Here is a 144,179-nt window from a genome sequence, read left to right on the forward strand (position 1 = left end):
CAGTAAAATCAATTCCTGGGCCATGTGGCCCTTTCTCTACTGCCAACATTAATAGGCTACCATGTATATGGCATGGCATCAAATTGCATGAGCCCCACAGTGTTGGTTGTGCAGTCCTGTGGTTTACGTGCCATTCCTCTGCCGCTATCAACCCAGTGCAGAAATCATGATTGTACGCCGTGTTCAGATTGATTTACACAAAGGACAGTCGCAACATCAACGAAAGTAGATATTCAACTAATGCCATTGAAATGTTTACAGTGTTAACAATCATACCCCTGCAGAGCAAAGCATAAAAACACATTAATGAAACTGCTATTAGCCAGCAACGGCCTCCAGTTATCCAACATCAATATTTACGAATGTTTGTTATTGACGAGCGCGCGCGCTTGACGGATGCGTGATGGGGCATGATAATAATGGCCTGGGGTGATGCATCATTTTATCATGTTTACAATAAAAAGTAGAGATGAAATGCATTGATACATTTACAAATGAAACAAAAGATATATTTGTTTTCAACAACATCATAGAGTAGGGGTCTGGAAACTGCGGCTCTCCAGATGTTTTAGACTACGACTCCCATGATCCCTTACCGTTGACCATGCTGGTTAGTATGATGGGGGTTGTAGTCCAAAATGTTGCAGACCACTGTCCTAGAGGATGTGGTTGTTTAGTGCTGGATTATCCAATAAAGAGTTAAGATTTATAGCCCAGGGTTGCATGCAATACTTGAAGTTATGTGCTTTGAAGATTGATTTTTGAGACAAGATAAAGCCTACAAGGTAGCAGAGGCATAGAAAGGGTAGGGCCTGAGGGGCAAGGCCCACCCAAAATCTCGAGATGCCCACTCAGCAGCGCTGTGTGGGCATGTAAAGGTGTTAATGGCACTGCTGTAGGCCCAACTACATTAGCTTCAGGCCCCGCTTGTTAGACAATCCTGGCTACCCATCTGCAAGGTGGGCACAAGGCCTACATCCCCTGGTTTTGCCAATCAGTGCAGATTTACAATGCTATTAACATCTGGCCACCTGACCCGCTAAATCGTTTTCACCCTGAGTGTTTGTGCTTATCGTACAGCTCGGATTATGAAGAAAAAACGATGCTGCTAGAAGACAAACCCAATTCAAAGATGGCCACCAAGCAGTTGACCCTCTGCATCTGCAGCACGTCATTCATGTTTTTGTGATTTTTCTTAAAAAGCAACCAGGAAAGATTGAGACACAGAGGAAGCAGGGCCAGCAGGAGCAGGTGAGCAGAACAGAGGAAGTACAAAGACTTGTGAGGGAGACCCAGTGGGAATGGGCAGCAGTTGACGTGGCAAAAGAGCTCCTGACATCAGGATCTGTTGCATGTTGGGCAATATTAGAGATTATTGCCTGGGAAACATAGACTATCATGCTTCCAATCCAGGGAAAATATACGTTTGAATTTTGAGTAATGGTTGTTGAATAGAGATATTTTTTGTAAAATGCCCTCATCCAGTACGTTTAAGGCTATTTATATGACTATCTAGGTCCAGACCAGAGGCGAGCATCTTCATAAGGTCACAGAAACATGGTAACTGGCAGTTTCCTTTATGCATGCAGCTTGGGGCTTTTTATATGGTAATAAAGGAAACTGGGCCAGGCGGTAGGGGCTGGTAATGTGGGCTGTGGGACATTATCATCCAGTGCAACTGGGGTCGCTCTCCATCATCGCCATTAGCACACAGCAAAAACAACGGGGGCCTTAAAAGTTCTTTTCAAAAGCTGGTCTTCGATGCAATTCCGTGCCCCAGAGAGTAGTGCAGCACCAGTGGAAAACGTCACGCAGCAAGATGGCCGCAGTACCATATTCGAACGGGAGCTCTGACTCTTTCTTTTTCTGTGATGAGGGAGGGCTCAAGGGGGAGGCGGAGGTAGAGTGCGGTGGAGCGGTGGCTCAGGGTACATGTTTGGGGCTCCAGGGTAAAGATACGCAGGTCAGAGGGGGGGCGTGCAGCGTGAGCAAGGGAGAGGGTTGCTGTAGAATGTGCCATCCTCACCTGCAAATCTGAATACTCCGATTGTGGGCTTGCATCAGCAGTTACAGCCTGTGATCCAAGTGATGCTATTGGCTAATGCACTCCAGCTGGATGCAATTCCTTACAATACACAGGTCTCTACTGCAGACCCAAATGGTCATGTCACTGGTATCATTTTATTTTCCCCACAGATTCCTCCTTTGGAAAACTTTGCATGCTGTGTGTATCTTTTTGAGTGGCATTAGGAAACATGATGCTTTGCATTTATTGGCACAGTCAGCATGAACAAGCTTTTTATGCAGTTGTTTTATTGGCATTATGGGCAAACCCAACATGAGTGTTTCTCTTACGTGGGAATACTGGCATATAGTGGCACAGCCAACAAAAGTATATCTTCATACAGTCGCATTATTGGCATTATGGGCAAATCCAACATGAGTGTTTCTCTTACATGGGAATACTGGCATATATTGGCACAGCCAACAAAAGCATGTCTTCATACAGTCGCATTACTGGCATTATGGGCAAATCCAACATGAGTGTTTCTCTTACATGGGAATACTGGCATATAGTGGCACAGCCAACAAAAGCATGCCTTCATACAGTCGCATTACTGGCATTATGGGCAAATCCAACATGAGTGTTTCTCTTACATGGGAATACTGGCATGGAGTGGCACAGCCAACAAAAGCATGTCTTCATACCGTCGCATTACTGGCATTATGGGCAAATCCAACATGAGTGTTTCTCTTACATGGGAATACTGGCATATAGTGGCACAGCCAACAAAAGCATGTCTTCATACAGTCGCATTACTGGCATTATGGGAAAATCCAACATGAGTGTTTCTCTTACATGGGAATACTGGCATATAGTGGCACAGCCAACAAAAGCATGTCTTCATACAGTCGTATTACTGGCATTATGGGCAAATCCAACATGGGTGTTTCTCTTACATAGGAATACTGGCATATAGTGGCACAGCCAACAAAAGCACGTCTTCATACAGTCGCATTACTGGCATTATGGGCAACTCCAACATGAGTGTTTCTCTTACATGGGAATACTGGCATATAGTGGCACAGCCAACAAAAGCATGTCTTCATACAGTCGCATTACTGGCATTATGGGCAACTCCAACATGAGTGTTTCTCTTACATGGGAATACTTGCATATAGTGGCACAGCCAACAAAAGCATGTCTTCATACAGTCGCATTACTGGCATTATGGGCAACTCCAACATGAGTGTTTCTCTTACATGGGAATACTGGCATATAGTGGCTCAGCCAACAAAAACATGTCTTCATACAGTCACATTACTGGCATTATGGGCAAATCCAACATGAGTGTTTCTCTTACATGGGAATACTGGCATATGGTGGCACAGCCAACAAAAGCATATCTTCATACAGTTGCATTGCTGGCATTATGGGCAAATCCAACATGAGCGTTCTATTCACATGGAAATACTGACCCGATCAGCATGGACTGGCATTATGAGCATAGCAGGCTCTGTGTGTTCTTATGTGGAAATACTAGCATATATTGGCACAGACACAATCAACTTGTCTTTTTACAGTGGCAATGCAATCATTATTCTCCAAAGGCAGCATGGAAATGTCTTTGCGAACTGGTTGAGTATAGGCATTTAATGTGGGCCAAGCCAATCAATCATGAAAATGAGCGGGAAAAGGTTCCTGCATTCTGCTGATATCCTGGCAACTTATGGAGTTTTGCTTGCGTTATCCTCCAAAGTCAATTGTACATTCTATGGCCCTCATTACGAGTTTGCCGGTCCGGTAACAACAGTACCAGTAAGCTTGCCGGACCGGCAAACTACGAGGTCTGCTCGCGGGTGCTTTCCCGCACACCAGGTCTGGCCTGGTGGGCGGACCGGCACCAGCGAGCAGACCTTGACGGATGCACCTGCACCGTTATCAAGGTGCCGGTGCATCCGGAGTCCCCATGGGGACTAATAAATATTGGCACCTGGAAATGGGGATGTACCGGGTACGCTAGGGCTGGAATGCCCCGGAACATCCCCATTGCTGGGTGCTGGTAAAAAAATGACTCCGGCGGCAGCCGCGCCAATAATTACTGGCACGGGTACCGCCAAAGTCGTAATGAGGGCATGTGCCTCTTTACCCATTTTTTTCAAAAAACCTGTCTTCTAAAATGCTTCATTTACTGATTATTTAAACAAAACTAGGAGAATAACCATTCAAATGACCTGTTGCTTTTTTGGGGCTCCCTCACTACTCCCAGACCCTTGCACACATTATTGCGAAATATCTAAGTCCCTCCAATGAAAAATATCACGAGTGCACATGCAGGGTACTCTGCTGCGTGACAGTGGCCAACTCTTGAATCCAAGTGAAATCTACAACCAAGAGCCAGCAAGTGAGAATGCTCTAATCCCCTAACTCTCCTTACCCACCTCTCATCCCTCAATTAATTCCTCACTCCTACAATCTTGCACCCTTACCCATCCCACACTCCGTCAGACGACCTCCGAGGTCAAGTGTACTTAACAGACTCAGACCCTTTCCATCTTCTACCAACAACCATGCTGTGAATTTCTGCCCTCCAAAACCCGGGACTGCCCATACGGCTAACCGACCACAAAGAACATTGAGATTTTTATATTAGCACACAGGTTAAAGGCACTACTGACCCGCATCCCTCAACACCACAGGTTTCTGCATTTGCCTTCCCAGCTATCACAACCTGCCCGTCTTTCCTACAGAACCATAGGCTGTGTGGTCAACATTATTTCCAGAAGGCTGCTAGATGAGATCACTTCTTATTACATTACATTTTCTGATGTGATTGGTATGCACCATGTAAGATATAATTTCATATTGTTTTGTATACCAACTATAACCACTAGAGTGAGACAGAGACCATATTAATATTTTTTGCTCGGTAATTCCTGCCCTTCTTTTTTCTCAACCTCTAGCACCGGATTCTTTGCTCTGGAGAAATTATAGTGGCCACAATCTCGCCTCCAGTTTCCGGCACCACCATTCTGATGGGGGTGGGAGGATTCCAGGGTGGATGTAATGCTTTCCATCTGTAAAAGAGATCACATCTGTTGTTGTGGGAGCAGCATGTGCACCAGTGTCACTGTGAAAATGTCTAAATAGTCTGTCACTTTGTGATATGTACAAAAGTGTCGTTGACCCTTCAGTGAAGTAGAAAAGTGTTTCTGCCATGCGGGATATGCCTGGCTTATACAAGAAACACTTGTGCACTAGATGTTATCGACACTTTACAGGAGCCATATTTTAGCTCTTTTTGTATTGCAAACGTAGGGCTTGGCAGAGAGAAAGTCCCCACGCGGTCTGCTCTGCATTATGGACCATCACTAGGGCAGGTGTCAGGCGGCACATCAGAGACATGCAAAATTCGAGGCCTTAAAGTCCAACATTCTTTAATTCACACAATATGGTGCTTTCAGGAAAAGTGTTGTTCCTCCGTGCAACAACACTTTTCTAATTTTGTACTGAATCGGGCCCTCTGTTACAAAAGAGCCAGCACAGAAGTGCCTTTACATAGGAATGCCTGCCCATGTTATATTCTAATAACATTAGATATGTAAATTTACTGTATAATTTCTCTCAAAACAACCACACATTCGGGTCTTGGTGTGGAGTTGAAATTTACAGATCTTAAACCTGTGCCAAATATATCTGAATGAAAGAAGACACATCCTCCTATCACCACCCTGGAATTTCACGATCTCACGAACCATGTCTTCCAGAATCGATGATATAGGCAGCACAATGTTGATCACAGATGACCAATGCTTGTGCATTTCTTTCACCATTTGACACAGATCAAAGATTAAAATTCAAACCCGGCCTAACCATTCAATTGAGATCCTGTTTGCATCGTCAAGGAGTAATTCATTTGCATTTTAATATAATGCACTCACTATACCTTTTTTTAAATCTAGAAAAGTGGCTGACGTTCAACAATTCAAAGCAGAGCAACCCTCTATAAGGGAAGTGGGACTTCTGGGAGAAAGCACCCAACTTGCACAAGAAGCAAACTCACACTTCACAAGTCAAATACCGACAAGACCAACTCAGACCTTTACCCTTACAAGGGCAATACATTCAGTAAAATGGAATTAGGTCCAATAACAGCTATTTTCACAGTGCTTAGAAGTGGGAGGGATCTGGCATTAAGCACTATATAAAACCTACTTTTACTGTTATTATTATTATCACTTTGTTCTTCTTTATGTAACAAGTGTAAAATCCAATGGACCTGTTTCCTTGAATAACAAATTAAAAGATTACTGCAAATTACAAGGAAGTTAAGTCTAAGATGTATGTGGTTGAGAAATTAAAAACCACACTTTGTGAATATTTAGCTTGATACAATAATAAACACATATCTGGCGCTGGACTGGGATTATTCATTTCAGGTGTCTGTACCGCTCGACTCACCAGAGGTTTTGGACTACAACTCCCATCAGCCCTAGCCAGCTTAGTTAATGTTGGGGAATCATAAGTGTTGTGGTCTAAAATATCTTGTGAGCCTCAGGTTGCAACCCCCTAATATAAGACATCATTGTAGAATGGCTCTCTGCTCCCTCCCACAGGTGTGTAGACCAGATAGGAAGATCATTATGACTTTTCTGGAAGTTTACGATGGAAAATTACCTACAAAGTTGTGCAGCTCCGACGTTTAGAATCTGTTCATCCTGGGGAGTGATGTGACACTCTCCCATTGGCCAATTTCTGGGCTATACGAGCCGGTATGGCTCAGAAAATCAATACAACCTTGAAACTGGCGAATGAGGGAAACCTCACCATTTCCCTTGGGTCCCTGGGCTGGCAGCACCATTCTCAGTGTGGCGCTCCTTCTCTTCACCGGAATGCCATGCTGCCAGTGCCACACGGCAATCAGTGCGGTGCTCCCTTTCTGAACAGGAGCGCCGTGCTGACAGCCATGCTGCCAGCCATGCTGCCAGCACTGCCCGACTCTCAGCGCGGTTCTCACCCTCATCATGGGAGTGGCACGCTAACAGCAATGCTCTAAAAGCTGCATGTCTCTCAGCGTGGCTGACAGCCATTCTGCCAGCACTGCATGCCTCTCAGCACGGGGCTTCCTCTCTTCACAAGGCGCTGCATTGCACTGCTAGGCTGCCTGCACCAATCTCCTCCACTCCAAGGCTGCACATGACCGACGTTGCACATGCCCTGAAAATAACCTGCTCCCGCTCCCCTTCCCTCTTAACTACTTAAGGTGGGCCGGGGGTCCCCTACCAATGCCCCTCCCCCTCGCCCAGGCAGAACTTGATAGGTGCGGCAAGGACCAGGAAATGACCTGCTCCCGTTCCCTGCTGCGTAGGGTGGGAGGCGACCATCCACCCCCCTGGCTACTTGCAGTCTTTGCCGGGCCACACCTGGCAACCTCGACCCAGCTGTGGCCCATCTTCCTCATTAAATTTTCCTCAGGTACAAATCTCCCCAACCACCCAATTTCTTAGATAGCTTCAATTTGATGCCCATGTTTTATGAAAAGATGTTCTATGTGACGGTTACGGGTCATGACAGCGGGCGCCCAGCGCTCTGGTGAGGTGATGTATACAGAAACTTTGAAACAGTTACAAGTGCAAAAATCACAGGGTCAAAAAGGGACCCAGTGCAAAACGTATACTCCTTCAATGCATTTTTAACATTAGGGTAATGTTTCCCGTAGTCCCTTGCCCTGGTGCAAAAGGGCATATAAAAATATGGTTTTGGACTAGGGTCATGTTTTCCGCAGTGCTAATTGCACTTATTCAAATTGTTTGGAACGTGAAAGGTAACTCATAAATACACACTTATTGACTCTTAAGAGCATCCCATTAACACGAAGGCCGTAAAAAAACTATAGACGAAGAATTTGGTGCCAAGCTTCAGAGTTGAATTTTATTCCAACACTATGTTTTAAGTGCAGAAACCTAGAACTTCGCTCGACGAAATTTGAAAGAAAGCACAGTGAGGGGGAAATTATGTTACAGACCATTGCTACAGAGAACACAAAACATTTCTGGGCCATAGTGAATGCCGCAGAAAGCTCGCAGGAAGATCTGCAAACTAATGCAGCGAGCGAAGAACACAACACATGTCTGGGCCATAGTGAATGCCGTAGTAAGCTCGCAGGAAGATCTGCAAACTAATGCAGCGAACGAAGAACACAACACATGTTTGGGACATAGTGAATGCCGCAGAAAGCTCGCAGGAAGATCTGCAAACTAATGCAGCAAGCGTAGAACACAACACATGTCTGGGCCATAGTGAATTCTGCAGCAAGCCCGCAGGAAGATCTGCAAACTAATGCAGAGAGCAAAGAACACAACACATGTCTGGGCCATAGTGAATGCTGCAATAAGCTCGCAGGAACATCTGCAAACTAATGCAGCGAGCGAAGAACACAACACATGTCTGGGTGATAGTGAATGCCGCAGCAAGTTTGCAGCAAGATCTGCAAACTAACGCAGCGAGTGAAGAACACAACACATGTCTGGGCCATAGTGAATGTCCCAGCAGCAAGCTTGCAGGAAGATCTGCACACTAATGCAGTGAGCGAAGAACACAGCAAATGTCTGGGCCATATTGAATTCCGCAACAAGCTCGCAAGAAGATCTGCAAACTAATGCAGAGAGCGAAGAACACAACATATGTCTGGGCCATAGCGAATGCCGCAGCAAGCTCGCAGGAAGATCTGCACACTAATGCAGTGAGCGAAGAACACAACACATGTCTGGGCCATAGTGAATGCCGGAGCAAGCTCGCAGGAAGATCTGCAAACTAATGCAGTGAGCGAAGAACACAGCACATGTCTGGGCCATAGTGAATGCCACAGCAAACTCGCAGGAAGATCTGCACACTATGCAGCAAGCGAAGAACACAACACATGTCTGGGCCATAGTGAATGCCACAGCACGCTCGCAGGAAGATCTGCAAATTAATGCAGCGAGAGAAGAACACGACACATGTCTGGGCCATAGTGAATGCAGCAGCAAGCTCGTAGGAATATCTGCACTCTAATGCAGCGAGCGAAGAACACAACACATGTATGGGCAATAGTGAATGCCGCAGCAAGCTCGCAGGAAGATCTGCAAACCAATGCAGTGAACGAAGAACACAACACTTGTCTGGGCCATAGTGAATGCCGGAGCAAGCTCGCAGGAAGATCTGCACACTAATGCAGCGAGCAAAGAACACAACACATGTCTGGGCCATAGTGAATGCTGCAATAAGCTCGCAGGAACATCTGCAAACTAATGCAGCAAGCGAAGATCACAACACATGTCTGGGTGATAGTGAATGCCGCAGCAAGCTTGCAGCAAGATCTGCAAACTAACGCAGCGAGTGAAGAACACAACACATGTCTGGGCCATAGTGAATGTCCCAGCAGCAAGCTCGCAGGAAGATCTGCACACTAATGCAGTGAGCGAAGAACACAGCAAATGTCTGGGCCTTATTGAATTCCGCAACAAGCTCGCAAGAAGATCTGCAAACTAATGCAGAGAGCGAAGAACACAACACATGTCTGGGCCATAGTGAATGCCCCAGCAAACTCGCAGGAAGATCTGCACACTATGCAGCAAGCGAAGAACACAACACATGTCTGGGCCATAGTGAATGCCACAGCACGCTCGCAGGAAGATCTGCAAATTAATACAGCGAGAGAAGAACACGACACATGTCTGGGCCATAGTGAATGCAGCAGCAAGCTCACAGGAATATCTGCACTCTAATGCAGCGAGCGAAGAACACAACACATGTATGGGCAATAGTGAAGGCCGCAGCAAGCTCGCAGGAAGATCTGCACACTAATGCAGCGAGCGAAGAACTCAACACATGTCCGGGCCATAGTGAATGCCGCAGCAAGCTCGCAGGAAGATCTGCAAACTAATGCAGCGAACGAAGAACACAACACATGTCTGGGCCATAGTGAATTCTGCAGCAAGTTCGCAGGAAGATCTTCAAAGTAATGCAACGAGCGAAGAATACAACACATGTGTGGGCCATAGTGAATGCCGCAGCAAGCTTGCAGCAAGATCTGCAAATTAATGCAGAGAGAGAAAAACACAACATATGTCTGGGCCATAGTGAATGCCGCAGCAAGCTCGCAGGAAGATCTGCTTACTAATGCAGTAAGTGAAGAACACAACACATGTCTTGCCTATAGTGAATGTGGCAGCAAGCTCGCAGGAAGATCTGCAAACTAATGCAGCAAGCAAAGAACATAACGCGTGTCTGGGCCATAGTGAATGCTGCAGCAAGCTCGCAGGAAGATCTGCAAATTAACGCAGCGAGCAAAGAACACAACACATGCCTGGGCTATAGTGAATGCAGCAGCAAGCTCACAGGAAGATCTGCAAACTAATGCAGCGAGCAAAGAACACATCACATGTCTAGGCCATAGTGAATGCTGCAGCAAACTAATGCAGCGATTGAAGAACACAACACATGTCTGGGCCATAGTGAATGCCACAGCAAGCTCGCAGGAAGATCTGCAAACTAATGCAGTGAGCAAAGAACAAACACAACACCTGTCTGGGCAATAATGAATGCTGCATCAAGCTCGCCGCAAGATCTGAAAACTAATGCAGCGAGCGAAGAACACAACATGTGTCTGGGCCATATTGAATGCTGCAGCAAGCTTGCAGGAAGATCTGCAAACTAATGCAGCGAGTGAAGAACACAACACGTGTCTGAGCCATAGTGAATGCCGCAGCAAGCTCACAGGAACATCTGCAAACTAATGCAGCGAGCAAAGAACACAACACATGTCTGGTCCATAGTGAATGCAGCAGCAAGCTCGCAGGAATATCTGCACAGTAATGCAGCGAGCAAAGAACACAACACATGTCTGGGCCATAGTGAATGCCGCAGCAAGCTCGCAGGAACATCTGCAAACTAATGCAGTGGGCGAAGAACTCAACACATGTCTGGGCCATAGTGAATGCCGCAGCAAGCTCGCAGGAAGATCTGCACACTAATGCAGCGAGCAAAGAACACAACACATGTCTGGGCTATAGTGAATTCTGCAGCAAGCTTGCAGGAAGATCTTCAAAGTAATGCAACGAGCAAAGAATACAACACATGTGTGGGCCATAGTGAATGTCGCAGCAAGCTTGCAGCAAGAACTGCAAATTAATACAGCGAACGAAGAACACAACACATGTCTGGGCCGTAGTGAATGCTGCAGCAAGCTCGCAGGAAGATCGGCAAACTAATGCAGTGAGCAAAGAACACAACACATGTCAGAGCAGTAGTGAATGCTGCATCAAGCTCACAGGAAGATCTGCAAACTAATGCAGAGAGCGGAAAACACAACACATGTCTGGGCCATAGTGAATGCTGCAGCAAGCTCGCAGGAAGATCTGTAAACTAATGCATCGAACGAAGAACACAACAAGTGTCTGGGCCATAGTGAATGCTGCAGCAAGCTTGCAGGAAGATCTGCAAACTAATGCAGCGAGCGAAGAACAGAACACATGCTTGGGCCATGTTGAATGCCCCAGCAGGCTCGCAGGAAGATCTGCAAACTAATGCAGCGAGCAAAGAAAGAGATAAGGGGAGCAAGATCATGGAGAGATTTAAAGACTAGGCAGAGGAAATTAAATTTAAGTTGGGAGTGAAAGGGAAGTCAGCCAAGGGAGGAAAGCAAAGTAGAAATTGAGTCATGGAAGCCAAGGAGACAGAAGGTACGGACGGCAGAATAGTAGATAGATTTGAGGGGGGCGAGGTGTGAAGCACGTAGACCAAAGGGTAAAGAGGAGCAGTAGAAGAGGCGAGAGAAGATAAGAGAGGAGATTAAAAGTTTAGTAGCGTGGAAGGTGAGAGATGAGCGGACTTTGCGAATATTAAAGAGGTGGTAGCGGCAGGCGCGAGAGGAAAGAGAAATATGGTGGGAATAGGAAAGGGAGGAGTCAAAGTGAATGCCTAGATTGCGAGCGTGGGCAGAGATAGGAAGATTAGATGGGGGAAGTGAATGAAAGGTGGGGGAGAGGTAGGGGGAAGAGTGTTAGCGGGTAAAAATAAGACTTCAGTCTTATCAGTATTGAGGGAAAGAAAGCGGGATGACATCCAGTTTTTAATGGCAGTAAGACAGGAAGAGAGTTTAAGGTGGAGATCAGATGAGAAGGAAGCGAAGGAAAGGAAGAGTTGGGTGTCATCAGCATAGAAATGGTGAGAAATACCTAATGAACCTAATGAAGAGATAAAAGGGGCAAGGAGAGAGGTGTATAGTGAGAATAGGAAAGGGCCAAGAACCGAACCTTGGGGTACGCCATATTCCAAAGGGAGGGTAGGTGAGGAACGGCTGCCTCAGGATACAGCGAATAAGCAGGAGGAGAGGTAAGAGGAGAGCCAGTTAAGAACAGAACTTTTGAAACCAAAGGAAGAAAGAGTGTTCAGAAGAAGTGGGTGATCAACAGTGGCGAAAGCAGCAGAAAGGTCAAGGAGAATTAGGACAGATGATTGCTTAGAGTATCGAGCGGCGAGAAGGGAGTTAAGAATGTAAGTGAGGACCGTTTCAGGAGAGTGTTTAGGTCGTAAGCCAGATTGAGAGGTGGGTAGGAGAGAAATATTGGTGACAAAGGTTGAGAGCTGGGAATAGCCAAGGTGTTCAAGTAGTTTAGAAAGGAATGGGAGAAGAGAGTTTGGACGGAAGTTAGAAGCAAGAAGGGGATCAGCAGAAGGTTTCTTCAGAATAGGGATGATGGTGGCATGCTTGAATGCAGAGGGGGTGGTAGCTGAGGAAAGACAGGTGTTGAAGAAGGAAGTTAAGTAGGGAATAAGAAGAGGGTAGATCTTAGGGATAAGAAGGGAGGGAAGAGGGTCAGTTGGAGCAGACGAGGGGTGGGTATGAGGTATGTACCTGTCTTAAGGATAACTCTGCGCACACCATTAATACCAGCCTATTTAAACATGGTCAGTCTCAATGGTAGGGATGACGCCCATTTTTCCAGTGGAGCGCACGGCGGTGGATCAATAGACATCCCTATACACCTTCACGGCAAGAATTGTGAGGCATGCAGAGATGGAATTAAAAGCCTGCACACCCTGAACCACACTGTTCTCACTGATTAGATCTGGGGACGGAGGTGCTCGTCTGCACTATCAATGACAGAGGCACGCTGGAATCGGAATCACCAATAGCAATTAACGGTCCTGAAGAAGAGGGCCTAACTATATACGCCTATATACGCCATTGAAACTGGTCGACCTACAGCTCATGCGGGACCTCGTGACCTATAAGATATCCCAGGCAATAAAGAGGGATACGTTAAGAAGTATAATCACACTCACCTGCAGTGAGTCTTTTATGGTGTCCCAGCTGGACGGAACTTTTTCTTCCTTTCTTACTTCGATCACAACCTGTGTTTAGTACAATTTGATTCCTGTGGGTGAATAAACTCATTACAGAAATCCCAAGGTCACAGATTTTTACAGCAGATAACCAGTCATTCCGACAGGATTTAATAACCAGTCTAGTTTGCAAAAAACAATCGCTAGGTTGTCCTCTGGTTGCTGTTTTTTTAAATATAATTGACATAATCTATTCAATTGGTAGCATTGAGGGATAGATTCCTCTTCCACGAGCCCTGTTAGATAGGCGGTGCACCACTCGCCATCTAGTGCCAGGCACTCCTGTTAGGGTCAGGGTGTTCTTCTACTGGGACAGCCATGATATTGTTTCCCACTTGTTCTCTTTTAATCACATGACAATTTAGTCCATAAAACCACCTTATGTTGTGCTAAAACGACTGTTTGTTTAACGGTTAGGTAAGGCAAATGTTCAATGCATGCTTTGAAATGTACCCTGTTGTTGTAATATAGTCTCAATGGTACTCACATAAGTGATATCAGGGGTTTGAATGGCAGCACCATGCCTGATTGACAATTGAACAACTCTGTTCCCAAACTAGCGGCCTTTTTAAGGGAATTGCCTAACAGCCTTTACCTCTGCTGATTGCAAGGCTACTAACCTCAGTGAACCCAGGAAGGCTACATCATGCACATAACGATATGGGCCTTTCTGGAATATGTCTCTGCCAGGAAATCTCCAAATAGTAGTAGGTCTTTATTTTTGAACTATTTTTACTTTTTATGCTGATCTCAGGAGAATGAAGGAGGAAACAGGTATTTGGTTAATTGACCCGACCAAGTTCTCATCTTCTCTGAAGCCTAACAAGTACCTTCTTCAACTGCCTCTGTTTATTTGATCAACTTCGGAAGAATTAAATACCTAGTTTGTCCTTCTCAAATTTGAACATTCAACCTCGTAGTTATATACAGACCCTCCAAGTCTCTGAGCTAATGTGATATTGTAATGCATTACATAATGTGCTGTCTTATCTACATTGAAAAGTACTGTACAACCTGTTTCCACTTGAGAGTTCCATATCTAGCCTCAAACACACAAACAATAAAACACACACACACAGTCATATTTCTCCAACCCTTTCTCTTACCCTTCATGCTCTTTATGAAGCCCTTCCAAGATATCAGATGAATGCTGTTTCACTACAAATCAACCGGAGCCACTCCATCTCACTCCTGGATATTTAATTTAATGTGATGAAAGGAGATTCAGATAGATTAACTCTAAAGAAGAGTCTACAGTGACTTAAATGCCAGCCCCAATTTCAGTACAAGCTTCAGGCATGAACAAAACATTTTGTTTAAAATCCAGAATATCTCTTTTAATCGTTCAATAGGTACAGAAATGAACTATAGGCTCAAAATACACAGAACATATGGGTTCGAGCTCTGTAACAAAGAACCCTTCTTTGGTAAACTTTGAATGAAATTTCAGCCATGTTGTGGAGGTCATGAACAGAGGGGAAAATACTTCTTTTATTTGCTGTAGAGGATGCTGTTTCCTCTCCTTCACTCATTCGGATGCTTGCGCCATCTTTACCGGGGGATCGCTTGGAGTTTATAATCCACTGGAATGCTGGATAATCCATTCTGTCTCGGCCTGATGTCAATTCCCTCAGGATCCCCTGGGAATTTGAGCTGAAAGTTCTGGAGGATTGCGGTGATGTATAGAAAGAGTTCCATCCTCGCCATTCCTTCTCCAAGACACAGGCGTTTCCCTAGAGTCAGAAAAGACCGAAAGAAATGTAATTCTGTTTATTTCGATTCCAGTCAATGTTAAAAAATGTATTTGTTGTTACAATTGAATGTAATTATAATACAGTGTTTTGACGCCACTTGTGCACATTACTATAACACGGTAACCAGCAACTATGCACATCTTTTTTCCTATTCGCCCCAGTCCGCTGGGACCCACTGCCCATAAAAATCAAATCCAGCCAAACTGTGTATCTCTACAAAGCCTGTTTTAAACTTCAATTACTTGCTAATGAGAGAGATCCCATGCCCTCTCCCCCATTCTCCCTATCCCAACAACCACTGCCTCCAGTGATGCTTAATAATGTTATTTTGTATATTTATATACTACTCCCTTTAGTTTGAAGCACTTGCCCCCTTGGTTTAATATTACCTTTGTAAATCACTGTTTTCTTATACTCATTTTGTTTTTGTTTGTTTTGTCCCTGGTACATGTCCTAATTTGTACACCCTCATAAATTGGCTCACTACTGGTTCTCATCTGTGTGCTATTGCACAAGCTGTGGTTGGTCAGAAGAAGGAGGTAGACACTTGAAGGACATTTTGTGTGTAGTTTATTAAAATAAGAAGAATAAGGCCTATCCCTCCCTATTGCTAGAGGGGTTCCCCTGCTTATATAAACATCAAGGTGCTTGTCAGTTGTCAGTCCTCATGGCCATGTCACCACAGGGATAAGGCTTCCCATCTTTGGTGCACTCTCCTCAGAAACGCCAACCTTCCAGCTTTTCCTCTGCTGCCGAGGACTCCTACTAAAGTTGTGGGCTCCGCGGCTCTCCTTGACTCCACCTCCTCCATGGGTCAACTCACCAGGGGGCTTCTCCTTCTTATGCTCTTCTCTCTATGGTCGTGCTTTGTTTCTACTCAGTGTACTCTTCTCCACCAACCTCCTCATCTCAGGTAAATGCACATCTCCACTTAAAGAGACAGATCCTCCTTTTTGTGCACAATGGGATATTTTAGTTTTGTCTCCATCAAGGTCCCTGGAGCTTCCAATGTTTTTTTTACACCTGACAAGCCCATATGTGCCATAATGATGTATGTTCTAGAGAGTTCCTCACAGAGAACAGGAGTCCTTGTCCCCTACAGGGGAGTCCACCCAGTGAGCTCCCACTTACCCATACCACTAGGGAGAGTCTTGGGGAGTGGGCTCACCACCCTATCCTCAAAGGAGGAGAAGGGATGAATAGCTTTGATTATCCACAAGCACACTTCATGGGAATGCTTCTGCCACCTGTAAATGCCACCTGTAAATGTGTTATTGTAAAAGAAACAGGGTACAAAATGACAATTCAAACAATGATTTATCACAAGAATCCTCTTTTTTATTCATGGTGATGATGCCAAGAGAGCCCAATGCGTTTCGAGTGAAACTCACTCTTCATCAGGGGCATATGATATTATATAGAAATTATTTTTAGATTTCATATAGATAAAGCCCATACATCACTCAACTCTAGACTTCTAGCAATTTGTACATATTAAATGTTTCTTTATCCTAATAAAACATCCTAACAAAAAATCCATCAATTTGTCGAGCAACTTCTGTATAATTGATGTTTGTGCAAGGGAAGGCAATCTTCAAAATATTAGATTCAACTGTTTTGTACAGTCCAGTACATAAAGTTCACTTAAAAATATCCTCATAGCCAGGACACTCATGCAATACAGCAATACAGCTTTTTTGTAGCTCGGAAAGTCGAGCACTAATACTGCTTCACCCCCCCTCTAACGGCCTTCTTTAACAGCCTTCTTTAAAGTAACATTTGCCTACAAATTACTGCTTTTTTTTGTTTTGTTTAAATGTATGAAGGCTGGGGGTTGCAGTGAAGTCAGAGAGGGAACCCTTTACTTGTCCTTTACTCCTCCCAATTCATGAGCCTGAGCATTCACCTCAGGCTGCGCTCCCTCCCTTACCTTCCCTGTGCCTATTCCCTCCTCACTGTGAAAACCAAATATTTAAAAAGTATATATTTTCACATAAAATGTTGAGGTGCTTGCCCATGGGTTCTAATCGCTTTTTAGACCTCGCCTTCGGGTCATACCGTCATTATGGGCCCTCATACCTTGTTAAAAGTCTGCACTGCACCCTGACTTTAACTCGGTCTTCAGGGCCCATAATGCCCATTACGGCCCTTGGGTGAGGCTTATGAAGCTATATCCATCTTACTTGATCTCTCTTCTCACTTTGACACGGTCAACCATGCCATCTTGCTCAACCGTCTCCATGATAACCTGGGTATCACCGATCAGGACCTGGCTTGGAAGACCTCTTTCCTCTCCGATCGACCCTCCCAGGTCCAACTTGAGTCCTTCCTCTCCTCTATCTCTATCTCTACCTGTGGTGTTCCCCAGGGGTCTAACCTCTCTCCCTGGCTGTTTAACCAATATCTGGTACTTCTTGCCCACTGCATTGCTGCTCTCTGCCCCAACTTTCAGTGCTATGCGGATGACACTAAACTCATTTTCAGGCTCCCTTCCACCATCTCTTCTCCTTCTCTCATCTCTGACTATCTGTCGGCTATCCAGGAGTGGTGTTACACTAATGATCTCTGCCTTAATGCCAGCAAGACTGAGATTCTTCTCATTGACACACCTGCTCCTTCCTTTCCTGTCGCACTCTGGGTGGCCTCTCTTGGCCCTCCTCCTGCTCCCACCTGTGAGGCTAAAAACCTCGGGGCCAAATTCGACTCCACACTCTCCTTCTCTCCTCACGTCTCTGACATTTCTAAGAAGTCACACTACCAGCTGCACCTCCTCAGAGGTATTCTTCCTTTCCTCTCCTTCCCCCAGAAGCTCACTGTCTCCAGAGCTCTGGTTCTCTCGAGGCTGGACTACTGCAAAAGCATCTTTCTAAATCTGCCTGCTTCTGACCTCCGTCCTCTGCAACTCATCCAGAACAGGACTGTGAAACGTGTCCTTGGCCTCATGCCCATGGATCATATCCCAGGGGACTGAAATCTCTGCACTGGCTCCCATAGGCTGCGAGGATTAAGTTCAACACCTCTGCATTGTCCACACGGCCTTCTGGGGCCTCGGGCCTGCATACCTTCAACTCTCTCTTCCTGAATATCTTCCTTCTCAAGCTCTTCGCTACTCTGCCTCCAACTCCCTCAGGGTCAGTCACTTCTCCAAGCAACGAGTTGGTGGTAGATCTCTTTCTTCGGCTGGGGCCTCTCTCTGGAACAGCCTCCCTGCCTCCCTGAAACTTGAGGAGAACCAGCTCCGGTTCCAGAAGCACCTCAATACCTTCCTCTTTGCTTCTGCTTTCTCTCCTCCTCTCCCATGCTGAACTCCTGACTAAATCTCTACTGGTCACCTAACTATCCTCTGATCTTGGGCCCAGGTCCTCTCCCCCGCCAGTTGCACACCTGCAATGCTTTGCTTGCAAAACCTGCACATGAAGGCTGTTTCTGTATCCCTACAATCTCATAGAAGCTCTTGACACTTGATGTCTGCACTTACCCCTTCAAATGCCACAAGCTGGCCGCACTTTTTACCTATTGTTCCTATTTATTTTACTGTTGAGCCTATGTATTGCACTGCCCTTCATTCCCGCACTTTTCCCTTTCCCGCCTCCCCTGCACTTGCGCGATCTCAATGTCACCTGGCCTAGTAAGATCATTGGAGGTCATTCCGAGGTTGGAGGTAAGGGATTACCGGCGCCTGTAAGGGCACCGATGGCGGTAATCCCTTAACTCCGTATTCCGAGTTCCCTTTGCGGGTCCCTCTTTACCTCCTGCTTTTAGCAGGAGTAAATTACGGGACCCGCAAAGTGACCTTGGAGTAAATTACGGCACTGTAATTTACGGTGCCGTAATTACCTCCTTCCCCATTCCCATTGAGCCCTATGGGGGCAGAAATGGGGATGGGGAAGGGCTATGGTGAATGGGGAATTACCGGTCCATCCAACCTTGGAATGGACCGGTAATTACTCCATTCACCATGCCGGTATTCCATGGAGTAAATAGCTCCATGGTTGCCAACCATGGAGCTATTTACTCCATGGTGTAGTCCTAACTCGGAATGAGGGCCATTGTCTTTGTCTTCTCTCTATTCCCCCTCCCTTGTCTGGCGCACCTTGAAAGTCTTGTGTATAGGTGCGTTATAAATGCCATATCCTATCATATCATATCTTAGGTTCCTAAATAAATCTGTATGCAAAAATGGATACATCAATGCCAGTGCATTGCAGCATGTTGAGTCTACACCCTAAACACTTGCCTCTGTGCCAATTTGAACACCTGATCTCCTCCCCCACTTCGGCTTCCACCCTGGATTCCTACATGGATCAGAGCCATACCATTATTATGCTATTCAAAACCTGTCCTCACCTAACATAGCTCCACTGCATCCTAGTCCTTGCTTTACACGAATGCTTTCTACACCTGCCTTTGAGGCTACTAAAACAACCAGCACTTAAAGATAAAAATCGCTACTTGGCAACAAAACTTCAGCCTCAGGACAAGAGATCCTCCCACATCACCGCCACCCTCAAGGCCTGCATTTGAACAGGGTGACAGTCTGGATTACTGTTCTTTGCATTAACATGTTCTGCCTGTAAATTACGTTTAAAAATATCAAAGGATCAATTGGAAAAACATAGTCAACCAATTGTTATATTCTAGGCCAGGTATTTCCTGCCATAGCCTGAAACTGTCCACTTTGTGATGATGAGGAATTAGGAAGGGGATATGTGCATTATTTGGGAGGTGATTTTATAAGCCTTGTAGTGCAAAACAAGGCGTAAAAGTAATGCGTTAACAAATTAGAATGTACTTCTAGATTTCCATGCATTTGAGTGACACTTGGAAGCAAGAATAAGCAACAGATGGAGTCAGCATTGCTGCTGAGCTTTCTCTGAAAAGAGATGTTCATGCAGTCAACAATGCAGTGGGTTTTCATGGAATCCGGTTGTGTTTAGCACCTGATAAAAGCATGCAGATTTCAAAGGAATACTTGTAAATGCTGCATGCAAAGCATAATTTGCATGCAGGTATTCATATTTTTTTAAAACAGAGAGTTCAGATGGAGAGTAAAGGCGTGTAGGCCTGGTTTTATGATTCACTTTTAAACTCCATTTTAAAATGTTTGAAATTGGAGGCAGGTAACTGCCCAGCACATACATGTTATCATGGGTGTTTCCCTGCATGAAAAAAAAACATCTGATATAAAATGATCGACTTGGAGGGTGATTTTGAAATAAATAGAAATTGCATGCAGTATACAACCAACAATTGTACCTACTTGTTGCTGGTCCTCTGCATGCAATGTTAAACACTTACAAAGCCCAGTGTAATTGTGAAGAGTAAACAAACACGAAATCATATTTACCCTTCACTTTTATCCTCTGCTCTGGGAGAAATAAAACATTGCCTCCAAAGGTGCTTTACAGACACTTTTCTAGAATGGATTCCAATGGAATGTGTCAGCAGGTGCTAATGAGAGCCGCATTCTATTGGAATCTTTTACTTTTTTGGTTGCATGAAAATCTCATGCACTCGTAAAACCAAACGCTCTCCCAAATCGGCAGAGGAAAGTAAATCGGAGATCCTACCTCTGATATTCTGCACTCCTATGCCTCTAAAAAACAAGTGGAGCATGTAAGGAAAGTGTAAAAGCTTTTACACTTTCTTTTTACACTCGACTTCAAAGTAAAATGACCCCTTTGGTGTTTTAGCATACATTTTGACAACATGTGTGTTAGTGTTTCATTTGTCTCACAATATTTACCACAAAATTGCTGCACATGTACTGCAACATTACAGCAAAATTCCCACATGAAGGATTTGCATCGTGTGAAAAGTGTGCCAACTTTTCATTTCTCAAAAGCCTCAGTTACTGAATTGCACCATGGGAGATATATAAAAGTTTAATTGGGCTGGGGCATACCCTCTCGGTCACATTTTTTAAACTATGCACTGTGCCTAACGTGTTTCTTATTTGGGACGTATTCTTATTTGTATGGTACTCTGTTGCCCATTTAGCATTCTAAGGCCACACCACACCAATGCGTACATCAATACTGATGTGATGTGGCCTTAGAATGCTGAGTGAGCAACAGAGTACCATAGAGCCACATTAGCGGTCACCCAGTGTCATGTGATTTGTACTAATCTAGATGTAGACATAGCCTTGCAGTGAATACGTTTGCAAACATTTACTACTTCATCGTTAGGTTACAGCGCTAACTCATGCATTTTACTGCAATAAGGAATTTGGTGGCATGCAATGGGAATTCAGTTTTGTGTGCTCATTTGCTGTACCATTATAGCAAGATGAATACTCAGAATTGATGCTCTCTTCTGACTTCCTGGTGAAGGGCTATGCTGATGGTACTATAGCATACTCTGCTGCAGCACCTGGCTGACTTGTTAAATTCTCACCACCGATGATTTGCTTTAAGACCTGTACACAGATTCATTGCTTGCGAGCTGGGTTTGCAAAAAAGTAATAATGTTAATAATATGTGTCATCCTTTTTTGAGTATATTTACTTTACATATTCGCCTAAGCGCTCAATAGTTTGATAGAAACAAATTGCAGACAACACCAGAACAGGGCAGATTTCCCGCACAAATAAAGTGTATATGTTGCTGATACATTTTGACTTGTTGATGAATGAGGCCGGAATTATCCGAACATAATATCTGGCATGTATGTGCCCAACTAAACTGAAAATGTTGGGTACATTTGTCAAACGGTTCAAAATGTATTAAGCAAAGAAGAAAAACTGTTTTTGTCCACTCGTCTTCAATTTTCTCATAGACAAAAAGGTGCTTTCATTGAACATGCGCACAACAAAACTTCTGGATGGATTTGTTCCAAATTAGAAACAAATTAGGCATAGTGCATATTTTAAGAAATGTGACAGAGAGGGTATGCCCCAGCCCAATTAAACTTTTATATATCTCCCATGGTGCGATTCAGAAAGTGAGGCTTTTGAGAAATGAAAACTGCCATACTTTTCCCATGATGATTAAGGAGGGAAAATTAAACATAGCATAATGGCTATGCTTTATTGGGTAAATTAAAGGCTTTTTGGAAATTGGCCATACTTAGATAAAATGCACCCACTGAACTCCAGCAATGTTATGGTCATTTTCTGTGTGGCCAGTTGCCGCTTTATATGTTTGATAAGTCTAAAATCGATAATTTCTTTAGTAATCTAGCATTTTAACTCTTGGACTTTAAATGGGCTCTTGCTCTTGCTACTGATGTAAAGTAAGATACAACGAACTATGACATTGCATTGAAAAACTCAAGTTTAAGAACAATCAGATTGCAATACTGAAGCATGCAATAAAAGTTGTTTTTAAATTAATTTATCTGAACTGAATCTATTGTTCTTCCATGCATATTTTGTTTATATTATAAAGAGGGTTAAAGTAAAAAGATGTCAAAATAACATGCACACTCTGAGTAGAATTCTTAGAGTTATGATATGAAGTATAGTTAAAATTGCAGGGTGGGTGGTATTTGGACCTTTACCGCACCTCTGCAAATTCAAAGGAAAATAGTTGGTTTTCTGGGCTGTATTTTATGTAAGGTTTGCCACAGCTGTGAAGCTGCATCAAGGCGGCATTTCAGTATTGATGGAATCACAATTCAAAACATAAAAAGCATTACCTAGAAATGTATCTAAAACTCAGAGGGAAATGGCCACACAATTCCAAAATCATTCCCTTTGGACATGTAATAAAAATCTCTAACCCAATGTCAAATTGGTACTGCGTGACATCATCGATGTATATACATCCTGGATTTCGATCTGTCAGATAGCTACCTGCAGAAAAAGGCATGAAGGCTTTGTTCTTTTTAAAACATCCATTTTCATCCAAGAAATGTCCTGGGTAGAAACGTTCTGGGTTTTCAAATTGTGATGGATCATGGAGTACAGAGGATAACATAGCATACACTTCAGTCCCCTGAAAAATGAAGAGGACAATCAGAAATAAATTTGCAATCAATTTTGTACTAATCAATTGTGTCCTTCACAATCGGGTTCGTCATGACAGTGAAAAAGAACTGAAACACATGCCCATACCAGCCCCATCCATAACCATCTTCCATTAAGAGCCGAAGATTTAAGAAGTGCTTTAGACCTAAGCTTTGAGCAAACACATCCGGACTTCTTGATCAATATTGATACTTTACCCTGATGGGTGTAATTTTAGGGGGGGCATGGGTTTTGTCCCCCCTCAACTTTCATGGCACAGTATTTTGTCCCCATTCATTTGGCTGGGGCATCTTTTCTTCAGATGTCATGTCCCCCCAACATTTTCAGAAAAGTTACTCCACTGTTTACCCCAGCCCGTTAATGCAAAGCTCACACTCAATTCTGATTTAATTTCTGACCATAAATTCTGCCTTGAGGCAAATCAATCTTACACAGAGCTACACTGCAGGGCTCAGATGTTTCCAGGGATGGTGCTGACAAACAGGGGTGTTGCTAGGTCTGGGAAAGACCCGGGGCTATGCTAATGTCAGAACTGTCGGGACTGGGGGCCAGCTGGCCCTTTGTTTGTAGCTCCTGAGATTCTATCCGGGGCTACAACCAAAAGACCAGGGGCTATAGCCCCCTTAGCCACCCCCTAGCAACGCCTCTGCTGACAAAGGACTTCCTGCATCTGGATCTCAGATGCCTCTGTTCTCACTGCACATAGCTTCCAAGCCACATACACACACTTCACCTGCTTGGAACATGCTCCTATTGGGACCCATGTCACTTTTTCAATTCAGCTCTCTTTAGACGTACATATAGCCCCCTGCTACAGATTCTGCTGGAACACTTATTATCTTTAACCCCTTAAGTGCCAAGGACGAGTGCTCGTCCTTTTTGCATAGACTTGCATAATAGCCTGGCAGTTTAAAATATAGTGCTTACTTTTCTGAACTTCACCTATGATGATACATATCTGTGCTCCTTATTCAAATTTCCCCACTGGCCCGCCCGCATCTATTATTTCAATCACTATTTGCTTCCCATAGTCCTTTCTACTTCCTGTTAGCTGCTGTTATGGAAGTTTAAACTTGTGAAGGATTACTCTACAGCCTTCTACAGTTAAATAGAAATGCCATTATATGAACACAGATGATTAAAGAGCCATATTCCAGCAAGCATGTTGTCCCAGGAGCGATTGCGCCTTCGCATCCCATTAGTACAATTTACGAAAATAATTCCTAAGATCACCTGCAGCAATCGACAGCAATCCTGAATATTTTCTAAGAAGTAGGTGACTTTGGGCCAGGATGATGCTGTCACTATGGCCTCTGCTGTTCGAACAGCATTAGCTAGGGTGAAAGCTGAGTACCATTTGCAAGTGGGCCTTGAAATAGGCACTGTCAGAGTTCTCTGTGGATGTGTGCCCTTCCTCAAGTAGCACAACCGCAAAGGGCTTTGATGTCTGAGGATATGGCGCAGTAACCCAAAAACGTGCAAGGGCAATCGGATTCCCTCATTCATTTGCAAGTTAGCCACAATATATCATCCTTCAGTTTCAATAAATGTATTCTTAAATGCAAGCATTAATACATCATATAACTGCATGAAGACCTACATTGTTGGTTTCTTTTCAGTTGAAGGCACCAAACAAAATCCAATTAGTCTTATAAGGTAACACCATTTTATTCATAGTTTTACCCAAGAGAGAAGGTATCAAGTGTGCAGGCAACCACCTACACGTTTCACCCTGATGGGGATCCTCAGTGTCATGAAGCCTCACAACCTTGTGAACAGGGCATTGCGGCATGTTTACCATACATCATCAATGTCATCTTGGGTCAAAAAGAAAAAAAGAACCTAGTTCCTGAAACGTGAGCGTGGAATTAGCCATTTTAACTAGCAAGTACACCTGCCACAACATCAACTAGTAGCATTCCCCAAGAGTTCACTAAGAAGACACTTAGACATAGATCATTTATGTTGGCAATGCTGTTCCCCATCCCATTCTTTTTATTAGCCTAATTTCTTGTATATTCACCATCCTCATCTAGCTCAGCAAAGAACCTAGGTATGGTTATTTAATAACGCTATTCCCATTCCTCACACATCCCAGAGCTCACAAGTTCAGTTTTATGTATTCAAGCGCATTCTTCCAGTTTTAAACACATTTCAGAAACTTCCAGTGACATCAACAATGACCTTATCATGTCTGAACTACTGTAAGATCCTTCTGCTTAGCTGGCCAAAGACCATTGTCAAGAAGTTGCAGATTTTCCAAAAGAAGGCTGCCACACTGATGCTGGACCTTAAACCCTATGTTCCTGCTCTTTACTGGCCTGCATTTGGCTTCCAGGCACAACTCGCACCAACTTCAAAAGACTCTGCCTATTGCAGAAGGGCTTCTGGAACAAAGGCCTGGTACAAGTTTAAGAACTATCTCCCATGAGATAGGCTTGTTCCCTAAGAACAAGCTGCAGCATACATGAACAAGAAACTCAGTGATAAACCTTTCTTAGAAGACACCTGCGAGTTCCTTTTTACTCTTCCAATTTTCCCAAATTCTCTTCCCCCCCTTGTTCTTTTCATCGCCATACATGTGTCCACAAGCATCCTTTGTATGTATGTATCCATATAGAAAAACTCACATTAAAAAATAAGACGTTAACCACTGATGTGCAGTACTTTTTGGATCACTTCTCTTTACAAATTTCTATTGAATTGAATATTAGAAAGAAAATCCAGATCACAATTGTCTGATGACCAATTTGCCTAAAGTGTGAACTAAAGAGTAGACAGCCTCAGTCCATTATTGGTAGATTAGTGCTACTTCCATGGTCATATTGTTTTATTGACCCGGTACCTAGAAGAAATATCGAGTACACGTAAAGGCTTCTATTGATCATGCAAGTAAATACCTTTGATAATGTGAACTCTCTGAACTTGGTGTCACGCATCACCATGTGTGGTACACCAAATGGTGCAATGTCACTGAATCTCTGAATCTCATGGATCACGGCATCTGTGTACGGCATCTTGCTCCTGTCCTCCATGCAAGGAAGGCGGTCTCGTCCAATCACAGAATCAATCTCCACCTGGATCTTCTCTGTTATGAAGAACATGAAACAGTACATGGGATTGACAGGCAATGATCTCCCTGTGCCACGTGTATTTCAGCTTCCAGGTGCCAGCTACTTTTGTGCATCATTTCATCAAAGCAAGCTTCTTTTTTTAGTACTGGTAAACTTAAGCTTCTACATTTTAACACAGAAATATGCTCAGTATCATGCTAGGATAAGAATTAAAGTGCCATTTTGTATTGATGTATAAGATTCATTCTTTTGGGTTATTACTGGCAATATATCCTTATTTGTCAAGAAAATGTACTTCTATTCATAAAACAAATAAATACCTGGTCCAAAACCTACATCGTTATTGATTGGTTAAATAAAAGTGTACTCATAAAGTACAGTAGGCACAGAAAGAGACCTTAGATTGGGGATGTACGGCACTTCCTTTATTTTAGAGTTTTTATAGATTATTGTAGTATGATGCATCACGATAGTACTGTATGATTCCAGAATGGGAATCAGCACGTTTGGGAGAAGTGGAGAGCCGCGGTTTACTATGAAGAAGACACCCCTTCATTCATATCCCCAATAAGCATTTATACTTAAATATACACCCTCTGCCTGACGTGTATACTTCACGTGGCGACGAGGGCTTACCCTGCAAGTCCTTATCAAGACGTCCGAGTCGTGTTGCAGGCTGAGCAGCACCAGAGGAAGGGGCCACGTCGGTGAATGGCTGAGTGTCAGTAACGCAACGTCCGACAAGTGACAAGGTGAGGGAGTGAGTAGCCTAATAGCGCTCCGTTGTGTCCCTAATGTGCATGCCCGAATATTGAAAGTAAAAGAGGTTGAAGGCCATTCCTCACAACATTGTACATTTGAGGTTTGAAAGTAACCATAACAACGCGAAACGTCATCACGTTGCACGCGGTGGCCATTTTGAAGAGTCAGGCAGGAATACATAATCCTCATGAAATCATAATATCTTCTTCCTCGGCACAGTATTTAACATTTCTTTTTTTTTGGAACTTGCTTTTGGGAAACACCTGAGTTCATATTACGCTACAGGAAGAACACTTAGAACAATCACAAAGGTACATCTATACTATTTTAAGTCATTGAAGACAGAGCTGACTGGGGTGGTGCTGGAGACAGAGTCATGGCCATGCACAGCATACCACCCCCTACTTTATTGTTACCTGAAGTAGGAGAGCCTATTCTGCCCTGGAATAGATGGCTAAAGACATTTCAACATTATGCAAGTCTTGTATGTTGAGCAGATTTGCCAGATCTATCAACTACAGAATGTGGGGATATGAATGAGTATGAAAAATGTGTTTTGAAAATGAATAAGCATTATAAGATGAAATTAAGCACCATATTAGAAAGGTATACATTTGGAAATAGAACACAAGAGGCAGATGAAACGGTTGAACAATTTATAACATCTCTCAGAAAACTAGCAAGAACTTGTAAATTTGGTCCTCATCTTGAAGAGAGACTGAGAGATCAGTTTATACTGGTGTGCAGTAGTGCCAAAGTGTGTGAGAAACTTTGGACGGAAGATGATCCTACTTTAGAAGATGTTCTGAGAATTGCCATGGAGGTAGCACACACAGAAAAATGTGTTAAGACCCTGGAAGATAGATTATAGGAAATACCAGTGAAAACGGAATCGTCTATTAATATGTTGCAAAACCCCCAAGAAAATGTGGTGGCAAGTGTAAACATTTCTAGCACTAGTGTGAGGAGAAGGAACAATGGTTATTCATCAGTAGCACAAAGATATGGAGAGCACAGAGTCTCAAGAGATCTGATGAGAGGCCGAGGATATGGCAGAGGGTACAATTCAGAATCTCACCGATTTCAGAGCAACCAGCGAGTGAGAGGTCGTGCCAGGAGATGTTTTAGATGTGACAGTCCATCACATTTTGCGGCAGTCCAGAATGTCCTGCTTTGCTAATAGTATGCAGGAATTGCAATGGAAAAGGACATCTCTATAGGTGCTGTAGAACCAAGGGCAACCACATGAATTGGATAGGTAATGAGGGAAGTGATGAAGGTGAAGAATGTACGTTCGCAATTGGTGGTGACTATGATGAAGAAATCAAAGTCAGCCCAAAGGCCATAGTCATGGTGAACGGGAAACCTGTTAAGATGATGATAGACTCGGGGGCCAGATATACCCTTTTACCAGAAATAGAATGGAAGAAGATTGGACCAGAATGGCTACATGAGGTAGATATTAATCCTCATGCCTAAGGGGGAGCAAAAATTGACGTTTTGGGATGGTTCAAAGCAGAATTGAGTTTCAAAGAGAGGTCTGCTGTAGGAAAAGTTTATGTATCAAAGAAGGGAGCATAACCACTACTGAGTTGGACACATCAGAGTTTTCTCAAAGTGCGTCTTGATGCCAGTTCTGAGGAATCGGTATTTGCTATAGAAGGTGTCCAGGTTAATCAAGAAAAGATACGGACAAGTGTGTTCAGAGATGGAATTGGTTATTTGAAGGGATTCACCGATCACATTCAAATGAAACCTGGATGTAAACCTGTTGCCCAGAAGTTATGAAGTGTACCAATAACTGTGAGAGAAGATGTAAAGAAAGAACTGTGCAAAAGAGTATCTCCTCTGGTGATTGTGAGAGAGTTCAGGAAAAACTAAAATATGTATTGATTTAAGAGAGCTCAATAAATGTATTGTGCCAGAGAGTCATCCGCTTCCCATCATCCAGGAATCACTTGCAATGAAGGGCTCTGCCAAGGTGTTCTCTAAAATAGATCTCACATCTGTGTACCACCAAGTGAAGTTGCTTAAAGAATCGAGGCATCTTACTGCCTTTATTACACCGGAAGGTCTATATCAGTATCGTAGTATGCAATTTGGATTAATCTCGGCAGCCTCAGTTTTCCCGAAACAAATTTACAGAATTTTTGATTGGGACAAAGGTGTCCTATTTTTTCAAGACGATATTCTGGTATACGCAGACACAGTAGAGGAACACAACAGGAGACTGGATTTTGTGATTACAAAACTGGGGAAGGCAGACATGATGATTAGTAAAGAGAAATCTAAGATCAACAGGAGTGAGATTGAATATCTTGGCCATGTTATCTCTAAGGATGGTGTAATGCCAAGAAGAGAACTGACATCTGCTATCGATGACATGGTGGTTCCCAACTCCAAAGAACAGCTTAGAACCTTTTTAGGTATGGGGGAGTATTATGCCAAATTTGTAAGGAACTTTTCGGATCACACAGTGATGCTGAGAGAATTAATGAAGATGAACAAAAGGTTCGAGTGAAATGAGAAATGTCAAGAAGAATTTATGTATATCAAAAGTGCACTGAAATCTGCTCTGGCATTAAAAAATGATGTTCTTGGGAGACGCACTATAATTACAACAGATGCCAGAAACATGGGTTTGGGAGATGTATTGAGTCAAGTGCATGACGGCAAGGAACAAGTTATAGCATTTGCTTCTCGCCTACTGAAGGGTGCTGAGAAAGCATATGCAACCATTGAGAAAGAGGCTCTACCTATCACATGGGCAGTAAACAAGTTCAGAAGTTTCATCTGGGGAACGAAGTTTGACTCACATACAGGCCACAAGCCGCTAGTACAGGTGTTCTCCACAAAGGGACTTGATAAGGTTTGTGTGGGAGCGAGGGGCCATCAGGCCCCTCGCGTCCTCTACGTCTCAGTACAAAACTCGGACCAAGTGCCTCCAGTAGTGGGTTCGGCCCTTGCCCTTATGCAATGTTAACTTGGTTGGCTTTCGCGTAGATGGGACCACTGAGCAGGATATGGGGCATCCATTTTTGTACCCTCTTTCGACTCCATCTTGGTGACTAGGCCTCACTGTGATAGTACGAAAATGCTTCTCTCCCCTTTTCTCGCAGCAGCACAGCCAGACGCACAGGGCCCCCACCCTCGTTCTCACTCTGACTGGAAAACTCTGTAGGCCCATTCTCACGCTGAAACAGGAGATGCTTGCAACACAATAATAAATGTAACACATCTCTCTTCCTCTGAGATCAACATCTCCACAACGTTTCGTTGCCCCTCTTGCACCCTCGCCAGTGGAAACTTACTGCCATTGTGACCCTGTGTCCCTGCAAGATATTCCTTTCATGTGCCAGACCACTGACCATGCCATGATGCCCACCCAGCAGATCCCCAACTAACATTAGACCCCTGCTGCAATATATCGTTGCCTACCACTAACAAATGCCACAGACCAGAGATTCTTATGTGTGCGGACCTTAACTTCAACCAGTGTATTATATTGGTCAAGGCCCTTAACCTAAGACTTGTATAATCCAATGTTATTGATAGTATAGATATATGTGTGGCTTTTATAGAGACATGATAAGCTACTGAAGGTATTTGAACAATTATTATTTAGTGCATACATTTTTTGAGAATATATTATGTTAGCTTAGATAGTGACCACCCTGCCTCCCAGCGACCTGACCTTCACTCATGCATAGCGCAGATGACTGACGTCAATCCTCCCGCCAACCAAACAACCAACCCGGATGAAGAGATGCCACCCCACCTGAGACATCGAGTGAACTGACCAATCCGGGACCAACATAGTATCCTATGTTAGTTGCGTCATTTACCCTATAAAATGTAATGTAATGATAACTTGTGCAGAGCGCTCTCAGATATCTCTTGAATACTATTCATCAGATAAAACCTTTTCTTGAACTCTCGCAGCCTACTCTCTTTGCCTTATTCCCCGTCAGGGGTGTGTTTGTTTTATTCTTTTGCACGTCAAAGATGGGGAGGGCACAAACATTTGGTGACCCCCTGCAACGTGATTTGGAGAGGTGCCTTGAGGCCCACACCGTGTGGCGTGATCTGGGACGCCCCCCCAGCAAAACCATCGCCTCCGCGGCCGACCAGCCTGTGCGCACTACAAGGAAGGGTCAAGGGTTCCCGGTTGACGAATACGCGACTGAAAAGCTGCTCGACGAGGCGGGCCATGGCTTGGTTGGGGTGCGGACCTGACAGGGGTCAGACCGAGAATGGTGACCCTCGGATTACTTGACTGAACACGTGAGTGCCGGTTGCGAAGGTTTCCAAGGAAAGGTAAGGGGGAAAATACGGGAACAAGAGAACAGGTGATAGTGGGTTAAAACCGAGAGTAGGGAGTGTGTGAGTGAGGTTGAGGCTTTCCTAATCTGTACTTTATATGGCCATTAGGTTTTGTGAAAAAGTGAGAAGAAGAGGGGAAGAGGTATCCTAGCCCGAATGGGGTAGAAGGCGGCGCCACGTAGCATTGTCTCGTCCAGTGCAGATAAATAAGTGAAGATAAAGAGAAAATAGTAGGGGTCTCGTATATTGAGTAGACTCAGAGTAGTTATTTAGAATATTCTTTTTCCGTGTAAGCAAGAATTCTTTGGGAACAAGTAAGAGGGTGTAAGAGGTGGGGAGTGAATGAGAAGAGTAGGTAAAGCGGGGAAAGGGGAGAGGTGTTCAGTAACAGGAACAAAGGAGAAATAAAAGCGGCAGGTAGTGCATGTGCATGTTATGTGTTATATGTTTTTGCTTTTTGTCCATTTTGTGTCGCATATGCTGAAATATTGTAAGAGATTTGTCGGTAAAAAGTCATACATGCTAAAAGTGAACTATTGAAGTTAGAAATGCAATAGGTACAAAGGTAACACTGAATACTGGTACACAATAATTGCCAATAATTGAGAAACACTTGACATTGCTGATCTGTATAAGGGGACAAGTGGTTGGAGGGAGGTGATTAGAAGGGAGGCTCAGGTGCAAGTGCACGTACAAGTGAAGGGAGAAATATTGTCATGGGTGGAATAACACCACTAGCTCATATTTGCCAACACCACCCGCTATATAGTGATAGAATACAATAATATCACAATAAGTGGGTGACAGAGATAAAAGGGGACAGCGTGACACCAATTTGGCCAGAGGGCGGGTTGTTCGACAAACGGGTGCTAGATTTAGTGTCCACGCACTTATTGGCGAGGTACAAGGGAAAACAGTTGCAGAACAGATGGGAAGTGCTAGATCTGTGGCAAATGTTTGAGGAAATAGCCCCCACAGTACAGGTAAGTACAGGGAAGGCAATTGAAAAGGAGAAAACGCAGGAAGAGGTAAGCGGAACACCGAAGGGTGAGAGCACAACACCCACAGCTGAGAATGACACAACCAAAATATACCCCTTAATGACAAGGCCAGCAGTAGGATATAGCGAGCCTCTGTACATACCGCCATACCCCACCCCCACTCCCTCTAACGGAGCAATAGCCACTGCACCACCGCCATATGACAAAGGAGGCCTGCATGGCCCAATAAGCGCGCCCCCTGTAAATTTAGCGCAATTAACTGGAGATCTAGACCGTCAGCTAGCGCATGCACAGATGGAAATAACACGGCTGAGAGAATTGTGTGATAAGGGCCAAATGCCGCCGGGGAGTGGAAGTTCCACCATTATCTGTAACAGATTTCACTCCCTCATTAGGCGCAACAGGGGAGTTGGCACCAGCAACATCAGAGCCAGCGCGATCCATATCGTCTCATGGAACACATATATCACAGGGGCGAGAAAAGGAATGGCGGTCAGGAGAGTTTCTGTTCGATCTGAATGATAAACCAGTGAAAATTATATGCCCAGCCACCCCAGAAAGCCAGCACGGAGAAGGACAAGAGGAGGATGGTGAGCAAGAAAAGGAAGTAGAGGAAGTGTGGAGCGACCTAGATGAATACGAGGAAGGAGTGGCAGCTGTAGGATCCACACTGCCACATCATTTCGATGACATGGATCCACGATCACCCCCACAATGGCAGGGTAGATTAAGGCAGCGAGTAGGGAACATGTTGGTGAGTAAGATAAAGAAAGGGACGGTAAGTAAGACAGGAAAGAAACATAAATTGCAGATGCCGTTGATACATAAGGGAGCAGGTAGGCCACACTACATTCCGTGGGCCCAAATGGACAAAAACAACCTGTTGAAGCTCCTCTCCCCACTTGCGGGAGGGGCAGGGAAATGGATACATGCATTTGAGAAAAACATGGCAGGAGTACCATTAGCGATAGGTGATGTAAAGAGTTTGCTAGTGTCCGCTGTCGGCGATCAGGCAGACGCTGGGCCTCATTACGACCCAGGCGGTAAGTTACCGCCTGGGTCGTACCTTTACCACCATGGCGTAAACTACGTTTACGCCATGGTGGTTGGCGGACTTACCGCCCCATTCCGAGGTTGGCGGGGCGGTAAGTCCCCAATCCCCATTTACCCTTCCTCATTCCCATTTTTGCCCCATAGGGCATAATGGGAGTGGGGAAGGCGTTAATTACGCCACCGTAAATTACGGTGGCGTAATTAACAACAAGGTCCCTTAGCGCCATGGATTTTAACACCTGGTGTTAAATCCTCCATGGCGCTAAGGGACCTCGGAATCAGGCGGTAAGGGTCGGGGCTGTTTACGCCGCCGTAAACCCCTTACCGCCTGGGTCGTAATGAGGCCCGCTGTGTGGGAAAAAGCAGGGTTCTGAGGAGTGACAATGAGCTGTGAACGCCACGATGGATCGCCATTCAACAACGTTCGAGCGCAAGTATGGGACGTTTCCAGACATTCCAGATTTACATTTAGTGATACAATGTACAATGGAGGAGAATGAGGATCCTACGCAATTCATACTGTGAGTGCAAGATTTGTGGAGAAGCAAAACTGGCATGGCATGGAATCAATCCACTGCCCTGTTCTACCTTATTATCAAAAAAGGGCTCCCGAAGGAGGTACAGAAGGCCTTGGATAAAATAGCTGGGATAGAAGCCAAGGGTTGGCCAGGAATTCAGAGTATAATTGTACAGCACTGTAAAAGGATCAAAGAGAGAGAAAAGGAGATAGCACAAAAAAGTTTGGTAGACGAAGCGATAGAGAGAACGAGGGGGACGAAAGTGTGGGAAACAGACCAGCTGGAATAGCAGCGCTGTTGGCCGCAGGAGAACAAGGACAGTGGAACCGAGAAGAACCACAGAGAGGACCGCAGTGGCAAGAAAGACAAAGCAGGGGAAGAGGTGGGTACTGCGGCCAGAGAGGGGGGTTTGGAGGCATGGGAAACAGAGGTTTTGGTGGGCAAGTGATGAGTGGGGGACAGCAAGGGTCATGTTGGAATTGTGGAAGATGGGGACACTATTCAAGAGATTGCAAAATGCTGCCATCAGGGTACTTTCAAGGGCAACCACCCATGGACAATGAACAGGTATGGGGTTGCCCACAACCAAGTTGCCCCTATGGACTACCAATGGGGAGTGGAAGACCACAGGACCAGTGTTATAATGAAACCCAAATGCAACAAAGAAATCCACCCCCACAGCCACATCACAGTGCATCACAGCCCATGGCACGACATAACACTGTAGGGAACGCCAGCAATAATAGCTTTACAACGGCTGCAAATGGTGCACCTGCACCATTCCGTGGTGTTACAGTAGTAGGAGATAATGGCCCTGGTTAGGACCCTGGCATTAAGGGGTTAACAGCGCCGTAAATGGTGTTGGCGCCGTTAAACCCTTAACACCTGATTATGAGGTCCCCTTTGCGGCTCCCGACCTTAACAGATGGTTTGGACCAGCTGTTAAAGTAGGGACCCACAAAGGGACTTTCGAGGTAATTACAGTACTGCAATTTGCGGTACCGTAATTACCACCTTCCCCAGTCCCATTGAACCCTATGGGGGCAAAATGGGAATGGGGAAGGGCCAATGGTGAATGGGGAATTACCGCCCCACCAACCTTGGAATGGGGTGGTAATTCCGCCATCCACCATAGCGCAATCATTAAAATACCGGCATCAACCATGGCGCTAATAGCGTAATGTCGCAATGACCCGGCATGTCTTTTCAGTGCCAGGACAAGAAAGGTACGCAGATTAGGACAGCCCACAGGGAGCACTTGCGTGTCCAGTCCTATCTACCACCGTACGTGCAGAAGAGGAACCACTAGTGGGGGCAGAGATAGGAAATAAGCAGTTTAGCAGTTTATCTTTATGGTAGACTCAGGAGCAGAAAAATCTTGTCTTATGGAAGGGCAGTTTCCGCTCTCAGGCAGGAATTTGGAAACGCAGGGGTTCTCTGGGGCTATTTTAAAAGTTCCTTAAACGAAAGATCTTGATATAACGGTGGGGGGAAAAACAGTGCGCGCACCTTTACTGTACCACGAAGACGCGCCAATCAACTTGCTGGGAAGAGATTTGCTAAGCAAATTGAACATGACCATTTCATTTACAGAGCGGGGAATAGTGTGTTCCACCCCAGGAGTGTGCCCAGTACGAGCAATGTTAATGATCAGTACAATGATGTATGAAGTTGTAGTGCGAGGGATACCCATTGATATAGACATGTTTATCTATGGCATCAAGGTGTTAGCCCGAGTAGTGTCTGAAATAACCAGAAAAGAGTGGAGGACACCATCATACTTTATATTTCGCCCAGTCACAAGTGTAGATGTCATGCCAGGCACGATAATGTCCATAGACATTTAGGAAGTTCAGGTATCGAGTAAATGTATTGTGGTCATAGGCTTGGACACGCATGGGTGCGACTGGAGAACTGTGCTATGCATAGATCCCAACATAATTCTCAGAGACATAACTGATGAAGAATTATTCACTGATAACGAAGACGACGGAGAAATAATAATGGAAATAAGTATACCATGGGACATTATGAACCAGTACAGAGAGGTACACAACCCGCTTATGGCCAGTGTTAGTGCCCCACCAACAATATTTGAGGAAGACATGGCAAAGGTGGCACCAGAAATTTGGACTACAGGCCCCCATGATGTAAGGTTACTGCATTAAGTGACACCCATAAAGATAAAACTCAAACCAGGTGCCATACCGCCGAGAGTGAAACAATACCCAATATCCAGAGAAGCAGAGGAACGAATTAGGGAAACAATAAATGCACTCCTGAGCCAAGGTATTATACTTCAAACTCCCCGTGTAATACAGCAATCTTCCCGATCAAAAAAGCAAAAGGAGGGGCGTGGAGGATGAGCCAAGATCTCTGCCCACTCAGTGACATTATCCAATAAGAATTCCCGTTAGTGCCTAACGCGGCATCAATACTGTGCAGTATACCCAAAGAATCTACATGTTTTACTGTGGTTGACTTGAAGAATGCTTTCTTCTCTATACCACTTGATCCAGGATCACACTACATCACAGCATTCACACTGGGAAACAACAGATGTGAGCATCGCAGACTCCCCAAGGGGTACTGCGAAAGACTGAGCATTTTTAACAGGGTACTATGTGAAGATATTGGGAACATAAATGTAGAGAGCACCATTATACAATACGTAGACGATCTACTCGTCTGCAGCAAAACAGCGGAAAAGTGCAGGGAAGACTCCATAACACTACTAAACGTGTTAGCTACAAAGGGGTACAAGGTGGATAAAGGGAAATTACAATATTGCCTTGCCGAAGTTGTATTCCTCGGACAGTTGGCATCGAAAGACGGGAAACTAATACTCCCAGACAGAGCAGCTGCTATACGTAACATAATCATACCAAAAACAGTGAAGGACATGCAAACATTTCTTGGCATATGTAACTATTGCCGAGCATGGATCCTTGATTACGCAGCATACACACGTCCATTACTGCAAGCACTAAATTAAGCGCAGAAGAATAGAGCCCCAGTAAAATGGACACATGACATGATGAGTCAGTACTTTAGACTAAAAGACCTCATTGCAGATGCTCCAGTCCTCGCGAACCCAGATCATAAGAGGGAATTTTTCCTGTTCTCACACTGAAATGGAATTCTGATGACAGAAGTACTGACACAAAAAACATCATTAGGCCACAAACCATTGGCCTGTTACAGTGGAACACTAGACGCGGTTATGCAAGGTCACTTTGCGTGCGAACAGGCTCTCGCAGCTGCGGCCTTCACCATTGAAAAGAGTGCCACAATTGTGATGGGATGTACAGTAACACTATATGCCGAGCATTAATTTTTTGCAATTCTCGAGCGGTCAAAATCGACACTGACGACACAAAGAGCAACAGCATATGAAATAATAATTTCAAGCCCCAATGTACATTTAGTTAGGTGTAAAACGGTAAACCCAGCAACGTTCATAACAGAGCCATGCACAATGGAGGACATGCAGGATCTTGACTGTGCAACGCATGAGGGGTTGGGTGACGATATTCCCAAAGCAAGTGAAAACGCCCTGAAGGAAGGAGAAATATACTTCATGGATGGCTCAGCATCAATAAATCCGGAAACAGGGGAAAAACCTGTAGGGATGGCAGTAGTACGAATGGAAGAAGATAGCTATGAAACAATCGTCCAAAAGCACCTCCCGTCCCATTACTCCGCACAAGCAGCGGAACTAACTGCATTAATTGAAGCATTACGCACAGCCAAAGGTTGCACAGTGACGATATATTCAGATTCAGCATATGCAACTACCACTGTCCATTCAGGACTATCGTACTGGCGTAGCAGGGGGTTCAGACGAGCAGATGGCTCGCCAGTACAGCACGCTGCACTATTGAATGAATTGATAGATGCATTAGCGGAGCCATCGGTAGTGGCAGTGGTGAAATGCCAGGCCCATACCAACAACACAGATGCAATCTCATTGGGGAACGCGGCAGCCGACGCAGCAGCGAAGGAGGCCTTGTATTTCAATACAACACCAGCAACAGAATGCATTGTAAAAGCAGCTACTACAGAACAACTAGCTAGAAGAAGCTTATAGTAACACACCCATAGCACAGCTAATAGAGCTACAGAGGAGAGCACCACCGGAGGAGCAAGAGTTGTGGAGCAAGCGGGGGTGCAAACAATCAGCCACAGACCTCATATGGAGACAGGAGACAACGGGAAAGGTAGTGATGCCGGTAGAAATGCTAGAAGTAGCATTCCAACAGCTGCACTTCCCAGCCCATGTAGCGAAACAACACATCGCAGCAGACATTCAGGAACATTGGTTCGTCCCTAACCTACAGGAGCATTTGTCAAAGTTTGTCATAGAGTGTACGACATGTCAAACATACAATTCAGGGATGACACTGAGGACATTGCGAGGCACCTTGCCACGACCAGTAGGGCCATTTAGAGAACTCCATATTGACTACGCTGACATGGGGGAGAGATGTAATGGAGCAAGATATCTAATTGTGGTGGTGTGTCCCTTCTCAAGGTGGGTGGAGGCGGGTCCGTGTCCCCATCCAGACGCGAAATGTGCGGCGAAATTTCTAGTACGAGAAGTATTTTCCCGGTGGGGAATATGTGATGTGATACGGTCAGACAATGGCACACACTTTGTGAATGACCTCTTCAAGGAAGTGACGACACTCTTGGGGGTAAAGCACAAACTGTGTTCCATTTATCATCCGATGGCCAATGGGGTGGTGGAGAAGATCAACGTCCTGCTTAAGAGCAAATTATCAAAGTTGTGCAACACACTAAAAAAGAACTGGGTATATTGAATGCCCCTTGCACTGTTCCAACTCAGAACGCACCCACGCAAGGACCACCATCTGAGCCCCCATGAAATTGTGACTGGGCGGCAAATACACACACCACTCTCCCTGATTAGGAGAACCTCAGACGCACACAGGGCTGCCACAGTGCTGGCGGAAGAATTTAGGGAATATTTAACTCAGCTGACGCGTGCAGTACACAGCATAGCGCGCCAAATGACACCACCATTCACTGAGAATGTGGCAACTGATACTACCACACAGCTACAGACAGCCCCAGCGGGCCACTGATGCCAGGGTCACAGGTGTACGTCCGAAGCTTTGTGAGTAGATGGAATTCACCCAGGTTTCACGGCCCCTACAATGTCATATATAGTACACCGACTGCAGTCAAGGTGAAGGGACTGAATTATTGGGTGCACCTCTCAGATGTGAGGAGGGCACGCGATAGTACACTCCCTCAGATCGAACAAGAATGTGCAACTGGTACTACAAACGAGGTTGAACAACAATGACAATGTGATTTAATGAAGAAGGAACATGAAAGGATGTCATGCCCTCTGATTTGCTCTGCCATATGTTCGTATCAATTTCCCTTTACTGGCCCTCATTACGACCCTGGCGGAAAGTAACTGACCTGACCGCCATAGCGTAAATAGCGTTTCCGCCATTGCACGACGGAGTAAAGTGCGGCAAATTCCGACCCATCGGGCACGAGCACTACGCCATGGCGGAAGTGCAAAGTCCGCGATGGCGGAAATGTCCCCAAAACACCCCTCACCGCCGTCGTACGGCGCCCTAGGTGCAATTCCGCCACCCATCATAGCGGTCACCGTAATGAGCGGCAATTGGAAAGTACGGTGACCGTAAATATACGGAAACGGAAGTAAAAACATGGTCCCGGAACGGGAAAGAGCACGCCGTACACCTATAAAATCAGAATTCCCACACAACCATTAAAAATACTACCCTGAGACACATCCCAACCCGTCATCCACCCTAGTGAAAGCAATAAAAATGGGAAAAGTAGCGAAAAAAGCGTGCGACCGCAAGCGGCAGGTCCACTTCTCCCGTGAGGAACTCACCGTGCTCACAGAGACCCTCCAGGAGAATGCTGCCGTCGTCTTCTCGACGCAAATGACCAGGACGGCACTTGCGAACAAGAAGGCCATATGGGCCCTGGTGGCACAGCGGGTAAGTGCGGTGGGGACCGCACCCCGCAACCCACAGCAATGCAGAAAGCGATGGGACGACTTGCGGATACGCGTACGGAGCATACTATCCACCAACCGTAACATTGCCACAGCTACCGGGGGAGGATCGGAATCACCCATCAAGTTGACCCCCTGGGAAGAAATCTGTGCCTCCACCATCGGAATGGAGAGTATAGAGGGAGTCGGAGGGATGGAGAAAGGAGTGCAGACATCCGAAGAATCAGGTAGGTGGCCCAAATAAAACAATGCTAAATCCACAATGTCCAATCATGTGAAGTACCATGTATCCACATAGTGCAACAGAAACACATGGCCAGGAGAACGTCCACATACATTTGCCTGATAGCGCACTTTAAAAGTCACATTAAATACATAAATAATTAAAAATCCTAAAAACACCCTCTACACGTGCAGCAGGCACACCCTAACTGCAGGCTGCAAAACAACTGCATCCTCATTCCACACAAAAATGAAACCACCTCCAAGGCCCTGACCCAAATCACCCTCAGGTACCACCCCAATGCATGTGATACATTGCCATTCCAATTTCCACAGACCCATTAATAACGCTCACCCTCCTTTACTCCACCACAGGGTCCGATTCAAACGACGAGCTCCAGGACACCCCTACCAGCACACCTGCAAAGAGGGCCAAGACCAACGGCCAAAGACCCTCCACCTCAGCTGCACGGATCAAGACACGGCAGCAGCACAAATCAAGTGGCAGCACACAGGAGGGAACTTCAACAGGCACCCCAGCAGCCAGCATGCCCACAACAGCACCACCACAGGTCCCCCCAATGGATGCCACAGAAGGCACTGCTTCTGGTGGCAGCAGCACCATAGGTGACACTGCATTAATGGCAGCATGCTCCGACACAGAAAACGGGGATGTCGATGTAGGATCCATCCATGACCTGTCTCAATCCCCCTGTTTGTTTCATCCCGTACACCATGAGGATACCACGCAGGGGCACCCACAAGACGACGACTGGCCATCCCCCACAAGCCCTGTGGCAAGGCAACATGAGGTGATCAGCCCCTCTGTGACACCACCGCAAATGGCCATGGCACAGCAGAGGCAACAGTCCCTCGACCAGGTGATCGTGCAACAGCAGCAACTGGCCACGCTCCTCAAGGACCATGCTGATGAATGTGGGGGTACTAAGGCAGCCATAGAAACATCAACTGAGACACTTAGGGCAGAAATTGAGAGAAGTACAGAGACACTAAGGGCACAAATGGAGAGAAGCACCGAGAGCCTGAGGGGGGAACTGCATGCGACGTCCAAAGACGTATGTGCTGAACTTGCCGCTGTGCGCCGTGTGCTCACTGAGCTCTCACAAACCCTTAGGGACATGCATGGATGTGAGCAGGCAGAGACATCATCCGTTGCAAGTTCCGTCCAGGGCAGCCCCCAACGTAGATCTGGGAGGAACATGCGCTCCACAGGCAGGGGTGCCCCTGATACCCGGAGAGGGGGCTTGCAATAGCGTCTGCCCACTGACAATGAGCATCTTTGGACACTGGTGTTCGGGGGGGAGGTAGGAGGGTGGAGGGGGTGTGTTGGGCTCACTTGGGTGGCGGGTCGATGGGGTGTGTAACATAATTTCACATATGCTATAAACATTGCACAATCATCCAATGAGATGTGTGGACATTGATCTTTGTGTACGAGGCCTTTATAGGCGTACAGTCCATATTGTGCATGTTCCAGACACACACAGTGCCACAAGTCCCGTGTCCATGTATCAGCCACCAGGCGTGAGTGCTAGAAGCATGAATCAATGAGAATCTGACGAATGTCACGGCCCTCCTGTGCCTCGCGGACTCCTTGAGGTGCTGCCACATCCCCACCCTCATCATGACCATCTTCAGGTGCTTGCAGTTCTGCGTCAGGGGGCATGGGCACATTTCTACGTACGCACATGTTGTGTAGCATGACACATGCCATGACCATCTTTGCAACCTTCTCATGGCGGTACAGGAGTGCCCCGCCAGACCTGCTGAGGCAGCGGAAACGAGTCTTCAGTAGGCCGAATGCCCGTTCTATGACTACACGGGTTTGTGAGTGGGCATGGTTGTAGTCCTCCTCATGCTGGTTCTGTGGGTTCCGGAGTGGTGTAAGGAGCCATCTCTTCAGTGGATACCCGGCATCACCTGTATGTGGACAATAAAGGATGTTTGTGGAATGACATTGCTACGTACGCATCCCCCCCCTTCCTGCCAGGTCATTGCCGCATCACATACCCTACATTATCATGCATGAAATGAGACTCACCGAGTAGCCAGGATCTGTTCCCTGCGTGTCGCTCCATGTAGCGTGGTATTGTAGAGTTCCTCAAGACCATAGAATCATGGGTTGATCCAGGAAATCGGGCACAACAATGTGTAATGATCCTGTTGGAGTCACACACCATTTGTACATTAAGAGAATGAAATTGTTTTCGGTTGCGGTACTGGGCCTCCATGGCATGTGGGACGATCAATTCCACATGGGTGCAGTCGATGGCACCAATGCAACCCGGTATGCCGCCAAGTGCATGGAATCCCACTTTTGTGTTCGTAATTTCCTGCTCCGAGCGTGGTAGAGAGATGTAGTCGTCTGCGTGCTTCAGGAGGGCATCGAGCACTTGCAATAGTGTCCGTGAGAACAGTGGCTGTGAAATGCCATGCAACTGTCCGACTGTGTGCTGGTAGGTGCCTGTGGCCAGGAAGTGGAGTACAGACACCACCTTCAGTAGGGGTGGGATGGCGGTTGGGCTATCTATCATGCTGACAAGGTCAGCCTGTGTCATGTCCACAATGGCGGTTATGGTGTCCCGGTCCAAACGGTAGAGGGTGTGGATCTGCTCAGCAGTGAGGTTGAACGGATGAGCTCGGAGGCGTGGGATTGCGGGCTGCCTGCGTGGTGGTAGTGGCTGTGCTGGTGGGCCTTGCTGGCCCTGCCTTGCCCTCCTCCTCCTCCTGCGTCTCCTCTGTGCGGCCAGTTGTTGTAGTAGTTGGTGTTCGTCTTCTTCTTGAAGTTGGAGTACTTGCAGTGCTATCAGGTCCCCCAGGGCCAACATCGCTAGTCCTGCCGGTAGCATTTTGGAGTGGGTGTGGTTGTGGGAGGGGGTTGGGTGTGCAATTTATGTGTTTTCAGGCTGTATAGCCTCCACCTGTGGTGATTCATTCCACCTGTGCAAGCTGCAATCCCCTTTGGGCGAGCACGTCCCGCACACAACGCTGCAATTTGACGCATGGCATCTTGCTATTACAATCATGTATTTAATCCCGATGGCAGTGAAATATTGGTTCATATGTTCATTCTGCTATGGTCCCATTGTTTCACATACTATCTTTGCAGTCGCGAACAAACTTGTGAAGGGTCAGTGGAATGTAGTACTCGATTAACGGTGGACCCTCATGCAGCACTGTACCGAGGTTCACCGACGGGCGGGGCGTCCCATTTGTGAGTGAAGCCAGTTGCCATTTTCACACACTGCCGCACTACATGGATGAATTTGTGATTTCAAGCGGTCACAGATGCCTTTTCGACGTGATGTTGCAAATGAGGAATTCGAAGGACAGCGCTTTCGGTTTTCAGCTAGCGGCGAGGAGACGCCCACAGGTCTGACTGCAAATATAACGTTCTATTGTTTAATGTCCTTGGGACAGGGGCCATGGCGAGAATGCAATGATTGATATGAATAGTATGGGATGCGCAATAGCGTAGTGGACGATAAGGCAGGACGTTCCCAAATACATGTTACTTCACAACACTGGAATTCCGGCCTGGAGCACAGTGGATTTTGCAGACTGCATTACGCACAGACTCAATGGAAATTTCACATGTTATGTGAGTAAATAATCAGGCGTTTTCATTCCGGGATGAGGGAATGATGTATGGATGCATGGACAGATGATTTAATGAAGAGTTTGCCATGTACAGGGCTTTTTGGAATCTATCCACCTCCCCTGCGCTATGTGATGCAGAGCTGCCAGAGTGGGACCATCGTCTATCTGCCCTTGTTGAACCCTCCCTGTCTCGACGCGCCTTCAAACACTTGTGTCTATGCACGTTACTAATCCCATCTAATGGATTCTGTTTTGACAGACGCATGCACACAAACACTCGTTTGTAATAGTGTTTTCACCTCGATTTTTATAGTTATTCGCAAGTGATTTTTGGGTGGGAATAATCCTTTTGAGTGGGCTAGCATGCATATGGCTGTGGATTTAGTGTGATCATTGAAGTGAGTAATTCAAATGAAGTTCTGATGCCCATACTATTCTTTTTCATTTCATTTGGGTGACAGGTATCTCCTCCCCTTTTGCCGCTGCCATCTGTATGCCACTCCTGCAGATGGCTTTTACTCCCGACACCTGCTGCTTCGTGTTAATCAGTGGAGCACCATTACGATCTTATGGGACGATCGCCAATGGGCCACATGCCCTTACGCAGTACTAGTGGCTAGGAGCAACATATCGACCTTTCAGCTGGACTAGTGCCTACCTAATGGGACGGCCCTGCGGTTTAGGCGCTTCCATGTTGCCTTTTTGAACGTGAATGTAGCCCCTGTGTACCATGAAGGAACAGGGCGTCACACAAGAAGAAGCTGGTCATTTATTGCGGATGCAGCCCACAATAATGAAATATATTTTGGAGTTCATGACCTAATAGCTGTATGGGCTTGGTGATTTTGTTGTGCATTAAATTTTGATTCTGATATTGACCGTGTAGCGTTATTCTTTGCAAGTAATGTAGCATATTCCTATTTGTGGAGCGATGTATTGTGAGAAGATCTGCATTGGGTTCCGGCTTCTGAGTATAGTTGCGTGGTACTGTACTGGGCGCGTTTGCCTACGAAGCCCAGTGTGGTCAGGGATAGGGGCTACCATTATGACTGTTTTAATGATGTCATGCTCAGGGGCGGGGGATTAGCTTTTGTGTAACAGATGCCGGTCAGCCAGGTGGATTGGTGGAATGATGTGAATATCAGAATATGGCTGGTCACAGGTGCCTGTGTTTGCGTGCGTTTCTTGGAGGGAGACTGAGGTCATGTCCATTGGAATAGCTTCTGTATTCATGCCATCTGTGCCCTGCAGCTCCCATTGGCCCCTCTTGAGATGAGCCTGGCTGCTCAGTCACTCTGCCAACTTGTGTGGTACATGCTTATGCTGATGGTTGGTTTGTTTACTGGCAGGAGTACAGGGCTGGTGCAGTCTCACTCAGGATACTGCTTTGAATGTTGCCTTACACTGGTGTCAGTCGATGGGGGGCCTGTTTTTGTTTGTCTCATATTTCAGTTCATGTTGCTGTACTTGAACCTTCACATGCCTGTGCTGCATCAGTACGGCAATGGTGCCATGGCAAATATGGATGGCCACTCACAAGGCACTTGGAGCCCCTAGATTCATTTGTTCGTTGGCATGCATGGGTGACTTGTACATTTCACTGGTTGCATTGTGACTTCATTGCACCTACGAGGAGTTGTGCAATGTGGCCAGGGAGTGGTGTACAGGCACTCAGTAGGGCCTTTTACGGTTGGTTCGCGATGCCGTACTTCTCACCATGGCGGAATGGTACTTTCCGCCATGCTTGATGGCGTTAGGTATATGTCCGCTAGGGTCAGAATTCGCGTACCGTTGCGCCATGGTGGTAATTACGGTTTGGCATGGCGCGCGTGCGCGTACTTGGTGCAGTTAGCGTTGGCGTTCACTACGGTGTCGCTAATGGCATCGTACTTTACGGTGACGGGTCATAATCGCACCGAGCGCTATTCGATGGCGGTATTGCATTTCCGCCATCGTTTTTCGATTTCCGCCAGGGTCGTAATGAGGGCCACTGTCTTTTCTCTCTCTCTCTTTCTCTCTCTCTCTCTCTCTCTCTCTCTCTCTCTCTGTCTCTCTCTCGCTCTCTCGATAGAAATGCCTAAGAACAAAGGACGTAATTGGAACAAAGAGCTGAGAAACCTATATAAAAATGAAATAGCAAAATGGAAGTAATGAGTGAATATGAAATGTAAATATATAAATGGATGTACATATTATGATGACTTAACAATTTTGTATCGCCCCTCCAGGTGATAAATGGGCCAACGAAGCACCATTGCGGCGGATGCAATTATGTTATATAGTGATAGGGATGCCATCAGGGCAACAAGGTTTAGTAATGTTGAATGTGTTTTGAAATGTGCTACAATCTTGTTTTCAGTGATGCTGTTTTTTATGGCCTGGTACTATACTCTCTTATCTCTGGTTAATGATTTGCACAAAGGGGGGAGCAGGGCTAATATGATACAAGAAGGTTCTACCCTAATATGGACTGGAGTAAAGACAATGTGGGGAGAAACTTATAACATTGGTATTAACGGTGCAAATGTAACGCAACCTTCGGAACACGCCATTGCAGGTCCAACAATTGTCTCATTGTTACATCCTGGCATAAATATGAGTAATGGTTATGAATCAAATGAATATGATGGCGACTATTATTGGCCGAAAGACTTAGCTAATACAAGTGCATACACACAGGCAGCTATAGAACCTACCTCATATTACGCTGCTACCACTAGTGAATATACACATGCCATGTTCAACAGCAATGACACGACCTGGGCTGGAATGTTTCCAATACATTACCAAAGAGTGAGAAGCCACAAGGAGAGAAGGAGAAGGAAAAGGGGGGCGGGAGGGAAAAGATACAACATTTATCATGACCTGGGGTTAGATGAAATAGAAGACCCCCACCACCCTGACCAATCTAACAAATGGTATTCAGACAAAGCAAAGCAAGCAATAAATTAAAGCTGCTATGTCTGCTCACTCATTCCTCATGCATCAGGGACACCAAAAATGTTGATACCCCAGGAAGTGCCCTTGTCGGAGGCTCAGTGTTTAATTCATTTAGTTCTGTGTAGGATAAAAAGCACCTTCCAGGCACACGCCGTCAGCCTAGAAAGAATGGATAGTGAGAGAACCTGCACGAGTCGGCATCAAGGTGTGATATGCCTCAAAGAGCCATTTCTTGTCATAAAGGGTACGAGGTATGCTGAGAACAAATGGCACGATGAAACTATTGAGTGCAGAGCAGAAGCACTCCGGGGGCTGGCCGAAGATGCATTCCAATGGATAAAGGGAGTGTGCACGCTATCTGGTCACAGCATGTTGCTAAGGTAACATGGATTACAGCGCTGGAAAAGCCAATAAAAACGCAAAAAGAAATACCGCACAAACTATGCTTCCGTGGAGAAGGAAAGGTGAACATGGGGGAAGCAAGAAAATGCAACAAGACAGTAATAATACCAGACATGAAAAAAGGCACCGCAGCCCTCATGGACATGTACTGGGTTTGCGGCAAGCAAGCATACCTGCATCTAACTGCATCCTGGAAGGGTACTTGTGCCTTAGCCACTCTCCATATAGCACTGATGGTAATACCAGAAAGCCATATCCAAGGGGCAGCAGGGGATTCGGCTGGCAGGTAGGCAATAGGAGATTCGGCTGACAAATCGGCAGCAGGGCAATCGACTGGTCCATCGGCAGCACCCGAACGAGAAAACACAGAACTTCCAGCTTATGAAATATTGTCAGAATACGAGCTGAAAACAAAGTTGTCACGAAGCAAAAGATCATCCAACTACATTTGGTCTGAATCATCAAAACTCCTTGCTGAGATCCTGCAGAAATACAAGCTGTTCTCATCTGCAGAGACATTTTTTGCATCGTTCCTAACACCAGGGCTCCAAGCGCAAGCAAACACCAAGTGGTTGCAAATAGTACGCTGGGAGCTCATCCAACTGGCCAACGACACTGAAGAAGGATTCAATGTTATAAAAATAGAGCTCTGCGCCCTACGCCTAATGACAATGCAAAACAGATATGTTCTAGATCTCCTCACGGCGATGGACGGTGGTGTTTGCCGAAAAATCTGGGGGGCCTGTTGCACATTAGTGCCATCTGAAGATGAAGATAACGGGACACTCTCACATGTGATAACAGCAGTCCAAAATCTAGGAGAGAAGATGAGAACAGAGGGTGGAGTGGAAGAAAGTACATGGTTTGACAACTTGTTCAGCTGGATACCATCATGGGTAAATGTGATGATGAAAATACTAGTTCCCATCATCGTCTTTGTGTTACTATTCTTCTGCGTGTGCCAAGTGGGACTCCGGTGTTGTGCAAAAAGTATGCCTACCTCGACCATGATGATGGTAACAATGGGCCGACCGACAACGGTAGCAACTATGATAGATGCCCAAATACAAACAGGGGAGCATAACCCTCCAAAGCACAGGATGACTGCCATCTACAGGCAATATGGGGACAAGGTCGATAATTTATACCACACCACAATCAAGGAACCGACAGAATTGCAATGGTATAACGAGGTATGGGTAGACTTGGACGGGGATGGTGGGATATACTTAACATGCATTCCGGATGAATATGCAAGAAGAGGCAATAGCTTGAGAAGTGTATGCAGAGCATGGATGCCAATAAAGGGTACCCCAGCCTGGGAAGAAGAGGTTGCTGAAGCTGAGTACTACCGAAGGGAGAATGAAAAGAATAAAGTGTCATAATTCATTGCTTTAGATGTAATGAAAGGGGGGAATGTGTGGGAGCGAGGGGCCATCAGGCCCCTCGCGTCCTCTACTTCTCAGTATAAAACTCGGACCAAGTGCCTCCAGTAGTGGGTTCGCCCCTTGCCCTTAGGCAATGTGAACTTGGTTGACTTTCGCGTAGATGGGGACCACTGAGCAGGACACAGGGCATCCATTTTTGTACCCCCTTTCGACTCCATCTTGGTGACTAGGCCTCACTGCGATAGTACAAATACGCTTATCTTCTCTTTTCTCGCAGCAGCATGGCCAGGCGTGCAGGGCACAGGGCCCCCACCCTGGTTCTCACTCTGACTGGAAAACTCTACGGGCCCATTCTCACGCTGAAACAGGAGATGCTTGCAACACAATAAGAAATGTAACACATCGCTCTTCCTCTGAGATCACTGTCCTGCATGTGAACCAGCATGAGCTAAGCACATAGCTCGTCCATCTTCACAAACGTGTCATTGCCCCTCTTGCACCCTCACCAGTGGAAACTTACTGCCATTGTGACCCTGTGTCCCTGCAAGATATTCCTTTCATGTGCCAGACCACTGACCATGCCATGATGCCCACCCAGCAGATCCCCAACTAACATTAGACTCCTGCTGCAATACATCGTTGCCTACCACTACCAAATGCCACATACCAGAGATTCTTATGTGTGCGGACCTTAACTTCAACAAGTGTATTATAGCGGTCAAGACCCTTAACCTAAGACTTGTATAATCCTATGTTATTGATAGTATAGATATATGTGTGACTTTTATAGAGACATGATAAACTACTGAAGGTATTTGAACAATTATTATTTAGTGCATGCATTTTTTGAGAATATATTATGTTAGCTTAGATAGTGACCACCCTGCCTCCCAGCGACCTGACCTTCACTCATGCGTAGCGCAGATGACTGACGTCAATCCTCCCACCAACCAAACGACCAGCCCGGATGAAGAGATGCCACCCCACCTGAGACATTGAGAGAACTGACCAATCCGGGACCAATGTAGTATCCTATGTTAGTTGCGTAATTTACCCTATAAAATGTAATGTAATGATAACTTGTGCAGAGAGCTCTCAGATATCTCTTGAATACTATTCATCAGATAAAACCTTTTCTTGAACTCTCGCAGCCTGCTCTCTTTGCCTTATTCCCATCAGGGGTGTGTTTGTTTTATTATTTTGCATGTCAAAGACGGGGAGGGCACAAACAGGTTTCAGGAAGAATTAGGAGATGGGTCTCTAGAATGCAAGAATTCAATTTCGAGATAACATATATTCCTGGAGTGAGGATTTACGCAGCAGATTGTTTGTCAAGGCTTGCTAATAGTGAAGAAGGAGAAATTGAAGGAGAAGAGCTGAAAGAATCTATTTGTGAGATTGAAGGATCTGCTGTATCCAAGCAAGAATGGTTAGATGAAATAAAAAAAGATTTAAAAATGATGTTCATGATGCAGAACCTTGATAGAAAGGTGCTATCTGCTGAAAGAATATGAGAAGTAGGAGCGGAAGGATTGTGGAGTGTAAGAGATGAACTTATGTGCAAAGTGACTACTTGTTGAGAGGTGATAGACAGATAACTCCAGAAGGAATCAGAGAAAAGATAATTGAATTAGCTCATGAAGGCCACCAGGTTATCACCAAGATGAAGAACAGGATAAGGACGACTTACTGGTGGACGGGACGGGATCTCCAAAACTAAAGACATGTCAGAAACTGTATCCTTTGCTGTAACAGTGATAAGGGGTGCATGGGGGAGAAGTATCCGGTGGTTTTGGTGGATGTGCCTGAGAGACCTTGGAAGAAGCTAGCGATGGACATTTTAGGTTCTGTATGGAGTTGTGGGCCACAGTCATATTGTTTAGTAATTATTGATATGCTAACAAGATGGGCTGAGGTGAAATGTATGCTGAATGTGTCTACGAGAGGTGTCATTGAGTTCTTGGAAGAAGTGTGTTGTAGAGAAGGTTATCCTGAGGAGATTTTGATGGATAATGGGACTCCATTTAAGTCGAGAGAGATGTGTGAATATTTAAGGGAGAAATCTATTGTTCATAATACCAATGCTGTATATCACCCACAGACCAATGGAACTATCGAAAGATACAATAGAGTATTAAAAGAGGTGATCAGATGGGCTTGGTGTAATGGAAAGGACTGGAAAGAAGTGATGAGAATGACCGTGGTAGCTCATAGATTCACGTTCCATAGTACGACGGATGTGTATCGGTTTGGAATAAGCAGGGGAAGAAGAGCAAATACCAAGCTGTTTCCAGGAAGGATGAGTGAAGTGTTGGGCATGGATGTGGCTTTGAGATATGTGGGGGATAATATCAGGAAGAGACAGGTCACTTATAAAATGTTAAAAGATAGTGTTAGATTTAGAGCAGTCAAAATCCCCTTGGTTGGTGGATTTGTGAGAGTCAGTTTACAGCAGGTTTTGAGAGTGGATGGTAGCAAATGGTACAAACTCCTGGAGGTCATAGAAGTGTTCAAGCATGCTGTAAGGACAAAGGATGGTAGGGTGTGGAATAATAGCAGAGTTATGGTTATGTCTGATGTTGACAGTGTGAGGAGTGAGTTAAGCTACAAAGATGGTAGTCATGTTTTCTTGTAATATATACCAGATATCGCGAATATGAAGATGACTGCGGCGACTACCAGTTCTAAGTTTGGAAGGAGTTATCAGCAACTGGAATATCTGAAGGACTTTTCTGATTAAGAGAAACTTGTGAAAGGAGGAGTATGTGTAGTATGATGCATCACAATAGTACTGTATGATTCCAGAACAGGAATCAGAATGTTTGGGAGAAGCGGAGAGCGGTGGTTTACTTTGAAGAAGACACTGCTTCATTCATATCCCCAATAAGCATATATACTTAATAAATAAATCAATTAAATATACTTCCTCTGCCTGACGTGTATACTTCAATTATGTAACACAGTATTACATGGCACCTGGCAATATCTGAATAAAGACCTGCCAATAATTCTCTTACTACATGCTAGTTGTGACATAACTGACCTGTAATAAGAAAATTACATTGCATTGACTCTGTAATCAGTTGTTGCGCTTCAGTTGTGACATCACAATGCCTGCTGCTTGAGCCAGCAGTGAGAATTTCAGCTGTCACTGCAGAACTTAATTACAGCCATGAAAAACTTTTTTAATTCCTTGCTTGCATAATAGTTGCCTGTGTCACTTTACAGCCATCAAATAACAAGGAACGGTTCATTGTAGAATGTTTAATTCGTGCACTGTTGGTATTTATTGCCTATGAGCAAGAATCTGCATGATTTACTTATTTTAAAAGCACAAAATGAAAGTGTTTTTCAAAACATTTTAGTAAACTGCTTGAACGATTATTCTGCAACACATTAGGAGCTGTATTTTTGCTTTTGTAACTTCAAACCGATTCTATATTGATTTTATGGATAAGCAAATGGAATATCTCTTTCATTAGACTAAGCAAGAGATGAGGTATTAAAGGGAATGACATTGTGTGGCCATGCATTAGTAGAAATAAAATACCCCCTACCATACATGGAAAGGATATTACAAGTCTGCTTGGATTGCTGTGACCTTGTAAAGGAACTCTGCCTCCATGCCTCATTCCTCTATTTATTCATGAAACTCAGTGGGCCTCATTACGACCCTTGCGGAAATCGTGGCGCAAAATGCACCATGGAGCACGGCGGAAAGCTGCCGATAGCGCCATGGGGGTTGGCGGATTTACCGCCCCATTCCGACCTTGGCGGGGCGGTAAATCCCCATTCCCCATTTTACCCTTCCCCATTCCCATTTTTGCCCCATAGGGTATAATGGGAGTGGGGAAGGCGTTAATTACGCCACCGTAAAATACGGTGGCGTAATTAACAACAAGGTCCCGTAGCGCCATGGATTTCTCCGCCCGGAAAAACCAGACGGAAAACGCTCCATGGCGCTACGGGAACTCGTAGTAGGGCGGACGGGTCCGCCGCGAATACCGCTGGCGTAAACCCACTCCGCCAGGGTCGTAATGAGGCCCAGTGACTTGAAGCATCCTTATAATGTGCGGTAGGGGGTGCATTAGCCCACATACACATCTCGGTGCATGTGGTACAGTACGGAAACACACATGTGTTGAATGTAAGTATTATAAAATAACATATTGCATTGTAAACTTCATGCAGGAAAATAGAGCAACAATGAATCGGGCAGTTGAGCAAGCCTAGCACATGTCTCACAGATCTCACAACTAAAGTACAAATGTATAACTGTACTCTATAGCAGCAACCGCAGTGCCCATCACACCAAGTTATGTTCTCTGTCAAGACTACTTTGTTTTTTGCTCATCAAGAAGATCCTAATTGTCAAAGAAGCAAATAGATCTGTTTTTATTTGGTTCGCTGTATGCGCAGGAACTATATAGTGTGATCCCTAGGAGCTTTATAGCGTAAACGGAACCTGCTGCAAATTTTCCTCAAGTGAATAGTTGGCATCCCTGTTCCAACTAGTGATCGCATTCATCACACAATTCAATTGCCTGATTGGTTGTTAGGATGAAATGATTCATTCAGAAGGGCCCAATTAAGGGCAGGGGTGGCATCAAGAGCAACAGGACATATGTTAAAACCCCAAGCACAATAGTATTCCAAGTATACAACATATTAGTACCTGGCAAGAGTCAAGCAGAATGCAACATGCATTCTGATTGGCTCTCACCGGGTCGTTAACCGGCCGAGAATCCTTCGATTCTCGGCCGGGATTCCAGCCGCCTTGTCCACAGCAGGGGGAGTGGCAGCGCCTCAACCAATGGAGAGGCTCGAAGCGGGGCCATCCCTGCTCCGAGCCTCCCCACGGCTGAGAGGCTGACTTTGCCTTCACCCAGAGCCTCGTGTAAGGCTTTTTTTATATTGTTTTTTTTCCTTTCCTCCCTCCCCCCTCCTCCCTGCCCTCCCCACCCCACGTACCTTTTTGCTCCTTCATCCCCGGTGGGGGACGATGGCAGCCTCCAGTCGTGTGGCGAATCGGAGCGGGGCCATCCCCGCTCCGCGCCTCCACACAGCTGGAGGCTTCCATCGTCCCCGCCGGGGACTCAGGTACGTTTTTTTTTTGTTTTCCTTTTTTTCTTCAAAACCTGCGCCCCCAACCCCACTTACCGTCTGCTCCTTTTTTGTGGGAGTAGACGCCCCTTGAACACTTCTGTTCCCAGCACGTCCCCTCCCGATGGCCGCCATGGAAAGGGAAAACGGACTCCGTTTTCATTTTCTCAGTGGCCGTTTTCTTGGTTGTTTCTTTTTTTTTTCTGTCTTGAAACGCTGAAACATAAACAGAATGCTTTTAGTACCCCAGTCACGCAGATATTGTGGGCCGGGGTACTAAGAGCAATATGCCAGTCGGCATACTCAGTCGGCATATTCAGTCGCTAATGCCCATGTCGCTCGGGGCATATTGCTTAAATAATATCCCTATTGCAGGACTGCTTTAATGATTGAAATACAAATAGAAAAAATACATTGACTAAATTGAAAGGAAAAGAGGAGCAAACATTATATGGTTAGTCAATAGTGTCTCATGATAACCATTTATTACAGGATCATATCATGGGTCATTAAGATCCATCGAAGGAGATAAATGCCCTAAAATCCTCAAAATATCTCTACAGGCATTTATTTCATTTTATTATATTTTATTTTATTTTATGCATTTATTGTACGCCCAAACCCGGAGGTATCACGGCATAGTTACAGACATCATTCTTGTATATATTCTAAGTCAAAGTACATTTCACAGCATTACAACATGAAGCTTGTATATACAAATACATCATAGTCCATTTCGCAGGTGGCCATTCAGTAGAGTTCTGGCATTCAATGCTGAAATGTACGGGGATGGGTGCTGTTCATGAAGTTGCCTGGCTCTATCCTTGGTGACAGGGTGAGTGGGGGGGGGGGGGTTATCAGGCTCAAATATATTGAATAGCCACGTTTTGAGGGTCTTCTTGAAGCACAGGTGTGATGGCTCAATTCTGGCGTGGAATGGGTTCCAGAGTTTAAGGGCCATTACTGGAAAGCTGCTTCCCCCTGCTTTAGAGCATAAGAAACGTGGTATTAAAAAGGTGTGCATCGTTGTTGGATCTTAGTGTTCTGGTTGCTTTATTAGAGGTGACAGTTTTGTTGACATAGGTGGGAGCCTTTTTGGCAGGCATTTGTGAGTGATACTAAGTGTTTTGAAGATGATTCTGGCTTTAATGGGGAGCCATTGGCCTTGCCTCCTGGTAGTGGAAATATGATTGATATGTTTAGTCCAGTGGCGGCTCGTAGAGCCTTATTTTGTTGCAATTTTAGTTTGGCAAGGTTAGCCTTCTTGTGCCTAGCAATAACACATTGCAATAGTCTAACTTTGATTGGATGAGGGCATGGGCTAGCGTAGTGCAGTTTTGTGGCTTGAGGAATTGGCGACTTAATGCAATAATGTTGGATGTGTAGTAGGTGGCCGATGATAGGGCATTTACATGTTTAGTCATTGTTAAATTATATTGAGGTGAACGCCTAATGTTTTAACCTGCTTTAGGACTGGAATAGGCATTCCATCGATGGTGATTGAGAAGTAGTCAGAGTGAAGGGCATTGAATTTGGCAGAGTAGCCCAGAATGACAATCTCCATCTTCTCATCGTTTAGGCAGAGGCTGTTGACTGCCATCCAGTTTTGAATTATGGCGTATATTTTGTTAATCTTGATAGGGTCCTGATCCTCGTTCCCGGTTATGGGAATTAGGATCTGGGTGTCATCAGCCAACTTGATATAAATGACACCCATAGCATCAAAGGCTGCGAAAATTAGCTTAGTCAAAGCATTGTAGAGGGTGAGCGGAAAGCATGATCCTTGCAGGACTCCTAGTGGAACTGGTAAAGGGTCTGCAGTATCCCTACCTATGGAGACTCAGGATGTGCGATCTGCAAGGAATGATTTGACCCAAAGAGTTGCAATTTGAGAGAACTGGAAATCATTAGCCAGGGGGATGCAGAGTTTGTTGTGATCCACTAGATCAAATGCCATGGATAGATCTAATAGTAAGAGGATGCAGCGTTTTCCAGCAACTCTTATGTGGTCCATCTGGATTTTAAGATCGAAGAGCGCTGTTTCGGTGCTGTGGTTAGGCCGAAAGCCTCATTGTCTTGCTCCTAGGAGGTGATTTTCTTCAAGGTGGGATTGTATTTGTGAATAGGCTATTTTATCAATAGTTTTCAATAGCAAGGGAACCGTGGTTATGGGGCGGTAGTTTGTAGGGACTGTTGGGTCCAGGGAGGGTTTTCATAGTAGAGGGGTCACCAAGCATCTTTGATGCTGGCAGGGACTATGTTAGTGCTAAAAGATTCATTAACAAATTTATTAATGATCGGGGTAGGCGTAGGAGCGCAAAGCTTGACTAGGTGAGCTGTGAAACCGTCTCCTAAACAGTTAGAGGGTTTTAGCTTGGAAATGGTGTCTAGTACTTGTTCTTGTGATACTGGAGTGAATTTGAATTGGGAGTTAGGGTTTTTGCTAGAGCTGTCTATAATCTGTGGTTGTGTGTGTTTTTATTTGCCAGGAGCATTCTTTTGGAGGATATTTTCCCTTGGAGTAATTGTATTTTGGATGCTAATGCATTTTGTATAGTGGTACATTAAGCTTTACTTGAGTTCAATTGGGTGGTCGCTGGGATGGGATTTTCCAATTCTCCAAGAATTGTGAAAAGCTTTTTGAATTAGAAGACGCGTTGCTGATGCGGGTGTTCAGGGCATTGGCTTTGTGTGTAATAATGGCAGCTTTATATATTGTGTTAGCTTCTGCGAATGAGTTTGAGGAGTCGGATGATAGTGTCTTTTTATGGATCTTTTGTTATGCCTGAGTAATTCAAGTTCTTCATTGAACCAGAAAGTTGTGCATTTGTCTGGGCATCAAGGTTTGGTTTTAGTGGGGCTAAAGAGTCGATGGTCGTTTTAAGACAGTTATGGTAAAGGTCGCGAAGACAACTTGGACTGGTATTCCTGATGAGATTGGTAGACAGAGCTTCTTTAAGAATAGAGGTGAGGCTGTTCCGCTTATTCCTTATTTCAATGGTGTCCAGGAAGGTGGACGTGGGGTGGAGTATCTTGTTGAGGGATAGTGTAAAATTGATGCAGTGGTGGTCAGTCCAATCGACTGGCGAGTTGACATCTATTAGCACTTGGGTCTTTAGTGTGAGTAACCAATCTAATATTCTGCCTTTAACAAGAGTAGAGGTATTGACTAACTGGTTGAAATTAATATCTGCAAGGGAGGCATGAAATGCATTATCTTTATGGTCTTTTTTGTCGTTGAAACCTAAGTTGATGTCGCCTAAGATTATAGATTTAGTTATAGGTTTGAGGAGAGGCGTGAGGAGGAGTGGGATATCTGATTCAGGGTGACTGTTATTATTGGGTGCTCTGTAGACAACCAGGATGTTGGTTGTTGTTTTGGGGTCTGTTGTGAGTTTAGCTAGGAGTATTTCGTAACCTTGTAATGTTTTGAGTGGGCAGGGTCTTAGTTGGAGGCTGGTTTTCGATATTATGGCCACACCACCTCCCTGTGCGTTTATTCTGCCAGTCCTGAGGATGTAGGATCCAGGTGGGATTGCCAGCGCTAGTAGGGGGCCCGAGGCTTGGTGTAACCAGGTTTCGGTCACTACTAGTAAATCCAGATGTAGGTCCACAATGAGGTTGTGGATCTCAATGGCATGGGCACCGAGTGACCGTACATTGAGAAGTGGAACTTTAATGCTGAGGGAGGATTCTGGCAGAGGGGGTGAAGGGACTTGTACTTGAGGGAGTGCTGGTTTGGGCATAGTGTATTGTTCAGTCTTGTAATTAGATTGAGATCTGCCCTTCTGGGGTTGTAGTAATGTAATGCACAAAGTTGGCTTTTTGGTGATGGTTCTTGTATGTGTTTTCCGCGTAGATGTACGTTTGGTAGACAGGATGGTGGCACTGGTGGGGTAGGGGAGGGAAGTTTGTGTTCTCAGCCTACTTAGTCTAGCATCACCCAGGATAGGGTAGGAGGTCCTGGTAACAGGTGATGTTGAACTAGGACTGGCTAGAGTGTGACAGACGGTAGTGTTGGTGAAGGAGGTGGGACATGTTATGGAGGCCTTGTTAGTAATAAGGTCAGCTCTGATAGTTGGTAAGGAGTTGTTATTAGGTATGAGCTGGGCATTCCACCGGGATGCAATGGGTTGAAAGGGGGCGATATTAGGTAGAAATGGGGTGGGGCAGAGTAGAGGACAGTGCCGGTAGCAGCCTAGTTTTTCAAGGCCATTGCCTATTATGGTGTAAACGCCACTTGAACAATCAATAGTATATTCTACAATGCAGAAATGCTCCATTGTGAACTGGGTACCGCCCTAGGTATTGTTTCAGGGTGGGGGTACCACAACGTTAGTAGCATGCAGCACTGTGGTTTAATTTGCTGTCCCTGCTGTCGGTAGGTGGACAGTACTTAGTGGGTGCAGTTTGCCGTCAATGAGCAGTAAAGCGGAGGGCCTTGGGAAAACTGGACTCAAGTTCCTCTTGCGACTAGGCTTTCAGCGTGGGCACGGCGTGACAACACAATAGGGTAGTTGTAGTAACAGGGTGGGCATAGGTTAATTTGCCAGTGTAGATGAGGCAAACAATCTTTTGCTATTGTCATATGGGCCGGTAACAGTTTGTACAATGACACTTGTATGGCGATACAGTGAATCCAGTGCTTGGGTATGTTGCCATATGGGCGCACGTTAATTCAACAATATTAGAAAGGAAAACTGCATTTTACTATTGTCATACGGGCTGGCAGCAGTCTACACAGTAATACTAGCATGGAGGTACAGTGAATCTGATACCTGGGTATGTTGCCATATGGGCGCATGTTAGTTCAACAATATTAACAAGGGAAAAAGCATTTTGCTATTGCCAAACAAGCTGACAGCAGTTTACACTATGATACTTGCATGGAAATACAATATGTAGGCAGGTTGGGTATAGCTTATAGCAGTCGAGGCAAAGTAGGGGTCAATGAGTCACTTAAAAGTATTTTGATCAATTGAGTGAATAAGATTGCCTTGTGGCGGCAGTCTGAAGAATAGTGCTATGTAGCACTACGTGCTACATAGTATTTAATAAAGTTCTGCTCCGCCGGATGGAGTGGCCGTGAAGTATAAATGGGCTGTAGCAAGTATTCCTTGTGTAGATTATTATTGGGTTACTCACGATTTTATCAAGAATTGAAAGACCAAGGTCCTTGGCGTCCCTCCATTCCTTTCAGAGACATTGGAGACGGATGACAATCAAGGGCCATGCTGCAAATGGGCCTGGCCAGATTTCAATTGTAGATGTGCCATCTGAAAGACGTTGTGTCATTCTTAGTCCTTTCATTCTATTCCTGGAATTGAATCACCCAGAAAACCCAAAGAAATAGGAGGGCACTTTTCTGCTCCCTCAACCCTATCTATTCCTGGTGAATTATGCTTTTGTTCCTCACCCTATGGGTGCAGATCATGGCTTCATTAGAAATATATGGGTGGGTACCATTAAATTAGATTAAAGTAAATTAAAATGTATAAGTATGTGATGTCAACCAAAATCCTGAAGTGCACTCTTTCAGCACCTAAAACTTTAATAAACTGATGATGTATGTCATCAGAACTGGTGACTATCCCCTGTAGTGTACACTACAATAATTTTAGCAATTGAAACAGAATCATAGAACTAGTCCATTCCTCTTCTTAATCTGGTTCTTTACTTGTCAAATGGGAAATTATATTGTACCTCCTATTGCAACAAATATATGTATATTGGCCTACGCCAAGCTGCTCGTAAGCCACTTGCGAAGAAATCCGTGTTTTAAGGTCCTGACCTTAAAATCAATGTAAGCCGCCATTTTAGGTCAATCCGCCATTTTAGGTTTGCTTTGTAAAGTCACCCTGTGAGTTAAAATGGTGGACGATGTCGTTCCGAAATACAACATGGCCGTCTTGACCTCTGTGTGTAGCTAATATGTAACTTGCCTGCAGGCCACTTGTTAAGGTCGTGTATTAGACTTGTCCTTCGTTGACCTGTCTGTAAAGGATTACTTGCGTCAATAAAACTAATTCGCGAGCATATGTTAAGAACAATGTATTTAAATATGTATGTATTAAAGGCAAACTAGTTACATGTGGATATGCGAACTCGGCATGTGTTACGCTCACCTGGCTCCCACAAGGGCGTCGATCGGACCCGGACAGCTGCGGTCTCCACCAACGTGATGTGTAGTGCAGAGATGACAGACTGGACTGGCCCGCCTAATCTCGTCTGCTTGACCCATAGAAGTATTCTCCTGCAAGTGGAGAAAGGGATTTAGCCACCCGTGGATTTTAGTGATGGCACCCCACTGTTCTCCCCACTAGTCACCTCCGATATACCCTTACAGTAATCTCACCTTATGTTTTTAAATGATGAGCTCTCCATCCTGCGTGGAATGCAGGGGCGCGTAGATACCAGTTACTTCACTGGTTTAAAGGTGTTGGAAGAGTTCCGGATGAATATTGACTCTGAGGTTCTTGGCGAGGACCCGTAAGTATAAAGTTCAAAGAGTTCAATATGTCTGATGTTCACTCTTGTTCCATTCCCTTTTTGAATTGCAGGGGTCCAAGAGAATATTGCCTTGAGGCAACTGATGGCATTCAGATAAGAGTCTGTATTACCCAACACTGTCCGGTTAAAGTTGCATGTGTTTAACTTGTTATTTTCTCTCTCTTTACAGGTGCATAAGAACATGTGGCGTGTTAAAGGATAATGCCTCTGGTGGTAATCAGGTAAGTCTATGGTGGTAAAAGAGATTGTATTTGTTGGCTCTCTCGGCTCACCTTGTTATTTCTTTTGTTCCCCAGGTGCTGGAGTTTGGCGAAGAAAATGATGGAGGCAGCGCCGAATCGAAAGATACTGTGAGGACTGGTGTGTATGGCATGGCGATGCGACGCGTGCAGAAATAATGTCCCTTTTAGGCTCGGAGACGTGCTGGATCCGGAATAGGGTAAGGAATCAAAATAATGTCCGTGATCTAACCTTTCCTCCTTCTTTCCCCTTTTTCTAGGAGCTCCGGATTCGAGGCGGGTGTGGCAGAAGACTGGATGCTGACTTGCAGGCACGGTGAGCGTTACGATGCTGAGTGCAGAATAACGCGAAGCATGTGCTGCTGTTCGGGCATGGTTTAAATCGCCAGCAAAGTAGTCCCAGGTAAGAAGTTCCCACCGAACCACACCCAAGTAAAAAGTAGTCCCTGAAGTAAAATAGTCCCATTCAGGCCTCACATAGGCTTGACTTCATTGCAGCATGGTCTGCACGAGGTAAGTAATGTACATGAGCCTGGCGCCTATGGCGCCAGGACCGGTTTCCTCTATGAGCCTGGCGCCAATGGCGCCAGGACTGTACCCAGACAGCCCCTAGCCAGGGCTGCTGGGCTTTTACAAAGTACTTGGATGCCTGCTCCCGGGGCTGATGGGCTTGGTCCGGATGCCCGGGGGTTGGAATCATGACAGCATGAACCCTAGATCAGTAATGTATTAGAGGAATATTAACCCAAAGTAGGGTTGGACATCGTGTTTGCAAATGGTATAAAAGAGCAATGAATTCTAATGTACAGCATCTCTCACTGAATACACAGAACCATGCTGGAGTTCGCTGTGTTGCACTGAGGGCCGATAGCTATCTGATTTTGTTTTGTTCTTTGTAACTGATTCAGTATAAATTAAAGATCTTTGTATGTTCCTTTGTAACCCGTGTTCGGTGTATTTCCTTTTGGGTTACTCAGCCTCGATATTTTGATTTTGTTTTCACAGTTGGCGCCCGAATAGGGACCCTCAAGATTGATGCCGGATTATCAAAGGCTGACCCTCGCTATCGGACCGGGATCGGACGGTGTGACAAAAAGGGGCCCCACTGAACGAGACGCGACACCTCAGCAGCTCTGCACGACCCGATCCCTGGACGATTAGCTTGTGGTCCGAGAAAGGCATCTGGACGAGGGTCCACTTATCGAGGCGGGCAGATTTGCCGAAATCCCCAAACACGAGGTAAGATTAGTTAGGTAAGATTCTTTGTAATCTGATCGGACCTCCTTAGGACTGATCAGGTGAGTCGTGACCCGATTCTTAAATATCCTGATAATTTGATTTTGGCGTATTGTATCTGCAGTCACAATTATTGACCAGGTAACACCAATAATTTGATATGCCTGGGAAATTGTCTACCTGCTTCAGGGCGTTGTTCCGCAGTGATAGACAATCTTTGGAATTTAGCCATCCGGCACCATAGGACGGGTCGCCGCGTGTACTATGTGCTGTAAGCATGGCATTGGAAGTATAGTGTTTAATGATATTTGGCACAGACAAACCAGACATGCCTCCGAACTTCAGTGGCCAATCAATGGTAGTTTTGAAATCCCTCGTATTGAGTATTTAGAGTCAATTCTATTAAAGAAAAAGCCTAGACCTGCAGCATTTGATGTTTTGCAGAATTGGAAAAAAGAAGCGTTACAGCAACTTAAGAGTAGAGAAAACCATGCACGCAGTCATAAGACGAATGCCGAAAAAGCATTATTCTATAACCAAGATGAGCATTCTGAGTCAACTAGGAATATGGATAGGGCTTTCTCACTTGGAATTCAGAAAATCTATCCTTCTAAAGACCTTCATGTTTCCGATGAATTCATAGACAAATTATTAAATGATAGAAGGCCTGGTGCCTGTGCGCCAACCCTCTGTATGTTCCTCTTCCTGCTCCTTTGCCTCTTCCTGCTGCTATTCCTGCTCTACCTGCTGTTGTTCCTGTTGTTCCTGCTCCTCCTAATGTTCCTCTTCTTCCAGTTACTGTTCCTCCACTTATCCCTCCACCCCTTCCTAGTGCACCAGTAACAGTACCTCCATTGAATTTACCTGATCCCCCTCTTCCAAGTGGTCCTGTAGTCGATCAGGGTGCAGGGTCAAGGGTTGTCACTTGCAATACTATACCACAAGAGAAGAAACATGATTTGATTGCAAGGACTAAGCATTGTATGGAGAGGGATGATCAAGCTAATGTTTTTGTCACACTTTATAATATGGATAATTTTCCTGAGAAAAATGTTTTTATTGAAGGTTTACGGATTCATTTATGTGTAATGTGGGGCAAATTAAATAATACAGATCTCCCACAAGGGTTAAGGGATCTAAACACTTTAGCGTTTTCAAGAGACACTGTGGAGAAAGTAAATGAGCATGTCGAGAGGTTATTTGAGTATAGAAAGGAGTTGGAAAGGTTACAGAATGAGGATGACGAGGGGGAAAGTATGTATGTACAGAAACGGTTCCTTCCCTGTCGAAAATCGATATCTGAGGAGGTACGAATTTGTACAAAGGACGCGCTTAGATGGATTTCAGATATGCCGATAACTCCAGTTGAGGTATATGACACATATAGTCAGTATACGCCAGAAATACAGAGGAAAGTGATAAAGGGAATGATAGAGTACCTACAGGATGATTGTGTAAAAAGAAAGATTAGTTGTCCCACAGAGTTATTGAGTATTTATAAGAGAGCTTTTTCACTTGACACTTCTTCGACTGCTTTAGCGCTCGACTTAGCTCCGTTGCTTAGTAAGCGTTCAGAGTCACCTACTTCTCAGTTGCCTATGAGAGAGGTTCCTCCGACATTTGTCCCGAAGGTTGAGATTGCGGCCAATGCTGCACAGGGTATACTCGCTGTGAACATTCCTACACATTATATATCACAGTTTTTTCACGTCCCGTTCTCACGACAAGAAGTGAATACTATTAGACAATGTATTCCTGATATTAAGAAAAATCTGACAGGATTCTATAAAGAAATAGAGTCCGTCTTGCAGTCCCCAGTGTTCACCTTAGGCGATATTGATTTGTTATTTCCTGTACTCCTGCCCGTAGATTTGTGGAAACAAGTTAGGACTATAGACGACGTGCCAGGGTTGTGAGATACATGGGCGAATATAACTAGATTCGATGGAGAAAGGCCAGCTGGTGAAAGACCGCCTCAGGTGATACTAACTTTGCCTGATAGAATCATTGCAAAATTAAAAACCATAATCCCGGAGAAAATAATTATTTGGGACAAACTTACGGCCTGTGTCCAAGGGTGCTACCGAGTTCTTTAATCAGTTCAAACAGGTATTCTCGGATTCCAGCAGACAAGACTTAGGCACAGAGTCTGGGAAAAGGTTATTTGTGGACAAATTTGTGCGTGGATTGCTGCCTGACAGCCAGTCACAAATGATGTCCTCTGAGAGCGCTTGGCAGGTGAAGTCCCACTCAGAAGTACTGCATATGGCTCAGTACTACGAGAATCGTGTCAATAATGAAAAAGATAGAGTTGAAAAATGAAAAGGTGATTTAAAGACTAAAGTACTATTACAGCAAATTGTTAGAGGCCCCAAAGGGGGTAGTTGCAGATTAGAGGTCAGTATGTTCCACAAGGGAATGTGCCCTTGGGTCCTGTGAACATTAACCAGTGTGTCTATTGTCGACAAGAGGGTCATTGGCGTGCACAATGCCCCATCCTTCGACAGAGGTCGAATAACACATTTGGGAATATGGGTAGACGATCCAGAGGTCTCCCGTGTGTAGGGGGCCCTGGTAGAGGTCAGTTTGCACAGGATCCTCATCAACCTTTTTCACAGGATAATCAGACTTCGAGTGCGGATACTAGGAATATATTTGATCATCCTTCTGATACATATCTATCTGAAGAGCTTCCTTTTGATGATATTCTGTTTCGTTAGGATTGCCCGAAGCAGGGGTTGGAACCTACACCGGTTACCGTTAATCAGAAAGGTCCCTACGTTGAAATGGTGGTGGGAAATAGGAAACATTAGTTTTTGATAGATACTGGAGAACACAGAAGTGTTCCACTCATCATTCTCGGGTTCCAAACATTCCACTGTCAGGGCAAACCAATGTTTCTGTAGGGTTTTCTGGCACACCAGTTGTTTGAAGAAGATCCTACAAGTAAGCCAGTTGTGCCGTGCATGTATGTTTATTTTACATTGACACAGTCCTTTTTTAGTTCATTCAACAATTTATTTTACAGGTCTTTCGATAAGCACGAAAGGTTTTTGGCATCAAACGGACAAAAGTGATTGTGAACGGTGGTAACACGGGTTAAGTGTCAACCTCTGATGTATTGAGGTTAAAACTCCACACTGAAGTACATTCCCTGTATAGATGTGATAGAGAAAGAACTATCAAGCAGGGAAAGTATACCTGAGGCTTGAAAATGGCCCCAGGGTTAGTTCACACAAGGTGTACACAACAGATATTTACACAACATACACAAGGGGGAAGATACAGTTGTGTCACGGGGATCGACACAGGTGTGTTTCGGCCAAAACATGGCTTGATTGAAGCCGGTCTATATGCTGGCCTTCGTCAGGAAAGGCACCATTGGTGGTGCTGTCCGTTGATTCTGTGGGTTTAAGAGAGGCAGTTAGGATCTTCAAAAAGGGGTGATTTAATTAATTTAGGATAGTATTAAATACTGGCCAAATTTGGCCATGGTGTTACATCTCATGGTGCAACTGAGAAACGGCTTACCTGCTGCTCCGGTGGCAGTGGCAAGCTGGGAAATATCCTCACGTGGTTGAAGGATAGTGTGTGCGTGATTGCACTTAGGAATATGCCTGAGAGTGCTTCAGGCCGACATCTCTCGGGTTCCCGCTGACTGTGAAGGGCCACAGTGGGTCCCAGATCTGAGAGAAAGAGAATACAGGATCAGAATGCATGATCCTGGATAAGGATTCAGAGGAGTGGATTCGATGATGGTGAGAGAATCCTACTCGGGGTAGACTGCCCTCGAAGAGCATGGTGGTGGGCGAGTACGTGCCTATGAGGTGTAGACGTCTGACCAGTGGTTCAGGTGGTCTGTGATGAGTACATCTCGGTGAGCAGGGTGGCTCCCACGGGGGTAGAGTCGTTACGGTGCAGCGGTGGTCCATGGGCGTGGAACTAGCCGCATGTCGAAATCCTGTGTGGCTATCGGGAGTGCGACAGTGCGCATCAAGTAGCGCTGAGGTCTAGGCAGGAAAATGACCGGTGAAAAGACTGAATTCGATGCAGTGAGACCGAGTTGGGAAAAACGGCACGAGGGGTGTGGAGGACTTAGAGTGCCTGAAGGTGCGCGCATGAAGTGGCGCTGAGGTGTAGTAGGGAGCATTATATTCAATGCAGTGAGATCGTGTTGGGATCTGGGGAGTGAGAAAAGGCACGTGGGAGGTGCGAAAATTCGGGTAATTAGGTGCCTGTATGTGGCGGTGTGGACACCTGAAATGCCTACTTTTAGTTATGAGTGGAGCCCGGCAGCAGGGTATAGTAAGTGCAGACTGGCAAGCCAAGTCAAAAAGGGGCGCGCTCTGGTCAACAATTAAAAAGCTAAGGTGCTGTTCCCTGGCTATCTTACCGCAGTATGTCCGGCGTACCTCTGTATACGGGGTCCTCAGCTCGAAATGAAACTGTGAGGAGAATGCTGGCTGCTGTGTAAATATACATTTTACAAGCTAGGCGGCAGCCAATCAAAAACGCGCATTGGAAGTATCCAATGGCTACAGGAAGGAGTTTGAACCAATCGCGTGTTGTCAAGAAGGTGGAGCATAATTGAACTACTCGAATGGTGGAGCATCATGGGAGGTGTGGTCCCAGAAACGGTGCTTGCAGGCTAAAGCAATGCTGAATGGGATGCACTGAATGCAAAATGTGGAAAGGGCAAACCGGTTGGCTCTGAGTCTGGTAGCATTTCATAATAGCTCCATAGAGACACCTATTGTTTATTAATTATTACCAGCGGGAAGTGCGTTGTAAATATACATTTTACAAGCTAGGCGGCAGCCAATCAAAAACGCGCATTGGAAGTACCCAATGGGTACAGGAAGGAGTTTGAACCAATCGCGTGTTGTCAAGAAGGTGGAGCATAATTGAACTACTCGAATGGTGGAGCATCATGGGAGGTGTGGTCCCAGAAATGGTGCTTGCAGGCTAAAGCAATGCTGAATGGGATGCACTGAATGCAAAGTGTGGAAAAGGGTGTGTGGAAACGGGCAAACCGGTTGGTTCTGAGTCTGGTAGCATTTCATAATGGCTCCATAGAGACACCTATTGTTTATTAATTATTACCAGCGGGAAGTGCGTTGTATATACCGGTGCATGATCTGTCCAAACTGCCTATTGTGAGTGCTGGCATAATACAGGTAGAGAGGTCCACTATACATGCTGTTGAGTGCATACGCATCCATTCATTGTACGGGTCCATAAAATAAAAGGTTAATTAGCATTGGACATATATGCATGTCATATCACATGTCACCCGTGGTGGTAATTAATACATGTGTACAATTGGTGTTAACGGGAGATGCATAAGTACTGATTGCCAGATGTCAAAACAATTGGTGAAAAAACCACAGTCCATGTGAATACATGTGTACACTTGGTGTTACATAGGTTCTGATTGCCAGAGATTAAAACAATTGGTGACAGTAATACAGTTGTTAATGTATGCAAGCTGAGATATCTATATAGGTTGCCCCTGGTGTCCCGAAATGATAAAAGAGGGTGAGGGGGTTTTTGTTTTTAGAAATGTTTCCATTCAACGGTTATATTTAAACCGTGACGTACGGTGTCCAATTTGTGAACCCATTTCTGTTCCAGTTTTGTCAGAGTCAAATTGATATCCCCCCCACGACGTTGTGGTTGGAGCTGTTACAGCACGGTCCATGAAAATTGTTCATGAGTATGGCCCTTTTTGGTGTAGTGTTCAACGAGTGGTTTGTCTTGGACTGAGTTCTTTATGCAGGACCTGTGTTCATTAATCCTTTCTTTTACGGGCCTTATTGTTTTGCCAATGTAGACCATGTCGCAGGGACATTTGATGGCGTAGATAACACATCTGCTCTCGCAGTTGGTGTGGTTGTTCATCTTCCATGTGAAGTCCTTGTGTGTGAAGATCTTACTGTTGGTGGTGTATTTACAGGCGACACAGTGTCCACAACTGAAGTGACCAGTAACTGGAGGGATACTCCATAGGGTTGCAGTCGTTTTCGTGGGTTCCAAAAATGTGTGTACAAGGGTATCCCTCAGGTTCCTGTTTTTCTTGAAAGCGAACAGTGGTTTCTTCGCTAGGCTGCCCTCGTTCTTAATCAAATGCCAGTTTCTGTTGATGGTGCTCTTTATGAGATTGCTGACCGGGTTGAAGGTAGTTACACAGACAGTCCTGTTGGTGGGATTTTTTTCTTTTGCTGTCAAGCAAATCGAGCGGTCGGTGTTCTCTGCTCTCTTCCTGGCAGTCCTGATGGATTTTTTTCGGATAGCCTCTCTGTCCTAGGCGTATTTGAAGTTGTTTTGCATGATGGAAGAATTTCTCTCTGTCGGTGCAATTTCGACGGATGCGAAGAAACTGGCCGTATGGGAGGTTGTACTTTAACCCTTCTGGGTGGTAACTCGTGAAATGTAGCAAGGTGTTTCTGTCGGTGGGCTTTCTGAAAAGTTCTGTTTTCAACCTATCTCCAGATCGATAAATATGTAGATCGAGAAAGTTGATTGCTTGGTAATCCCACTCGATGGTGAACTTTATGTGGGTATTCTGTGTGTTCAGCCATTGATGAAAAGCCAGTAGTGATTCTCGATTGCCTTCCCAGATCAAGAGCACATTGTCAATGTAGCGGCGCCAAATTTTGATGTGTGATCTGTGAGGGTTGTTGTTATAAATGTTATCTTCCTCATACTGGGACATGTAGAGGTTCGCGACGTCTGGTGCAAAGGTGGCCCCCATACTAACGCCTTTCATCTGTTGGTACATTTGTTGGCCGAATAGAAAAAAGTTTTCTCCCATGGCTATTCGGATACATTCTATAAGGAAGTTGGTGGGTATGGTGGTGGTGTCGGTTCTTCTTTCAAGGCAGGTCGCCAGTGCTTGTAGTCTTTCCAGTTGTGGGATGGAGGTGTATAGTGCCTCTACGTCCATGGTGACAAGGATGGAATCAGTGGTGAGATGTATGGCGTCCAGGATCTTAATGGTCTCAGTGCTGTCTTTTATGTAGGAAGCCATTTTTCCGATAAAAGGTTTCATAAAAAAATCTGTGTACAACGAAAGGGGTTCTAGAAGAGAGTCACAAGCAGAGACAATGGGTCTTCCTGGGGGTTTTGTTGCATGCTTATGGATTTTGGGTAGTATATAGAATGCTGGGATCCTGGGGTGCGTTTTGTTTAAGAACGCCCGTTCATCCTGACAAATCCAAATGTACGACAAGGGTGGAGGTATTGTGATCATGAACACCGGAGATTACAACAAAGAGTGCCAACGTCTACTCAGTGACACGACCGCATATAAGAAATTGAACACGGACCCGACATTTCGCCTAAAAGAGGAAATCGGCAACCTAACGAAACACGCCGAAGACGAAGGATGGATTTGTCAGGATGAACGGGCGTTCTTAAACAAAACGCACCCCAGGATCCCAGCATTCTATATACTACTCAAAATCCATAAGCATGCAACAAAACCCCCAGGAAGACCTATTGTCTCTGCTTGTGACTCTCTTCTAGAACCCCTTTCGTTGTACACAGATTTTTTTATGAAACCTTTTATCGGAAAAATGGCTTCCTACATAAAAGACAGCACTGAGACCATTAAGATCCTGGACGCCATACATCTCACCACTGATTCCATCCTTGTCACCATGGACGTAGAGGCACTATACACCTCCATCCCACAACTGGAAGGACTACAAGCACTGGCGACCTGCCTTGAAAGAAGAACCGACACCACCACCATACCCACCAACTTCCTTATAGAATGTATCCGAATAGCCATGGGAGAAAACTTTTTTCTATTCGGCCAACAAATGTACCAACAGATGAAAGGCGTTAGTATGGGGGCCACCTTTGCACCCGACGTCGCGAACCTCTACATGGCCCAGTATGAGGAAGATAACATTTATAACAACAACCCTCACAGATCACACATCAAAATTTGGCGCCGCTACATTGACGATGTGCTCTTGATCTGGGAAGGCAATCAAGAATCACTACTGGCTTTTCATCAATGGCTGAACACACAGAATACCCACATAAAGTTCACCATCGAGTGGGATTACCAAGCAATCAACTTTCTCAATCTACATATTTATCGATCTGGAGATAGGTTGAAAACAGAACTTTTCAGAAAGCCCACCGACAGAAACACCTTGCTACATTTCACGAGTTACCACCCAGAAGGGTTAAAGTACAACCTCCCATACGGCCAGTTTCTTCGCATCCGTCGAAATTGCACCGACAGAGAGAAATTCTTCCATCATGCAAAACAACTTCAAATACGCCTAGGACAGAGAGGCTATCCGAAAAAATCCATCAGGACTGCCAGGAAGAGAGCAGAGAACACCGACCGCTCGATTTGCTTGACAGCAAAAGAAAAAAATCCCACCAACAGGACTGTCTGTGTAACTACCTTCAACCCGGTCAGCAATCTCATAAAGAGCACCATCAACAGAAACTGGCATTTGATTAAGAACGAGGGCAGCCTAGCGAAGAAACCACTGTTCGCTTTCAAGAAAAACAGGAACCTGAGGGATACCCTTGTACACACATTTTTGGAACCCACGAAAACGACTGCAACCCTATGGAGTATCCCTCCAGTTACTGGTCACTTCAGTTGTGGACACTGTGTCGCCTGTAAATACACCACCAACAGTAAGACCTTCACACACGAGGACTTCACATGGAAGATGAACAACCACACCAACTGCGAGAGCAGATGTGTTATCTACGCCATCAAATGTCCCTGCGACATGATCTACATTGGCAAAACAATAAGGCCCGTAAAACAAAGGATTAATGAACACAGGTCCTGCATAAAGAAATCAGTCCAAGACAAACCACTCGTTGAACACTACACCAAAAAGGGCCATACTCATGAACAATTTTCATGGACCGTGCTGCAACAGCTCCAACCACAACGTCGTGGGGGGGATATCAATTTGACTCTGACAAAACTGGAACAGAAATGGGTTCACAAATTGGACACCGTACGTCACGGTTTAAATATAACCGTTGAATGGAAACATTTCTAAAAACAAAAACCCCCTCACCCTCTTTTATCATTTCGGGACACCAGGGGCAACCTATATAGATATCTCAGCTTGCATACATTAACAACTGTATTACTGTCACCAATTGTTTTAATCTCTGGCAATTAGAACCTATGTAACACCAAGTGTACACATGTATTCACATGGACTGTGGTTTTTTCACCAATTGTTTTGACATCTGGCAATCAGTACTTATGCATCTCCCGTTAACACCAATTGTACACATGTATTAATTACCACCACGGGTGACATGTGATATGACATGCATATATGTCCAATGCTAATTAACCTTTTATTTTATGGACCCGTACAATGAATGGATGCGTATGCACTCAACAGCATGTATAGTGGACCTCTCTACCTGTATTATGCCAGCACTCACAATAGGCAGTTTGGACAGATCATGCACCGGTATATACAACGCACTTCCCGCTGGTAATAATTAATAAACAATAGGTGTCTCTATGGAGCCATTATGAAATGCTACCAGACTCAGAGCCAACCGGTTTGCCCGTTTCCACACACCCTTTTCCACACTTTGCATTCAGTGCATCCCATTCAGCATTGCTTTAGCCTGCAAGCACCGTTTCTGGGACCACACCTCCCATGATGCTCCACCATTCGAGTAGTTCAATTATGCTCCACCTTCTTGACAACACGCGATTGGTTCAAACTCCTTCCTGTTCCCATTGGGTACATCCAATGCGCGTTTTTGATTGGCTGCCGCCTAGCTTGTAAATTGTATATTTACAACGCACTTCCCGCTGGTAATAATTAATAAACAATAGGTGTCTCTATGGAGCTATTATGAAATGCTACCAGACTCAGAGCCAACCGGTTTGCCCTTTCCACATTTTGCATTCAGTGCATCCCATTCAGCATTGCTTTAGCCTGCAAGCACCATTTCTGGGACCACACCTCCCATGATGCTCCACCATTCGAGTAGTTCAATTATGCTCCACCTTCTTGACAACACGCGATTGGTTCAAACTCCTTCCTGTACCCATTGGATACTTCCAATGCGCGTTTTTGATTGGCTGCCGCCTAGCTTGTAAAATGTATATTTACACAGCAGCCAGCATTCTCCTCACAGTTTCATATCGAGCTGAGGACCCCGTATACAGAGGTACGCCGGACATACTGCGGTAAGCTAGCCAGGGAACAGCACCTTAGCTTTTAAATTGTTGACCAGAGCGCGCCCCTTTTTGACTTGGCTTGCCAGTCTGCACTTACTATACCCTGCTGCCGGGCTCCACTCATAACTAAAAGTAGGCATTTCAGGTGTCCACACCGCCACATACAGGCACCTAATTACCCGAATTTTCGCACCTCCCACGTGCCTTTTCTCACTCCCCAGATCCCAACACGATCTCACTGCATTGAATATAGTGCTCCCTACTACACCTCAGCGCCACTTCATGCGCGCACCTTCAGGCACTCTAAGTCCTCCACACCCCTCGTGCCGTTTTTCCCAACTCGGTCTCACTGCATCGATTTCAGACTTTTCACCGGTCATTTTCCTGCCTAGACCTCAGCGCTACTCGATGCGCGCTCTCGCACTCCCGATAGCCACACAGGATTTCGACATGCAGCTAGTTCCACCCCCATGGACCACCGCTGCACCGGAACGACTCTACCCCCGTGGCAGCCACCCTGCTCACCGAGATGTACTCATCACAGACCACCTGAACCACTGGTCAGACGTCTACACCTCATAGGCACGTACTCGCCCACCACCATGCTCTTCGAGGGCAGTCTACCCCGAGTAGGATTCTCTCACCATCATCGAATCCACTCCTCTGAATCCTTATCCAGGATCATGCATTCTGATCCTGTATTCTCTTTCTCTCAGATCTGGGACCCACTGTGGCCCTTCACAGTCAGCGGGAACCCGAGAGATGTCGGCCTGAAGCACACTCAGGCATATTCCTAAGTGCAATCACGCACACACTATCCTTCAACCACGTGAGGATATTTCCCAGCTTGCCACTGCCACCTGAGCAGCAGGTAAGCCGTTTCTCAGTTGCACCATGAGATGTAACACCATGGCCAAATTTGGCCAGTATTTAATACTATCCTAAATTAATTAAATCACCCCTTTTTGAAGATCCTCACTGCCTCTCTTAAACCCACAGAATCAACGGACAGCAGCACCAATGGTGCCTTTCCTGACGAAGGCCAGCATATAGACCGGCTTCAATCATGCCATGTTTTGGCCGAAACACACCTGTGTCGATCCCCGTGACACAACTGTATCTTCCCCCTTGTGTATGTTGTGTAAATATCTGTTGTGTACACCTTGTGTGAACTAACCCTGGGGCCATTTTGAAGCCTCAGGTATACTTTCCCTGCTTGATAGTTCTTTCTCTATCACATCTATACAGGGAATGTACTTCAGTGTGGAGTTTTAACCTCAATACATCAGAGGTTGACACTTAACCCGTGTTACCACCGTTCACAATCACTTTTGTCCGTTTGATGCCAAAAAACTTTCGTGCTTATCGAAAGACCTGTAAAATAAATTGTTGAATGAACTAAAAAAGGATTGTGTCAATGTAAAATAAACATACATGCACGGCACAACTGGCTTACTTGTAGGATCTTCTTCATCCTGATTATTCCTTTTTTTTGTACATATACCCACCTGGGTAAACCAGGACTCCGCCAGGCGCCCTATATTTTCTACCAACACCAGTTGTTTGTCCAGTTTCTTCGCCGGTACCCATTTCTTTGGGTATCTTTACGGACCACTGTCCATTTCTGTTGACTTCGAATTGTGGAGAGAATTTGATGGGGTTGAACCTGTTAAAAGAATTAAATGCAGTGATTTATTGTTCCTCTGATGGAGTGCGCTTGACGATTTCACCACAGCAATTTTCTGTCTCGCAATTCTTGACTAGACCTTTGCTGCCAGAATTCATTGATGTACCAGAGAGCTTATCAGCTGTTGACGACAACGATGTCGGTGTTTTACAGATTGAGCCTGTTTATTCCCCAGTATAACATTTCAGTTGAGGGCGAGCAAGCTTTGAAATGCATTGTTTCCGATTTTGTGCATCGTGGGGTGATTGAGGAAATTTCAGGAAGTTTTTGCAATAATCCAATTTTACCCGTGTACAAGAAAGGCGATAATGCAATACCATTCCGTTTCATAATTGATTTACGTGCCATTAATAAAGTCGTCGCTCCACAATTTCCAATTGTGCCTGATGTGACGACAATATTAACCATGATTCCAGCTACAGCTACTTACTTTAGTGTTGTGGATCTAAAGAATGCTTTCTTTAGTATTCCTATACACAAGGATAGTAGATACTTGTTCGCTTTCACCTTTGGGGGACGCTCGTTCACATTTACTCGTGCACCTCAAGGATACACAGAGAGTCCTAGAATCTATAGTAGGGCTTTGAAAGAACAGCTTGACACCCTTGAACTGCCCTCTACTTGTACATTGCTTCAGTATGTTGATGACTTGCTTTTAGCTGCTGATTCTGAGAGTGCCTGCAAGGAGGGCACTGTGTTGTTGCTTATACATCTAGCTAAAAATGGTCACAAAGCTTCGCTTAAAAGGTTTCAATATTGTTGCCAGGAGGTCACCTATTTAGGCTATATCCTGTCAAAGGAGGGAAAAATATTGACACCTGAACGTATAAAACACATTTCTGGCATGTCTGTCCCAAATACACAGAAGGAAGTTAGAGCCTTGATAGGTATGGCTTCTTACTGTAGGTTGTGGATCTCCTTGATAGGTATGGCTTCTTACTGTAGGTTGTGGATCCCAAATGTTTCACTTGTGATCAAATCGATGTTGGCTTTGAAAAAGAAGGGCATTTCTTCGCCATTGCCGTGGAACGCGGAACACCAGTAATAGTTTGATTTGCTCAAGACTGCATTATGCTTGGCACCAGTTTTGGGCACACCAAACTATGAAAAGGCCTTTGTGTTGTTTGTGCATGAATGTGATGGATGTGCTTTGGCTATATTAACGCAGGAACATGGAGGGAAGAATAGACCGTGTGGTTACTTTTCTTACGCCCTTGATCCTGTAGCATGCGCTTTGCCAAGATGTTTGTGATCTGTCGCTTCTGCTGCTGCATCTGTAAAACAGAGTGAGGGGATGGTACTAGGCCATAATCTAACCCTGATGGTGCCACACTCTGTAGATGTTCTACTGAACGAAACCCAAATGCAACACCTCACTTCCGCACGGTTGACGAGATATGAATTGATCTTGTTTGCTCCTCACATCCAAATTAAGAGGTGTTGTGTTCTTAGTCCGGCTGAACTCCTACCTTTCCCACAAGGTACTACTTGCGGCGATGAAGAGTCACATGACTGTCTGTATACTACCGAACAAGAGACAAAGGGTAGAATTGATTTGAAAGACACTCCTTTGAATAATCCGCAAGGAGAGCTGTTTTGTGATGGCTCCTGCTTCAAACTTTCGGATGGTACATCCACAGCTGCTTATTCAATCACCACATTAAGCACGGTCGTGGAAACCAAGAGAATCACGCATATCTCTGCACAGGCCGCAGAGATTATGGCATTGACCCGAGCTTGTGAATTTTCCGAAGGGCTTGCAGTAAACATATATACTGATAGTCATTATGCCTTTGGGATGGTTCACAACTTTGGGAGAATTTGGTCAGAGAGAGGGTTCTTAACTTCACATGGCACTAAGATCCAACATGGCTCCCTAATAGTACAACTGCTCTCAGCGCCTGCGCTCCCTATTCAGTTAGCCGTTATTAAGTGTGCAGCACATCGAAAGATTACAGATGACATAGGAAAAGGGAATGCTTTCGCAGATCAGATAGCTAGACAAACTGCTACCGATTTCCGTACGGAGATGTATGTTTCAAGGGAGACTGTAAATGCTTATGCAATGGAGGAGGGTGTTGGGTCTGTACGGGATATCCAAGCTGATGCCACGTTAGAAGAATCCAAGAGGTGGGCGAAAGGCTTGGGGAAACTTGATGATGACGGGTGTTGGGTGGACATAGTCGAAGGGAAATTGCAACTCCCTGACACGTATGTAATGATGAAGGTCATCATGGCCCATGGTCCTACGCATGTATGTGCCCAGAAAGTAATGAAAATATTAGAAAAAGTTTGGGTAAATGACAAAATTTCGAAAACTGCCCAACGCTATGTTCAGGATTGCATGATTTGCCTACAACACAATGTGGGAAAGGGGGCAGCAACTCCATGAGAAGTTTTGGGCCACCCTCTGTCCCCTTTGAAGTCATTGTTAGGGAGAATTCTCTCTTTAGGCTGAATTTCCTAACCTAGTGAGTCCCCCAGCAGCTTTGCTGGATTTCTGGAGTTTGTGTTTTTCTCCTGCCAAGAGTGAGACTCTTTTTTCTCCCACTCTTGGACATGAGTTATGGCATTCCTCTGACTGTTAATGTGTTTTATGGGCTATGGGGTCCTTTACTCCATAGGGTATCATGTGTTTTTATTATGTGTGTTACACAGCACCCTCCATGCAGTAACACAGGGGTGTCATAGTGACCCCCCACCAAAGGCTCCATACCCTGGGACTGACTACTGTCTACCAGGGCATGTAAAGTCACCATTGGCTTTACTAGTCCCAAATTATTAACGGAAACCAGTACAAACCATCATATTGTGCATGTACTGGTCGGGGCAATTCGATTGCCCCGGGGTCTGTTAGTCGAGGGGGCACGTCTCCGTCCCCCCTGATCGAGTTTTGGCTGGTGGCAGTGGAAACTACTTTTTATATTCGACTGCAAATACTTTCCTATGGGATTTTCCCATTGTTCGAGGCTACCAACTTTAATTATTTAATTCTCATAGCCTTGAACATACCGCCGGTTTATTTAATTAATATTAATTCGCCGGTTGGTATATTTTGCCAGGATTCGATTCTAAAATGGGGTCTGTGTTCTCTTCTGTGACTACAACCCAAGTCGAGCCCTTTGTTCCACTTTTTGGCGGGCTTCTCCACAGAAGCCTCCAAAAGTGGTGCCACTCTGTCTGGGTACCACAGGGGGTGTGGGAGGGGGTTTAGGCACCCTGGACTGAGTTACCTTGGTAACTCAAGTCACACTCTTGTGTGATTGGCCCAAGTGGTGAGCCGGCCGGCTCACCACTTAGCATGTTTGATTGACAGCTAGGCTGAGTGAATGGGGGTATGCTGCATAAAAGCAGGGCTTTGGGGACTGGAACTTCAGAAGTCGCCACAGGACCTGAGAATCTGACGAGGGAGAAGCTGAGCCGACCTACCATGACGACACCACCGGTGGAGCCCTGCGTAACCGACTCACCATTTCCCGACGACAGAGAAGATCTCCCGGCTGGAGAGGCTTCTTCCCCTGACTGGTGGGGACAACCAGTTTTACCTTATTTCTTCGCACCTCAGACCGATTTGTGGTCGAACTGCCCGTGCCAAGCACCCCGGCGGCCGGATAGCCACTCACCACTGAAGCGCGAATCAACAGACCACTCCTTGTACCTGAGAAACTCTGCGGCTGGTTTCTTCCCTGGCAGTGCAACGGACTCCTGTCTTCCTCCACGACAAGATCCTCTCTTCCCCCTGACGAAGCACTGACTTGCATCCGCTGCCAGGAAAAACTGCCCCCACAGGAGTGTTCTCACCACTTTAAGGTACAGTGTCCGCCAGGCCTCCCTTTCTAAAGATTGCTACAAGGTAATAATAACTCCTTAACCTTCTGGACTGAGCTGGCCGCCTTGACCCTCTAACTGATCCCTTTCTTTGGTCCAACGCCTTTTTGAACCATTACAAGACTTTTGTGCACTGCAACCGTGTGACCTTGGACACATTTCGTTTCGATCCTCTTAAAGCGGATCCGGCCTACTGACTCTGAACTTCATGGTTTTACTTTGCCTTCCTCTCTTGTTATGTTCTTGTAAAAGTGTTGGGATCTGTTTCAACTTGTTCTCTGCTTTTCTTTCCCTTTTTAAAATGAACTATTAGAGTGCCATCTACGTTAAGCGCTCACCGCTGTCTGAAAAATAAGTGGGGCTTTACTTAAGACTTGTCTAATATTCTTTTAAGGGAGTGTATATCTTTTAGTGACCGTGTTTTTGAATTGCTTACTATTAGTGCATGTGTGTTTTTCTAGAGGTGGTTTTTAAATAAATAATTATATCTCTTTTACACCAAGCCCTGGTCAGTGTTTACTTGTTCTATTGTGTTCTCTTGACCTATTGTGAATACTCTGTATACTGCCTAACTCTTCTAGAGGGAAGTCTGACTGCTCCGCCACAGCTACCAAGTGAATCTGTGTGGTACAGACTGCTACCAAGTGGGTTTACTGCTAAACACCTGTAGTCTTAAATCTTTTGCAGTGGTCCCTGTGGGAACTGCACAGGTTTCTGCCTAACACTGGTGTACAGCGGTGGGATTTGTATTGAGTATACATTTTAGAGTGCTTGTTAAACTCTTTAGGACAACTAACCACAGAGCTTAGCACTAAGAAGCTGATTTTCTAACTATGTCTTCTATGGAGAGTTATACCCTAGAAACATTGTCTGCCAAAACTGCTGATTGCTTAAAAGTATTGTGTAGACATACGAATTTCTCTGAGAAAGGCAAGAAAATTGAACTTATAGAAAGATTGTTAGAAAACCAAAGTCTGTGTGGTACAGAGGAATCTACCCCCCCCCCCAGCAAATGTAGAAAATAGTGATGGTGTTGATCTAAATCAAAGTCTTGATAATGAGTCAGAAGAGGAAAGTGAACCTAATGAAGTTAGCCACTCTGAGCCTCTGTCTGCCGTACCTACTGTACCTACTGGGCTTATACCAGGTCCTACATGTAACCCTGCTTTTTTTTTACTTGATAAAATGAAGCTTGAATTAGAGTACAAAGGTTTTATTGCTCAATCTGAAAGAAACCAAGAGCTAGAGTTCAGAAGGATGAATGCCCAGGCTGAGCAGAAGCAAGCTGAATTAAGGCTCAGAGAAATAGAGCTTAATCATGAACTAGAAATGAAAAAATTGTCTGTGGAAAATGCTTCTCTCTCCTCTGGTTCTTCTAGGAGTTCCAGTCCCAAAAGACCCCGGATGCCTAAGGAATTAGTGGGTATGTATGAACCTAGAATGGATGTGTTGAATTGGTTGAAAATGTTTGAGTATAATCATGGGCTCCAGGACATCACAGGGAATGAGTTACTTACCTGGTTGTTCTCTAGGCTTCCCCCTGTTGCAACTGATGTGGTAATGGAGTTGGGGGAGGTGGATAAGAAGGATTATGAATGCGTGAAACTAGCTTTGATAGCTAGATTTGGGAAGACCCCTTCCCAGTACCTTAAGAGGTTTAGGACCCTCAAAAAGCATGATGGTACCCCTTGGGCTACCTGGGTGAGTGAAAGTTTGAAAAACTTAGAGGGATGGATTAAGGGTTACAGAGTTAACACTTATGAAGGAATGAAGAATCTTGTAATGTTGGAGTCAATTTAAAATGCCTGCTCTCCTGAGCTCAGACAGCACCTGGCTGATTCAAAGGAATTAGATTCCAGGAAGTTAGCTAAGGCTGCTGACTTGTGGGTTGCCAACAGGGCCACTCACAAGGATTCTGGGGCTACTCAGAAAAAGGATGAGGGAAAACAGCCGAAAAAGGACTCCAAAGAGAATTCTAATAATTCCAATTCCAAAGAGGGCCCCAAACAGAACCAAAAGGGTAAGCCACCAGGGAAACCAAATCAGGCTAGTGTACCTCCTGGTGCCAAACCAGAAGGAGGTCAGAACAAGCCACCATTCTAGAAAGCATTTGGTAAATGCTTTGTTTGTGGCTCTACTGACCATGTGAAAGGAGATCCCAGATGTAAGGGTAAACCTTCAGGGGTCCAGCTTGTCTCCTTAGCCTTCGCTCCAGAGGAGGAAGTACAAATGGCAAGTGGAAACTTTCTATTACTGGCTGACGAACCCATTGGAGTCTCAGCCAGTGTTTCTTTAGTGTCCGGGTCTGTGGGAACAACAGAACTTAGATGTTTATAATTCTATCCCAGATAATACTAAAGAGTATTATAAGGACAGTGTCCAGGTGAATGGTCAGGAGACTCCTGCCATTAGGGACACTGGGGCCAGCATAACTGTGGTGGACACATCGTTTTTTCAAGCTGGGGATGTTGCTAAGCACCAAAACACCTCACCAAGTTAGCTGGAGGGCCTGTGCAGATGCTTCCACAATTACCAGTTCTCATCCAGTGTAATGACATGACTGTGAAGATACCTGTCAGCATACAAAGTGAGGTGCCTGGAAGGGATCTGCTGGGTAATGACTTGAAAACTCTTGGAGTAGTGTCACACCCCCCCAGACCTCCTAGTAAAAAGTTACAGGCGCTCACCAGACCTGCAAGGGAGAGAACCATGAGAGGTACTCCCAAGGAGATGATGAAGAAAGAGATCACTCCTGCTCCACTGGAGATGTCAGCTGCTGTCTCCAAGAAACTAGAAGAAAAAGGGAAACCTAAAACTTCTAAAAAGAACCTCACAGCCAGCACTCCAGTGCATCCAACAAGGACTTCCCCTAGGTTGTCCAAAGTTACACCAGTAACTCCCCCTCCAGCTGAGGCTGAGAGGGAGGTACAACCCTGTGTGGTTGAACTAGACTCTGAAGAAGAGCTAGTGGAAGACCAGGAACTCATTGGAGATCTGGATCCTGTTGACCATCCTGAGCTGCAGTCTTTACTGGCAGAAGGTGGACCCAACAGGGCAGACTTCAGTAAGGGACAGAGAGAATGTCCAACTCTGGAAGGTCTTTGCCACCAGGCAGATGCTCAGGCTGAAGGGCAAGAGCCTGGGAAATATAGGTTACGCTGGGAAGATGGCCTCTTCTACAGTGAACCGACCGAGTCGGCACCTGGGGACAACAAACGACTTGTAGTACCCCAAGAGAACAGACCACAGTTCTTGCAGTTAGCCCATGAGATTCCTCTGGCTGGTCACTTGAGTTTCAAGAAGACCAAGGAAAGGCTCTCACTCTACTTTTATTGGCCAAAGATGGGGGCTGAAGTAGATAAATACTGCAGGAGCTGCCACACCTGCCAGACCTCTGGTAAGGTTGGCTCCAAGAATGTGGCACCTTTAGTGCCTCTCCCTGTAGTGGGAGTCCCATTTGCGAGAGTAGGGATTGTCATTGTTGGTCCCCTTGATCCTCCAACTTCCTCAGGCAACAGGTTTATACTTGTTGTAGGAGACCATGCTACTAGATACCCTGAGGCAATTCCTATGAGGACTGTTACAGCTCCGGCTGTGGCTAAGGCCCTCCTTGGTATTTTTACCAGGGTTGGGTTTCCTAAGGAAGTATTCTCTGACAGGGGGTCAAATTTTCTGTCCCACTACATGAAAGCCATGTGGAAAACCTTCAGAGTTACTTACAAGTTCTCAACCGCATACCGCCCTCAGACAAATGGACTGGTTGAAAGGTTCAACAGAACCTTGAAGAGCATGATAGGTGCTTTAGAGGACCCCCTTAAAAGAAAGTGGGACCTTCTACTGCCATGCCTTCTCTTTGCTTATAGAGAAGTCCCTCAGGAGGGAGTAGGTTATTCTCCCTTTGAACTTCTCTATGGTCATCCGGTCAGAGGGAGAATGTCACAAATGATGGCAGAAGCAAGTGATAACTTGAAAGCTGGATAAGCATTGGTCAAGTACTGGCATGACCAAAAGGCTAACATGGTCGAGTTTACTCAGGACCAGCTAGTTCTCGTTATGATTCCAACAAGGCAGAGGGCCTTGCAAGACAAATGGATGGGACCCTTCAAAGTTGTGGGTAAACTTGGAGAGGTCAACTATCTGGTGGACTTGGGCAACCCCAAGGAGGCTCCAACAGTCTTCCACACCAACAAACTAAAAGCGTATGTCTCCAGACCTGATGTAGGAGCTTTACTTCTAGCATCATCCGAGGAAGAAGAAGAGAGTGAAGCTCTTCCTGATCTCCCCAGAGGCTTACCTTTAGACGAAAAGATTGAAGGAGTAAATCTCTCTTCAAATCTGACACCTGAGCAACAGGAAGAGTGCAAATCTATGTTAAATCAGTTTGCCTCTCTGTTCTCACTTTCATCAGGCTTGACCCCTTGGGGACAGCATGACATACTCACCGGTGACTGTCTGCCAGTCAAAAGCAGAGGATATTGAATGTCAGAAAATGTAAGAACCCACATCAAAAGTGAGGTCAACAAGATACTTGATCTCGGGGTAATAGAGCCCTCTGCTAGTCCATGGTCTAGCCCAGTTGTGTTAGTACCAAAGGCAGGATCTAAAGAACTCAGATTCTGTGTGGATTACAGAGCTCTTAATGCAGTCACTAAGACTCATGCCCACCCTTTGCCAAGGACAGATGAGTTGGTGGATAGACTTGGTGCAGCCAAGTTCCTCAGTACATTTGACTTGACGTCAGGCTATTGGCAAATAGCCCTGACAGACCATGCCAAGGAGAAAACTGCATTTTCTACCCCAGTTGGCTTATACCAGTTGAAGGTTATGCCTTTTGGATTGAAGAATGCACCTGCTACGTTTCAAAGGATGGTGAACCAGGTTCTGAATGGGATGGAGGACTTCTGCATGGCATACTTGGATGACATAGCAGTGTTCAGCAATTCCTGGGAAGAACATGTGGACCACCTGAGATATGTTTTGCAGGCTCTTGGAAAGGCCAATCTGACCATAAAGGCAAGTAAATGCCAAATTGGACAGAGTAAAGTGGTCTACCTTGGACATGAGGTAGGAGGTGGAGAAATAAGGCATTTGCCCAGTAAGATTGAAGCTGTGCAAAATTTGAAAACACCTACTACTCAGACCCAGGTGAGAGCCTTCTTAGGTCTCACTGGGTATTACAGGAATTTCATTGAGAACTATGGGTCCATAGCTTCTCCACTGAATGTCATCTCCTCTCCTAAATTCCCTAAAAAGGTTAAGTGGAATGAGGAATGCAAGCAGCCTTTTAAACCCTAACAAGGCTCTTTGCCAAGCCCCAGTACTCAGAGCTCCTGACTATCAACAAACGTTCATTGTGCAAACAGATGCTTCAAATGTAGGAATAGGTGCAGTCCTCAGTCAACTGGATGGGAAAGGTAGGGAGCATCCCATTTGCTTCATCAGTAGAAAACTGAAGGATCCGGAAACAAGGTGGGCAACCATTGAACGAGAGTGTTTTGCTATTGTGTGGGCTCTGAAGAAGTTTAGGCCATACTTGTATGGTTCTACTTTTGTCATTCAGACTGACCACCAACCCTTGAGATGGTTAATGCAAATGAAAGGGGAAAACCCAAAACTATTGAGATGGTCAATCTGCCTGCAAGGGTTTGATTTCACCATTGAGCACAGGTCAGGATGTCACCACCAAAATGCTGATGGTCTCTCTAGGATGTATGCCATCGACTAGAGGTATGAGATTCATCCAGGAGTGGATTAAATCCTCCTGTCCCTTAGTCTGGGGGGGAGGGGGCGAGTGTTAGGGAGAATTCTCTCTTTAGGCTGAATTTCCTAACCTAGTGAGTCCCCCAGCAGATTTGCTGGATTTCTGGAGTTTGTTTTTTTCTCCTGCCAAGAATGAGACTCTTTTTTCTCCCACTCTTGGACATGATTTATGGTGTTCCTTTGACTCTTAATGTGTTTTATGGGCTATGGGGTCCTTTACTCCATAGGGTCTCATGTGTTTTTATTATGTGTGTTACACAGCACCCTCCGTGCAGTAACACAGGGGTGTCATGGTGACCCCCCACCATAGACTCCATACCCTGGGACTGACTACTGTCTCCCAGGGCATGTAAAGTCACCATTGGCTTTACTAGTCCCAAAATATTAACGGATACCAGTACAAACCATCTTATTGTGGACGTACTGATCGGGGCAATTCGATTGCCCCGGGGTCTGTTAGTTGAGGGGGCACGTCTCCGTCCCCCCTGATCGAGTTTTGGCTGGTGGCAGTGGAAACTACTTTTTATATTCAGCCGCGAATACTTTCCTATGGGATTTTCCCATTGTTCGAGGCCACCAACTTTAATTATTTAATTCTCATAGCCTCGAACATACCGCTGGTTTATTTAATTAATATTAATTCGCCGGTTGGTATTTTTTGTCAGGACTCGAGTCTACAATGGCGTCTGTGTTCTCTTCTGTGACTCCAACCCAAGTCGAGCCCTTTGTTCCACTTTTTGGCGGGCTTCTCCACAGAAGCCTCCAAAAGTGGGGCCACGCTGTCTGGGTACCACAGGGGGTGTGGGAGGGGGTTTAGGCACCCTGGACTGAGTTACCTTGGTAACTCAAGTCACACTCTTGTGTGATTGGCCCAAGTGGTGAGCCGGCCGTCTCACCACTTAGCATGTTTGATTGACAGCTAGGCTGAGTGAATGGGGGTATGCTGCATAAAAGCAGGGCTTTGGGGACTGGAACTTCAGAAGTCGCCACAGGACCTGAGAATCTGACGAGGGAGAAGCTGGGCCGTCCTACCACAACGACACCAACGGTGGAGCCCTGCGGAACTGACTCACCACTTCCCGACGACAAAGAAGATCTCCCGGCTGGAGAGGCTTCTTCCCCTGACTGGTGGGCACGAACAGTTTTACCTTCTTTCTTCACACCTCAGACCGGTTTGTGGTCGAACTGCCCGTGCCAAGCACCACGGCGGCCGGATAGCCACTCACCACTGAACCGCGAATCAACGGACCGCTCCTTGTACCTGAGAAACTCCACGGCTGGTTTCTTCCCTGGCAGTGCAACAGACTCCTGTCTTCCTCCACGACGAGATCCTCTCTTCCCCCCGGACGAAGCACCGACTTGCATCCGCTGCCAGGAACAACTTCCCCCACAGGAGTGTTCTCACCACTTTAAGGTACCGTTTCCGCCAGGCCTCCCTTTCTAAAGATTGCTACAAGGTAATAATAACTCCTTAACCTTCTGGACTGGGCTGGCCGCCTTGACCCTCTAACTGGTCCCTTTCTTTGGTCCAACTCCTCTTTGAACCATTACAAGACTTTTGTGCACTGTAAGGCTAGGGTTGTGGAAGGACTAAGAAGTCGCGCGGCCGGGAGGTCGCCAGCTAATAACACTGGTGTTTGTCATTTGAAGACTACAATGCCTGCCAGCGCTACCACTCGTATGGAACTTGTAAATGATTGTGTGACCAATCGGGACAATGGACAATGCACCTGGGTCCCAAAAACATATTGCTGTGTTTTTATAATGATATTTGGTTTTATAATAGTAATTGGCCTAGGTTTATGGTATCTCGAGGAAATGCATCCTTTAGAATCCTTGTTACTGACTGAAAATGTACCTACTGTTCCTACTCCCTTTGTACATTTGCATACTCTGTCCCCTAGGGACTCCCAGCATAGACAAAGGTACCACAATAATACTCTGCTACTTATCATGAATGCTACGCATGCCATTTTTAATAAGTCTAATTGTTGGGTCTGCTCACATTTACCGCAACACGGGGATAAGGGGCTAGGTTGGTATATTGATCCTTTACCTTTGACAACTGCTTGTTATGCTTCTCTTAGAGCACTGTTCTTTGGCCGTTGGAACGATAGAATCTCAGGGAACTTTGATGTCACTAATTTAAATAGCTTTGAGAAACGTTTTCTGACTCCCCTGGGATGCTCGCTTTATGCAAATAGGAGTAAGCCCAACATTGCTTCTATTAGGCCTTCTGATAGACTGTGTCATCCTTTCCAATCCTTGATTTCCTTTAAGATGGCTCCGATAGGCAATAAGGATGCCATGCCTCCTTCTTACACTGTTAACCATAGCCCCGATTTAGTTTCTTTTTGCATACAGAGGAATGGTACTCAGTCAATGGGAGATTTTAAAGGTTGTGCCAACGTTGCAAATTTGACTGGGGAAGACAGACCTTTGTATGTAGGCGAACCTGTCTACTTTGTTTGCGGTAATGTAGCATTTCCATGGTTGCCCAGGGATTGGCAGGGAACCTGTTATTTAGGGATCCTGTTACCTGGGGTGTTTATAGCTAGTACAATAGAGGTTTCAAAGGCTCGTCCACGGCAGGAGGAGAACGGTGACACTCCAGCACAAATCTTGGGAGATATAGCAAAATCAGTTGTGCCATTTTGGGGGCAAATAGCGAATTCCGAGGATATCAGAAGACTAGTGAGAGTACTGGAGAGAACCACGGACATACTCTATAATATGACATTAGAACAGAAAGCGATAAGATTAGTAGCGCTTCAGAACCGGATGGCATTAGATGTCCTTCTGGCAGAACGTGTGTACATTAGTGGGGTTCGCTTGCTGTGTTTTCGTGCCAGATTCCTCCCCAACTATCTTCAAGGCAATACAGAATCTGCACGGCCTTAGTTCTGAAGTGCATGTTCCCGAGGGAAACTGCTGGGATCTTAGCGCTTGGTTCTGGGACGTCTTGCGATCTTGGGGTTGGAAGGTACTTTCGGTCTTAATGATCATTTTGGGAATTCTGTTGTTCCTTTGTTGTTGTATTCAGTGTCTACCTAGTTTATGTTCGATGCTAGGGGGATGTTGCGCACAAGCGATAGGAACGATAGGACATAAAGTGTATTCCAAGGAATATGTGTTAAAGGAAATTTTAGCGAATGACCTGATGGCAATTGATATTTCTGACAGCGATTAAGGGTGCATGGACGATAATGCATGGAGTTATTTGCAAGGAGATCCGAAGTAGTTTTAGCACTTGGCATAGGCCAAAAGGAGGGTTTATCAAACTGGAAATTATATCGTACCTCCTATTGCAACAAATATATGTATATTGGCCTACGCCAAGCGGCTCGTAAGCCACTTGCGAATAAATCCGTGTTGCAAGGTCCTGACCTTAAAATCAATGTAAGCCGCCATTTTAGGTCAATCCGCCATTTTAGGTTCGCTTTGTAAAGTCACCGTGTGAGTTAAAATAGTGGACAATGTCGTTCCGAAATACAATATGGCGTCTTGACCTCTGTGTGTAGCTAATATGTAACTTGCCTGCAGGCACTTGTTGAGGTCGTGAACTGAGACATTGTCCTTCGTTGACCTGTGTGTAAAGGATTACTCGCGTCAATGAAACTAATCTGCGAGTATATGTTAAGAACAATGTATTCAAATACTGAACTAAGAACACTTGTTTAACTACATTGTATTAATGTTTGAGAAGACTTGTATGAGGAATCCCAGAATACACAGTTGCAGTGTAGGCTTGTTGACGTATGTATTAAAGGCAAACTAGTTCCATGTGGATATGCAAACTCGGCATGAACCCTAGATCAGTAATGTATTAGAGGAATATTAACCCGAAGTAGGGTTGGACATCGTGTCCGCAAATGGTGTAAAAGAGCAACAAATTCTAATGTACAGCGTCTCTCACTGAATACACCGAACCACGCTGGAGTTCGCTGTGCTGCTCTGAGGGCCCATAGCTATCTGATTTCGTTTTGTTCTTTGTAACTGATTCAGTATAAATTAAAGATCTTTGATTGTTCCTTTGTAACCCGTGTTCGGTGTATTTCCTTTTGGGGTACTCAGCCTCGATATTTTTGTTTTCACATACCTTAATATTGCATATTGTGTCCATTGTATAGCTGAAGTGATAGAATAAATCACTGATGCATTTCGGACCTCAAGTCCATCATCAGGACATATTCTGTCTACTTGAGCACATGTTTTATGAATGGAGAAAAGAACCTCATCTAGGATGTTGAAGTACTCGAATAAATTAGGAAATCAAGTGGTTGTTGTGTAGGATGGCTACGGATTACAACCAGGAAGGCCTTCCTGAAAAGATAATATGATGTGTATTCTTTAGAAGCATGTTAAGTCTATAGTTATGGTAAACCTGGTAGATAATGTTGAACTTGAATAAAGGTTACCTTGAACTGCAGGGTACTTCAAGAATAGCAGGAGGGTGTGCTTGATTGTCGTGCTGACTGTTTCTGTGCCTGCTATGAACAGACCAAGTACCGTAGAGACGAGATTCTTCATGACGTATTCAGTGGCAGGATTCTGTTGCTCCTTGAGATTTAAGGAAATCCATGAAAACCAATTCCAGAATAAGATGACAAGTCTTATTGATCAAAGTTAGAAAGGTTTCCAAATTAGTGAGGGGTATTTGATATATTATCAATTGTGTGTTCTTTTGTGTTCAAAAGAGCATTGTTCCTCACTGGGCGTAACAAAATAAACATGAATAAATGAATAGGGGCATAATCCATCAGTTCCTATACATGGTTCAGTTGCAAAAGAATGCATACCAGACTCAAATGTGTATATATGATATGACAAAACATAAGTATCTTATTGTATATTGCATATAACTAAAGATGACATGTCCATACCATATAAGGAAACAATGATATTGCACAGTGACATAGTGACATCATAAACTGAAAATTCCAGTATGTTGTATAAAGAAAACATCTAGCACTAAGAACATGAATTCATATTCTGAGTTGTTTCAGCGCACTACTGAAAACAACATGATTTATGCTGAAAATGATGTACAGTTAGTTGAAAACAAGGTTGTAAGTTTTGAAAAAGGTATGTGACATTGTACTATTTGCACGTCTTGTACTGCAAACACTTTCTGACCTTTAAAAATAAAATCAACGTGTTATTGACTGAATTCTATATGGCATTAAAAAGAATATACATCCCACTGACACTAACCAAATATACCACATTACTGCATACAGCATGGAATTAAACAGTTTTGAAGTGAATAATACATTAAGTGAGATTAGTCATCAGAGAAATGATGCTGCCCCATCTCTAACCCTGGTACCCTCCCTCTGCTTCCTGCAGCTCTGGTAACTTTGGAGCCGCAGAGATCAGTTTCATTTTATTGTGAAAGTGCTTCCAGCAGACCCTAGTCCCTCATGCATTCCAATCACTGTTACAAGTATTCTACCTAATGCAGACCTCTCCACATATTTCTGTTCTCCTATTTAGAAATTAATGTAACTAATGCATTTCAGAGAAGCAGACTGCATTAGTTTCCCACTGATGACTGCAGACCACGTGTTCTGAAATTGACTTTAACTTCGACTTTTACAGGAGTTGTCACACTGCAAAGAAATTAGAAGTCTGTAATGCGTGGCCCTTTAGAAAACATAAACTAGCTGCATGTAGACGGAAAATAGCCCATATATGCATCAGGGGTTAACTAACAAATTTATGCTCCTGAAGAACTTTTAAGATAAATCTTTGGGTAACCAAAATCCCAATGATCCCATGTACTTGATACAATGGGAACTATTAAGACTGATTATTACAACACTTAGAAAGTGAAAACATGTGGTTTGAAGTGCTGTATAGGTCACCAAATTAATATCAAGTGCTGAACTCTGATAGCTTTGCACTTCCGGCTCAGCAGTTGTTACGGGCATAGATATTTACGGAATACAGAGAAAAATCTATTATTTTTTACCCACTTTTCAACGAGTTTAATTTTTCATATGCCTCCCCTTAGATACTTTCTTCACATATCCCCCAGTTACACCCTGACAATTCCAATCCATGCTTACCTTCTCCATTTTGATGAGGAAACAGTCAATAAAGTCACGGGGAGCATTGGGATCCAGGGTTTCCTGATTCCTTTTCACTCTTCTTTCAACAAATTTTTCAATGGCTAATAAATGCTGGTGTATTTTGGTGTGGGGTCCAGGCACGCAGGACATGATGCTGGGGAACATGGTGTACAGCTGTCAAGCATGAAATACAGATTGTTTAATTGAAATCAGGAAACATTCAACCAACCTAAAATGGGGCAGTTTGAGATCATGTTTTCCATTCATAGAATTTATTTCGTCCAACAGCTGTCATCAAAGCCACATGAAATACAAAGCAAAAATTCATATGAAAACAATGAAATACAAAATACTTTCTTAGATATACTTCGTTTCAATTCATTTTTGATAATAAACCAAGATGAAAACAAGGATTTAAACGTACAGATAAAGCAGTGAAGGTTAAAATCAAGACAGATCATAATAAAGTAAATTGACGCATCACACCTACACAGTTGTGGTCTAAGTAATCAGTGAAATATTTATAAGACCTCTTCCTTCCTGGAACACCCCACACATAATCTAAATAGCTAATCATTTCATTCATTAAGCCTGAGATACTAATAGTTACTTGTGTGTTAGGTATAAGGCGTGTCTGAAATATCATAAGTAGGCCCAACCTACCCCCGGAGACTCAGCCTTTAGTAGACAGCATAAAGCTGTACAACATAGACTAAGACCTGACTCAATCGAAATCGGAATCAGGGCTCTAGATGCAATTATAATGTATAGTGGGCAAAAAAACAAGAAATGCAGTAAGTCTTCCTTTGAGGCTCCACAAAATGGGCAGCTGTTTGAACCACCAAAGTTGCACCTTGATGAAGTCACATCCCTTAAGGGGAATGTTGTTAAATCTTGCCCTGATAATTATGCATCTCTCCCTATACAGGTTACTTCCAATGAGGTAATCTTGTAAAACAATAGAATTTAATATAATATGGTTGTGATCAGAAGGTGTTTCTAACTTTTTTTCTTATCTATGAGCTTTCAAAAAGGTAATACATCGCTGTTTTAGAATGCTAAAACCTTAAACACCAATTGCAGTCAGATTATTAAAGTGGCTTTGTGCATTCATTTTTAGGAGGAAAGACTGCATAAATTGGAGCCAGAAAAGAATTTTAACTTGGCTTAGCCAGACAGACCCTAACACTAAAATGTGATAGCAAATTGATATCTTTACACACATGTTTTAATTTAAGCCAGTTTTCAAAGGACATTGACAGTGAAATGACATTGCAGTAACGCATTGCATGCAGACTGAACTGTGGTGAGTACTGTACTATTAGCAAATGTGTGTTGATTTCACTTGCTTCAGCGCCTCTCACACATGTTCCAGGCATCTCCAGATTTACTGCAGTTTTAGGCATTGAGATTCACGTCAAAAAGCCAGAACTAGTCTGTTTCAAGCAAAACATGGTCAAGAATCAGGGCCTCTGTGTTTTTGGTTTCTATTTTCAGCTTTAAATGTGCTTTACATGTTTTAATTAAATTTCTAGACAATGGGCCTCATTACAAGATTGGTGGTAGTCATGGCGCTATTTGCGCCATGACTGCCTCCAATAATGGGTCCGGCACCGGTGTTGTTCAATGGGGACTTACAGATGCAGTCCGAATCTGGCGAGACCGGTAAGTCCCCATTAAACAAACCATTACCCATTCCCATTTGAGCCCCCATAGGGCTCAAGGGGAATGGGGATGGCGCTATTAACGAGCTCGCGACTTGCAAGCCTGTTATTAGCGCCATGGTCTCTTAGCGGGACCCGTAAGGGACGTGTGGTCAGACCACACGTTCCTCACGGTCTCCGCCAAGGGACCTTGGATTAGGGTGGTAAGGGTTTACCGGCACTGGTCTCCTTACCGGTGCCTGGTATCCCTTACCGCCCAGGTCGTAATGACCCCCAATGTATAGAGAAACTGTCACACTCCAGATGTTTTGCTTACAACTCCCATCAACTCCCAGAGAACTCTCCCATGGACAGAACCACATAAATAGGAAAATGTTAAATATCTGTAGATAACCACAAATCACATCCCATTAACTGAGGCCCTTAATCATAATGGGCCACATGTCCCCATATATGAAAATCAGTGACACCCACAGTCTACCAGCATCACCAGTTTTCATCAGCCATTGCACCATAAGCAACGAGTGTCTATTTGTTTGGTGTGTTGAAGATGACTACATCGTCAGTTTCACCATCAACTCCACCATTATTTGAAACTTCCCACTCTACTGAAGTGGTCAAATATATCCCAAAAATTATCACCACGCATAGGTCGTCTCCACATTGAAATCCATCTGAATGATACAATACTTAAAAAAAGCAGCCTCAGACTATACCCTGCCACTAAAAATCTGTCACCTCCCATTCCTGACAGAATACTCAAGGGAGATGAGTAATGCAATTACAAGGACATTTTGACCTACATATTACATTTCAGGGCTGCCAATCCTGGTGCCAGCTTATTGATCTATCTCAGTTGGAGGGGATCTACACCTACAACCTAGGACATTAATCCTAACACCTTTGTTGCCCCTTCCAAAGTTGCAACAAGTGGTGGAATACAAAATTCAGACCAACGCCTGCCTAACCTACATTGTTGACATTTCTTGGTGGTGGCCCAACTGGCGCATGTGTGTTAAATGGCACTTGATAAGCATGATTCCACTGCTTTGCATGTGGCACACAAGCATGAACCTAAGATTAATCCTCACTTTGAGTCCATTTAATTTCTAGCCCTCCTGAAACATCAAAGAGTTGCCCCATAAGCAAGACTAGTCTTATGTCTGTAGGAAGGCTCTTTCTAGAATGAAACCCACAGAGATTTCAATAATATTGCTGTTATTTCTGGTCGATCATAAAAAGGCATGGATAAGTAAGCACATGAGAAGAAAAACTCTACACATTTAGTTACGTATCCTCGCTAGTTATATCTGATTCCCTGGATGGGGTGAGGCACAGGGAATTAAATATGCTCTGTGCTTTTCAACACTCAGAGAAATATCCATGCATCTGTTTGCATGTTATGTAAAGGGCAGACAGAGCTGTACGGATCCAAAGTAATGGCTTCCGCAATGTTTTACATGGAGGCCACCATTACTGATCAATGCCATGTGCTCAGGTGTGCGCTGTGGTGTTCGAGGCACTATCTTCGACACGGAGCAGATAATAGCATGGAAGCCTGGATACTTTCCAGATTCCCCATGCCACTTCTTCTCTGTGGAGAGAATGATTCGAATCTCTGAGTGAGAGGACCCGAGACATGGAGTGACGTGCAGTCTAGGTCAGCTCTTTCTTTCGCCTACCACACATGTACGTAGGTCTACCTATATAGGGAAGCAAAATGAAGCCGATAGACCTTGTTTAAGCGTTTAAGGCAGGACTTACAATAATTCTGCCCTTTACACCAACTCAGACATTGTCATTATCCATCATAAGCTTGAGGTGTCTGAGCAAAGTGGTGAGTGAAATATATTTGCAGTTTGTGGTGAGGCTCTGGCTATCCAAAGGAGGAACAGACGACATGCCAATGCTGTCACTTTGGCACTCTCCACAAAATTGTTTTAATGACACAAATGACTTTACCTGCCCCCAAAAACCACTTATTAGGACAATCGTGTCTCTCATCATTGCAAGCAATTGAAGAAACTCCTTATCTTGATAGTCAAACCGGTTTCCGAACACGATGGAACAGATGACATTGGAGGCAGCATTGCTGATGTATTGGGATGGGTCATAAGGTAACTCTGGAGAATAAAAGAAGACAGAAGATTATGGCCACTGTGAACAACGAGCTGTGAGACTGGGTATCTGTTCTGAACAAAGATGTTGAAAGAGTGGTCAAGGGTCGTTCAACTATCATTACCCACTGTGAATTTCACATTCATGCTTTGATGGACAATGTGGCGGGCTCCCGGATGGGTGCATTATGTAATGACCAGAGTCTTTTACTAGCACCTTAATTTTAAAAATGAAAAACCTATATGCTGGGGTTATTCTAAAAATATGGGTGGCGGGTCACTATATGAGAATTATCAGACCATATATATTAAAGTTCAATTAATAAGTAGTACATTTGACCAGAGTGCTCGCCACTGTGCGGTCGACATATGTTATGTTTGTGACTTTAGAGCTGATAGTTTTGGCATTCAGGGAACCTCAGTCCTGTGCACTGTTATATTTGCATACTAGGGCTTAAAATGATAACACCACAGAATTTGGAAGCGTTTATTGTGTACTTTGAGTGCATGCAAATGTCCAGCAAAGGAAATGAAATGCATTTTCTTTAGTGTAACTTGTGTGCAAAAGCCAATGGGCCTCATTACGGGTCCGGCTTTAAGCCTGCCGGTGCTACCGGTGAGTTGCTGAGAAAATGTACTGGCGCCTGACTTCCCTGTGCCACCTGGAGGTTACAACTCCGGTGCCGGTAAAATGTAAGTCCCCATTCCGATAGAGTCCAATAGGATGGGAGTGGGGACCCTGAAGCACCAGGGCTTCCGTGACCGGTCTGCCTACCGTGGCTGCTGCATCTGGCAGGGTCAGACATGTGTGGCTCAAAGGCTCCAGCAGGCAGATTCGAAGTGTGGCGGTCCGGAAACAAGGGTACCAGCACCCTTGTTTCTGGACTGCCACACTCATCATGAGGCCCAATGTTTGTTTCATGCCAACATTAGCTTTGATAGGGCTGTGTGATTGATGAAAACATCATCAGGTTTAATCAACCACAAGCCATGTCATGGCGCACAGAGTGGAACCATCATGCTTAATCCTCCCAATATGTGTTGATTAACGCAGGGGTGGATTTTGCTTCTATGTATGAATGGGAGAGTGCTCTGCAAGGAGGTCATCTGTCTCTGTCTCTCTGGGGACCAGGGGGTGGCTCAGAGGACTGGGTGCCTACGCGAAACAATGGGTGATGGAAAATGTTCTGTTATGGGTAGGATCACCTGAACACCCTCACTTTGTCCCTTTGCATGGCGGGAACAGTTAGAGGGCAACCTTCCGCGCAACCCCTCTCTGAAGTCTGAAGCATTTCCTAAGCAAACCCAAATCCCAAGAAGGGAAAACAAATGCTCCATTTTCACCAGTGTGCGTTTCATTAACAGGATATTAGGAACATTCGTTCTGAAACTATTCGAGGCCCTCTGTGAGCTCCAGAACCTACTCGTGATACAATGTTGCAAGTTAGCTGGTTTCTAACAGCAGGTCTTTCTTTGGTATCAGAGAAGTGCCTTTAGAAGCACAGCGACCCTCTCTGCGAGCTCCGGAGACACACACTGGAAACATTGTCCTGAGTGCATGGCTTCCCAACCACAGATCTCTCCATGTGTAATACAAACTCCCAGTTCATTGTCTCCCAGGAATGCACTCCTTCACCAAGCATGCAAACCAACAGATTCACTGTGAGCCCACTTTCAGTCTGCAGAGTTTAAAGTCTTAACAAACATATTATCAACAGGTAATTCACACACCAAGGAGACAGAGAAGTGGGTTGTGCACAGGCAGCACCCATCAGAAAGAGGAGAGTGGCACCCCAGGTGGTGGAATGGACAAAGAAAGTCAAGAGCAGCAATAATTCCAAACCTGCACTGATTACAGTACACAGGTGTGTACACTCACCAAAAGCTCAATCCAGGGGGAGGTGGGCGATCACAATAAAATCCAGACACCCCAGCCAGATAGTGTGGATTGGTTGAGGAGGTGGCTTTAGCAGGCATCTGCATAGCATTACAGAGCGAAGAGGGCTGGTAACAAAGAGTTGGCGTTAATGGAGCTGGGAGGGGGAGAAAAGGGTGAAGGACAAGGCAATAACAGAGATGAAAGCAGTTACAGTGGAGGAGGAGGTAGTAACCACAGCAGGAGGCAGGAAAAGTGATGCAGAGGTAGTAGCAGCAGAAGAGGAGGGAGAGGCAACATCATGAGAAGTTGGTTCAGAGGAAGAGCAGGCGACAATAACAGAAGGTGACAGTGATTCAGACAAGGAGGAGGTAATACCAGGTGGAGAGAACAGGCTGAGGAAGAGTAGGCCGATGACAATCCTGCAGTCGGAGCAGTAGGGTTCCAGAGGTCCAGGTCACCCCTAGGCAGGACCAGGAGATGGGAGGAGCAAAGCCACTCAGACAAGGAGGCCAGGGGAGAATTAGTCATGGCAATGGAGGGTTGGAGGACATGTGATTGGTGATGGGTAACGTAGCCACCAACAGCTGGGACCATCTCAAACCAACAAGAAAGATCAAAATCATAGCAATAGTTAGTCAAGGAGACGATTTGATTGATGGACAGAATCTACCTTGGGGAACTAAGACCAGCAACAGGGCATCTGATAGAATCCTGATAGACTTCACAGTATTCAGAACCACTGGAAACCTGCAACATCACTGGGTTGCAAGACACAAATGACGCTAAGTGTAAGAGACTAGGTGTCATTTCATTCGTTGCCTGGAGTTTCCCTTCTTTGGTAATGTATGTCTTTGTGTAAATAAAGCCAGTAAACCAAATATTCCGAGTCTAATCTTTTTTTTGTGCATCCCATGTGTGCCTCCCGATTTCAGCAAGGAAAGGGCAGGAGAAGCAAGCGGAGTGGGAAAAGTGTTATCATGGGGCAATGAAGTGAACCAACAAGGGCATTTAAATACCTTTTAGGCTACGAAAGCTTTTCACTATGTGTTCTTTTGTTTTAAGTTTTGAGTACTCCAGTAAATTGGCTTTCCATGCAAATGTCCAGGCCTGGTGTACTTTCTTTTTAGCAAACAAGATAGCAGATTTCACACAATATATAATGTTCTAAAAAACAGTCCTGCTAGAGAAAGGAACATAGCAGGTTTTTTCTTTTGGTATACACGCATTTCATCGACTACCTTTTCATCGTGGGACTTTTCATCCCCAACATTTTTCATCGCCCAAACTCTTTTTTTAAAAAAAAAATGTTGGGAGGGGGGGGTTTATAGGGGTTGGGGTATGATTATTAAATTAGGGAGGTTTGAGGGGGAAGCCCCCCAAAAAAAAAAAAAAAAAGAGTTTTTGGCGATGAAAATGTTGGCAATGAAAAGTCCCACGATGAAAAAGTAGTCGATGAAATCACGTAGAACCTTTCTTTTACTCCTCAATTCTAAAAGAGCGATTTAACAATTCCCCCTATGGATTTCTCCGGTAAAACTAAAAAAAAAAAACTAGCTGTCTAGAAAATGACATAATCACCAATATGCCAGTGTGATATTTAGAGTATTTTGCATAGCACAGCTGCAATATTATGGATATGGCAGAAGGTACTATGCCATGCCATGTATCGCATGATTTAATTGGTTAAAATGATCTTATATCATGAATGAAAGGAGACCAAAAGGACATATGTGTGGGGTGTTTCCATGCAGGGAGGGGTTAATGATATTTTTGGTGGCAAGTGGCAAGCCTGATTCTCATCCAGAAGATCCCACCAGGAATGGTACAGGTTATGAGGGAGCGCTATAGGACTGAGAGAAATTCCTGGTGGTTGAGCAGTGATGGTTGGAGTATTTCCATCCATCACATCCAGCTGCATTTAGTGGGGCTTCTTAAGCAGGCTGACTCTGCCCACCTACAGTACTCTTTAACACTGTGATCAGAGAATCCAGGCCCTAAAAGGATGCAGACATGCGTGGGTTATATGATATGATAGGTTATTTATAAAGCGCTTAAACCCAGAGGTTTCTAAGCGAGCACCCGAGGATCGAACCTGTATCGCTCCGTGTCGTCTTGTTTCCAAGGCGAGCACGTTGCCGCTGAGCTATCCTCCCAGGTTCCCCCTGCGAGCAGAGGTGAGGCTTAGCAGGTAGGGCTGGAATGCAGCCCTTAGTTGTAGGGTGAAGATTTATTTACACATGATTGATTTCCTACAACAATGACACAGATGTGGTAAAAACTAATTGAACACAATGTCACCTGAAGGACATTCCAGTACTTAAGAAATATTGATTTTAATATCTCAGACCAACCCTCTTTTTAGCCTCTGTGTTATTTGATGTAATTGATTCTAAATTCTGTATTAAAGCTAAGCCTGGTTCCTAGTCAGGGCCTAATAACTAATATTAGGACATTATACTGCATGCTCCGGGATCAACTAATTACAGAATGGGACATGCTGTTTAGATTTTGATTTGTCATTTGTTCAAATATGATCCCTTGCTCGTGATTAATTGCCCAGGATACAGAAGGTTTCATAATTCCACATGTCCCATTTATTTGATCAAATGTGGCTTTCAGCACACATGCACACATAGGAAATGTCAGGCAAAAGGGGCCTTGTTCTTTGACTCCTGCCTGTCTCCGCGAACGAGCTGCCAGGAAGACGTACCTTTAGTATTTTTAAACTCTCGGATGAGATTCTTCGCTTCTTCCTGGATCCGCTCTTCGATGCTTCTCTTCCCCATTCCAAAATTCCGCAGGGTCATTATGGAAAAGCGGTGGAGTTCCTTCCAGCGTGGTCCGTTGGATGTTACAATACCTGGACAGCAGAATATATCAAAATATATATATATATATGAATGTGTGGTGCAAGCGGGCCCGCAGCCCAGGAGTCTGAAAATTGACACTTGTATTTCTCTAGGTTAAGGTTTACGTTCCTGCGTGAAAATCAGGCAGATATCTAAATACAGCTCATTAATTTACAGGTGTGTGAAATTTAATCTGCAACAGGGTAATTGAATTTGTGAAATTGGGAAATTATTAATCTATTTTCTAACCTTGTCCTGATGAAATTGTAAGACAAAATGCCACAAAAACATAGCATACAGAGTTTGTATTCTTAACCTATGAATTACAGAGTTCTTAGTTAATTTCCTGGATATATTTTGAACCAAAAGTCCCATTGTAGACATTTCTTGAGCAATAACTTTATTTATCACCAATGTACTGATTAAATGTTTTTTTTATTAGACATCTTTCATTCATTTTGAGAAATTGGGGATGTATGGAATGGACTGGCGGTGCTTGGGAATTACCTGAATAAATGAGTTTTCAAAGCTTTCTTAAAGGTACTCAGATTGTCTCGGGAGGATAGCTCAAGGGCAACATGCTCACCTTGGAAGAAAGACGATACGGAGCACCACAGGTTCGATCCCAGGGTCTGCGCTTAGAAGTCTCTGGGTATTAAGCGTGCTATAAATAACCAATCATATCATTTGTAATCCATTGCATGGATTACTGCCCTGCATATTTTGTTGGCAAAGTCCTGTATTTGATCACATGACGATGCACGCATGTTCTGCCTATGTCTGCTGGTACTGACAATCTTCAAAGTAATTAATGTTAGTTTTATGAGGTATCAAATAACTAAGTGTGGTCCACAAAGCGCCAAAATAATCTCAGATAAAATGTTTTTTTAATGATAAAATACTTTAAATGACAACGGCAACCTTTACTGGGATGTCACTTTTTTACTCCAATGACAACCCCCTCTACCTCCCAGGCTAGTCTGTCTGCACGGCGCTGCATGTGTGTTACTTTATTGTGGCAGCTGTGTGATTGCTTACTGATGAATATCTTCCCCCCTTCACACCCCCAGTCAGGTGCATCATAGATCATTATCTGCTCGGTGGTTGAACCATGGCTTTACAAAGCTAGTCAGCCATCTTGGATTTCTGTCTCCGCTAGTCTGCCACAGCGTGCCGGCGGTTGCGGACCACAGCAGACAACTATTCTTTCATGATAAATCTATAAATAAAAGTAATATAATATAATAGCTATATAGGAAGTACGCTCTATATTTATCATATAATGCAATGATAAATAAGCTCACTTAGAAGCATAGTCAAGAAAGAGACCATAGTATTCTGAGGAGGACTTAAGAAAAGTCAACTCTGTGTTGCATGCCCCTCCTCTGACACCCTTCTCAAGATATCAAAGGGACTTATTCGTTGACCACCCTATTCTTTGCTTGTACCAATGGAGCTTGATCACAATTGCAATGGCCAACGTCTACTTGTTTCTGAATTGTCTTTGTGTACTTACCAAAGTCTTTAAGTACCGACTGAAATGTAGGCATGGATCCTCTTCCACCGAACTCTTCTGCCTGGTCCACCAGGGCTTCCTTCACAGCGTTGTACCCCCAGAGCACCACAATTCGCCTGAGGCCCAGGTGAAGTGTGAACACTGGGCCATGCTTCTCACTCAGCTGTTCACAGACAGAATCAAAAGAGATCAACGCTTGAATCTAATAGACTATTTGCACTATGAATAATTAACATTTTTGTAAATTGAATGTTTCCTTTTTTGCCATTTTGAGTATATATTCCCTTTGAAAATGTTTACTAATTTGAAGTTTTGGTTAACAGAATGCCCACTACATGTTGTCACTTAAGTATAAAGAATACTCCCAAAGTACTTATTTTTTGTGAACTCTAGTACACTTAAAGTACGTGCAATGCTGGTGCTTTCAGTTCAAATACACTTGCATAACTACACTACATGATTATGTAATGTGCACGTTTTGCAGAAATCAGAAATGTACTATACTGTTTCAGGTCTGTTTGAACCTTTGCAAACTTATAGTTTGCATGGTTTTACATACAAATTAACTAATTAGCAATCCATTATTTTCATGCAGGGTCTATACACAAATCCTCATTGTTCAACCTTCCCTCCTCTGAAACTATCATCCCCCACTCCATCTCCTCTCCTGGCACCACCCACTCTTAGGCCACCCAAATCTCTCTCTTTTACCCTCCTAACCTTTTTCTTGTACCCTCCTAACCTTTTTGTCATTGTCACCAGCTGCCACTTTCTTCCAGTGCCAGTAAATGCCTTGGAAGATGCTGACACAAGACAGGTAAAGTTTATGCAGGTCCTTCTGTTTCTTTCTAAAGGTTTTCTGATTTCTCATTGTTGCATGGATAAAACACGCTCCCTACTGTTTTTGACGAAATGACAGAGCCGTTGGCATTGGTTTGATCCACTATATAAAAAAAGCCCAAAGACGTCTATGTTTACCTTAAATTTGTATTCAGTTTGTAATTGAGCTACAAACAGTCTGAGCACGGAATCAATGCTCTTCTCAATTAAAGAAACACGATCCACATTTCACAGCACTTCACGGTCTGTGCTAGTGATTGTTTGAAAAGTAAAGAAATGGGACAACATAACTCAGAGAATCTAAAGCAAAATGAAGTAAAGTGCATTTTGTTTGTGGGCAATGAAAATGAAATAGATGTATGGCGTCAGGACCTTTCACCTATTTCAATTGATCCTCCCAGCTGCTTCTCTCATGTTGGCAGTCTTATCACAATGCAAATGACTTCTTTAATTCAGTAAATTAAATGTGTGCTTTGCAGAACATCCTTTGCAGGCTGCCTTTGCTGGCGCCCTCAGACTGTCACCTCCCTCTGGCCTTGCAGTATCCAGCAGAAATACTAATACATTGTTGCTCTTGTTTGCTCTGTATTTATCCGCACTTATTGCTTATTTAAAAACGGCAAGTGGTGTTTTTCTATATTTACTGAAATGAGCAAATGTGTATTTTTAGAAAAAAACATGCAGACCCACAAACATACAGTAGAGACATAGAGATGGGTTCTTGCAAATCAAATCTAAGGAGACATTCTAACTTTGAAAATAAAATGGCTACTCCAGTGACTGCTTTTTACATGGGACTCTTCAAGGTAGACATTTTCGAAGCTTCAAATTGGATTATCACGTCACTGGCCTGTTAGCTCTGACTGGCAGCATGGGAACCAAGCAGGGCCATCTGTTTTTCAGTTGTGTCAATTTTGAATAAATACATGCCGATTGTTTTGTGTATAAGACCCTGATTCATGGATTATTTGCGCCGATTAAAATGGGATTTGTGCGCCATTCTGCCCGCAAATCCCTGTTTAACAAATGGGGATTTGCGGCAGAATGGCGCACAAATCCCATTTTTTTCAGCGCAAATAATCCTTGAATCAGGGTGTGTATGTAAAAATCAGTAAAAATGAATGGGACAACTGGAGCCTTATTAAAATCTATGAACCACACAGGTGCCTCAGGCGGTTCTTCCCAGCTTTAGGCAAGTGGACCACCAAACATCATTTCAAAATGGGCCACTGGAAGCCCGAACACCTCTTCAACCAGCCCAGTACATGCGTTAAACCTTTGTTTTTGAAAATAAATCATGTTAGAACAGTTTTCTATCACTATGGTACAAAAGTAAACATCTCCTTGACAATGCAATTTCTCTAATTTGCTAGAAAACATGGGAAACCAACTTGTTTTCTATGTAATATGATTCTAAAATACCTGGCCAGGTTACAGAAGTTTGAAATTATATATATATGGAATAATTGCGTGAAGTATGCGTAAGGTTGGTGTAAATTGTTATTATTTAAAAGTTCAGTTGTTGAACTAATATACAATTATGATTCATTTTAAAAAAGAATTGTGCACTGACGCAAGTGCAATTTTGCATAGTATTAGCAAAAGGGCAAAATGTGTCATAGTGCAAAAAAAAAACAATATTACTAAAATGTTTTATATGTGTGCAATGGTGCATGATATTAGTACCAAGGCAATGTTTGCACCAGAGCAGTGATTGCCAAGTGCTACTATCCTTCTGTATTAGCCCTAATACAGCCTGACCATACTGGAGCATCTAAAAAGTTAGATACATCGAATATAGAGAAGAAACCAGTTACCTTCTTCAGAGATTCAACGACGTTGCTGGTACCGATCTGGTGTAGGTTCCCTATAATGGGAAGAGGAAAGGGTCCTGGAGGAAACTAGTATCATGGAATTTCCTCCAGGCAGACAGAAGAAGCAGGCAAGTGATGCCGGCAATAAGGTAGGCAGGCATAGCTTCCACAAACAACATGGCAGCCGGTGGAATCTGTGCGCGCCCCTGTTGCCCAGCTGCCCGTCTTAAGTGTGAGTATGCGGTTGAGCACTGAAATTGTATTTTTTGACCTGGTGTTCTTGCAATAAGTAGCACTATTTCCTGCTTTCAACTGAGCATGACAGGGACACGCCTACAAACATGGAACATTTTGTGAGAGGATTGCCAGTTGGCTTGGGATCAGTGTTTGGCGCATAACTCACAGTCACGAGTTCTCGGTCACACAGTGAACATTTTGTTGGACCTGGCCCATTGCCAATATTTGATATGCACTATGGACTCATGCTAATGCCTATTTACAAACAACAAATATTATGCAGCAAAGGCCTATTATTTTCAACATCTTACTCAATACCACTCTTTATGTGACAAATTAGCGCAGCAGGTTACCCGATCCTCTGCATCGAAGTGCCTCAACACTACAAAGAACTTACTCTGACACACCATGCCACGCTCACCAGAGCAGTTTTCGCTACAGGCAACCTAGCTCCTTACATGACTTCACAAGACAAACACCAGCCAACTTGCCATGTCATCAAATTTGGACAGGAAACGTATGGGAGAGGGCTTAAATCTCTGTCCCTCTCAGGAGGATAGCTCGGGGCGACATGCTCACCTTGGAAGCAAGACTACACGCAGCAACACAGGTTTGATTCCCCGGTCCACGCTTAGAAACCTCATAAAAAACCAATCCACACTAACCTCTCACCCTTTTCAAGCAATACCTGGCAACTCTCGCCCACTGCATTGCCATTTTCTGTTCAGATTTCCAGTGCTATGCTGACGATACTCAGCTCATTTTCAGGCTCCCCTCGGCTACCTCTTCTCCCTCTCTCATCTTGATTGCCTAACTGCCATTCAAGATGCCGCCAATGAACTTTGTCTGAATGCCAGCAAGATGGAGATCCTCCTCATCGGCACACCTTCACCATCCTTTCCCCTCACGCTCTGGCCGGCCTCCCTTGGCCTTCTTCCTATTCCCACCTGTGAGGCTAGGAACTTCAGGGTCATCTTTGACTTCACACTTTCCTTCCCTGCCCACATCTCTGATGTCTCAAAAAAGTCAAACTTCCTACTGCACCTCCTCAGAGGTACTCTGTCTTTCCTCTCCTTCCTCCAGAAGCTCATGGTCTCCCAAGCTCTGGTTCTCTCAAGGTTTGACTATTGTAACAGCCTCTTTCTAAATCTACCTCTCTCTACTCTCCGCCCTCTGCAACTAATCCAGAACAGGACTGCGAGACTTGTGGCATCAAGCCATGGGATCGGATCTCTTCAGCTCTGAAATCTTTCCATTCTCTCCCAGTGGATGCAAGGATTTAATTCAAAACCCTCTGCATTGTCCACAAAGCTTTCTGGGGCCTGGGACCAAAATACCTTCAGCTATCCCTCTGCAAATACCTCCCCTCTCGAGATCTTCGCTCCTCTACTTCTAACTCCCTCAGGCTCAGTCGTATTTCAAAGAAACAAGCTGGGGTAGATCTCTGTCTTTGGCTGGGGCGTCCTCTGGAACAGCCTCCCTGCCACTCTAAAACTTGAGGAGAACCATCTCCAGTTCCGGAAGCACCTCAAGACCTTCCTCATTGCTTCTGTCTCCGCTCCCCCTCTCCACTGCTGATCTGTTCTCTCTTGGCACCCTGCACCTGCCCACACTCTGTCCTCTGGGCCCAGGTTCCTACTCACCCTGCCATCCCCCCGCACTGCCTCCGGGCCACCCCTTGCTCTGGGGTATGTATCTGTACACATACAGTTCCCCCCTTTTTTCTTCCTTCACTTATCAGACCTACCCTGTCTGCTGCCTTTAAACCCAGCGCTTGCCAATTGCTGGCTGCACTACCACTGTTTGTTGCCTTTATTATTTATTTATTATTTATCTGTTTCTCCTTTGCTCCGTACTCTCTACTTCTCCCCCCTACCATGCAGTTTTCCCCTCCCCCTCTCCCACGCACTTGCAAGTTCTCAATGTCACTGGCCCTAGTAAGATCGTTGTTTTGTTCTCCCCTGTTCCCCTCCCTTACCGTGTCGCGCTCTGAAACACTTGGGTATGAGCGCTGTAGAAATAAAATATCATTATCAATATCAATACTGGGACCATCCTCTCACATACTCTAAGCGGTAAAGCATAACTGGTCAACACAGATCCGGAATTCACTGATCTCACGCGATTAAACTTCAGAGCCAGAAGGTCATATGAAGCCAGACAAATGCCATCTAACTGACATAATTTGCTAATTTCATTTATAACCATTTCTTCTAATGTTGGCACATGGTGTGTCATATTTTACATTCCAATGCATATATCAGAATAAATAAAGTCGGCAGATTGCTAATGTATTGCGCATGTTTCTAAATCCAAAGTCTGGTTCTGTTATTAAAGGGGCACCTGGAAGTGGAGAATTGAGTTAATAAAGGATAGTTGGTGCAGCTTCAAGTGAATAACCTATCATGGTGGGCTTTGATGTTCCACGTTGTGGCTCTACGCTTTGTGCAGGGGCAGCGATTAAGAAAGGGACATGTCGGCTTCATTGTAGACAACCGTAACTCACCAAGTAGGGTGTTCTTATAAGCGTGGGGAAGGTTGTTGCTTCCACACAAGAACTGTGCCACAAGTTTTAGTTCAAATTCAAATTTTGATTTATAATTTCTAGAATTCATCATGTCCCCCGAAGTAGAGCCCTTCTGAATGACACGTGTTTTGGCACGTCATGTAACAGTTGTAGTTCCGAAAACTTCCTGGGTTATTATCCCAACTATTACTAAAGAAGGAAAGAATGACAAACATGGTAAAATACAACGAGACATCTCTTTTCTGCACACCTAAAATGGACAGTGGGCTTTCCTATTGTTGCAATCACATGGTGCTGTAAATATTGTAAATATGAGAAAAAATGGGTCAGCATACTAATAATGTTTACTTAGGTTAGGCACATGGTAAGACATAACTAACAAGGGAAGTGAGTTATACAGGTGCTGCAATTACATGGTTCTGGTAATATGAGAAATAATGGGTCAGCATACTAATAATGTTTACTTAGGTTAGGCACATGGTAAGACATAACTAACAAGGGAAGTGAGTTATACAGGTGCTGCAATTACATGGTTCTGGTAATATGAGAAATAATGGGTCAGCATACTAATAATGTTTACTTAGGTTAGGCACATGGTAAGACATAACTAACAAGGGAAGTGAGTTATACAGGTGGTGCAATTACATGGTTCTGGTAATATGAGAAATAATGGGTCAGGCCTATTACTAATACATACAAAGGCCATACTCTGGCATGAACAGAAAGTACCCATGAAGTTCTTGTTTGAAACACGTTCAATCCATTGTCAGCAATATTTATTGATATATACTGCTTCGTGTTTTTTCTTGTGATTTATTCCTTTTTGGACCCTCTGTACCCTCCCCACCACTCCTCCCCAATGTCGGTCTTTACACAACATAACATGTGTATATGGGTTTTATTGTATATGTGAAGTGAATGTTATATGCGCCCTGATTTGAAAAAGGCACATGACGTGCCAAAACACGTGTCATCAAAAAGGGCTCTCCATCGGGGGACATGATAAATTCTATAAATTATAAATCAAAATTTGAATTGGAATTTAAACTTGTGACACATTTCTTGTGTGGAAGCAACAACCTTACTCATTGACAACAGAGGTGGGGAAGTGGTTCCTCCAATTCCTTTCACACACACGCGACACGGACGTACCAGTAAGTGAAACTGGTCGCAAGGCCGAAAAAGTTGATACCTGAAAAAATAAAATCTTTAAAAGAAATGTCTTATAAGCGGGAGTTTGATAAAGACTGAAGTTGACTTTTTAACTAGTCCCTATTCGATTGCATATGAGGCGATCAATGATAGATCCCATGCCCCTTGAATATGGAAGTAGTGACATTTTTGTAAGATTTCTTAGTGTGTGAATCTAAGATATGTCTGGCTGTATTAGGCACTACGTGGCTCAGGTGCCCCAGAAAGATGGATAATATGGTGTAAGCTATGTCTGGTTGTGGTAACCTCTGTGTGTGTGAGGTTCCAGAGAAAGATGGATAATATGGTGTAAGATATGTCTGGCTGTGGTAACCTCTGTATGTCTGAGGTTCCAGAGAAAGATGCATAATATGGTGTAAGATATATCTGACTATGGTAGGCTCTGTGTGGCTCAGATTCCCGAGAAGTTTGGATGATACGGTATAAGATATGTATGACTAGGGTAGGCTCTGTGTGGTTCAGGTTCCCGAGAAAGATGGATGATAGGATGTATGGTATGTCTGGCTATGGTGGGCTCTGTGTGGCTCAGGTCCCTGAGAAATATGGATAATATGGTGTAAGACATATCTGGTTATGGTAGGCTCTGAGTAGATCAAGAACCTGAGAAGGATGGATGGTATGATGTAAGATATATTCTGGGTAGGGTAGGATCTGTGTGATTCAGGTACCAGAGAAAGATGGATGATAATGTGTAAGATATATTTGGCTATGGTAGGCTCTGTGTGGATCATAATTCTCAGAAAGATGGATAATATGGTGTAAAATATGTCTGGCTATGTAGGCTCTGCGTGGCTCAGTTGCCCGAGAAAGATGGATTATATGGTGTAAGATATATCTGACTATGGTAGGGTCTGTGAGGCTCATGTTCCAGAGAAAGATGGATGTTATGGTGTAATATATGTCTGATTATTTAGGCTCTGTGTGGCTCAGGTTCCTGAGAAAGATGGATGATATGGTGTAAGATAAATCTGGATATGGTAGGATCTGCATGGCTCAGGTTCCCAGGAAAGTTGGATGATATGGTGTAAGATATGCCTGACTATGGTAGGCTCTGTGAGACTCAAGATCCTGAGAAAGATTGATGATATGGTGTAAGATATGTCTGGCTATGGTAGGCTCTGAGTGGATCGGGTTCTTGAGAAAGATGGATGATATGATCTAAGATATATCTGGGTAGGGTAGGATCTGTTTGGTTCAGGTACCGGAGAAAGATGGATGATAATGTGTGAGATATATTTGGCTATGGTAGGCTCTTTGTGGATCAGAATTCCCAGAAAGATGGAGAATATGGTGTAAGATACGTCTGACTATGGTAGGGTCTGTGAGGCTCAGGTTCCAGAGAAAGATGGATGATATGGTGTAAGATATGTCTGGTTATGTAGGCTCTGTTTGGCTCAGGTTCCTGAGAAAGATGGATGATATGGTGTAAGATATATCTGGCTATGGTAGGATCTGCATGGCTCAGGTTCCCAAGAAAGTTTGATGATATGGTGTAAGATATGCCTGACTATGGTAGACTCTGTGAGAACTAGGATCCTGAGAAAGATTGATGATATGGTGTAAGATATTTCTGGCTATGGTAGGCTCTGAGTGGATCAGGTTCTTGAGAAAGATGGATGATATGGTAAGATATGTCTGGGTGGGGTAGGATCTGTGAGGTTCAGGTACCAGAGAAAGATGGATGATAATGTGTGAGATATATTTGGCTACGGTAGTTTCTTTGTGGATCAGAATTCCCAGAAAGATGGAGAATATGGTGTAAGATAAGTCTGACTATGGTAGGGTCTGTGAGGCTCTGGTTCCAGAGAAAGATGGATGATATGGTGTAAGATATGTCTGGTTATGTAGAATCTGTGTGGCTCAGGCTCCTGAGACAGATGGATGATATGGTGTAAGATAAATCTGGCTATGGTAGGATCTGTATGTCTCAGGTTGCAGGGAAAGATGGATACTATGGTGTAAGATATGTTGGTCTATAATAGTTGGGTGTGGATCAGGTGCCCCAGAAAGATGTATGATATGGTGTAAGATATATTTGGCTATGGTAGGCTCTGTGTGGATCATAATTCTCAGAAAGATGGATAATATGGTGTAAAATATGTCTGGCTATGTAGGCTCTGCGTGGCTCAGTTGCCCGAGAAAGATGGATTATATGGTGTAAGATATATCTGACTATGGTAGGGTCTGTGAGGCTCATGTTCCAGAGAAAGATGGATGTTATGGTGTAATATATGTCTGATTATTTAGGCTCTGTGTGGCTCAGGTTCCTGAGAAAGATGGATGATATGGTGTAAGATAAATCTGGATATGGTAGGATCTGCATGGCTCAGGTTCCCAGGAAAGTTGGATGATATGGTGTAAGATATGCCTGACTATGGTAGGCTCTGTGAGACTCAAGATCCTGAGAAAGATTGATGATATGGTGTAAGATATGTCTGGCTATGGTAGGCTCTGAGTGGATCGGGTTCTTGAGAAAGATGGATGATATGATCTAAGATATATCTGGGTAGGGTAGGATCTGTTTGGTTCAGGTACCGGAGAAAGATGGATGATAATGTGTGAGATATATTTGGCTATGGTAGGCTCTTTGTGGATCAGAATTCCCAGAAAGATGGAGAATATGGTGTAAGATACGTCTGACTATGGTAGGGTCTGTGAGGCTCAGGTTCCAGAGAAAGATGGATGATATGGTGTAAGATATGTCTGGTTATGTAGGCTCTGTTTGGCTCAGGTTCCTGAGAAAGATGGATGATATGGTGTAAGATATATCTGGCTATGGTAGGATCTGCATGGCTCAGGTTCCCAAGAAAGTTTGATGATATGGTGTAAGATATGCCTGACTATGGTAGACTCTGTGAGAACTAGGATCCTGAGAAAGATTGATGATATGGTGTAAGATATTTCTGGCTATGGTAGGCTCTGAGTGGATCAGGTTCTTGAGAAAGATGGATGATATGGTAAGATATGTCTGGGTGGGGTAGGATCTGTGAGGTTCAGGTACCAGAGAAAGATGGATGATAATGTGTGAGATATATTTGGCTACGGTAGTTTCTTTGTGGATCAGAATTCCCAGAAAGATGGAGAATATGGTGTAAGATAAGTCTGACTATGGTAGGGTCTGTGAGGCTCTGGTTCCAGAGAAAGATGGATGATATGGTGTAAGATATGTCTGGTTATGTAGAATCTGTGTGGCTCAGGCTCCTGAGACAGATGGATGATATGGTGTAAGATAAATCTGGCTATGGTAGGATCTGTATGTCTCAGGTTGCAGGGAAAGATGGATACTATGGTGTAAGATATGTTGGTCTATAATAGTTGGGTGTGGATCAGGTGCCCCAGAAAGATGTATGATATGGTGTAAGATATGGCTGGCTAGGGTAGGCTCTGTGTGCCCCGGGTTTCCCAGAAAAGTTGATATATGGTGTAAGGTATGTTTACCTATGGTAGGATCTGTGTGGCTCAGAATTCCTAAAAAAGCTGGTTAACAACTCGCAGCTGTCTTGAGTCTGTCAGAACAGGCTAGCTCCTTTGATGATCTGTGAATACTCAAGGGTGAATAGGACGCTTTTGAGCTGGCAGAGGTGGAGAGGCAGAGATAGAGGAAATATCAGAGGCATCAGTTTTTCACAGGCCCTGACCCTGCTTTAACATATAGTGAATATCTCCATCCTTCTGCAAGTAGCCATAGGGGATTCTGGGAAACGGCTAGCAAATAATTTGGCATATGCCTATATGATAAAAGACACTTTAAGAGATTTCGGCACCAATCATATCCATGCAAAAAGTCCCTGCATTCTGGAGATCTTGCAAACCTCTTGATAATCGCATTCAGATACAATGGCCCTCATTCCGAGTTTGCAGGTAAGTAACGCTCCTTACCGGCATGGCGTAAATAGCATGTCCGGGCAGTCATCAGTCATCAGTCCGCTAATAGAGGACTATTACGACTTCGCGGGCAAGAGCTTTACGCAATGCCATTAAGGTCCTTAGCGCCATGCCGTTGAAGGCACCTAAAATGTCCTTAGCAGCATCAAGCATAGCACAGATAACACTACCGACAAGGTCCAATGCGACATTAACGGTGACCGTTATTAGCGGCCATCTTTAAAAACCTAATCCATTGCCATCCTCACCACACAGGAACCCTCGGATACTGCTTTTTTTTTGGAAAAGATCCACCTATAACACCACTATGCCCAAGGCCCTGAAGAAGGGAGCTGCCCACCTGCGGAAAGAAAGGTTCAATGAGGATGAGCTGCAGATTCTGGTAGACACACTGCAGGAGCATGCTGCCATAGTTTTCTCTAATAACATGAAGAGAGAGGCAGTACTGAAGAAGGAGGAGATATGGGCACTTGTTGCTCAGAAGGTCAGTGCTGTGGGAACACCCCACGCACGATCAAAGACTGTCGCAAACGCTGGGACGACCTGCGACTAAGGGTACGAAACATCCTCTCAGTGAATCGCAGCCAGGCAATGGGAACAGGAGGAGGTCCCCGTTCTCCAATCAAGCTCACCCCATTGGAGGACATCTGTGCCAGCATGATAGGAATGGAGGGGATTGAAGGTGTTGGTGAGATGGAGTGTGGCGCCACAACATCGGGCGATGGAGGTGAGTGTCCAAAGTAAACATAGTAATGCCAAATCTGATGAAAGTCAACCAATATGTCAGTTCAAAGAGTCAAACCATGGTCCAAAACACACACACACACACACACACACACACACACACACACATACACACACACACTCCCTGCAAAGTAGGCGGACGCATTACAGACACATACAGATGCCTGCTGCAAGGCAATATCATACATGACACATACCACACAAAGATGTAAATGCCATGAGTCACACAGCGTGCAGGAGCAAAATACTATGCATGTCACATATCAGTGCTCTTGGGCAACATGAGTGATGCCGACGTATGCCTGCATAAACCACCCATGTATCAAAGAACGTGCTCATCCCAACACCAATGCCTATTACCCCCAATTGTGTGGATGAGCAATTGTCCTAATGTATGTATGATGCCTATTAAAACATCACTCATGCCGTCCCTCTCTTCGACCCCCACAGGCACTGACCATGACAGTGATGGGCAGGACGCAACCCCTGAACAGTCCACATTCTGGAAGAGGTCCCGGGATGACATCAACCACCCTTCGACCTCGAGGGGACAACCCAGGGGGCGCTGTGCACCAACAGGAAAGCCACCCAAGGTACCCATTACACTGGTGCCACCAAGGCCCATAGAGGGCGAAGCACCACCACCACCACCAACAACCATTGGCCATCCTGATGGTTCTGGCGAGGCACCACGATCCGAGGAGTCCAGTTTGGGTGAGGAGGTGGCAGCCACAGCACCCCTGGCAGTGGAGGACCCACAGGACGACATATTGGTGCCCACGGTGGATGATGTTTTGGAAGTGGTCCATACCCCAAGTCCACCGGCATCCCCCCTTATATCGTCCCTCAATACAGAGCACGCCACCACCCCGGAGCAGTCTGGTCAGGAGCAGACGGAAGGCCACTTCAGTCCAATCTTGACCACTGGGGAGGCTGAGCAGGCTGGGCAGGACAGCCAGGGACCCACTACCTCAACAGGTGCACCCGCAGGGCCGCAGCGGTCTGACCTGCTTACTGCCCTTGTGCGGGAGTTTATCGAGGACAACAGACTGGCCAGACAGGAGTGGCGTGAAAACTTTGACACTCTAGGCAGGTCCATCCCGGACAACCCTGCCTCCCTGGTGAAATCTTTTGCTGAGAACACCAGCCACCTCTACGAGGAGGTCTCGGCCCTCCGCCAGGTCCTAGGCCGCATAGCGGATGCTATGGAGACATGGCATCCTGCTTAACTATCCCAGCAGGTGGCCACACTGTCTTCATCAAGTTCCACACAGACAAGCCCGCTCCGCAGGTCGGCACGTACCCTGCGTCAGCAAGACATGCTGCCACCTGGACCAGGGAGTGCCAATTGAGTGTCAGGGCAGCCTCTTGTGGGCATTGGAGACTTGATGGGACACGTATGGGGGAGCTGTGGGGGGAGAGGGAAGGGGTGAGGGTGGTGGAGGGTTTTTGCACTTGTATTTACATTGTTGTAGTTAATACACCCGTTGTGTAGAAAACAAGACCTGAGTGGACATTCTTCATTGCGCATTGTCATTTATTCATTTACAGTGTATAGTGTACATGTACCCCCACACCCAGTGCCATCTGTCCAACCATCACGTCACCCTCTGCTGCCATGTGTGTTAGAAACATTGCGCAATCACTGACTGGCGCAGAGCACGTCCCTCCTGTGCATCGGCACCGCCATGATATCCAGCCACATCTTCCTCTTCCCCTTCATCATCACCAGGTAGTAGCAGTTCAATATCAGGGGACAGGGGCACGTTCCGGCGGATGGACATATTGTGTAGCATGACACATGCCATGATGATCTTGGCCACCTTCTCATGTCTGTAGAGGAGTGCCCCACCCGACCGGCTGAGGCAGCTAAATCGTGCCTTCAACAGGCCAAAGGTCTGCTCAATGACCACACGAGTACGGGTATGGGAACGATTGTAGTCCTCCTTGTGCCTGTTCTATGGGTTCTGGACAGGGGTGAGGAGCCATGGCTTCAAGGGATAGCCACTATCACCTACATGAGAGGCAATTAAAGGTAAATGTCAGGCGAATCATGATGGAGAGCTGTATTAGTCACACATGCCTGCAGGTTATCACTGGCCACATGCACATGTCCCTGGATGTATTGACGCCATTTTCAGTCCCTCAGTGTGTGCTGTGCCACGGACTAATGGTGTGGGTTGCATCTTCAAGATGATACATGGTGTGCACTGACGTCTTGTTGCACATGCATCGTGTACGCATTCAGCTGTGTCAGTGTCACATTAGTGAGGTGTTGTGTTCTGTGAGATTTACTTAGAGGGAGCATTGGCAGTAGTCTGTGCAATATTGGGCAATCAGCGCTGATCATTCCCATGGTGACATGCAGCACTCGTGTTGGTGTGCTGGCCCTGTGACAGACAGTGGATTCCCTAGTAGGTTCAGTTTGATGCACTCACAGGGATGCTTGTCCTGTGTGGTGATATGATGGAGACAGCAACGTAGCGCATATGCACTGCAAGGTTCTGGATGGCCTTACGGAGGGCGACGGCTGCTGATGAGTGGTGCACGTGTTGTGGGATTGTGGGGTGGTTTCCTGTTAGTCATGCAGTGATAGGTGTCGACCTTACTTCATTCATATGGGATTTGGATGTCATGTACCATTTGTGATGGTTTGGGGCACAGTGTTCGGTGATGTGCACATCGTGCAGTCACATCAACATTGAAAGCATGGTGGTGTGTGCATCTATCCCCCCATTTCAATGCCATGTACCAGTCCTGCAACTTACCAAGCAGCCAGGCACGTTGTCCAGCATGTCACTCCATGAAGCGTGGTAGCGTGGAGTTCCGCAGGACCATTGAGTTATGAGTTGATCCGAGATATCGGGCACAACAATGTGTGATGATCTCTCTGGCGTCGCATATCATCTGCACATTGATGGAGTGGTATTGCCTGCGGTTGCGGTACACCACCTCCATGGCATGCGCGACCACCAACTCCAAGTGGGTGCAGTCGAGGGCACCTACACAATATGGCATGACTGCCAGTGCATGGAAGGTAACTTTTGTATCAAATATCTCCTGGGGAGTCCGTGGTAGGGATATGTAGTCCCTTGTGTGCTTGAAGAGGGCATCCCACACTTAGTTCAGAATCCGAGAATATAAGGGTTGTGATATGCCATGCATGTGCCCCACTGTGTGCTGGTAGGTGCCTGTGGCAAGGAAGTGGAGCACAGACACTACCTTCAGTAGAGGGGGGATGGCGGTGCATATTTCAATGAGGCTCACTATGTCATCGTGTATCAGGCCCACCATGGTTCTGATGGTGTCCCGGTCAAGACGGTACAGGGTGTGGATCTGCTCAGGGGTTAGGTTGAAAGGACTGGCTCTGATGCAAGGGATTGGGGGCTGTGGCGTGGTAACGGTGGCTGCACTGGTGGGGCATGCTGGGCCTGTCTCACCCTCCTTCTCCTCCTGCGTCTCCTCTGTGGTGCCGGCTGTTGTTGTTGTTGTCGATGTTGTGGCAATGCAGGCATGTCCTCCAGCTCCAGTAATGCTACTACTATTGGAATCATCTTGGTGTGGGAGGGGGTGTGGTGTGTGGGTGTGTTCCTTTTGTACTGCGCCAGACTCCATTGCCTCCATATGTGCTGATTGTGTGCACCTGTGGCAGTTGGGAACACTGCTCAGGGCATTTTACGGTAGGTCGGCGATGCCTGTATTTACGGCATGCCGGTAACCACTTTTTCCACCTTCATGAGGCTGTTATTTGCATGTCCGCTTCACTTGTGATCTAGTCTAGTTTGCGGCATGCCGCTATTGCCAGCAAGGTGGGTCGCGTGCCTGGGCCCAGATCGCTATTAACGACACCGTACTTTGCGATGCCACTAATAGCAGTCTGGCTGGTCAGAATAGCCCGTATTCCTTTACCGGCATCGTTGCTCCCTTAACACCAACCTCGGAATGACCCCAATGTATGACATACCTGATTATGCAGGAGCGGGGAGATTTCCCATGGTGACATGTCCAATTGATGAGTACTTCCCAAATCTTGACTGTGTGATTATTGTGTGAGCAATTTCTATTGGAGATAACGCAATGAGGCCAAAAACCTATCAAGATGTTCCCAACAAGATTCTAAGTTGTAAGGTTTGTTTGTGGGGGCAGGGGGCAGGGGCGGGTCATGACCATCCTATATACCCTATCCAAGCCCACATATATAGGCGAACTGCCTGGGCCTTCGGAGCACATGGTGCCCCCTCGTCACTTGCTGGTGCTTCTATTTCTGAAAAGTGACACCACGTACATTTGGGCCTGATTTGTCCTGATCTCCTGTATTAGAGAAGCTTCCAACTACCCATTTATCCTTTAGTGGCATTGCTTTAAGTGGGCTGGGGCTAGCCATAACCAAGCCCCTGCAGTCTCCAGAAAGGGCTCCTGAGCAAGGGCCCACACCCGACCAGCCACACAGACACCTCAGGCAGACTGTGTAGCCAAATCGCTGCACGGTTACACTGCCGCTTGATAAGTAAAAAAGAAAAATGTCCATAATGATTCTCTCTAGCTATGTTTATGCTTCTGCCTGGCAACTAGTCAGTGGGGCTCTGACCAAATCTATCCAACTAAGCAGATGCCGCAGACAGGGCTGTCCCCCTCACCATTTCTATTCACAATGGTGTTGGAGCCCCTCACAGCGCGCATGAGAGCTAATGAGCGCATTATGGGAATAAAATGTGGGGGAATCCACCATGAGTTCAATCTCTTTGCGAATGATGTCATCTTGATGTTAATGGACCCCCTTAACTCGCTACAAAGCATAGAGGAAGACACTGATCGATATATGGATGGGGTCCAGATATGAAATTAGTAACTCAAAGTCAGACATTCTGGGACTTAATGTCCCTCCCCATCTGAGGGAGGAACTTAAACAGAGGATCCCCTTCATGTGGGCTACATGCTCTGGTAGGAGACACCAGGAATGCTTTTCGATCGCAGGAACGCCATAAACCTGTCCGGGTTCGGTAAAATGGCTGTTGTCGAGATGAATGTTCTTCCACGATTCCTTTACTTTCTACAATTGGTTCCTATTCCCAAATCTAAAATTGTCATTAAAAACTGGGATGCAATACTATTACAATTCTTATGAAAGGGGGGTTACAAAGAGTCAATAAGAATACACTGTACACAGCTAAGTCACAAGGGGGTTGTCATTCCTTAAACTTTGGAATTACTATAGGGCAGGCTGTAGCTGGAAGACATATATGGACAGAGCCATGGCTGCCTCGCCGCTTCCATGCCCAGAGCATCTACTCTAAGCCTATCACTCGGGACTCGCTTGAGGCTTTGGATAGTGTTAATAAACTGAAGGGTGCTACTACGGTCCCGTCCCCATATACATAAGACAGACAGCGAGTTCTGGTCTGGTAAGGGAACTTTGGGTGTTTGATCAAGAAGAAAGTTCCAGGTATAGGTATGAAGACAGGTAGAGGGTGGAAGGAGGGCTGTGTGTGATAAAGTAGTGGGTGAGGTGCAGAGTTCCAAGGATGCTGGTGTGTTCAAGGGAGGGTCGATAGCTGTTATTGAGTTCGGGTGTTCCAATAGCTAATCAATGTGTTCAGTATAAGGTGGACAGTAAAAGTGTGATCAGGGTTGTGAGGGGCACACATAATCAGGAATTGGCATCTGACAAAGCCTGACATAAAGCATGCAAAGGAATACAAAAGAACAAGGCATAAAAAGACATATCAAGCCAGGAAAAAAAGCCTAACATGGAAGCACATGACCTCTTCCCACACTCCTACCACCAGTCTCTGCAGATAGCAACCATTTTCTTTTTCTGACTTACCCACTCAATTGGGGCATGACAGTTGAGGGGAGGGGGCTGACTGGCACCCATCTCAATACCCTGTGTGAGGAGGTAAGTGTTCTGGGCAGCATCAATATTTTGGTTAGTGGAGGACCTGCAAGAGAACCAAATTGCATTGTAGTGTGTTGTACTTGTAATTTGTATAGCGCCTTTTACTAGTATTATAGTCTCAATGTGCTGTTAGCGGGGGCACCCTGGAAGGACCGGAGTCCAGAGTGTTGACAGTCATGCAGTACGATTAGGATGTGTGTGTGCATTTGGCCAAAAAAGGCTTAGCAGGGCTGGCCCATGCGGTCAGGCATGTGAATGGGTGCTGTGAGGAGTCAGGAGATGTGAGTGCTAGAGACCCGCAATGTGTTCAGCGTGCCAGAAATTGCCATAGGTCTTCGTTGCATTACACGGTCAGAGGTGTTGAGGCGTACTATGCTGTAAGCAGGCTGAGAATTATGTGAACAGCCTGACTACATTTTGTCATAGCCCTTGCTATATATTTGTGTGTGTGGATAGCCCTACCTGCGGCCAGTGGTGTGTTATATGTACCTTGCTGAAATCGATGGCGTTTTGTTGTTTGGGGGCCCGCTCAGGTACTTGACTTCTTCTGTCAGTTCTTGTGGCTAAAATGGCTGCCACACATGAAAGCCACACCACTCAATTCACTCTCCCTAGTATTCCGGTGGGCAGACTGACAGGCATATCAAATCTCACTTTGCATGCCCAGGTGCTGTGCGCAGTGGAGACTGCTGGCACTTTTGCTAATCAGGGCAACACCGGTCATTCATCAGGCCACCAGGGCTGGGGATCCGGATCTTTCTCTGTTGTGGGAGCTCAAGAACTTTGGTACAAATTATTTTCGGGCATTTCCTATATGCACTTGGAGATAAATTAGGTCTTGAATGGAAAGGACCAGCCTCCCTCAACTAGACTATAATGTGGAGACAAGGTAACACCTTTGTACTGTGAAATTGAAATCCTCTGAAGCTGGAAGGTAGAAACCGTCCATGTGAGTGGACAGGGTCAACACTGAGGCCCCAGGCTCGAGGCCAGGATCTGAGGCCAGGATCTGAGGATTTTGAATTAGAAATGAAGACTGGATTCTAGGGCCTAACTTGACACTGTGCACCAGGTGACCATGGGATATCACTTTAAGCTCTCTATGATGATACTGCTTGGATTGGCTCCTCTTCTTCGTCAATGATTGGCCCATGCCATTTATATCGACTCGTGATGGTAGGAGATATGCAGCGACATTCCTGGATGTAGGGGCTGTCTTTGTGAGCACTACCCAAGTTATTTGGGGGGTCACTCAACCTGAACCAAGTGATTGAGTGGGGTTTGGGTGCCCTTCTCCAGTAGAAATTGACTACTTGGCTTTCATTGTCGTATCACTATTGATGCCCAGGAAATTTGATTCCACTTACAGCACGTCCTGTTGGTACAGGCGAAATAAATGGACTTTCTCGTTTTCTCCCAGTAGCGGCCAGACTTTTAATACTTGTTCAGAGCCTCTATGACAAGGGTTTTCAATATTTGGCTCTCTCTGTGTTTTGAACAACAACTATCTGCCCACGCCAGGATAGACAATGGTGAGTAGCCAGGAGAGTCATAGGGGCTCCTTACCAGTTTGCCCGTATTCCAGTGGTAAATCTGGTGGAGTACCATCAAACAGAATTACCGATATTGCCCCTTGGTCAGGTGGTATAACCACTGGGGGTATTAGCTCTACAGTAATGCCACCCGATTACAAGTGGCGGTTTGCCGCTGTAAATCCATAGGGCTCCATTTGGGATTTTTGCTGTTATGACCACTGCCGGTATTACCAGTGATTTTGGGACGTAAAATGAAAGAGTTACCTCCAGCTTGAAGTTGACCACTTGACCTCCACTTGACCTTAAAAAGTCAGCAGTATAACCATCCAGTAATACCAGCAAACTTGTAGTTTGGCGGTGCAGGAAAAATTGAGGTAAATGGTATTATCTCCACTTTTTCCCACAGGTTTAAGTCTACTGCTCGAAGGCATCGCATGGCTTAGCAGTGCCATTGGCACTGTTGTGGTTCTCACGCATTGCAAATCCGTCTCGAGTCCAGTAGGATGCAGTTTTGGCTTTCACCTAAGAGTGCACCTGCCCCCCAAACACAACCATACTGAAGCAGTGCTCACATACATAACAACATTGAGACAAAGAATACACTCCTTGGCAGGACTCCAAGAACGTTTCTAAGAGTCTCTGTCTCCACCCAGCACTCACTAAAGATCTGTGCAAACATGATTTTGAAATCCATCTAAAGCTTCCTGTGTTTGTCGGGTCTTGAGAATGTTTGCTGTCCAAATTCCTTTCCAGGTTCGTCTCTTGCATCTGCAGCATTGGATCTGAGGGTCCGCCCTTGCTTTATGGGTGCTCTGAGGCGTCCTCCAGCCATGTCGCTTCTTCTCGCTCTATCCCCCATTCCATTACACAGCAGGGTAGGTTTCCATTGCCAAGTATCCCAAGAAAGAACCGGACAACACATGCCTTGGCCCTTTGGCCCTCAATGACTTGCTCTTGTTGTCCCCACACCTCCACACCCCCCATTTCCTTCATGTCGCACAATAATATAGTTTCTCAATTTCTTATCAAGTTGTTACTTACACTGGAAGGACTTGCTCTCCCTGCTGGAGAGAAGCGACAGGCTGTGAAGCCAGTCATCAACAGTAGGTCTAACATCGCTCTTCCAGTGCAACAAAATATGTTTCTTAGCCATGTTTCTCAATTTCTTAGCGTAACTATTTTTATTTTTACCACCAACATTTAATCAAATTGTAATGCACCCAATGTTGGGATTCTTACAGTCATGCTAGATGGTTTGTTTTACAACATGAATACTGCAGGACACATGTCATCTAGGCCTCATACCTAGTGGGTGTTCCTTTGGGACAGGTCTCCTGCTCCCCACCTGGTCAGGCAAGAAGGGGGAAACCACTCTCTTAATCTGTGAGCAAAGAAGCTAGCTAGAACGCCCATTCCCCGTCTGCCATCAGAGTATTTTTATGTTCAATGGAGAGGGATCATTTTCTGGTTGCGAAGTCTGCCATGTGAATCTAATAGTCTGATACCCGTCTTTCTCTAGTTTCCAGAGTATATAAAACGCTACATGCCCACATTGCAAGCGTCAGGTGCTGTCATCTTTCTGCTTCACCTGGCTGGAAAGCCGCCCAAAGGTACCTTCATCTAGACTAACTGACAAGCCAGCCAATGAGGGACGACTCCTGACAAGCCAACATGAAGCATAGCGATTGGGTAATATCTCTCTTGAATATGATTACTTTATTGTCTTCGAGGCCCAGTCATTACTGCTCTACCCAAATGGGCAATAAGGGAGCTTGGATATGTCTAGACAACCTTTGACCCTGTGCTACAGGTAAGGTGATGCTTCACCTGTCTCCTGACAGGCTGCTTGAAATTAGCCAGGCAAGGATGGATCAGTTCTATTTCACTGGAGCGATCATTACTAATCAGCAGTGGGAAAGGATGACCCTGACCTTAAGGAGAGAGCATTGCTCATGGTTATTTTCAAGCAGAAGAATGTTACTTACAAGACAGCATATCCAGTAAACATCCTTCCATCACTATAGACTTTCATTCCTCTATTGAGCAAAATATAGAATTATTTCAACTCTATCTATTTGACCCCTCACCATTGCCTATGCTGGCTAGGGGTGATGGGAGATGTAGTCCGAAAAATCTGGTGAGCCATATGGTGCAGACCCCTAATCTATAAGGGTATGTCATGTTTTGAAGTATAATGTTGTTTCCCTTCTTCAGAGAGAACAGAAACAAAAGAGAGATAAAGTTATAAATACATGGGTGTGGAAATATTTGTATTTAATTTCAAAATTCTGAAATAACCCCCTTAATTAGTGAATGAAGTGTGCAGAAATAAGGGCACAGAGGAACATTCAATGGCTTGTGTAAGAGTTTGGGTGTGCTGAGAAGTGCTACCACTGTGTCGTTTAGCCATCTCTCACATCTCTCCAGGAAACTCACATTTCTTGATTGTTGTTGTGTTAAAACTAGGCATTCCCCCCCACTCCTTTTAGGAAAGTCGAATCTGGGTGTTTTTGCATTGCTGTTGTGATAAAACTAAGCCTTTTCCCATCCTTTTATTTAATGTTAGTGACAATGTGAAAGGTATTTGTACAGTACACCCTCACCACTGGAGTCATCTGCAGGTGCCCTGGTGGATCTGAAAAAGGGTGTGTGTGGGGGGTTAGTGGGGGTTAGTAGAGTTGCGATGTCCTGTTTGCAGCTACAGTTCGCTTTGCACTGTTCGCTGAGCTTCAGTGCTATTTCTGGTCTGTGCCAATTCCCATGTGCAGTTGTATCAGGTTATGTGTTGTTTGTCTGTTGTTGCCAAGTGGTGAATTATGTGTGGTACGCTGTGCAGAGAAGTGGTCATGTAGGTTTCAGTATGAGAAGTGTATGCTGAATGGTGAGATTTTAGAGTTGGGTTAGTTCTATCAAGATGTGACACATGCTAAACTTCACAGTTCTAGCTAGATGTGACGCACAACAAAATTCACAGTTCTGTCTAGTTGTGGAGCCTGCTAAACTTCATAGTTCTACCTAGATGTGGCACATGCTAAACTATACAGTTCTATCTAGGTGTGACGCATGCTAAACTTCACAGTTCTATCTAGGATTGGCACATGCTAAACTATTCAGTTCTATCTAGGTGTGATGCATGCTAAACTTCACAGTTCTATCTAGATGTGGCACACGCTAAAACTTCACAGTTCTATTTAGATGTGACGCATGCTAAACTTCACAGTTCTATCCAGATGTGGCGCATGTTAAAGTTCACAGTTCTATCTAGGAGTGGTGCATGCTAAACTTCACAGTTCTATCTAGGAGCGGCGCATGCTAAGCTTCACAGTTCCACCTAGGAGTGGCGCATGGTAAACTACACAGTACTATCTAGGTGTAACGCATGCTAAACCTCACAGTTCCAGCTACATGTGATGCATGCTAAACTTCACAGTTGTATCTAGATGTGTCATGTGCTAAACTTCACAGTTCTATCTAGGTGTGGAGCCTGCTAAACTTCACAATTCTTTCTAGATGTGTTACTTGTTAAACGACGCAGTTCTATCTAGATGTGGCACATGCTAAACTTCACAGTTCTATCTAAATGTGATGCATGCCAAACTTCACAGTCATATCCTGGAGTGGCGCATGCTAAACTACACAGTTCGATCTAGATATTACCAAGCTAAACTTCCCAGTTCTATCTAGTTGTGGTGCATGCTAAATTTCACAGTCATATCTAGGAGTGGCACATGCTAAACTACACAGTTCTGTCTAGATGTGATGCAAGCTAAACTTCACAGTTCTATCTAGATGTGGCGCATGATAAACTACATAATTCTGACTAGAAGTAAAGGATGCTAAACCTCACAATTATGATTAGAAGTCATGTAAGGCTAATCTCACAGTTCTATTAGAATTCTTTCTAGGAGTGACACATGGTAATCTGGGAAAGGTGAGGAAGTTAAAAGGTTATTGTGATGCTGGAAATGCATCAGAGGGACAGGGCCTCCGTATCCTTGTCCTTTACTGCTTTTTATTGTGTGTTCTGATGTGTTTTCCGCGCAGCAGTTCATGTGGGACTCCTGGCGGTGCAGCTCTCTCCTTTGGTTTTGGTGAACAGATCCATGGGATATCCTTATGGCACCAATGGGTAGGGGTACAACCATGTGCCCCTAGTGTATTTTATTGGGCACCTGTGTGTGGCCTACAGAGCAGGGTACGGTCTGGTGGCAGCTCTGTGCTGAATTAACTGGTGCCCTAAGCGTCCTCCATTTTGGGATGCCCAGGCCCTGTCATTGGAATCGGTAGATTCCTGATGAAGACAAGATGGCCCCCGTGGCCTCTTGCCTTCCATCGCCTGTTACCTTGATCTTCCCGAAGTCCCAGGAAGCCCTGACTCTGTCCTTTCCCCCTGACTGGCTGTTGGGTGAAAGTTCCATATATGGTAGTGTTGAGAAGTGCTGACTAGACTGGCTGGAACCTTCCCAACAACCGTATGTTGTGGGTACGCCTGTGGGTGGGACCTGGATGAATGGAGTGTGTGACGAATACACATTCTGTGTTGTGGATGTCTAATTCTGGGGTTTGATACAATGCCTGAGACAGCCTTGCCCAAAACTGGTATGAATGCAGTGTGGAGTGTTGAATGGCCGGGTACTTGTCCCAATACACATAACTTATTGTGAGTGTCTGGAGAGAAGTGAACGGCCTGAATGCACTGGGTGCCTGATTGGCTGTCTGCCTGCATGAATGCCCTTCGCCGTGATTGGATGCTTGAGTATGACACAGCGGAATTAATGGGCGATCATCAGTATATCTGGGGACCTCTCACTTCTAGGAAGTGTGTTCAGAAGCTGAAGTCCACTACGACGAGTAACTGGAGTAACCTGAAGTTTAACCTTGAAGCCCTCACAATCTGAAAGCTGCTGTGTCTCTAAGGACTGACCAAGAGAGGACCTGGTAAGGCGCCCTCTTCCCGAGCTACGAGGGACCTTCGTGCACCAGCTGATCTTTGCCAAAGCTCCCTGGTAGACAGACCTTCGACAGGCTGCCGACCCGAGACGGGGACTGCCGTGGAATCCCAAGGAGAAGCACCCGGACTGTTGTCCGCCACTGTCGAAGACTGCCGCTGCCGACCGGAGCCACTGTGCTCCTGTTTACCTAAGAACTTCATTCGTATCCAAGGACGCTCTCGTCCGCATAGCCGCCGTCTAATCCCGCTGGAGAAGGCCTGACCGTCGACGCGCCGAGGAGCATCCACCGGTGGGTTTACCACCACCCAAAGACCACAGAGACACCGACGACTCGACGCCCTTGCTGGGCAACAGTTCTTCAAAGTCTTTGCAGTCCAGAACTATTGACACCGAGGTGCCCCGCACGCCTCTTCCTTGCAGGATGTTTACACTTCCCCATCAAAGAGCACCGCTAGGAACGAAGCTGCCACTTCATCATCGTAGCTCACCCTGTTCTCCGTCGGGCGTTCGACAACCCGTGACTCCTGCCTTAAAGGGAGGACCCTCAAGAAGGGCTGTCGATTTCCCGACGAGGCACGCTACAACGCCAGGTACTTTGGGGTTGCAGAACTATTGGGAAATCGTTGGTCAACAATATATGGACTGGGCTTGTATCTTTATCCTACAGGTTGCCCAGGTGGGGGGATCCCCACACTGAACTGTGTTAAACGGTAGTGACCAGTATTTCTGCCAATTGTTCTTACCAACTGCTTTCCTCTTACCTCTATTGTTGGTTTCCTTTACGAACTGATTTGTGTGCCATTTAACCGTACAGTTGATGCACTTTAAAGAGATCTAATTGTAATTGTGGTACCACATAGAACTGTAAATTTGCCATTATAGATAACTGAGCACAAATTGCGTTATCGCGATATTGTGTATAACCTTGACTATTACTTATATAAAGACTGTGTTATAAATGATACAGTGTGCGGACATTCCTTTGTGGGTGCTTGGGGACTACATTGTATTTAAGAACCAGCCTGCATCAACTCTTGAGAAGCTAGGCCTTGATTGCTCGACCACGTACCAATAATAGACAATCTTGGCTGAGGTCCTCTGAGCCTCTCCTGTATCATTTAGCAAGCAGAGGTACAGACACCCCCTCCTGTCCTTTACACTGGTGGCAGTGGTGGGATGCTTATGGTTTTTTAAAATCATTGTATAACCGTGCCACTTATGAAGGATATCTCCACTTTGTCAAATTAAGGTTTAGTTGTGTAGGAGATAACTGCATTACAAGCAATGGAATCTATTGTGAATGGTAAATTGACTCGGATCAGCTTAGAGGCTCTCCAGAGTGCTTGTGAAGCCAGGGAGTTAGACTTTGTGGATAAGTCTAGGGTTGAGCTCATAGCTGCCCTGGTGGACTACCAGACTGATTGTGAAGCTCTTGGAGGGGGGGATGCAACCAATGAGGACTCTACCCCAGGGGTTGTCACCGAATCTGATTCTGGGAATGCCACCATTCCTGCTGCCTCTGTTCCAAACCACAGCAATTCCTTGGAGCTTCAGTTATTAAGGATGAAATTGGCCTTTGAATATCGCAAGTTGCAAATAGATGCTGAGCTTAAGAAAGAGGAGTTGGCACAGCAAATGGAACTCAAAAATAGGGATCTGGAACTCAATGACAAGGACACTGAATGTCAGCGAATCCAGTTAGAGAATTCTTGAGTGGAGACTTAAGCTAAACCAGTTGAGAGTGTCAGGTCCCCAGCAACCAGGTTTATGAAAAACTTAGTTGGTGTGTATGCAGAGGGTTCTGATATCCTCCAATGGATTGAAGCGTTTGAGATGGCTTGTGCAATTCATGATGTTGATGAGAGAGATTGGGCTAAGTGTTTGTTAAGCAGAGTGCCTCAAACTGGATATGACTGTATTCTGAAACTGAGTGTGGAAGAAAGGGGTCAGTATGAGTGCCTGAAATCTGCTTTAATTGCCAGGTTTGGCAAGATACCGACCCAATACCTTAAATTTTGTGAATGTGTCTTGGAATGACTGGGTGAGTGCTGCGCACATGAACATGATGGGGTGGATTGATGATTACAAAGTGAAAAGGTTTGATGAATTGTCCCACCTTTTGTTTTTTGAGCATTTTTCGAAAGCCTGTTCACCAGAGCTGCATCAGTATGTTGCTGACCAGAACATTTTGGACCCCTTTAAGCTGGCTAGATTGGCTGACAAGTGGGTCTCCCACCGGGTGTCTCCTAAGGACTCCAGTGGGAAGAACAAGGACAAAGAAAAGGGGGCCTCTCAGAAAGCTGAGGAGTCCCAAAAGCAGTCACAGTCGGGTAAACCAAAACCTTCCTCTCCAAAGACCCAAAAACCTAATGGGGATAAGTCTGCTGTGGGTGGGAGTAAGAGTAGTGGTCCGCCTGCTGCAATGCAGGGTCCCAGTGGTTTCAGTAACGTACCCCGCACTCCTGGCGCTTGTTGGGATTGTGGGGCGCTGGACCACCGAAGGGGTGACCCTAAGGGTAAGGGCAAGGCAAGGATAAGGGTAAGGCAATTGGAGTCCAGGCTGCCAGCCTGACCTATCCCTACTCCGTACCTACTCCGTACCTGAGGTGGAGGCCACTGTCCTCCCCTCCTCCACTCCCATAGAGATTTCCTTTGTGTCCCTTGGGGCCTGGGACCAGTAGGCAGAAGTACTGGCGACTATTCCACAGAACACTTGTAGGTTTTTGAGAAGTGTCTTCTTGAATGGCCAGCCTTCTACTGGTTTGAGAGACACTGGGGCAAGCATGACAGTGGTGGACAGGACCCTGCTCAAGCCAGAGGACTATGTATGTGCTCCTTTGGGAACCACCAGGTCAGCTGGTGGGCCTCCCAAATTATCCCCTGTAGCCTTAGTCAACATTACGATTGGAGACAAGACAGTGAAGCTTCCGGTCCTGGTTCAGGACAACGTGCCTGTGAACATTTTGTCAGGAAACGATTTGGTCGAGTTGGGGATGATCACGGATGGTCTACCCATGGCTGCTGTGGTGGTCACCCGATTGCAGGTCACACGGGGTTCGGCTGCGATCCCGGTACCCTCGCCGATGGGGAAACCCAAGGCACAAAGGAAATGGAAGAGTAAGAAGGCCACCTCTATGGAGTGAGCCCCTGCTCTTCAGGCTGTTCCGACAGCACCCATTGGGATCCACGCTGCGGACGGGCTGGGTTGAGTGGTGAATCCCGTCTCAACTCCTGTGGGAGAAGAGCCAGAAGACTTTTCTGTGCGAGAGGCTCTCAACCCAGAGGATCATCCCGACCTTCAATGCTTGTTATCTGAAGGTGGACCCTCCCGGGCGAATTTCTGTAAGGGACAGAGAGAGTGCCACTCTCTCGAAGGTCTGAGGAAACAGGCCCTGTCCCTGGCACAAGGAGAAGTTCCTAGGACATTCCGGATCTATTGGGAGGGTGAGCTCCTTGTTAGTGAGGCCACTAAACCCGAACCTGGTGCCCTCAAGAGCTTGGTGGTACCCCAGGTTTACAGGCCCTTCCTACTGTAGTTGGTGCATGAGGTGCCCTTAGCTGGTCATCTTGGTACCAAGAAGACTAAGCAGAGGCTCCCAGCCCATTTCTAATGGCCCTGGATGGGAGTAGAAGTGGAGTCCCACTGCAGGACCTGCCCAACTTGTTAGTTGTCTGGCAAGACTGGAGGCAGTGTCATTGACCCACTTCAGCCATTGCCAGTGGTTGACACACCGTTTGAGAGGGTGGACATCGACATTGTCGGTCCCCTTTACCCTCCCACTTCAGGTGGACATCGGTTCATCCTGGTCTTGGTCGATCATGCCACCAGGTACCCTGAGGCTATACCATTTCGGACTGTTACTGCCAAGGTGGTTGCCCGGGCTCTCCTGGGCATTTTTCACCCGTGTTGGATTCCCTAAGGAGGTTGTCTCTGACCGAGGATCCAACTTCATGTCGAGTTACATGAAAACCATGTGGAAAGAGTGCGAGGTAACCTATAAGTTCTCCACCTCTTACCACCCCCAGATCAACGGTCTGGTCGAGAGATTTATTAAAACTCTCAAGGGCATGCTAGGCGCTTTGGAAGAGCCCCTAAGGAAGAAGTGGGATCTTCTCCTGCCATGCCAGCTGTTTGCTTACAGAGAGGTACCTCAAGAGGGTGTTGGTTTCAGCCCCTTCGAGTTACTCTTTGGACATCACGTGAGGGGGCCCCTTGCCTTAATCAGAGAAGGTTTGGAGGCCACCCCTCAAGGTCCCGCCAAGCAAGTGGGGGACTATGTGTTAGGCCTCAGACGGAGGATGATACTGATAATGGGTCAAGCAACAGCGGATCTCAATGCCAGCCAGGAATTGAATAAGTACTGGCATGACCTTAAAGCATCGCAAGTGGATTGGACTCCGGGACAGGAGGTCCTCGTAATGGAGCCTACCAAGCCTCGGGCTTTGGTAGATAAATGGACTGGACCATTCAGGATAATCTCCAAGATGGGCGAGGTCAATTATCTGGTTGACATGGGAGCCTCTGGGGTAGCCCCTCAGGTATTCCATGTTAACAGGCTGAAGCCTTTCCACAGGCGAGCAGAAGTCTCATGTCTCTTGCTAGCTTCAGAGCAAGAAGAGGATGAGAGTGAGCCCCTTCCTGATTTGCTGCATAGCAACCCTCAGGATGGCTCAGTGGAGGGAGTACATCCATCTCCCGATCTGACGACAGAGCAGCAGAAGGCCTGCAGGACTTTGCTCCGGCAGTATGCCTCTCTGTTCTCACTGACACCAGGCCTTACACCATGGTGTAGGCACAAAATTGACACTGGTGACAGTGTGCCTGTCAAAAGCAGGTGCTACCGTATGTCAGATACAGTTAAGAACCACATCCAGGCTGAAGTCGCCAAGATGTTGGATCTGGGTGTTATTGAACCCTCAACCAGTCCATGGTCCAGTCCCATGGTCCTTGTCCCCAAGGCAAGTTCCCAGGCAGGTACCAAGGATTGGAGGTTCTGTGTGGACCACAGAGGAGCCAATGCCGTCACCAAAACTGACGCGTACCCGTTGCCCTGGGCTGATGAGCTTGTGGACACCATAGGTGCTGCAAAATTTGTGAGCACCTTTGACCTTACCTCAGGCTATTGGCAAATAGCTCCGACGGACCATGCCAAGGAAAAGACGGCGTTCTCAACACCAGAGGGACTCTACCAGTTTAGGGTCATGCCTTTTGGGTTGAAGAATGCCCCTGCCACCTTCCAGAGATTGGTCAATCATGCACTCAGTGGGCTGGAAGCCTTTTGTGTGGCTTTCTTAGACCACATTGCCGTCTACATTTCCACCTGGGGAGAGCATTTGACACATCTGGATAAGGTGTTGCAGGCCTTGAAAAGGGCTAACCTCACTATCAAGGCCACCAAGTGCCAGATAGTGCAGGGGAAACTCACGTATCTTGGTCATGAGGTAGGAGGGGGTCAAATCCAAACCTCTCCCCAGTAAAGTACAGGATGTACATGACTGGGAGACTCCCACTATTCAAACCCAGGTGAGAGCCTTTTGGGGTCTCACTGGGTATTATCACAATTTCATGGCAGACTATGGAACCATAGCTGCACCCCTGACAGCTCTGACTTCACCCAAACAGCCTAGGAAGGTTAATTGGACTGAAGACGGTCAGTGGGCCTTTGATGGCTTGAAAGAAAGTCTGTGTAGGGCACATGTGTTGTGTGCGCCTGATTACAACAAGCCCTTTATTGTTCAAACTGATGCCTGCGACACTGGAATTGGAGCGGTCTTGTCCCAGGTATATGACAAAGGAAGAGAACATCCAATCATATTCATCAGTAGACAACCTAAGGGTAGGGAACTTAGGTGGGCTACTGTTGAGAAGGAATGTTTTAGTATAGTTTGGAGCCATAGGCGTTTTAGACCCTACCTTACCGGGTCTACCTTTAAGGTACAAACAGATCATAAGCCCCTGAAATGGCTTATGCAGATGAAGGGTGAGAATCCGAAACTGCTCAGGTGGTCCATTAGCCTGCAAGGGCTAGACTTCACCATAGAGCATAGACCAGGGAAGAGTCACGATAATGCAGATGGCCTTTCCAGAAGGTATGTTGACCGTCTCAACCAAACTCATGAGGCAGTGGATACACAAAATAAACAATTTTATTAATTCCGAAATCAATCTTTAAAAATGCAATCAAATTGCCAAAGACACAAATAAATGAATGACCATTACTGAATAAAAGGTTGATTACACAGTGCAGCAATGTAACAGACAGTGTTGCGTATTATGGGCTTCTAAAGTCCAGCCCTATGAGATTATAAACAGAAAGTGTCTCCTGTGTGCATCCTTCTATGGTGCTCTCAATATCACCCATCTTCTCTAACTGCTAATCTATCACCTATCCTATCCATCGCACTAAAGTGGAAGGCAAAAGTTCAAGAGGGATATCCTGGTTTCCAACCCAGGCTTTCCTATCGCTGATACCCATATCAGCGCTTCCTCCAGACAGACTATCACTGTCATCCTCTTTGCCGTCCCCTCACCAACCTCATATGTAAACCTCATATGGTCTCTGTTTTCTCCTCCTCTCCCATTAATGGTGGCACCTGGTGGGAGGTTCTCGTGACCCCTTCCATTCCTCCAACACCTGGACAGGGTCAACATTGAGGCCCCAGGCTCCAGGCCAGGATCTGAGGATTTTGAATTAGAAATGAAGACTGGATTCTAGGGCCTGACTTGACACTGTGCACCAGGTGACCATGGGATATCACTTTAAGCTCTCTATGATGACACTGCTTGGAATGGCTCCTCTTCTTCATCAACGATTGGCCCACGCCATTTTTATGGACTTGTGACAGTAGGAAACATGGAGCGACATTCCTGGATGCAGGGGCTGTCTTTGTGAGCACTACCCAAGTCATTTGGGGGTCTCTCAACCTGAACCAAGGGTTTTTGTAACAGGGCACCCTTCTCCAGTAGGAATGGACTACTTGGCTTTCATTGTCATATCACTACTGATGTCCTGGACATTTGATTCCACATACAGCATGTGCTGTTCGTACAGTGGAATTTATGGACTTTCACGTGTTTTCCCAGTAGCTGCCTGACTTTTAATACTTGTTTACAGTCTCTATGACAAGGGTTTTCAATATTTGCCTCTCCCAATGTTTTGAACAACTCCTATCTGCCCACGCCAGGATAGACAATGGTGAGTAGTCAGGAGGGGCTTTTTACCAGTAAATTCACCAGAATACCGTCAAATGCAATTGCAGCCATTGCACTTGGTCAGGTGGTATTAACACTGGGGGTATTACCTCTGCAGGTAATGCCACCCAATTACAAGTGGTGGTTTGCCGCAGTAAACCCCCATTTAATGTAGTCCATAACACTCCATTGGGGATTTTTGGGCGTTATTACCACTGCCGGTATTACTGCATGGTGATACCAGCGATCTGGGAAGTGAAAGAGCTACCGCCACTTGACCTTATAAAAATCACTGGTATTACAATCCGGTAATACCAGCAAACTTGTAGTTTGGCGGTGCAGGAAAAATGTAGGTAAATGGTATTATCTTCACTTTTTTCCTGCACTGCCAAACTCGTAATCTGCCTCATAGTCCCTGGGGACCAATTCCGTTGGTGACGATGCGCTATACAAATACTTTTAACATAATATAGTCCCAACAATTTGGATAGCCGCCGATTGAAGTCTACTCCTCTAGGGCATCCCATGGCTTGGCCGTGCCATTGGCACCGTTGTCATTCTCACGCATTGCAAATATGTCTCGGGTCCAGTAGGATGCGGTTTTGGCCAGCAGCTAAGAGAGCACCCCCCTCCCCACACCCCCCCCCTAAACACACCAATCTAAAGCAGTGCTCACATACATAACAACATTAAGACAATGAATGCACTCCTTGGCAGGTCTCCAAAAACTTTTAAAGAGTACCTGGCTCCAGCCAACACTCACCAAAGATCTGTGTACATATAATTTTGAAATCCCTCTAAAGCTTCCTATATTTGTCAGTCTTCAGAATGTTTGCTCTCCAAATTCTTTTACAGGTTCTTCTCTTGCATCGTTTACTTTGTTCTGCAGTGTTGGATCTGAGGGTCCGCCCTTGCTTTATGGGTGCTATGAGGCGTCCTCCAGCCATGTCGCTTCTTCTCGCTCTATCCCCCATTCCATTACACAGCAGGGTAGGCTTCCATTGCCAAGTATCCCTAGAAAGAACCGGACAACACATGCCTTGGCCCTTCGGCCCCCAATGACTTGTTGTTGTTGTCCCCACACCTCCACACCTCCCATTTCCTTCATGTCGCCCAATAATATAGTTTCTCAAATACTTATCAAGTTGATACCTAAACTGGAAGGACTCGCTCTCCCTGCTGGAGAGGAGCGACAGGCTGTGAAGCCAGGCATCAACAGTAGGTCTAACATCACTCTTCCAGTGCAACAAAATATGTTTCTTAGCCATGTTTCTGAATTTCTGTAACATGTCTTTTTTACCACCAACATTTAATCAAATTGTAATGCACCCAATGTTGGGATTCTTACAGTCATGCTAGATGGTTTGTTTTACAACATGAATACTGCAGGACACATGTCATCTAGGCCTCATACCTAGTGGGCGTTCCTTTGGGACAGGTCTCCTGCTCCACACCTGGTCAGGCAAGAAGGGGGCAACCACTCTCTTAATCTGTGAGCAAAGAAGCTAGCTAGAGCGCCCATTCCCCGTCTGCCATTAGATTATTTTTATGTTCAATGGAGAGGGATCATTTTCTGGTTGCGAAGTCTGCCATGTGAATCTAAAAGTCTGATACCCGTCTTTCTCTAGTTTCCAGAGTATATAAAACGCTACATGCCCACATTGCAAGCGTCAGGTGCTGTCATCTTTCTGCTTCACCTGGCTGGAAAGCCGCCCAAAGGTACCTTCATCTAGACTAACTGACAAGCCAGCCAATGAGGGACGACTCCTGACAAACCAACATGAAGGATAGCGATTGGGTAATACATCTCTTGAATCTGATTACTTTATTGTCCTTGAGGCCGAGTCATTACTCCTCTGCCCAAATGGGCAATCAGGGAGCTCGGATATGTCTAGACACCCTTTGACCCTGTGCTTCAGGTAAGGTCATGCTTCACCTGTCTCCTGACTGGCTGCTTGAAATTAGCCAGGAAAGGATGGATCAGCTCTATTTCACTGGAGCGATCATTACTAATCAGCAGTGGGAAAGGATGACCCTGACCTTAAGGAGAGAGTATTGCTCATGGTTATTTTCAAGCAGAAGAATGTTACTTACAAGGCAGCATATCCAGAGAACTTCATTCAACCCTTCCAGCACTATAGACTTTCATTCCTCTATTGAGCAAAATATAGAATGATTTCAACTCTATCTATTTGACCCCTCACCATTGACTATGCTGGCTAGGGTTGAATGGATATGTAGTCCGTAACATCTGGTGAGCCATAGTGTGCAGACCTCTAATCTATAAGGGTATGTCATGTTTTGAAGTATAATGTTGCTTCCCTTCTTCAGATAGAATAGAAAAAAAATAGAGATAAAGTTATAAAGACATGGGAGTGGAAATATTTGTACTTCATTTCTAAATTCTGAAATAACCCCCTTAGTCAGTGAAGGAAGTGGGCAGAAATAAGGGCACAGAGGAAAATTCAATGGCTTGTGTAAGAGGTTGGATGTGCTGAGAAGCGCTACCACTGTGTCGTTTAGCCATCTCTCACATCTCTCCAGGAAAGTCCCATTTCTTGATTGCTGTTTGGTTAAAACATAAGCCTTTTCCCCCTCCTTTTTTTGAAAGTCGATTCTGTGTGTTTTTGCATTGCTGTTTTGTTAAAACAAAGTCTGTTTCCGTCCTTTTAGTTAACGTCAATGTTAATGTTAAAGGTATTTCTATGGTGCACCGTCACCAACGGAGCCGTCACCAGGCAGTCTGGCGGATCTGAAAAAGGGGACATGGGGGGTTAGTAGGGTTTAGTGGGATTAGGAGAGTGAGAGCTGTGATGTCCTGTTGGCAGCTTCAGTTCGGTTTGCACTTTCGCTGAGCTTTAGTGCGATTTACGGTCGGTACCAATTCCCATGTGCTGTTCTGTCAGGTTATGTGTTGTTTGTTGTTGTCATGTGGTGAAGTATGTGCAGATTGCTGTGCAGAGAAGTGGTCATGTAGGTTTCAATATGAGAAGTGTATGTGGAAAGGTGAGATTTTAGAGTTGGGTTAGTCCTATCTAGATGTGACGCATGCTAAACTTCATAGTTCTATATAGGTTTGACACATGGCAAACTTCACAGTTCTATCTAGACAGCACATGCTAAACTTCACGGTTCTATCAAGGAGTGGCGCATGCTAAACTATACAGTTCTATTTAGGTGTGATGAATGCTACAGTTCTATCTAGACGTGGTGCATGCTAAAACTTCACAGTTCTGTCTAGGATTGGTGTATGCTAAACTTCATAGTCATATCTAGGAGTGGCACATGCTAAACATCACAGTTCTAGCTAGATGTGATGCAAGCTAAACTTCACAGTTGCATCTAGGAGTTGAGCATGCTAAGCCTCAGTTCTAGCCACATGTGAAGCATGCTAAACTTCACAGTTCTATCTAGGTGTGGGGCCTGCTAAACTTCCCACTTCTATCTAGGTGTGGAGCCTGGTAAACTTCACAATTCTATCTAGATGTGGCACATGCTAAACTTCACAGTTTCTATCTAGATGTGGCACATGCTAAACTTCACGGTTCTATCTAAATGTGACACATGCTAAACTTCACAGTCATAACTAAAAGGGGTGCATGCTAAACTACACAGTTCTAGCTAGATGTGACGCAAGCTAAACTTCACAGTTCTATCGGGATGTGGTGAATGCTAAACTTCAGTCATATCAAGGAGTGGTGCTTGCTAAACTACACAGTTCTTTCTAGGTGTGATGCAAGCTAAACTTCACAGTTCTCTCTAGGAGTTGAGCATGCTAAACTTCACAGTTCTATCTAGGAGTGGCGAATGTTAGATTTGACGCAAGCTAAACTTCACAGTTCTATCTAGATGTGACACAAGCTAAACTTCACAATTCTGACTAGAAGTGAGGGAAGCTAAACATCACAATTATGATTATATGTCATGTAAAGCTAATCTCACAGTTCTTTTACAATTCTGTCTAGGCGTGACACATGGTAATGTGGGAAAGATGGGGCAGTTAAAAGGTTATCCCAGAGAATTATCTATCACAGTAATTCTACTGTAATAATACTTTATAAATCGCCTCAATCTATATCATCCTTTGAAGAGCAATTACTTCATATCTTGAACAATATCACCAAAACGAATTCCCCAGTTATCGTCCTGGGTGATTTCAACCTAAGGGCTGAAGATCCACCAGATCTATCCACCGCCTCCCTTCCAGTATCTCTGGAAATAATTGGCTACACATAGCTAGTTAAGGGACCGACACATCTTGGCGGCAATACCCTGGATTGAGTATTGGTACATAATGTCCAAGTTTCTACCATCTGGTATGTCTTTGGTATGACCATTCATTTGTCAATATGACAATCTTATTACCTGGTCCCCCTGTAAAACTTGACACTACAATTTGATCTAAAATTAGATATAGGAACCTCAAAAAGGTTACTCCAACATTGATCTCTACAGTAGTATCCACGAAAATGGGTGATTTCAATTCCTTTAATGGAGACCTGCCGGCACTTTTTAACCACCTATCTTCTTCTATTAATGACACCATAGACATGCTGGCTCCAGAAAAAACTAAAACTATTAAAGCTGAAACCACAAATAAAATCTGGTTTTCTGATGAGATTGTTGAGGCGAGACAATTTAAAAGAACCAGTGAACGGGAATGGAGAAAAAACACCTGTGTTACCACTCTGGAGAAATATAAAACATCTGTCTTACAGTATAAGAATCCTATCATTGAGTCTAAAAAAGAACTTTTCTAACACTTGTATAGATAATTCCAAATCTAGTTCAAAAGGACTATTCAAAATCCTTCAAGACTTTGAAAATAATGCCTCCCCCTTTCCCTCTATTCCCAAGGATTTTGCATATTGTCAAAAGATTCAAGACAAATTTGCACACAAAATAGATGGACACCGTCAAGCCATCTCCACACAATTGGACAACCAATGGAAAAGACGGTACTGGCATTAAACACCAAGATAACACCTCATCTGCTAATATCCCCATTTTTGAATTTCATACCATTACTGAACAAGAAGTTAAGGATATTATTACTAACATGAAATCAACATCATGTCTTGGGGATATCTGCCTGCCAGATCTTTTAAAAAAACTCCTTGGAGATTCTCCTTCCATGGGTCACAAAACTGATTAACTCCTTCTTTCAATCTGGCACTGTTCCCAATGCTTTAAACGAGGCTTGGGTTACGCCTTTGTTGAAAAAAGGCCTGCCTTGAACTCTCCATCCCTAAAAATGTTAGACCCATCACCAGCGTACCCTATCTACTAAAAATTCTAGATAGAGCTGCATATGTACAGCTTCAGAATGTCATTGAGGAACATACTATCCTGAACTTAAAACAGTCTGGTTTTTGCTCCGAACATGGGATCGAAACCGCTCTCTTGGACCTTTAATCCAATATTACTAAAATCGTTGAGAACAAACACGCCGCTCTGCTACTATTATTAGATCTCTCTGCAGCATTTGATCTCATTGATCATGATTTTCTTTGCAAGAGACTTCTATTTCTATCCATAGTAGACTGCTCCTAAACCGCGGAAAAATGGATGTTATCTTTTTTGGGCCCAAGAACTACTAGAGTGGCAATTGAAAGATCTCAAGCTATTCCTGCCAAACTTATAGGGAGTAGGGATCTCGATCCCCTCCTCCGAACCACAGAAGCCAAATAGATTGACCCCTCCCACCGTGGTTGGCACGGGCGCCTGAACGTATATCACAGGGAGCCACGTGGCAGCCAATGGGGGGAAGATGGAGTTAGGGAAAGGGGATGGAGTGACAAAGGAAAGGAGGGGAACATAACAAACCAATACATACAACAGCAAATCCTCCTGTACCTGAAACCGTAATTCTAAATCACCTAGCCTAATCTCTTATTCCTGAAGTAACCTGCTAAATTATAACCATGGTGGCTTTACAAGTCTTCACTTTCCATATCACAAACATAACCTAGAACACAGACCTTGAACGTAACATGTTACTGGGGACAGTAATGTATGAAAACACATAAGATGGTTTAGACGCAAATGGCACAAACAAGGGTTGTCCCTTTCATGAAGATACAAGACACATGGCCCGTTGGGCACAATGAAACCACAAACAGAGTCTTGGGACCAAACATAACACATAACAGGCCCTTGTGATAAGTGGACTCCAAAGACTTATTCCAATTACATACACATTAGGATAATCTGCCCCTAGAGCACTGTTTTATCAGTCCTGAGTTCTTATACCATGTTTTCCTTTCACATGGCGTGTATCAAGCGGGACGTGTATCCTAGAGCGTGTTACCTCACACACTCACTGCATAATGATAATAAATCAATACGTGAACATCAACGTATTATAACCCCAGTATGTAAGCACCGAGGTCCAAAAACACTTAACTGATGGCCCGGATGCCTCACAAGGACATCCGGACCCTGAAGAGCGATGCCCAACACCGGGTGGTAAGAACTGCTTCACCGCCGCAACCCGCAACCGACTTTCTTGTGTTCTTCAGCGTTACCGTCGAGGCCCGGGGAGAAGGGAAGCTCAATAAGTCCTTCGGCGTCGGATATGCTCCCACATGCCTGCTCCAACACTGCTGCCGCCCATGCTGATAATCAGTAATTACCTGCACCGAGGCACGGGCGGTGGCTGGTTTTAACAGTTGCTGCTAATGAGCAGCTGGTGCCGCGCGCGATAGAGGAGAACTACACTCTTCCTAAAGCCTAATGGGAAATGTAGTTTATCTCCTCCTGCCAAGCACCAAGCGCCGTCCTCGGCCTTTCCACAGATTCCTGACAGTACCTCCTCTGTCAAGGCCTCTCCCAAGTTTTGTTTTCTTTGCTTGCTGCAAATGAAACTGTCGAACCAATCTAGGTGCATGCACCGCACTGGCCGGTTCCCATGAACAATCCTCAGGTCCATATCCTACCCACTGTATGAGATACCATAACTGCTTCTGTCTCCATCTTGAGTCCAGTATCTTCTTGACTTCATATTCTGTCTGCCCATCCTTAATAATTGCTGGTGGTCTCTGTACTCGCGTTCCCGGAGCTGCGGGTTTAAGCAGAGACACATGGAACACTGGATGTATCTTTAACATGTGAGGCAACTTTAGTTTACATGCCACTGTAGAAATACATTTCACAATTTCGTAGGGGCCAATAAACCTGGGGGCAAATTTCCGGGGACCCTTTAAAGGCAGATTGTGTGTCGAAAGCCATACCTTATCCCCCACTTTATACTGAGGAGCCTCCCGCCTTTTTCTGTCGGCATATTTCTTATACTGTTTCTTAGCCTGATCTAAATTGGCTCTTGCTTTCTGTCTGAGTTGTAATAGTACCTCTTTTCTATCCTGAAGCATAGGGATATTCTCCATGTCAGGTAGATGTTCTGGTAACATATTCTGTGTCTGACCATACAAACATACATTTGGAGACATTCCCAACGAGGCATGTTCAGTGTTATTATAAGTGAACTCAGCCAACCATAAAGATTGTACCCACGATTCACGACCATCACTTAAATAACATCGTAAATATTGTTCAAGCTTCTGATTGACTCTCTCAGTTTGTCCGTCTGTCTGTGGGTGATAACTGGTGGACAAAGCACACTCCATGCCTAACATTTTACAAAAAGCACGCCAAAATTTGGAAGTAAATTGTGGACCTCTATCAGATACAATACTTTGAGGCAGACCATGTAAAATCTGACCACATGTTGTAAAAACAATTCTGCCAATCTGCCTGCTCCAGGAATACCTTTACAAGGTACGAAATGGGCTTGTTTAGAGAGATAATCCACCACCACCCAGATTGTGTCATACTGATTATCCGGAGGCAAATCAGTGATGAAATCCATGGATATATGTGTCCAAACCTTCTCCGGAGTGGGTAGTGGCTGAAGTAACCCTGATTTCTTTTGGTGATCTGACTTACTGCGTACACAGGTTTCGCATTCTTGAATATATTTAATAGAATCTTGTCTTAACTCTGGCCACCAGAAATATTTCTCCAGCAACCCTTGTGTCTTTTTGCTTCCTGAATGTCCTGCTAAAGGTGAATTATGACACCAATGCATCGCCTTCCTTTGTAAAGCGAGCGTCGGTAAAAACAATTTCCCTGCATAATAGGGAAGTCCCTTGTGGAATTTTTCCGCGGGATTCTCTCCCCATTTCAATTTGACCTTTCCTTTCATTTCCTGTTTAACCTGTCTTAGTAACTGAGTCATTATTGCTCCTACTACCTTTTCCGCAGGAATGATAGTTTTAACTTCGGGTATCATGCTTTCCATATGTTGCTGCCGAGATAGAGCGTCAGCTTTTCCATTTTTTCTTCCTGGTCTAAACGTGACTACAAAATTACTGTGACCATCTTAACTGCCTTGGACTTAATGTATGCGCTGTCTTGAAATATTGCAAGTTCTTATGATCAGTGACCACTGTAACCTGATATTTGGCCCCCAGCAAATAATGTCGCCACTCCAAAAAAGCTGCTTTAATTGCCAATAACTCTTTATCGGTGATTGAATAATTTTGTTCACAGCTAGTAAGCTTGCGAGAGTAGAAAGCTACAGGGTGCCATACTCCTTCTTCATCCTTTTGAGACAATATAGCTCCCACAGCCACATTGGAAGCATCCGTTTCCACTTGGAAAGGTTTTTCCGGATTAGGGTGTCTCAATACCGGAGCTGATGTAAATGCTTTCTTTAACTCTTGAAAAGCTACTTCTGCCTCACAATTCCAATCAAATTTAGTGGCCTTCCTTAATAATTTGGTAATAGGTGTAACGATTTGTGAAAAGTTTGAAATAAAGCGCCTATAAAAATTTGCAAAACCCAAAAAGGATTGGATATCTTTGATGCATTGAGGCGCTGGCCATTCCGTAACTGCTTGTACTTTCCTTTTGTCTATCACAATACCAGAGGGAGTCAAAATAAAACCAAGGAATTCCACTTGAGTGGTATGAAAAGCACATTTTTCCAGTTTTACATACAACTGATGGTCTTGTAATCTTTTTAACACTGCTCTTACATGATCTCGATGCTGCTCTTCAGAAGATGAATAAATCAAAATGTCATCAATATAAACTATAACAAACTGATCTAGAAACTCACTCAATACTTCCTGCATAAAGTATTGAAATGCTGCAGGAGCATTACATAAACCAAAAGGCATCACAAGGTATTCAAACAAACCAAACTTAGTCCTGAAAGCTGTCTTCCACTCATCCCCTGCTTTCACACGGATCAAATGGTAAGCCCCTCTTAAATCCAATTTGGTGTAAACCACTGCTGTCTTTACTTGATCTAATAACACTGAAATCAAAGGCAAGGGTTACCTATTTTTCACTGTCACCTTATTCAATGCTCTATAGTCAATGCATGTCCTAAGTGTTCCTTCTTTCTTTGGAACAAAAAATAAGGGTGACGACACAGGTGAGGTGGAATGTCTAATAAATCCCTTATTTAACATGTCATCCAGATATTCACGTAAATGCTGCTTTTCTTTTTCAGTCAACGCATAGATTCTACTGCAAGGTAATTTAGCCCCTGGTTCCAAATCAATTACACAATCATAAGATCTATGGGGTGGTAACTTGTCTGCTCCCCCTTTGTCGAATACCTTAGCTAAATCTTGGTACTGATTTGGGATACTCACAGCCATTGCTCCCACCCTTTGTGGTTCTGCCACTTGATCTGCCAAATACAATGCGGGTCTCACCTCTTCCTCAAGGTGACTCTCGCATTCCACTCCTGCAAAAACCACCTCCCGCTTAATCCAATCAATCCTGGGATTGTGCTTAAGCAACCACGGCATGCCCAAAATGAGCCCAAATTGAGGTGCCGCAATTAAATCAAAGACAATTTCCTCTGTATGTCCAGACTCACACCTCATTATAAGTGGCTCAGTTTGTTGACAAATGGGTCCTGACACCAGTGGTGAACCATCCACTGATTGCACTCCCTCAACCTGAGATTTTTCCTTCAATGGTAAACCCAATCTTTTCGCCAAACCAATGTCAATAAAATTACCAGTGGCGCCTGAATCCACCATTGCAGACACTAGCTGCTTAGTACAGGCAAACAGTAAAGTCACCAGTATGTACAAATGTGAATTTCTTTTCCCTGTCGTATTTGCACTCCAATTGGTGAACCTAGTTGTGTCTGGGCCTGTCGCCTGAGTTCCCCCTAAGGCCGGCCCAATCCTTTTCCCTACTCAACCTTGTTTCTATCCACCCCTGCTCCTTTCTTGGGAGTATTCGGGCAAGTTCTAATAAAATGTCCTGGTTGTCCACAATAAAGGCACAAATTATTAGCCCTTCGTTGCTCCTTCTCAGCAACAGACAAAGGCCCCCTTATTCCACCAATTTGCATGGGTTCTCCTTCTGTATTCCTGTTTCCCTTCCCCCGATCCAATCTAGCAAAAGGCAACACTTCTGGTCTCTTCTTCTCACCCCTGCGCTCTCCAATACGATGATCCAATCTTAGAGCTAAATCAATCATGGCGGTACATGTCATGGGCTGGGGTTCTACTTGAGCGATAGCATCCTTCAATTCTTCTTTGAGCCCTTGATAAAACAACACCGTCTGTTTCTTTTCAGGCCAATCTGTCTCAATAACCAACCTGTTAAATTGTGTAACATACGAAACCAAGTCGTGGGTTCCTTGTCTTAAAGCTAACAATTCTTTGTCTTGAGCCAAAGAAACCTCCCGGCGGTCAAATAACCTTCCAAATTCCCCTAGAAACCCATCCCAATCATATAATAGAGGATCATCCTTTTGCACCAAAGGCATTGCCCATGCTGCCGCATCTCCCGTTAAATAGGAAATAACAAATGCCGTTCTAGCTTGTACTGTCTCAAACGCCTTAGGTTTACACAAAAAATGAAGTCGGCACTGCGTTAAGAAGGTCATATATTTCTTAGGGTCTCCTGTGAATCTTTCAGGTGTGGCTAAGGGCACACTACTAGAGGGCTGCACAATCACAGTAGACGTGGCTCTACCAGTTTGCCCTCCAGTAGAGGTTCCAGCCCCATCAAGCGGGGTGCCTTGTGCGACCAAACCCTGTACCTGTGCTTTCAATATACTCGAATCCTGTCTAGTCTGTACCAATTCTACTTGTATATCCTGTAGTGCCTTGAGCACATCCGCTAAAGAGGGAGGATTCGTATCCATTTGGCCTGGGTGGTTCAATTACCCCGAAATCGGGGGCAGGTAATTCTGTCAAACTTATAGGGAGTAGGGATCTCGATCCCCTCCTCCGAACCACAGAAGCCAAATAGATTGACCCCTCCCACCTTGGTTGGCACGGGCGCCTGAACGTATATCAAAGGGAGCCACGTGGCAGCCAATGGGGGAAAGATGGAGTTAGGGAAAGGGGATGGAGTGACAAAGGAAAGGAGGGGAACATAACAAACCAATACATACAACAGCAAATCCTCCTGTACCTGAAACCGTAATTCTAAATCACCTAGCCTAATCTCTTATTCCTGAAGTAACCTGCTAAATTATAACCATGGTGGCTTTACAAGTCTTCACTTTGCATATCACAAACATAACCTAGAACACAGACCTTGAACGTAACATGTTACTGGGGACAGTAATGTATGAAAACACATAAAATGGTTTAGACGCAAATGGCACAAACAAGGGTTGTCCCTTTCATGAAGATACAAGACACATGGCCCGTTGGGCACAATGAAACCACAAACAGAGTCTTGGGACCAAACATAACACATAACAGGCCCTTGTGATAAGTGGACTCCAAAGACTTATTCCAATTACATACACATTAGGATAATCTGCCCCTAGGGCACTGTTTTATCAGTCCTGAGTTCTTATAACATGTTTTCCTTTCACATGGCGTGTATCAAGCGGGACGTGTATCCTAGAGCGTGTTACCTCACACACTCACTGCATAATGATAATAAATCAATACGTGAACATCAACGTATTATAACCCCAGTATGTAAGCACCGAGGTCCAAAAACACTTAACTGATGGCCCGGATGCCTCACGAGGACATCCGGACCCTGAAGAGCGATGCCCAACACCGGGTGGTAAGAACTGCTTCACCGCTGCAACCCGCGACCGACTTTCTTGTGTTCTTTAGCGTTACCGTCGAGGCCCGGGGAGAAGGGAAGCTCAATAAGTCCTTCGGCGTCGGATATGCTCCCACGTGCCTGCTCCAACACTGCTGCCGCCCATGCTGATAATCAGTAATTACCTGCACCGAGGCACGGGCGGCGGCTGGTTTAAACAGTTGCTGCTAATGAGCAGCTGGTGCCGCGTGCGATAGAGGAGAACTACACTCTTCCTAAAGCCTAATGGGAAATGTAGTTTATCTCCTCCTGCCAAGCACCAAGCGCCGTCCTCGGCCTTTCCACAGATTCCTGACAATTCCACTCACAAGCACATGTAGTGTTCCGCAGGGCTCCTATCTTTCACCCTTGCTTTTCAACACATATATCAAGCCCTTTCTTGACCTCCTTTATGATCTGAACGTCCATTTTGCTAATTAGGCTGATGATACGCAGATCCTTTTTGAACTTTTAGGGGACTATTTTAAGGATGTAGATACCGTAAACATCATCTACTCCAAAATTCAAGAATGGATGGCAACCAAATCCCTTACCCTCAATGAATCCAAAATGGAGTTTCTCATATTGGCCTCTAACGCTAAATTATGGAATCGTCCCAAACAATATCATTCTTTTGAGGTGGCAGGCAACTCGATCCCAGTGAGCAAATCTGTTAAACCTTTAGGAGTAACATTGGATGCTAATCTTCCTATGAAAAAAACACTCAAATTCGGTCATCCTGTGGATATGTAACGAAACTCTTACATCAAATCAGGCCCTATCTCTGTTTTTTTACGCTCACCTTGTATCCACAGGGACGCCACTCAGCCGGGTTACTTGGTGGTATGCTTCTCAGCTTTGCCCTGATGTGGTCTGCGGGGAAGGTTCTACCTTGTGGTAGAATTAGGCGTGCTCTCCGTCCTGCCTTCTTTGCAGGGCGTGTTGTCTTTCATGGGCGAGTGTGGTCCAGTTATTTCACTGACGCCGGCCCGTTTGATATTGTTCAGGTAAGTCTTATTGCTGTTCTTTAGTTTTGTTGCTATCATGAATGCCTTTCTTTGTTTAAAATGTCTCTTTTTTCTCCCTTAGGTATGCAGAGCTTCAGCGCGGTGAACTGGCTTGTTTGAGCCCTGCTGGTAAATTATGGCGCATTAAGAGCGCTATGATGCGGAAAGTAAGCGCTATGCGCAGCGCTGCAAAGTCTTGCCTTTGCTAACCTGTGTTTTCCTTCCTTGTAGGTCGCAGTGTTCTTCAGCGCGAGTGGAATGTCCAGAGTGGTGCCAGCCGAGAGGCGACCAGCCAGGTAAGCCTTTTGAGCAGTTCGTAATTTGTAAATGTCTCTACTGCTTTCTTTAATGTTGCCTCTATCTTCCTCTTTCAGGTCGTTCTGTCCGGGTGGCGTGCAGATTCGAGGAAGCTGTTCTCAGTAGCTGCGAGTATTTAAAGATGAAGACTGCAGGTAAGATGCTGCTGCTAATGATGTTCCATTTGTCTCCTTGCTGGTTCTGCTTCTCCGAGGTTCGAAGGAATAGCTGGACACGGTGAGCGTCACAATGCAAGCTGCAAAGTAACGCAAAGTGTGTTGTCTTGCTTGGGTGTGGTTTGAATAGCCCCAACAAAATAGTCCAGGTAAAGTAGTCCCTAGGCTACCACACCCAAAAAACTAGACCGCATAGCTTGGTTCTTAGGAACCAAGCTATGTGGATGCCTCCATGTTGGCTGACAATACAATAAAGTAGTTCCCAAGCACATTGTTTTTCATGGTGTATAAGCCTGGCGCCATAGGTTCCAGGACTGGCCCCATGAGGGCTTTTGAAGAGGGTGCCAGGCTCTAGAGGCCCGAGTCCTGACTCCACCTGGCCAATGGGTTTGCCAGAGGGGATTTTGGGGGTAGGGTCGTGACAAGTACTGCCAATAGCTCCCTCCTGCCCTCATCCTTGATAAACTCACGATTGGACTACTGTAACAGCCTATTCACAGGGACGTCACAGGTGAATCTGAAGCAGTTACAAACTGTGCAAAATGTGCCAGTCAGAGCAGTGTTTGGCCTGACCAGATGTGATCACATCACTGATTCCAGGCAGAAACTTCATTGTCTTGCAGTGAAGCAAAGAATTAGATATAAAGTTATTTTGCTTGTCTAT

The 144,179-nt window shown here is 45.1% G+C and overlaps 1 pseudogene; it reads right to left on the minus strand.

The window, feature by feature from the left end:
- Positions 1–14,623: 14,623 nt before the first annotated feature.
- LOC138520909 (cytochrome P450 2A13-like) lies at positions 14,624–102,005 on the minus strand (annotated as a pseudogene).
- Positions 102,006–144,179: the final 42,174 nt, after the last annotated feature.

This window comes from Ambystoma mexicanum, chromosome 13 (assembly GCF_040938575.1).
Source record: "Ambystoma mexicanum isolate Mex_15411 chromosome 13, UKY_AmexF1_1, whole genome shotgun sequence".
Lineage (NCBI taxonomy): Eukaryota > Metazoa > Chordata > Amphibia > Caudata > Ambystomatidae > Ambystoma > Ambystoma mexicanum.